Source organism: Pezoporus occidentalis, unplaced genomic scaffold, assembly GCF_034315485.1.
Source record: "Pezoporus occidentalis ecotype Australia unplaced genomic scaffold, CSIRO_AGI_Poc_V1 ctg35, whole genome shotgun sequence".
Taxonomy (NCBI): Eukaryota; Metazoa; Chordata; class Aves; order Psittaciformes; family Psittacidae; genus Pezoporus; species Pezoporus occidentalis.
The window spans coordinates 2,134,499-2,250,028 of record NW_026915483.1 but is presented as its reverse complement, the minus strand read 5'-3'; the positions used below and the strand labels follow the sequence as shown (position 1 = coordinate 2,250,028).

At 47.0% G+C, this 115,530-nt stretch overlaps 1 protein-coding gene across 4 annotated transcripts; it reads left to right on the top strand.

Annotated features, from left to right (window-relative positions):
• Nucleotides 1–2,276: 2,276 nt before the first annotated feature.
• PRICKLE2 (prickle planar cell polarity protein 2) lies at nt 2,277–107,865 on the top strand. 4 transcript variants are annotated; one of them, XM_062630221.1, is made up of 10 exons: nt 2,277–2,401; nt 2,700–2,785; nt 76,111–76,294; nt 87,806–87,919; nt 89,776–89,913; nt 90,785–90,988; nt 92,404–92,590; nt 95,077–95,940; nt 103,917–103,964; nt 105,170–107,865. In XM_062630221.1, exons 1-10 carry the CDS (start codon nt 2,360–2,362, stop codon nt 106,036–106,038), a joined length of 2,736 nt encoding a protein of 911 aa, XP_062486205.1. In that variant the 5' UTR covers nt 2,277–2,359; the 3' UTR covers nt 106,039–107,865. The 4 variants fall into 4 exon arrangements, with proteins under 4 accessions (XP_062486205.1, XP_062486206.1, XP_062486208.1 ...); XM_062630222.1 differs by lacking the exon at nt 103,917–103,964; XM_062630224.1 differs by lacking the exons at nt 2,277–2,401; nt 2,700–2,785 and adding an exon at nt 51,154–51,293.
• Nucleotides 107,866–115,530: the final 7,665 nt, after the last annotated feature.

The window sequence follows — 115,530 nt, the reverse complement described above, 5'->3', positions numbered from 1 at the left end:
GAAACCTAAAAGTCACTAAGGACCTGATTCCATTGGAGTCTTTGCTAGATACATATTTTATGGCTCTGGGTGGTACATGATTTCCCAAGGCACCTCCCAGACATAACCAGGATGGGAGCAGTGAGCACTCCCCTTATCTGCATCTTCTGCACTCCCAGGCTGAGCCCTTATCTCCTCTCTTCTTTCACAGAATCATAGAATGGTTTGGGTTGGAAGGGATCTTAAAGCTCATCCAGTTCCAACTCCCTGCCACAGGCAGGAACACTTCCCACTGACACACTGGTGCAAGCTGTGATGCTCAGAGCCTTCCCTGCCTCTTGCCTGCATACTGAGGAGTCACCCACCAGCGTCTGCAGTATCTGCTGAAGTAATGCTGGAGTATACAAGCCATGCAGGGTAGCAGGAAAGTTCCATGAAGAGCTTGGGATGGAGGGAGGGGACCAACCTGCCTTGTTTTAAGAAGCAATTTAGGACCTGCCTCTTCATCAGAAGACTGGAGCAGTGATTCAGTGCAGCCACACCTCCAAGGAATTTACCCTCCAACTTTGACTTACTTTTGCTGTTTTAAACTTACAGCAGATGTCCTCGCCAGCCCTGTTATTGAGGGCGCACAGCATCTCTTGCAACAGCAAGGCAATTAAAAAGGATTTGTGGGTCACCTTTAAAGCATTTCCCACAGCACGCTGAATCTTGTTATAAGTCCTGTATCCAATAGTGCTTTTATTTCAGCAGTTTTAATTGGAGTTTTAAATATTCTGACTCTTATGCAAGACACCCAAAATGCTGCAGGTTTTCAGGCTCTCTCTTGCATGATGCTTGTTCCCTGAAATCCCATTGACCTTCAGTGGAGTTAACAGTAACTCATCACCCTGATACTACTGGATCTGACATTAGATGCAGCTTATAAGTAGGGATATTTTAATATGAGGTCAAATCTGCAACCAGTTGCCACTATGTGATAAAATGTGTGTGTATTTAAGAGATCCCCTCCTCCCTCGAGAGCTTATAGCATATTCATGCACCACTTTATGAGCTGAGAACTGGGAGAGAGACCAAGAAGGAAAATGATGAGGAAATTTAGCAGATGAGAGCAATGGAGGGAAGCTGGAGGGTTTTGGAAGGGTAAAAATAGCAATGACAGAAAAACAGAGCCAGGAGGGATGTCAATATTTTCCAAATGACATGAAGAAAGCCTGGGGAAAAGAACACTTTCTCCATGATAAAAGTCCCTGTTTTTTTCCCTTTTCTCCCCAACATTTACGAGAGGAAAGGCTGAATATCTCCCTGAAACTTTTTGCCTGAGACTCTTCAAACCAAGAAGCTCCCAACCTCATTTCTGACTCCAAGAGAGGAAGGTACAAGTGAAAAATTGACAAAAATGGGAACTGATTAAAGGGGGAGGGGGGAGAAAAATCAAAGCATTATGTATTTAACCAGCTGTGAGGTAGCAAGGCAAAGGAACAAGGAGGTAGGGAAGCAGGGGAGGGAGAAGCAGGGTCTATGAACAAACACAACCGGGGGGTGAAGCTGTGAAATGCTAATGGTGAAGCTGCTCCATCCCCACTGGGAACAAGTTCCTGAGGCCCCCTATGCTGTGTGAAGCATATTTGCTGCTCCCCCTTCTCTCCCTGTTTCCTTCTGCACTGCCTTGAGCCAGATGAACTGTTTGGTTGCAAATCCCCAGGCATATGGGCTGGTTGTTGGCTGTGGGCATCCCTTTGCAGCACACTGTAGACCTAACAAGAGCATGCTGATGTGTGGTGTCATAGTTGCCCAATGGCTCCACACGCGCCACAGCTCCTAGCCCCACGTGTAGCTCAGGAAGGAGCTCTGGGGCTCTTACAGGTGTTTTGTGTCCTGGTCCAACATCCCAGGCTGCAAACACATTTCACACGACAGTGTTTCTGCTGCATCCTAATCATGTTTGTGGACTAGAATTGCTCTCCACGAGGAAGGGAACAGAAGCCCAGCAGGAACCCGGGCTGTTTGCTCCCTGCCTTTGCCCGTAACAAAAGAAGCCTCTCTGACGTGCTCAGAGCAGCAACTTCAGCTCTCCGGAACCCATCCGTGCGCCCTTCATCTCTGTTTGATTAACACCCGTGCTCCGGAGCGTAATGAGCTGTCCGAGCGCGGCTGGGCTAGGGAGAGCCGTTAACTCTGGAGCGGAACGATGACAGCTCCAGCGGGACTCGGGAACCGCCGGCCCGGGGTGGGGGCGCGGCCGGGCCCTCCCGGGGCGGTGCCTGCCGTGCCGAGGGGCGGGGTGAAGGGGCGGGAGCGCTGCGGGCGGAGGGACGGGACGGGGCGGCCGCAGGCGCGCAGTTGGGCTGGGCTCGGCTCCGCGGAGCGTGGCGGTGCCATGTTCGGCCGCGGCTCCCGCAAGCGGCTCTCCAGCCGGTCGGTGAGTACCGGAAGCGGGGTTCTGCGTGCATTCCCCTCCCTGCCCCGCTCCAACCTGTGGATCTATCCCGCCGCCCGCTCGGGCTGTGCCCCCGGTGTGGTGCGTGTGGATCCGCCTCCTCGCTGCCCTCCAGTGCCCCCTTCCTCTGGGTGCGTCCCCCTCGTTCCCTCCCCTGCCCCTTCTCTCGCCCGTTTTCCCCATCGGTCCCTCTTTTCTCCCGGGTGTGTGTCCCCTGTCCCGCAGGCACTTCCCGTCCCGCAGCGGAGGGGCCGGGGCTGACTTTCTCGGTCTGTTGCAGCTGACGGCGTCGGGGGAGCCGGAGCGGGGCCAGCCCTGCAACACCTGCGGGGACCAGTGTCCTGGCTTCGCCCTGCATAAGTGGAGGTAAGGCCCGGAGAAACTCCCGTGTCCCCTCGCCCCGTTCCCCCAGAGGGCAGCGGGATCCCGATGGATTCGCTCCGCCTCTCCCTTCGCAGGGGTTTGTGGCTCGCTCCCAACTCTGTGCGCATCCGAGGTGTGAATGTGGCTCTTTGAGGAGCACTCGTGTTAATCTTAAACGCGTTCCCCGCGCTGGCCGGTGCTCTGGATGGGTGGGTTTGCCAGCCCTGCCGTGCAGCATGCAGGTCTGTCCGTGCCTGCCGCTGGTGCGGGGCGCAGCAGGATCCGGACCGGGACTGGGGTAACTGGTTTGCTAATTACCACCTTGCAGCCCGTCTGCTCCCTGCTGCGGTCAGGGCCTCATCCTGCTGCCCCGGGTTATGCTGAGGGCCAAAACCACCATCACCTGGTGGGGACAACTTGTGCAGGGTGGGGGTGCGAAGGGGGCATTTGGGCTGAAAGGGTTCTGTATGGTTTGCACCAGATCACCACGTGGAAATCTTTATCTCCCGTCATAGTGGGATTTATCCCCTCTGTGATGCCAAGCAGAGATGCAGCTGTTGAAACGGGCGAGGGGTGTGTAGGATGAACAAGTATTCTTGACTATTTCTGTTGTGTCTCTTTACAAGCCCAACAGTGCCAGTGCCTATGAGGCACAGCGAGAGCCCTGACCTCATACTACATCTGCCCCTTCTCTCCTCCCTGCGTTGTGCTGCCTAGAAATGAATTCCTGCTTGTGGGCGATCTGGGACAGGGTGATGTTAAATCTGGGCTGTGGGCTCTGGGAGCTGGTGCACAGACTTAGTAGGCTATGGAGCCCTTGGTGACCCTTTAACCTGATTTTATAGGGTTTACCTTTTTCTCCAGCATCTGCCATGCTTGGTACTCCTCCAGGCTTCTGCCCTATTCTCAGAGCTGCATCCTAGCAGATTAAAGCGTGGGTTCAAGGCGAGGATGGGGATTGATTTATTCCCTTTCAGTTGTATCTTAAGCTTTAGCCTTGTAAATCATCATTTCGTGATGCATTTACTCTGAGGGGTGGTAGGACAGGGCCTGTGGGCTGAGGTGTTCCCTGAAGGGTGTGTGGAGGCATGTGAGACTTCACTGTGGTCCCAGCCCTGCAGGTGCTGGTGGCACAGCCAGGTTCCTTGTGTCCCAATACAGACCTTCAGAAAATGAAGGTGTAAATGTGTCCCCTTCATCCTGGGCTGTGGGAGCTATGGTGTCCTGACACCCTCCCAAGGGTGAGTCTGCCACAAGTGTGTTAATAGATTTATAAGGTCACCTATGAGTTGTCTTCTTTCCAGGGTTTATAAATTATTTCCTGAACTGTCCCAGGTTGCCTGGAGTTGTTGCAGAGCAGCTTTATAATGCTTAAAAGTGTCAAGGAGAACTTTCAAATATAGGGTAAGAAAAATCCATGGTCACCAAAACTTTCTCCTCTGCTTACGAGGTGCTGTGGTTTGTGTTTCGCTGTGTCAGAGGGTGCAACTGTCCTGTAGCTTTTGATGAATTAAGTGAATTTTGGTTGCATCCCATTAAAGGCCAAGTGGCTCAGCAGAAGAGGCACCCAACTGGGTTCAGGTGAGAGTGGTGTCGCAGCTCTTTCCACCTTGTGCCCTCCGCCCTGGCCCACTGTGCCACATCCTGCAAAGCCCTAAGTGCAGGAGGAGGTAGAGCAGGAGGCTCCAGCCTCTCAGGACCACTCGTAGCTGTCTCTTGCCTACCCTTCTGTGAGGGACCCCTGACCCTCAGAAACCCTCCTTGATTTTGGGTAAAACTGCATGGAATCTATCAGCAGCCTTCTCTGAGGAAGGAAGGGCTACCTCCCCTGGAGCAGGAGAAGGATGGGAGCCCATTGGGTACCAGTGGGAGTCAGCACTCAGAGGCATTGCAGCTTGTGTGCTCCATCCAGGTTTGCACCCCACTGAGCCAAGTTAGACCTTACACCAAGTTACCTTACACTGGGGACTGGACAGGCTGGGAGGTCTCCTGCACATACACATTTAATTGCCTTGATATAAGAATAATTAGGCAATTAAATAAAGACAACCTATTTGCCAGAACACAATTTGAGAGGAAGCACATCCATTTTTTACTAACTACTGGTCTATTAAAGCCAGGGACATATAAGAAGGGCAATTATTAATAGTAGTTTTGAAGGTTGAAAATGTGCTCGGGAGGCTGTGCCCTCTGTGGTGTAACCAGCTCTTGCTGAGGATGCTCACCACCACCTTAACATGCAGAATGGGCTTGGAAGAAAGCAAGGGTTTATGAGGGGATCCACAGATTAAGGACACAAACCCTGATCAATTAACCATTAGGGATCTGTAAGCCTTTTCATAATCCTTTAATAGCAGAGTTTTGCTGATAAATGTAAATGGGACCTTTCTGCTTCAAAGATGGGAATTGGTGATATGCTTTAGGGAGAAGAAAAATTATTTATAAGATGGCAGGCACTAAAACCATTGCTGATATAGCACTGTCATGTACATAATTCTGCAGGAATGTGCATTTTCTAGTTACCTGTGATTTTAGGTGTGAGCTGTGCAGCTACTCTGTCAAGCAGGCAAATGGCTTCATTAGATACCAAAGGTTTCTGTGCCCTTATGTTCCCTTAAAAGCCACTTTTCTCAGATTTGAGAGCTGACTTTAAGCATTGGTTGAATTGATCATTCCTGAGCCAGGGAAACCACTCAAAAATGAATTGTGTTCTGCAGAACTCTTTTCTTTTTAGAATAAAACTGCTCTCTGTGCTGTAGGTGATGTGCAAAATGATAATGAAAGCATATTGCTAAGTGACTAAAAAATGTCCCTGGTTGTAGAGTTTGGTTTTTGAATCTTCTTAATTATGCTCTGAAATGATAATCTCAAATTTGAGTGAATTATCCTGTAAAAGTGTTAGCATATTTAACACTATTTTGGTGGAAGCAAGGAATTGGAAACACCCCGTTTTGCAGACACAGTTAAGCTGGAGCTCTCGTACCTCCTGTGTGCCACAGACCCCTGCCTCTTGTAGTAACACAGAAATTCAATTTTCAGTTTGAAATCATTTAGCCCCAAAGAGGAGAAGGTAAATGGCTTGTGTGTGAAAATGAGTGAAAAGAATGAAAATTGAGTTCCACCATCCTTGGGTGCGAGGACGTGGCTATTGAACTATGACCGGTATAACCCCCAATTTCTCATGGCCCGAACAGCAAAGTGACTCCTTCCTCTAATCTCATCCCTTTATTTTATAGTAGGTTGTTAGTGAAGTACATAAGGACTGCAAAGTTCATCTGTGTGGGCTGCGGTGTGAAGGATGGAGACTGGGTGTACATAACCAAAGCCTCATTAATAACAGATCAATACTGTGGAAAAAGTGAAATCAAATTCAATGAAAATCTTCCAGCTCCTTAGGAGCCCGGTTGCTGTTTTCTAATCAGATCTGCATTACATTAAACTGTGTGCCATTCAGCTTGTTAACAAGCTTTGGCATTAAATAAAGCTGTCACTGGAGTTCGGTGAATGAATAGCCATTAAGAGTGTCTTTTGCATAATGTCTTGCAGAGAAAAGCCTTCGAGGGAGGTGGTCCGGGAGGAGGGAGGGAATTTATAACCTAGTCCTGGTGCAATTAGTGTGAATATGCAAACCTTAAAGGTGACAAATGGTTGGCAGCTCCAGGAAGGGAGCGAGTGGCTTTTGCTGCTGTTAAGCCTACTGAGAAGAGCTAATTTCGGATTTACTCTGGGCAAAGAAAAATTACAGCCTTAGTACTGTATTTAAAATAGCGGATCCTTCGTATTGGGAGATTGGCATGTGTTTAACACACAGAGGCATGGCTTGTTTTCTCCTTGAGAAAGCCATGCAAAAAAGAATGATACTCTTGCAGTTCAGCAGACCTTGCTGTTTCCTGTTCTCTATCCAAAAGCACCAGCTAAAACTGTAGATGGAGGAGACCTAGATCTCAAGATGGTATTTGCGCCCTGGTTTGAGGAAGGAGGATGTACCACCTGGTTTGCAAAGCCTGCAGAGGCAGTGGCATGCAGCTGATTTCAGAGGGAAGGCATTCAGATGCTGTAGCAGATAACTTTAGAAATAGTGTCTGAAAACCTTTGGAGAAGTCTTTGTTGCCATAGTTATTCTTCTGGTTTGCAGAAGCATTTAAATAACAGCAGTAAATATGACATAAAGACTGGTTTACGGGGGTTTTAGTTTCAGTGTGAGATGTTTTACATCTCTTCTTGGAGTCTCTCTTTTTTTTCTCACTTATGCCATATAATCTGTCCCTTGAAATCATGTTTTGGTAGGAAGGGGTCTGCTTATCTTCATGCATTGCTGTCACACATCATGGTCCTAATATCAGTGATGTGTGCTTATACAGCTCTTAGTGCCCAGCCCTTACCTTCCAAGGCAAATTTATGTGACTGTTGACTTAAAGCTCCATATTAACAAGTGAAGTTTTGTTTTGACCATTTATGTGTTCCCATAACTCAGCATCCCACTGTAATTTACTGTGGCCAGTGCCAAAGTTTGATCTCATTCAGTGTTGTTGGATCTTGGACCATTAGCAAGGACAAGCTTTTTAGGAGAGACCACCTGGGGAACCCAGATGGTGCAAGGTCACCCAAAGGCTTGTGATTGAACACAAAAACCTATGGACAAGAAAAGAGATGTGTGTCATGAGATAGTGACTTGGTAAATTAGGTGGTTGACCAGAACCCAGAGATGTTTGGGGTTGCTAGGTGGTGGTGAGTAGATTGCTTTACTTCTTTCTCTGCCTTACTGACTGTAGGCAGGGAGTTGCCTACAGTCAAGCAGGCAGGCAAGCATTGTCAGGCAGTGGATATTTGTTTTCTTTTCATGTTTGTCCTGTGTCCATTGCTCTGGATATATCTGTTCGTGTGTGGAAAGCAATGAGAAACTCTCCCTGTGTTTGCAGCCTGGATCTGCATTACCTGGCGCTGGCCCTGCCAGCACAGGGACATTCCAGGAGGCTCATCCCAGGCACATTTGAGTCTCTGGTTTGATGCACAGTGCCTTAACCAGAGAGCAGAAACAATGATATTTGTAACACAGCACATGAACAAATAACACTGAATTCTGACCCATTTGTTTCTACTTTTAAAAAAAGGAAAAAAGAGTACAGATTATTGCTTCCATATGTTTTCAGCATTTTTTGTAGGTTATGTATCTTTCACACACACACTCTCAGTTTTTGCCTTTCATGAATAACTTGCTTTGTGCCTCTGTCTCCTTTAAGATTCAGATATTCCACACTACCCTGCATTGTTTATTTGAAAGGCTTTGGTGGTGTGAGAATACCGATACCTTACCTTGAATGGATTCATGGTTGCATTGCTTTTGCAGAGAATTGTGCCGGGCCTGGGGGGGTTTAGCTAGTTCTTCATTTTGCAGTGGGGAAACTGCTGAAATAAGTAAAATTCAGCTGGTGTGGTCTGCTCCAGAGGTGAATACCTGAGGTCAGCAGGCTGCTGTCCCCAGGAGACCTGTGCGTGTCCCCAGGGGTGGTAAGGAATCGCCTGTATCCAAGGATGCTTTCATCCTCTGTAGGGGATGCAAAAAATAAAAGTGGTCTTGTCTGCTTATTTTTCAAGCCTTTCACAAAAGGGTTGGTGTTGTTAGCTTGGGTTTAGGTTTTGTTTGTCACAAGCAGCTCAGAAAGTAGAAGTCATTCCCTCAGGTTACTCATTGACAAAGTCGGTGTCCTTCAGCCTCAGTGCCTGGGGGAGTTTGGTGTAGGTGGCTGCTGAATCTCAGCTCAGGAGGATGCAGGGCATGGACTTTGTTTGGCATCAGTGGCTTCAGCTGACCTGTTTACTCACTCCAGCATGATTAAGCACTTGTATAAGTGTTTGAAAAATCAGGGTCTACTTTTTCTTTGCATTTCCAACCCCTGTGGCAGTAAGGAAGAAGCAGGGTAACTAGTGATGGCCTGTGCTGCTGTCAACATTCCCACAGCATCTCTGCCAAGGAGCAGCCAAGCTGTTGGGATGGGAGTTTGGGTGATTGTAGTGTCAGGATCAGCTTTGTCCTGCCCAGGGACAACTTATGTTTTAATAAATGTCAAGCACGCAGCTGAATTTAAGGAACTCCCAACCCATTTTTTGGCCTGTCCCTTCCACATCTTCATGCCCTGATGCTGAAACAGCACTTAGAACAGCCGAGACTGATAAGGTATCCTGTTTGCGTTGGCTGGGAGACAGGATATGCACATTAACAGAGCATTACAATATTGGAGGCAGTGCTGTCTCTGGCGAAAAGCCTAAAATGAATTCTTTAATTTTTTGTATGCGATGTACGAAAGAGCAGGTGAGGTATGTGCTTGTTTCCGGGCAAGCCCACAGAGCCTGTTTGAAGTCCTTTACAAGCCACTCGGGATTGTATTGCAAGAACTCAAAGGAGTTTGAGACGCTTCTTGATTAAATTTCAGCTGAACACAGGGCCCTAGTCTGCAGCTGCTTTAAGTGGGGTTGCTCTGCTGCTGGGCTCTGCCCTGCTCCATTGCTGGCAGAAGCTGGAAAAGCAGACTTTCCCCTAGAGAAGGAGCAGTGTGGGTAGGTTTTCTGTCTGTTTTGAAGCAGCTTTGTGCAATTTTAGTTTTGTGAATGGGGTGAAAAACCACTAATAAGCTGTTGTGGGTTTGGGGGTTTTCTTCTGTTTCTGGAGTGATGTGAATGACACTGATGAGGGAGGGGGCAGAGCAGACTAGTACTGAAAAATTACCATTTTACAACTAAATGAATCTTTTTAAAAGTTTGTGGGGTGTTTTTGCACTAAATTTTTGGGACAATGTCTACAGCTGTTTCTTGGTACGCAAAGACTAAAATGTTACCTGGTGCAAGCAAGTGGGGTTTGCCACCCTGAAAGGAGAATGGTAGCTGGTGAGTGCTTTCCCGGTGCCTCAGCCGTGGAGCTCTGCTGCTGGACACTGGCAAAGCACAGCTTCTTCACAGAGACTTTAGGGATGGAATTCCCTGTGACAGACCTGCAAAGCTCAGAAGCGGGATGGATTGGCTTGCAATGGTACCCATTGGTGCTGGAGGCTGTGGTTATGGATTTGGGTGCCGCATAGCATGTGATTTAGTAAGATGTGGTGAACTGATTTAACAGCTCAGTGCTGCTGCATGTGTAAAGTCCTGAGCTTATGCATCACCCTGAGCCCAGAGTAATCAGTTTTTGAAGCCTCTGATGAGAGGAGGCTGGAGGAGGTTGGAGATGAAGGATCTCATTGGTCCCATGGCACACCAGGCTGAGATGTCTTCCTTGCCTTTGGCTTCCCCATCTGCTTATTGAGTTTTCCTGTCCTGCCACAAGCCTCATCCCTCTTGGTCCCTCTTGGTAGCTCCACAGGAGTGCACAGTCTGTGCTCCCTGCAGGATGCATCCCACCAACCAGGGCATGCAGTACGTGTTCAATGGGGAGGTAAAACTCCTACTCCTTTAATAGAGGGTTTACAACAGGCCTTTCTCACGAGCACTGTATGGCATGAAAGAAAAAGCTCCTGGCCACCAATTTGGAAAGAAAGCCAAACTGGGTGGATAAAGGGTGGTATCGCCAATCCTCAGCTGGGGAACCCCCAAGTGCTCTCCTCTTTGTTGCTCTCCACTGTAGAGGTCTCTTCAGTGCTTTCAAGAGTGTTTCTTTGGTTTTGTTCCCATTCTGTTTGTCTTTAAAAAGTCAATCTGCAGCCTTTTATTTTCCAAAGACATTCTCCCCACTCGTTCCCCACCCTGCCCAGTAATCCATCCTTATTACACTTAGTGAGTCACTCTTCAAATAATCAATTGTGTTTTCATTGTCTGGGTTGTAAGTCTATCACCAAGCTTAAGTTTGGCCAAGCTTAAGTATCACCAAGCTTAAGTTTGATAGTATCAGCAGAGACCTTTGACAGATGGTTTTGCAATTCATGATGCTCATTTGGATATTTGCCTTTTTTCCCCCCCCTCTGATGAATAATCTCCCAGCCAAGCCGGGCTGGGGACTCTTCCCTGTGCACGCAGCATCCCTGTAGTCACTATCTAATGTCTGAAGAATTTGTAACATTAGCAGAATTGTCTGATGGGAGGAAAACTAATTTCAGGGCAAGGCTCCCGAGCATGGCTGTAAAGAGACTTCTGGTGGGCTGTTGTGTCCTCCCAGGCATTGGTGCAGAGCCTTTCTGAGGTTCACCAGTGCTGGGGCCAAGAGGTGAATATAAAACTCGGGGTGCTCCCTTCTGCTGCTGGAGGGGCCATTTCTTCCTGCCTGTGGCTGTTTGCTCCCCACAGGGCCCTGATGCTAGAGCCTAACACTTGGAGAGCTAAGTATTACAATTATTATTACCACGGAGGGAGGCACTTTGTACTCGGCCATTGCAACAAATATTTCATCCCCTATCAATTGCCGTCGTGCAGATGCTGCTGCCGTGGTGATAACAGACATAATGGCTGCTCTCTCTGATAAGGGGAGTATATAAATATAATTACTGAAATCCCTGTGCAGAGCCTGTGGATGGATGGAGGAGAGTCCGTCTCCCTGTGAGGGGTTTCTCTTGCTCCAAAGCCCATCAGGAAGAGCAGGAGCTGCTGGCAGTTGAAATAGGAGCTGCTTGCACACATCTGTGAGCAATTAGTAAAAGATGTCTATTTCCCACCCCCCTTCTTTCCACTTTCTTTCTTCCTCTTCTTCTTGAAGCCAAGCCATGGGCTGGGAGAGCTGGGAGGAAACCCCCCGTTTGAGTTTGAGATTCTTATGGGCAGCCGGTGCTTGATGTGGTCACACCCTGATAGCAGGGTGCAGGTCTAAGGACCCAACCCAAGCTTGCAGGAAGCCTCCTGCAGCCAAGGAGCCAGATACTATTTAGATCAAGCTAACAAAAAAGTATTTCCATGGCAGCAGTAACCATAGGAAACCTCCCTAGCGTGTCTCAGGTGGTTACTGTTTCCTTGTCTTTAGCTGTTTGCTTTGCCTGTGGGCAGTGGTGATGAGTGCGCTGTGCCATGGTGACACCAGGAGTGGTGGGTGAGCCTGGCTGTCCCCATCACAGGCTGTCCCCAGGGGCTCAGCAGCCGTGCTCCAGCGTGCATTGCAGCTCCTGGGTTTCTCTTGCACTCTAGTTGGTAAAAGGATGCTTTCAGAGGCTTCTTTAACGCCTTAAAGTCTCAAAACTACCTTTTTACCTCGTGTCAGCTCACAAATGCGTGTTTGATCCTTAAATACCCAAGGCATGAAAGTGAATTGGCTCCCAGGGTCCAATTCTTCTTCCTTTCTATAGCGTCTTAGAAAGATGCTTTTATATTCCCTCTGGCTCAGCTCATGATGCTTGGCCTTCAACCAAGATGGGGAATCTAGGACAAGAATCCCTGAGAAAGGCAAGATGAAAAGTTATAAAAAAAAAAACCACAACATTTTGTTGAGGAAAAAGTGCTGGTAAAAGATTTCATTTAGAAAAATAGACTGGGATATTTTTGGTCAGCTTCATGTGGGCACATTTACAGGAGGGCATAAGAGGAGGCTTGTTTTCCTGGTTATTGCCTCCTCTAGGAAATCCAAGCTGTGAAGTGAATACAAATGCTGGAAATGGAGAGGTTTTGCAGTGAATCACTGGAAGGGATGTGGAACCAGTTGTGCTGGTGTGGCTCTACTGGTTGGCAACCAGCTCATCCACCAACAGCACAGGGTGGCTGCGTGGAAGCACCCGGGGGCTTAGGCATCCCTGGAGACTGCACCCATGGGTGCTCTGGCCCCAGGGCCCCTCTCCCAGGGCAGTGTGGAGATGCCCACAGCTTTGCAGAGCAGATGGGCCCTGCTTGCAGAACCAAGGTGTTGCACAGAGATGGGTTAAAAAAAGACATCTCCTTCTGCAAGAGCATGAAGCAGAGGTGGGGAAATACATCATGATGCCAATAACGGGGATTTGGATGTTTGCATACTGCATGGTGCTGCTTCATCCTCCCCAGGCTGTCATGTCAGGGACTGGTCCTTGGGGAAAGACCTGGATGGTCTTTGACCCATCCGCCTTGGATGGATGTGGACCTCTTTGCAGGGATGCTGATGGGTTTGTTGTCTTGTAACCTGCCCTGACTCTTTGCAGATGATTTGATCCCTGGTTTTGCAAACCCACAATCCTACAGAGGTCAGGCTTTTGCTTAAGATGATGCAGCGTTTGAAGAAGTGGCAGTGGGGCAGGGATAAGGCTGATTCCCTGATTCCCTTCTTCTTCTTTCCTGCCAAACAAATGGGAACACTCATGATGGAGATGGGCCCATGCCATATTAAATCTGTGTTTGGTGCCATAAAGACCATGTGCTGGAAACGCATCCCCTTTAAATGTCAGATTTGAGAAGAGCTGGGACGTGAGAAGACAATAAAAGTTAATATTCTTAAGTCAGGATTGTGCAGCGTAGCTTGGATTTTCAATATCGAGTGCATAATTTATTACAAGATGTAGCAGTTTCAAATACATACATTTGAATATGTTTTAATATTATCTTTCCTTCCAGTAGCAGGAACAATGCTGCTTTACAAAAGAAAAATGATTTTATGTTGCCACGTGATAGTTTCAGCTTGTACCTCTAATAGAGGAGCGATGTGCTGAAGTGTGAAGGCTATCTGATAAATGCCTGCATAATAAAGCTATATTGTTTGTTCTGATTTCCCTTTTCTATTTTCAAACGTATAAATAAAACATTTTCACACTGTGCCCTGTGCCGTTCCAGCCCAGACTATTTACTTTCTGCTGGTGCAGCCTGTAGGAGATAGGAATCTTTTGGTCTGACAGGAGAAATCTGGTGGCATTAGTCCTGCGCACTGCACTCCAAGTGATCAAATAGAAGTTGAATAAATATTTTGTCTGAAGTAAAGTTAGAAGTATTAAATAAAAAACTAATGGATCTTTTTAAACAAAGAAGCATTTGTCTCTGTGTACAGCAGAGGGTGCTCGACATCGCTGCTGCTTGGGGCTGAAGGGAAGAAAAAAGTCACTACGCTTTAATTTTGCAGAAATAAAATACTGTGTGTGTATATTTGCTTATGTATGTGTGTGAGTGTGTCTATAAAAAGACACAGGGTGGCATATATATAAAAATAATTCCAGGACATAATATAAAATATAATGTTTGTAGTGGTTGCTGAAGTTGGATGGAGCGCACGTTGTGTTGATTAATGCTCAGCCTGGTGTTACGTTAAGCTTCAGAGGGGATTGAGGCATGCTGAGAGGGGAAAACAAAGAGGCCCCAGCTAGTGAATGGTTGCAGGCTTCATCTTCCTTGCAAAGACAGAGTCTGGAGACATCTTATGACATCGGGAACTATCCCGAGTCAAGGAAATATCTTGAAAGATGGATAAAAGTGGGGTATGTGAAATCATGAGTTGTTTCTCCTAGGAAAGCAGCAGCACATCTGGGGACTGGGGGGTTCTGTGCTGGAGTTTGAAGTGCTGTAGTCTGGTTCCTGGCAGAACCAATCTGGTGGAATTGCAGGGTTCTTGTGAAAGTCTGCAGGATGGTTCTTACCCTCTCTTTAGAAGTTATCTGCTGTTTAAGGACACTTAAAATACTGAGTTTGGTGGATGGAGCAGGAAGCAGGCCTGGCCCCAGGGGCAAGGCAGGAGGGCTGTGTGCTGCCCGGAGCATCATTACGTGGAAGATGAAGCACTTGTTTGCTAATGAGGGACCCATTCCTGTAGGTACAGAGATGTCCTTAATTGCCCAAAGCCAGTCATTACAGCTGGAGCCTCTTCTTGTGTAATCAGAGTTTTCTAATAGAAATAGACTTATTTTTTTCTTTCTTTCTCCCCTCCTCTAAATAACTGCACAGACACTACCAAGATGTGTTTCTCATTGAACTCTCAGTGCACCTTGTGTTTTTTTTTAAGTGCTCAGCTTTTGGCTTCACTGTGGTGCTGTTAAAAGACTTAGAGTAGCTGGATTTTGTGCTGTTTTTCTGGTGAAACCATAAGGTACCATCCTGAATTTTCATACTTCAGTCATTAATTCAAGAGGAATTTGGATTTCCTCTTGTCTCCCCCATCGAGCTGCTTGGATTGGGCTTAATTTAAATCTCTCAAAGCAGTGTTCCTGCAAGAGGCTGAAAGTGTCAACACTGTTGTATAAAATATGGGGCTGGTAAGAAGAGTGAGAGGGCATGTGGTTCAAGATAACCAGTTTATGCAAAATACACAGCTGGGTGGATTTTGCTGCTGAGTATTTGTGGAATGTAGTGATCAGAGAAATATGGAAATGTTGGAGGGGCTTTATAATAATGGGCACTAATTAAAATGAAATGGATTTGGGTGGTAGGGAGTAATCCAAGATTACAGTAGTAAGGCTTTTTCTTAAATAGGCCCTGCTATTTGGGAGGGCAGCAGAGCTCCTTGTTACACGGGATTGCAGCAAGCAGCGTTCACCCTTGCCTTGTTATTTCACAAGAGCTTGGGACAGCAAAGGCATTAAATACGTGAGTAATTTCAAGGGTAGAGGCTGGCCTGTGTGTTGCTAAACACCTCACCAGGATAGAAATGCTGTTGTCTTGATGTGCCAGGGTAATTGCTTTTCTGGAGCTGGGCTCTGGGAATGATTTGTCCCATTACAGTGATTCCTTGTGGCATGTTTTGGAGCAATAAGAGCAGCTTGGTCCTACCAGATGCTGGTCCTACAGCCCTACCAGATTGCTCCTGCCTGGGCTGTTGGGCTGGGAGGTACTGGGAAGATGCTACTGGGGATGAACTCTTGCAGCTCTGGGACTGGGACCGAAAGCAAGATACCACTGCAGGATCCTGGTTCTGCCCCACTGGCTCCAGGTTTTCGGGCAGGAGACAGGCACATTTCTGCTCCTGCTTCTTGGCTTTTCTTCTCTTGTAAGGCTTTATTGGCCTTTTTTTCAGCGCTGACCATGCCACAAAGCACCAGACTTAGCACACCAAGTGCTTCAGGCACCCGTCTCCTTGGGAAATAATGCTTATGAGATGTTTTGCAGGAGCTTGTCATCATTACAAGAGATTTGGCAATGTGTAACTCAAAAGGCTGCACTCGTGGGCAGGCCAGCCTTGTGCTAGAGACTGGTGAGCCTTAGGACTCACCTTAGCCAATGTCAATAGAAATGAAACTACTTAAATACACAGTTAAAATATGTTGTTATGTTAGCATGTGGACCTCCATGCAAGATTGTTCGTTAACTGTAGCCATTAAAGGACCCCCATGGAAAAGATATAGGAGCCTGGTAAAAATATTTCCCAGTCTTAACTGCTTGTTTGCTGCCAAATGGACTTGGGGCTGAGGTGAAAGGCACCTGGGCTTGGGATATTTCTATCAACTTTGCACCTCCAAAACCTTGTAGGCAGTAAGCGGGTTAAAAAGATGCTGTGTACTTCCTTTCAGGTGATGAAATCCAGCTGCCCTGCCTGCTGGCTTTTCTCTTCTGTGCTGTCATGCAGGGTGCCCAAGCTGTGGTAGCACAGAAGGTTGTTACCAATGGCTAGCACATTGTGGTTCATGTCCTCGTGGGCTTTTCCAGATGATCCAGGAACTTAAGTAGTTCATAAAAGGAGCAAGTAGCCAAATGGACCAATAAAAGGAGCTTGTGGAAAGGCCCAGTATACTTTATAAAGAAAGAAAATGGATCCTCTAACGTGAGGGTTGTGTCTTGTAAAACTTTGCAGGGCTGCTGGTGCTGTTAAACACTGGGTTTCTGCTCCAGCCGCTTGCTGCAGGCACACACGGTGACTATTTAAACCTTCTTTTTGGCCTGAGCTCTTCCAAGTTTGGGGTGAAATCCTGGCCCTGGGGAAGTTACTGGGAGACGTGCCATGAATTTCCCAGGGACCTGGAAAGCAATGCTCAGTGCAAACCTGTGATGACAGCCGTTGAATAAAAGCTGTCTGGCCTTTGTGCAGGGTGTTTTAGGCAAGGTAAAAATACAGCTTTACATCTTCTTAATGCTCTGTGATGGCAACAACTGCAGCTAGAAGGCCAAAATTCGGCCTGACTGTGGTTCTCACTGGGAAATGCCTTTGTGTGATCCAAGTTAAGCCTTTTGAATATGAGCGATGGATGAGTTTGCAGTAGCGGGACAGTGCGTGCACACCCGGTGTTTCTAACCATGGTAACCCTGCAAGTGAAATTTCAGCCAAGCACAGAGGGCAAGCACAAGGCTGATCAATGATTTAAATCCCACCTCCCAAGCTGTTTAAAGGGCTCATTTAAATGGGCAAATGAGCTTGGGTACCCTGCAAGCTTGAGTGGGTTTTATGCACTACCCATAGCTTCATATCTCCCTGTGCTGCCGTGAAGCCTGTAGGATGGGGAGGCACAGCATCCTTGGAGACTGAACCCCTTCATATCATTGAATGCACAGGCAGGAAAGCAGTTGCAGGAAAGCAGAAAACAGGTATCTTGCTACTGATTCAACATTTTGTGTATCTGTGCACAGGAGTATCTGCAGCTTTGACCTTGATGCTACCCAACCTGCGAGATTTTGAACTAAATCTCTTTAGTATTCTCCTTGTGCAGTTTGGATTTGTTCTGATGGACTGCAGAGATGTGGTGGTGTTCAAGCTAGGCTTGAATTTCTTAGCTGATAAAAATTTGATATCATTCTTCTATCTTGGCCCCGAAGGGCAAAACTGCAGAGCTCAGCTAATCTTATGAAATCCGTGTCTTTTTTTGAGCTGACAGTTCCTGAGAATGGGTTCTGCTGCACCCAGACTTTAAAAATGCATCAAATTCCCGATTTTCAACCTGTAATTAAAAATTGGCTCTAAATCCAGTCTCTCAGCTCCTGAATACTGAAGAGAGACAAATTTTGTACTGTCCCCTCCGCAAAACAACCACAGAAAGGATGCATGTTGGTGTGTGGCCTTTCGCTGAGCCTGGGATAGGGTGACCCTGACTGCTACCAACTCTAATAGAAGGGTCAAGGTTTTAAAGCAATGGCATTACATTTCCCAGTCACTGTAAATCTTTATAGTTAAGGCAGGGGGGTTACCTTTGGAGATGGCTTGATCATTGCCAGCTCTGGGAAGCTGGATATGTTGAGCTCCGCTCCTCACTCGGGATGCTCAGCATCCCTTTGGCTACATGGGAATGTGATGGTGTCTGCTGTCATGGATAATGATGCTGTGGGGCTGGATAAACTGCCATGCTTGTGGCTACTGGGACCCTTCCTATGAGCTTTCTTCCAGAAGCAGAAACCAGCCTTCACCTTGGAGCTCAGCTGCTGCTCTCACTTTCTCCATGGCCACCTTTAGAAGGGATCAATGGTTGGCTTTGGCAGGAGCTGTTTTATTTCTTGCTTGCAAATGTAGTGATCTCAGCTGTCTGCAGGGCTGCATGAGGCTCGGTATTAGAGCTGCTTTGATGTCTGCGCTGATACATCTTAAGGCAGCTCAGAATGATTTTATACAGTAGCCCCAAGGTGCTTGCACAGGAAAAAAAAGCGCTTTAGAAATGTAAATTTTGTTTGAGGACAGATTTTTCCCTCTTAATTCAGGATGAGGCAGTGAAAATGTAGCATTTAATTAAAGTTTGTAAGGGTTTGGAAATGAATTGCTATAAACATAAAAGACATAATCAAATGCCTACCTAATCCCCACCTTAAGGGCACATTAAATGCAGAAAGAATATAATGTGTTGGAGACTAGGATTGAAAAGCAATGAGGATTTGGGAGCAGATCTTTTATAGCTGGAGCTTCTAAATTATTTTACTTCAGGCTTAGGGATTTAAATATCTACATGTTATAGATAAACATGAAGCAGCCCAATTCTCAGCCGGCACAGCTGGCATCATTCTACCAAGTCATTTTAGCTACAAATCCATTCAACATGGCCTTGTAACATGCATTACAGTGTGAGGTCTTGTCCTGATGGTGGAAGAGATGGGAATCAGCTCTAGGTTCACCATCAGGTAGAGGACTTCTCCGTCTTGGAAGCTATTTGGAGAAAAGCACCTGATAGGTTTCCATTATTGGAAGAGAACGGGGTGAAGAAGGGGATGTGGTGTTGCACAGTATCAGCGAGGAGTTGGGCTTCCTCTGCTGTGGAGCTGCTTTCTGCCTGCTCCAGCTTCAGTTTCAAAAATGAAATGAATAAAAGTGAAACAGCCTTTTATCCTGAAAGTCTCAGACAGCAGGAACCAAATGCTGTTAGCTCTCAGGGTCTCTAGAGAAATAAAATCTGGGCATGTTGGAGCTGCCTGGCTCCATCACCATCTCCTCGCTGTTGTCCCTGTATCCCTAGGCATTCTGAAGAGCTGTTTTTTTCCCCTGGAACCACCGAGTCCTCGGTATGCCCTGTAGCAACGCATTATCAGCAGGACCCACCATGGTTTGGTTTTGCAGTTAGTGATATTAGGCTTTGTTTGGATTTGGGTAGAAACCAGGCTGCCTTCTGTGGTCTTGTTTAAGGCATTGTGATTGGTCTGAAAATTGTGGCTGTCCCATGCCTGGCAGTGTTCAAGTCTGGATTAGATGGGGCTTGGAGCAACCTGCTCTAGTGGAAGTTGTCCCTGCCTATGGCAGGGGTTGGAACTGGATGAGCTTTAAGGTCCCTTCCAACCCAAACCATTCTGTGATTCATTGACATTGGGAATATTTCTCTTGGTGGAGGAAGAGCAGCAAGGTATCACCAAAAAGCCCAGCTAGACCTGCATCTCACAGTGCTTTGCTGGGATGGTGGCAGCAGAGATTTGTGTTCTTTGGGACTGAGGCTTGGAGAGGTGGGATGGGGAAGGGCTGCAGGGAGAGGGCTTGCATGGGCACCAGGGCTGGTGGTGATGGTGACAATGCTTGGAGAAGCAGAGATGGTGGTAGGGGATCACTCTTGGTGGTACCACCAGTGAACCAGAAAAAGATCAACTCATTCTCTAAATGGAAGTGGAGGAAAAGAGCTTGGGCAAAAGGGAAGTGGATGAAATACCCAGTGACAGAGCTGAAAAGTGCCCAGCTTAAGGGTAGAATTAGTCCTGTGTCTTATACTGCAGGGCCCCATGGAAACGGGGAGATCTCTCTCTTTCTGTTGAGTTGGGCTCTATGCCAGGTGAAAGAAAACATTTTCCCAACACCAAATGGAAAAAGGCAAGGCAGACGTCTTAAATGAACTGTTAAAGGAATAGAGCCGTGAAAAGAATACGTTTGCTGTGCGCTGGGGTTATGCATTTAACAGATTTTTCACTAGATGTGACCTTTGCAGTTTGCAGACAGGGCAATCTGCTGCAGAAACTCAAGTTGTACCAAAGGCTGAAGGCAAACATTGGGGTATCATCACTGTTCCTGCGCTTTGCTCAGGAGGAATGGGCAGTATCTCTCTGTCCTCCTTCAGAATCTTCCTGCATTTCTTCTTTCCCCTCTAGCCCTCTTTCTACAGATCATTGGCAACCCTGCTCGTGCTTTAAAATAACCCAGGCTAAAAAGTGTGATTTGCATTTCAGCGATTTTTGCTTACACCCACGTCCTATATTTATTGCCGTTTAAATCGTCTGTGTTAGCTTGGGATGTGTTTCATTTGAGCAAGGAGGAAAAAAAACTTGACTCTGTTGCTAACTGTTGCTAAGGGAAAGGAGATATTTACTCATCAGGGCACTTCTTCAGCACCGCGAGGCTGGTAGCCATGGAGGAGGGGTGTAAGGAAAAGAAACGGTTATGTCTTTAAGCCCTTTCTCTTATTGTTGTTGGATTCTTGCCATATCTACTGATGGTCAGCAGATGTCTTTTTCTCCCCTTCGAGCGTTATGCATCTTGGATTAGAGGTGCAGCTCGGGTTAAGGTGCAGGGCAGCTGGTCCTCAGGGCTTGATGTGAAACCCAGGGGGTCCCTGTATGGATCTGCAGGGCTTTGGTGGGTCCCTGGTCCCACAGGCATTATGAGGCTCCCACGATTTTCCCTCAGCCTCCCCAAAGAGGCTTTCTAGTCCTTGGTTTCAGCATGTCTTTTTAAAAGTCCCCATCAAATCAAAGACACCATGAGCCAAAAATGATGCACGTGGCTGCATTCCCTCCACGAGTTAGTGCTGCTGGGGGGCGTGCAGCAGTGCAGTTAGCTGGCTGTCACTGAGGCAAGAGGTTTTCCTTTCAGGTGACATAGTAACGAGAAAATATTGTTTTGTTGGAGATCACATTGAAAATTAAATTTGTCTCTTTCCTGGTAAAGTGAATTGCTTGCTCATGAAAAATACAAGTCTCTTTGATCGGGTTAGATACCTCTGTGAGCACCTCTGTGCATTTCCGAAGTGAATTTCACAAATGCCTCGTGCCACGTTATGTCCCTGCTGGATTTGAGTGTCCTGTGACCTTGAGCTGTATTTAATGTTAGACTTGGGTTGAAAAACTTCCTTGGTAAAGCTTCCTTAGTGCTCATAATCTGCTAAAGCTCATGGGGGAGAAAACAGGTCTGATGAGTGTCTGGAAGCAAAAGGGATGACTCCTCAAATGTAGTGTTTCTGTTCTTTCTACTAAAAAACACAGACAAGCAGACAGTAATTTGGTGGTTTATGAGGTGCTCTGGTTTTTGCAGCACAGCACAGAGGAGGTGAGTCAGGTAAACAGGACAGTTTGCAGTAGTGCTGAGAAGAGGGGAATAGCGTGAATGTCTCTCTGAGGTTCCTTCACACCCAGTTACACACTTTATAAGCCACGTGTGATTTCTAGGTATTTGGTGTCCCCAGGTATTCTTTCTGCATCTGCAGCATCGTTTGTACCAGTTCAGTGCCCCTGCATGAGAGACCACCTTGGATTGCTCTCAACCAGGTTAGCTTCCTTCAGCAAGGTCACACCATCCTCAGCCTGCAGGCTGGGAGACTGAGGAGTGTGTGTCAGCACTGGGGCCACAATGATGGCCAAGGTTCTCCTCAAAGCAGCACATGGAAGCTCAACCAAGTCCTGTCTGTTTCCTTTTTGGCTTACAGTATAGTAGCAGTAGCAGATTTGCTACAGCCAAACTGGTTCTCTGTTTATCTGTAACTGGTTGAGTTTATCTGTAATTAAGATTCTTTATGGATAAGGAAAAGACTTTTTGGTTGAAGGTAAAGTGAAAACTGTTTTCTTGGAAAGCATTTAAAAATCACAGGCATTCTTCAGCAGAAGTGAACACCCGTGTTTCCAACATTTTTGTTTCTTTCCTGAGACATTTGTTAGTATGGATAATTTGTGGATGTAACCAGCCGTTTTGACTGTTTGAACAACTCTGGCCCCGGAGCACAATATAAAGAGGGCTGCATGAGTCTGTGGTGCTTTGATTGGAAATGACCTCCAACACTTTGGTGACAAGTGGAGGCCAGGAGCTTCTTTCAAATTATGTGGGGTGCATGAAGTCTAGCTGTGGGTGAGAGGGGCCGTCCCATCGGCCAGCGTCCCTTGAGCTGCTATGTATACAGGCATTGGCCTGGGTTGCCAGATGCAGGAGGAGAGGGAAAAGCCACCTAGAAAATAACAAGGTCCACATTTCTAGAAGTGACCTGGGGGGCTTTTAGGTTTGTCGGCTTTCCGGGTGCCCAGGTCTTGGTTCCGAAGTGTGTAATTAGCTTCTATTTTTATTCTTCTCCTTAGTTTCTCTGCAAGGGACTGGGTTCCTGGGGACACAGAGCAGCTCTGCAGGAGATGCTGCTTTCCCCCGCGCCCACCCAGGGAAACCTTGGGCCCTGCATCTCACGTGCATGTCACGGTGTCTCTGAGGAAAGAGGGCAGAAGAAAAGGGCTTGTTTGTTCAAAATGTCAACGGTGAAATTGTAATGGAAAACGCCCCATTTTTTCCCCATGGAAATTTGCACACAAAGCCTTTTCTAGCCAGCTCCCTCCTTAAGCACTCACTATTGATTTGTGAAATCAAATCAGGCTTGGGCAATGTCGTTATCAGCCCCAAGCTGATGGAGACAGTTATGCCGACATTGATTTCCTGTTGCATGTGGAGTTCATGGCAGACCGCACATGGTGTGGCACCAGAAATGTGTCTGCATGGTCTCTTATCACCCACTTTTGGTAAAATCCTCCTTCTTTTCCCCAAACTGTGGTCTGTGGGGGCCTGCATCCTGGCAGATGGGCAGTGATGCTGCTGAGCACTGCCTCTCCGCACCAGCAGGCATTCATTGTGCATTTGGTTTTTTGCCTGTGTTCATCTTCCATGTTACAGACCTGTATGTGCAGAGCAGTGTTGGCGTGGTGATGGGGATTATTATATTGCTGGCTTTTATTATATATTATATATATATAATAAAATATATATATTATATAATTATTATATTTGCTTGTCTTCTCATGCATTTGAAAAAGCAACACAAAAACATCTATATAAACAGCAACATCTGTTACAGAAGGCTGGCCCAGGCAAATTGCTGCTTTAGAAAGTCGGCGTAGATACTCCTGTGATTCACTTTAGTGCTTGCCAGAATCACATCATACCCACAGTGCTTTATCCCAGCTACCATAGGTGTGTCTTTTTTTCTCTTTTACACCCACAGCAAATGCTTAAAATAAGAGCTCTGTAAAAGGGAAAAAATAACTGGAGTTTATTTTCCTCTGGAGCCCGTGGGGCCCTGGAAGTTGTTATTAGAGGTGAAGTCATCACAGAGGAGGCTATAACCCTTGGGAAAGGGTGTGGGTAATGCTGTTCTTGCAGAAAGAGAGATGATGATGGTGGTGGCATGTCCCAGGACAAGGGGACATGGGTGCCAGTGGGGAGACTGGAGAAGCTCCCATCTGCCTTTTGCCCACATCCATCACTTTGGCCAGATGGAGATGGAGTATTTCAGCGTGCATCCCTCCTTCGGTGCAGTGGCACTGGCAGCAGAGCGAATCTGCCCCAAGCTCCACCACGTCTGCAGCACCATCAGCACCATCCTGTCTCTGGCTTGCAGTGCCCAGACCACACCAACAGCTGGAGTGGAGCTATTCTTTCTTTCTTATTTCACATAAAACAGAGTTGGATCCTTGTTACCATGGAAACCAGCAGCCCTAATTATAAGGAGTTTAATTCACTGGATGTAGAAAGATATAATTCTTTTTTATTTTCTGTAAAAAATAGAGATAAAAAAGACACACCTATCATAAAATGATAACCCCATGCCTGATGTAAGGTTAATCTTGAGTGTCTTCTGCATGAATAGTGTCCTAGGAATAAACAGAATGCTAGTACTACTGTGTCTGTAATGGTGAGCCAGGCTGGGATCAGCAATACCACCCTTTGCTGCCCATTACTTGTGCTGCCTCCAGGCCAATAACACTGAAAACAAATGAAAGTCATTGCATTCTGTATGATTTCCCCTTTTTTTTTCCATGCCGTTGCATCACGTGAAGCATGAAGAGAGGAGATAAAGCCAGAGGGCAGAGGTGAAAATATCTCCTGCTGGGAACTCCAGATTGCACCACGGAAAGAGCTCAGCACCGCTTGGTGCGGGAAGGACTAAAGTCTATGCAGGGCCCATGAATAGCCCCGTTGAGCAACTGCTGGGCTGGAAGTTAAGCGGTGGCTTAAGTGCTCTGCCAGATCTGCTGGGATTTGCTCCTTTAGCACAGTGATGAAGCAACGTTACGGTTTACATCAAAACAGGATGCGGGTAGATACATAAATACTGGTTAAAGAATGCTGTGTCTTTGCAAAGTGGCCTTTGCAAGTGGTCTCAGGGTTCATCCTCCTCCTCATGCTGTCCTTTGAGGGAAATCAGCTGAAAACTGCAAATATTTGGGAGTATTTTCTGCCTTGGCTTTCTGGGTTCTTTTTCTTTAAGCAAGCCAAGGGAACCATCCCATGCAGGTCACAGCATCGGTTGTATTTGGGTCAGGAGGGTTACCAGGGAGGGGGGACAGAGATTTGCACATGGAATTGATTATTTTATTCCATTTTTAGAATGTGCTTACTGTGGTTTAAAACTCAAATTTGTCTTGTAGCAGAGATACTTAAATCCTGGTCTGGAACCGTAGCTAAGAGGAGAGCATTTAATACTTGCTAAATCCCTATTTCAAATAAACATGTGGGAGAGTGGCATTCTGCTTTATTGGTGAAGAAACAAAGCTGATACTTTAGAATATATCCAGTTAGGTTTCTCTTTCACATGAGGATAAATACATTTAGGGCTGTGTCCCTCTAAGCATGAAAAGCAGGGACTGTTGTAGGGGTGTTTTGGTGTAACTTCATCCATGTTTGTGACATGAGCTGTTTCCAGCTCTGGGTGTGCTTGCTCATGAGTTGGGAGTTCATTTTCCACCTGGGGATGGCTGGCGTGTTCTTGTTGTATGGCTTCATGAGCGGAGCAAGACTCATTGGGTTTATGGTTGGACTTGATGACCTTAAGGGTCTTTTCCAACCTAAATGATTCTGTGATTGCCACCCTTGGTTGCATCAGTGTTTGCATTGTATGGATGAGAAACAAAGCTGTGAAGGGTTGGAGGATCACAGCAGTCCAGCCCAGGGAAAGCCTGGGCTGTTCAGTGGTATCTTTCCATGGGCTGCATCCCACTGAGGCATAGGCATCCTTCCGGCTGAGTGTGACACGCCGGTCCCTCATCAGGATGCTTCTCCATTGGAATAAGCAGTTCTGAACAACCTGGGCAGAGGGCCTGCTTCCATGTGGGAATGCCGCTCTGTCTGTGCCAGTCCAAGGGTTTTATCATTCCGATGTGTTATTGCATTTCACTTTTGCAGCACTGATCAGTGCCATCAGCCACTCATCTAAGGCCTGGGGGAATAATTTGGGAAGCAAATTGTGTTCCCATTTGTAGGAGCAGGATGAGTGCCCACACCCTGTGTGTGTGCCAATGGGATGAGGGAACTGGACACCCTGGGGATGCTCGCTCTGCAGACGATTTCCTGTTAATGGTGTCGTGATATCCATGATCATGGTGCAAATCATGTGCTTAAAGATGTGTACATGGGTGGTTTATCAAAGGCAGCAGAGTCTGCTCCTGTGCTTGATAGTAGATGTGCGTTTAGGTACCTGGTTGAACTGTAGCAAAAGCAGCTTACCCCTGCCAGGACTTCAGCTGCGCTCTTTGTGGACTGAAAGAATGTTCCTGCCTTTTAAATACCTCAGTATTTTTACATCCATCTCTGGTTTTAAAACTCCATCACCAGGGGATAGCATATCCATGTCTGACAGCTGTGACCAGGTAGGAATTACAATGTCTTGAACAGAATTTATGAAACCACAAATTACCTTTTGCCTATTGAAAATTAAAACAACACTCGTGGTTGTGGACTGGCACAAAGGAACCACAGTGCTTTTTACACTTAACAGTCACCATGTGACTAATATAACTTTTTAACTTACATGTATCCCCCCCTCATGTTTGGAATGTGTAAATATATATTGTGCATTAAAAAAAAAATTATAAAAGCCGATAGGCAAGAATAGCACATTGAAATTTATTTTACATGTTTTTCTTAGGCACAGTTAGAGCCATATGTTAAAATAAACTTTAGCAATGGCAACAATTCTTGTTTGAGATTATATCTTAATAAAATAGTATGTGGGTGGTAAATACAAGCAGATGCATTTCTGCAGAGGGATCAGGATTCAGCTATTTTGTATGATGTTTACCTAAACCATCCTCTCTGAGCAGCTCCCACCTGTATCCCGTGTGTTAGGATGTGGTCCCATTCCCACTGGTGTCAGTGGGACATCTCCAGTAGGGTCAATGGGCTATGCTGCTGCAAAGGTGCATGTCCTGTCCTGCCCGTGGCGTAGATGGACCACGGTGTGAGCTGGTGCACTGGGGGCATGGTATGGGGCTGCTTCTCTGAGAGTATCTGTAGAACTCCTGCATCTCCTAAAATCCTTGGTAGATGTGGTTATGAGAGAGCAAGGCAGAGCTAGGTGCGTGAAACAGGCTGTCATGCAGCCAGGATTGTATGCAGGCACTGGGAGCATCCGACCCTGTTCTCCAGTGTGACATGGCCCACCATTGGAATGGTGAGAGTGATGGGCAAGCTGGGTGCTTTAGGCTTTTTTTCCACTGGCACTGCATCTGAAGCTAGTACTGGTGGAGACAGCCAAGGAAAGTGCTCCCATCTACACACACACAGCCTTGTGGTGAGGATGGTGGGGACCACAGGAGCTTCATGTGTCAGAACCTGCCAGTGGGTGGTGGAGCACTAATGACAGGACAAGAAAGGTGAGAGCTGAGTTTTCATGCTCTGCAAACAAGCTCCAAACCAGATTCAGTTCCTCCTCAGTCAAACATCCCAAATCTGCTGTAACTCCTGAGGGCTGGCTCAGTGTTCACCACCATCCTGGATTTGCAGCATGAGGATGTCTTGCTGGCTCCTGAAGGAGCCTCACTTGAGTAAAGACTGTCAGGTTCATCTTCTGCTTGCTTCAATTAGATCAGCTGGAAATAGGTCCCATGGTTCTCTGGTAGATTAGGTGTTTCCTGATGCTGTTTCACCACTCCTTGTTCCTCATGGACTTCATTCCTGTTAACGCAAACAGGTTTCCAAGCGCTGAGTGGCTCAGGGTCTGGATGTATATGTTTACCATTGTGTGCCTGTGCCTATGTCTGTTCATCCTTGTGTGCCTAAAGCACCCTGCAGTGTAACAAAGTCGTCTTGATGCTCACATGGAGAGTTATCCAGGGAGCCAGCAGCCTTAAGCCTCTCTGGTGTAGGGTCTGCAGTGTGCTCTTCTGTACATGGCAGTTTATTTTTCAGCTAACACTTAATTTCGAGGAATTGGGTGATGATGGGGTGCTGGCAGGTCAGCCTGGTGCCCAGCGCTTTGTGATTGCTGCTTTATGCACTCTGTCTCTGGTTTCGTAAGACTGAGCCACCCTCTATTCGTTTTCATATCCTCTTACTTTTCCATTCAAGACTTCAGAGAGCTGTGGATGAAACTGTTGTTTCTGGACATATATACACATACACACATATTTTTAAGCAGGAGAAAATAACAGGGGACAGCTGCACATGGGTTTTATGAAGGGTTTCTGGAAACCACATCAAATGATAACACCAGTTTGATGATGAATGCTGGGAAGTTCATCTCCCAGTCCAATGCAGATGGTTCACTCACTATTTACATTTTGAGGGCGTTGTTTCATGTTGTATCGGTCTGGTCACTTCTGCAAACACAGTGAAGGCCAGGGCTGCACTTCCATGGTGTGCCCATGCCTGGTTCTGTCATTTCTAAATTGCCTTGTGCTGCCACTGGCTTTTTCGGCAAGTGGTAAGGCGAGGAGAATATGCAGGGGATATCCCTTGGATCTGGTGTTTCAGCCTTTCTACCCTCGAATAATCAGGGGTTTTCATTTTGACGGTGCTTTCGCCCTAACTCGAGGATCTGCAGTAAATTGCATTTTCACCTGTAATGTTCTGCTGCTCTCTCCTTGTGATACTGGTGTAGTGAGGCGCAGTGCAGCAGCTGATGAACAGCTATGTCTGGATTAGACAGTGAGTGATGCCCTGGTGTCACTGTCATCAATCTGAGGGCTGGGAAAGGGACTGACTCTACCTGGGGTTAGACTGGGATGACTGTCCTCACCTCCTATGGTGCCTTGGCCCCTCTGGCTCCCATCCCTGTGCTGTTTATCTTCACTGCTGATCATTTACTTAACTTTGCATTTATTCAGGGTTTAACTCTGTCAGCCTGTTTTAATTGGTGGGGCTGCAGCGTTGTTGTGCTAAACTCGAGACAGATGGTGCTTAAACAGGGACCACACATGGAGACCTGCATCACTGGTGCTGGCCGAGCAGGTCCTGTGTGGATACTGGTGGTGGGAGCTGGCGCTTTGCTGGCAAGGCAGAGGGGCTGTGCTGGATGCAAGGGGCAGCATCATCCCTCCAGCTCGCCCATCTCTTCTTTTTCTTGTGTCGGAGTTTGCTAGGCCTGGCTCCATCACTTCCATGGGGTGCCTGTCACTGGAAAAGCCCTTTTAGCTGGCAGAAGGGTGTGGGAAGGGCCCCATAGAGCAATGGCTGCAGCGGTGCCTTTCCCTTGCAGGCAGCGCAGGTATCAGGGATGGAGCCAGGCAAAGGCTTTCTAATGAGGCAATGTAATGCCTGGTTATTAAGCATTGTGGCTGGACGTAATTAGCTCAGCACAGCATTTGCCATGGCATCTGGCACATGTTGGCATGAGTGCCAGGTTAGCTCTCTGCCCAAATGCTCAGCCAACTTGTTTCATTGCTTGAAGCCAGGAGAAAGATGTCCCCAGTCCTGATCCTAAAGAGCTTGTGGCTCCTCAGCACAAGGAGGAGGGAAGTACTGGGAGTTGAGGAGCCATGGAAGGGGACACAGGGGTGATTCTCCACCAAGAGACCCCCAACCTTGTGCTCAGCTGCAGCACCTTCCTCAGGACTCTCCCTGGATTCACACTCCATCCAGACCTATGTGGCTGTGCAGGTACTCAGATAATCATGGTATCAGCCCTCTACCAGTTCTCTCCTGGGGTGAACTGTGGGCAAGGAGGGTATAATACTAGCTCCAGAGAGTAAGGCTCCTCATGGTGCTTGCAGGACTCTCTTAGAAGATACTGGTAGAAGTGAAAGGGAGGAGCACTCCTAACTGCTTTTGCTTTTTGGGTTTATGCTGGGGAAGGGTCTGGAGGACAAGTCTTATGAGGGGCTGAGGTGTTTAGCCTGGAGAAAAGGAGTCTCAGGGAGACCTTATCACTCTCTACAACTACCTGAAAGGATGGTGTAGCCAGATGGGGGTTGGTCTCTCCTCCTAAGTAAGAAGCGATAGGACAAGAGGAAATGGCCTCAAGTTGTGCCAGGGGAGGTTTAGACTGGATATTAGGAATGATTTCTTCACTGAAAGGGCTACCAACCACTAGAACAGGCTGCCCAGGGAAGTAGTGGAGTCACCATCCCTGGAGGTATTTCAAAGACATGTAGATACGGCATGTAAGGACATGGCTTAGTGGTGAGCTTGGCAGTGTTAGGTTTACAGTTGGACTCAATGACCTTAAAGGTCTTTTCCAACCTAAATAATCCTTTGATAAACTTGTTCTCTCCTAAAGAGGATTACGAGGTCTTAAGGGTAGAGGTACCACTGTTGACGCATGTTTGTGTGGTGCAAGCTTTGCAGCTGGACTTCGTCTGTGGTGTAGATGCCCTCTCTTCTGTTGGAGATGACGGGCAGAACATCCTGAAGTGATGGTCTTGCAACCAAAACCACATCTTGGTGACCTCAGACTCTGAGTGGGAGGCTGCGATTCACAGGAGCCTTCTGAGATTAGATTTACCCCTTAGGTTTGATTCTTAAGACTTCTGAAACTTGAAGAATCCACTGTTGAACAGACCTGTCCTCTCTTGTCCCGTCCTGCAGTAAACCTGGTGGTCAGTGGTTTTGTGAGCTGCCAGGAGAGCCGTGTGCTGACCGTGTGAAAGTGCAGGGTTTGTGCAAAGGCTTTCTTGTCTCCCACGTGGAAATTGGTTTGCAAGTAGAAACAAAGAACCTGGGAATGGTTCTGCAACTAGAAACTCATCTGTCTGTGACTCCAGTGGGATAAAGCAGCTTCACACCTTCCTTAGAGTAAATGGTAAGGTAACAAATGCTGGGATCCTGGCAGCTGAATTAAGGGTGGCTATCACAGGATTTTAGGAGAATTAACATGCAGTAAAATCAAAAAGAAATCCTGGGAAGCTATAAGAAGCACAAGAGAAGACCCGTCCTGTCCATCTTCCTAATGGCTGCATGCTCATGGGTGATCTGGTCTAGTCAAAGCAGCTTGGGAAGTTAGAGCAGATCCATAGCTCTGAACCTCCAGTACATGCGTGTGGTGGGGAAGGCAAGGAGGAGGTGTCTCAGGGTGTTATTCACCCAGTGCGAAATGAAATGTGATCCCAGGTTGTTGGCTGTGCTGCAGCCAGGATGCTGCTACATGCATTTTTATAAGGCATTTTATCTAGAAGTGCCTTTTCTCTCGAGGACCCTTTAAAGTTGATTTTCCACATCAACTTATTTTAATAATTGCATCATGTTTACTGATTCTGGCTCGTGAACTTATAACATCTGAACGTTGTAACTACGAGGCAGCCAGCCTTTGTGGGGAGCCTGCATTGAATAAATGCAGTACAGGGAACAGATACAGCCAATTAATTAGTTTGCATCCAGTGAAGTGACTCACAGGCTGTTTATCCAGGGAGCTGCACCTTACTTTGGGCTCTGCCCTGGGGCAGGTAGAGGAGAGGTTACCCTATTTCCATCGCCTGCAAGTCTGCTTGGGTAGAAAATGAAAAAGCAGCAGAGTGGAGCCGATGTCCAAAGGTGAAGCCCGAGAGCCTGAAATCTCTAAATAGGAAGAAGAAATAGATGGGGGGAGGGAAGAAAAAAGCTCTTTGTTGAAATATTTGATACGCACAAGTAGTAACACAGATGAATAGTGAAAGAGTTGAGTTATTAGTGAAGTAAATAGGGATTAGACAGGATTTGAAATAATTTTTCCTATGGATTTTTGTTGTTGTTGTTGTTTGGTACCAAATGTGTATCAGTTGCCCAGTCAGTCATTCAGGGAATACCATTTTACTGGGAATATTCTTTATCATCACCTCAGCAACTGATCCGTGCTACAAATGGGTTACCATAATATTTTCAAGCTGTAATTCCACTCCCCCCCCCTCTTGTAAGGCTCTTTTTGACTCTGGAATGAAAGGGAGACGCAAAGCAAAAAGCTGTTCAACTTAACTGCAGTCTGACATTTCCAGTCAGGAAAATGGGCCTTTGGGCATGTTTGGGACTTACAGAAGATGACTTTGCATTTTTGGGTGGCTCATGGTGCATGGTGAGCCTTGACTGGTGCAATAAGGTGCTTAGAACTCCAGCAGCATCCTGGTAGCAGGCTGGGGTTCCCTCTGATTTATACCGCATCAAACCTTCCCACATTTCTCAGCTTTTCTGCCAAAATGTGGGTGCAAAGCTTCGCAGGCCTCTGTTCAGGCACTGCACTTTGTGCCTGCCTGTTAATAAACAGTATTTACATAAGTAAGAGGGTGGAATATTGCTTACAGCCCTCATTGGGTGTAGAGTAGCTCTCCAGCGATAAACTGTTTATATCGAAGAGGAAAATAGTGTTTAAATGAAATGGATAAGCAAATAGCTGGGTTTGGCAAACAGATGTGAGAAATGGAGTAGCAATCAAACCCTGGAGTAGTAATAGTAAGTAAAATAGTGTTCAGGCTGTTTGGTGTCCTGGTTACTGTCTGCATTTGGTCCAGCATCCAGGAATGGGAGCTGAGGGACCTGGTGAGCTGCTATATGGGAGTTTCTGGTGAGAATTTCAACCCATGGCGAACAGTAAATCACTGATGAGCAGGAAATATTTCAACAGCTTTGGGAACAACATGTCAATGGCAACTAAACAAGCGTCTAATAACGCTAGGGCAGAGAACAGCCTTTTTCTCCTAAGATCTGTTCCTCCAACACACAAGTGCCAGTTTGTACTGATGCTTCACTAACATGATTTATTACTGGCCTTGTTACTATATGGCCTTTCTAAATTATTTTTTTATTAATTCCAAATGTTTGTTTGGTCCCTTTCAAATAGCAAAGGAAAGAGCCAAGTCTGACGATTTGAGTTTGACATATTTATTGAGATGTGTGTACTCTGATTATCACTCCCCAGCTCTGCAATGGGTTTGTTTACTCTGAATAGGGGTTTATGTACTGCACATGGAAGTACTGTAGAAATTAAAGCAACTTGACATTTGTTTTTCTTGCTGCATGAACTCCAGCCTCACAATCTGTCCCAGTCATACAGAGCTGGGAGAAGAATTCAGTGGAGCAAAAGTAAGGTGTGGTAATTGTCATTGAAATCCTCTTCTAAGGTAGAAAGCCCTGTTCTGGGTTGATAAAACACTTTATGGTCAAAAAAAGGAATCTAGGTACAAAAGGGGCACAAATTAAACACTAGCCAGCTGTGTAAAGTCTGCTTGGATAAATGTAAGCAATATATATGTGTACTTGTACTATAGGTATATTATATGTATACATACTAGTCTTTTTATTCTGTTTCATTTACAAAGAGAGCTTTTTGCAATCTCTTTTTATGAGTGACGTGGTCCCATCTGGAAACCATTCTTTCAGACATGCATCCTACACAATAGATCACTATTTTGGTGTTTAATGAGTCCAGTTCCCCCGAGCATACAGTATATCCAGGCACTGGATGTATTTAGAATTGTCTATATTGCTTCGTTAATACTGCACAAACTGACCTGGTAGATGTGCAGACACTTTTGTGTGGTTGGTGTCATCTCCTGCAACCAAACAAAAGAGCGTGCCAAGGAGCTGAAGTTGCAGATCTGGGCATGGAACATGCTTATGGGGCCGTTAACCACCATCAGCTAATTGGACTTCTATTTTGTAACCTTCTGACCTGACAGATTGCTGGAGGTTTTTGTTTTGTTGGGGTTTTCATCTTTAGAAAAAATCAAAATAAGCTTCAGGTTGAGAAGTCTGAAGAGTAGTAGCATCCTTCTGGGATGGATGAAGACAGCTTTGCCAGCCTGTAAGGTAGCTGTGTGCTGTCTGTGTAGATCTACTTTGGAGGCAGCTGGATGGGAGTTGTGTGCTTAATATGAGATGCTCATCTGGGGCCTCTCTTGGCATCCATGGCACTACACTGATTTAAATGAACCCCCAGCTATTCTCCTTAAGGTGGGAATGACTTTTCCCAGTGTAATAAAAACGGGAACATTTTCTGCTGGAAGCAGATAGGAGAACATGGGAAGTTCGCACTGTGGATGAAAGTTTGAGGGAACCCCACTCCTACTCCAAAAACGAAAAGAGAAACCCATATGTAAAGCGTATTGGAGCCGGTAGGAGGGCAGAGGGGTGTATGAGCTCAACCTTGCTGAAATCCAGCAGGATTTGTTACTGCAGTGAAGAAGTGTTTGAGCCTTTCTCCGTGTTTGTCTGGAAAGAGTGATGTGTGCCCGAGGAACCATAGAAACAACAAATAATAGCAGCAGCACTAAATGGCTTGTCCTAATCAAAAGCAGACTGTTGTGGTTCTATTTGAGTGCTGTCATTACAAGAAACTGTGTAATGAGTTTTTTTTTTTGTTGGGTTTTTTTTTTTTTTTTGCTTTTTCATTTGCATCAAACAGATTCCCTGTATTAACATTAACAGACTTCCATGGAGCCTGAGGTATTTACCAATTTGATGGCACTGCTTCAGTCTTGTGGGAAGATTTTCAGTTCTTATTTAAATCACCCGAGAGAGTTATGCTAGGCAGATTGGAAGCATGAATTGCATGGAAAATAGCATGCATGAGCTTTGCTGTCAATGAGGTCTATGGTCCTGGACCTTCAGAGACCCAGAGCGCATATATATATATATATATATGTATGTATGTATAAAAATGCATAAAATATGTAGTATGTCTCCTATGTGTATTGATTCACTGCATTGTGATTGTGATGTCAAATTTCCCAAGCAGAGAAGGTAAAGATGGAGCATCCTTCTGCTATCAGCAGGTGAAGCTTTCTTTTCTTCATTTGCTGAAACCCCCCTTGTAGGAAACTGGATTTTGGTAGGTGATGATTTGGTTTACTTATAGGGTGGTAGACTTATTAATTGAAATGTAAGTACTATGGCTTTTTGGAGGAGGAGAAAACATATCTCAAAGACCTGTGTTGACATTCTGTGTAGTGCAGAAAAGATAAAAACTGAAACGCTTTTCCTGCCTTGGTTTTAAGAAGCATTGGTGAAAGCAGATTCTGCTGTGGCATTAGTTTAGTTTGCAAACGAAAAACGTGTTTGTGGTGGATAGAGTCCATCCATTTTTGCTTGTCATAGAAGCAACAGTTTCTCCAACAGCTACTCGAAAGCAAACTGTCCTCCAGCTTCAACCTCACATCTCCTGAAGGTGTTAGCCGGGATCACGTCTGCTCATGTGTTGGTTACATCAATGAATAATCACACCTCACTGGTGCATTGAATGGGTGAGAGAGCCTTTGCACTGCGAAGGTGATGGCTGAGGCTTTGACATTAGGTCAGTAAACCTTTAAGCACTAGCCAGGAACTGTGAAATAAACTATAATTTTGGAGCATCATAAGCATAGTCATAGTGGTGTGATACACTGCTGATGAGGTGCAGTGAACAAGCAGTGTTGTGAAGAGAGAGCCCTGCCTGGAGTAAATCACAGTGGCTACACCTTGGGTACTTAAAGGCTTGAAGAAAGCCTCTGGAAAGGATGAGCAGTGGTGTTTTGCTTGTGCCTGGGGACAAGCCAGCCCTGCCAAGGGGCTTCCCAGGGGAACTGAACTGAGGAGAAGGTAGTGCCCTGGAGAAGTGCCTCCTTATTTCTCAGGACAAGTACAACATGGTGATCCAGGTCAATTTTCTGTGGGTTAAAGCATGGAAGAGCCAGGATTATATCCTTTGTCAGAAAACACAGCATGCAGATAACATGTGATATCCTCCAGTAAAGCATAACAATGTTTAAGGGAACATTACAAGTATTTTAATGACTTTTCCCAGGTGTGTCTGTCCATTTTCTGCTTACGTCTGATGGACCTGTAAAAGCAAGAAGATGCAATGAAACCATATACAAGCAGCATGGGACTGTCTAATGAGGAAGGACAAAGCTGCTCTGAGGTTTCTGGAAACAAAATTGTGAAGCCAATTCAGGGTTCTTTGATTCTGGTTAACATTTTGTATCCCAGCCAGCTGAGCACTGGTGAGAGAGCAGGGCCCCAGGCTAGAGTGTGATGAACAGGGGCTTGATTATCCTTTGGGATGGTTGCTTCTCCAAAGAGCATCCCATGTGGGGGCACCAGTGGGAGCAAGGGAACCTGAGCTGCAGTGGCCACCTGCATCCTTGTCATGTTTTGATGGTGCATGAAATCTGTCTGTTATTCTCCAGCTCCCCTTAAGCTAATAGGACCATTTCCACGTGATCATTTCCAGGAAAAGAGTGTTAAAGCAAAATCTCTTCTTGTTTCTGCAATGCTGTGTGGTCATTCCATCTGCTAGATCATCCCTCATCAGCTGAGACGTTGGGACAACTCCCTGGACTAACGCATCTGTACAATTTAGCATATGTTTAAACTGGAGATGAACATTTTCATTTTCAGGTCAAGAGGTACCTTAATTTAATTCAGTGTTTAGTTTTCAAGGATCCAGAGAGCTCTCAGTTTTGGAAAACTCAGTCCTTGTGTCAGCTTTTGTTCTCTTTTGGCATCTGGATGTTAATTATGGATGAACCGAGCAGCGATGCTGACGAGCCCATTCCCACCAGTAAATGCACATGAAGAATAAAAGAGTGTCTTGGCTGGAGTGAGCACACGCTCTGTTTATGTGATTCCACATACCTTTGAAATCAATGCACAAATCCACATGTCACCATGACAGGTTCTCAATATATTTAGCATATGTGCCGAGGGAGCTGGAAATAATGGAATCAAAGTGTAATTCAGAACACAGCATTGTTGGTCCAACTTCATTTATCATCATCATTGCCCTTATCATTTGTGATTTCTTTCCTGTGGGCTGCTGTTGGGCAAAGGGTGGCTGCTCTGTGGAAGATACTGTTTGTGTATTTGGCTGCGGTGCAGCTGTTTGGGGCAATGACATGAACTTTAAAATTCCGTTTTCATAATATTGTTTTTCTGCTGTTCATGTTTATGGCAACTTGGAAGTAGAAAGCACTTTTGCACATGATTTTTTACATTGTGGAGAAGTGGTCCAAGAGTATTCGGTATTACCAAGATGTTTTTTAATGGGAAACATCTCTGTAGATACAGACTCAAGTTTTCATAATTGCATGCTCGGTAACTACCAATTGTATGCTCATTTAGGCAGATGCATCCCCACCCATTCCCTTCACTTTGTGTTCAATAGGATGATTTGTTTGGTTGTGAGGCATGGAGAACATTGATTAAAATAAGGGAATAATAAATGTTGCAGAAGTTTGTGTGTGCTGTGTTTAAGGTACAGGAATTACTAACTGCTTTTTCAGACACCAGCACAACCCAGGTGCATGACTATGTGATGAGGCAGTTCATTTCTTATGCTGCCTCTTCCTGCGTGCATGGATGTAGCCAAGGTCCGAGATGTGTGCAGTTATGTCAATGCACTTACCCCTTGGGACAGAAGGCTGGACTAGGGCACCTTGCATGAACACTCTTTTTGGGCTATTCTGATCTCATGAGAGCCTACCTGGAGTCCTGCATCCAGCTCTGGGGCCGCCAACACAAGAGGGACGTGGAGCTGTTGGAGTGAGGCCAGAGGAGGCCATGGAGATGCTGCAAGGGCTGGAGCAGCTCTGCTCTGGAGCCAGGCTGAGAGAGCTGGGCTGGGTCAGCCTGAAGAAGAGAAGGCTCCTGAAGGGGAGACCTTAGAGCAGCTCCAGTGCCTGAAGGGGCTACAGGAAACCTGGAGAGGGGCTTTGGACAAGGGTCTGTAGGGACAGGCCAAGGGGAATGGCTTTAACCTGCCAGAGGGGAGACTGAGATAAGCTCTTAGGCAGAAGCTCTTCCCTGTGAGGGTGCTGAGGCACTGGCACAGGGTGCCCAGAGAAGCTGTGGCTGCCCCATCCCTGGCAGTGTTCAAGGCCAGGTTGGGCACAGGGTTTTGGAGCAACCTGCTCTAGTGGAAGGGGTCCTTGCTTGTGGCAGGTGGGTGGGACTGGGTGAGCTTTAAGGTCCCTTCCAACCCAAACCATTCTGATCAGTTGGTTGAAATACTGATTTTCTATCTGGTGCACACATAGTTTTGCAATAGGCTACTAGTTTTATACTGTTCTTTGCTCTTGAAAAGAGATCTGCAAGGTGTTAACCATTCATCAGAGGTTTGCTATTGAATTCTGTGGTTGTTCAAAGTTCCCAGCAGCTGTTCGCTTTGAATCTTCCTGATATATATTGCAGAAATCACTCTCTTCTACAGTAATCATTATAGCAGGGAATATCTTGGCCTTGGCTGCTTTCTAACACCATCCATTATTGCTTAGGTTTGAGCGTTGGTGCACAAGTGTTTCGGCCACCTGCTGATACCTCAAATACCATTTTGCATACAGTGAGCAGAGTCCTTTTGAAATGGTTCTAGCAGTGCTATATTTATCATAAGGCATGAAAATTAAGTCTTTTACTATACTGTCCTTATATGTCATAGCCTTCTGTTGGGTTCTTAAAAGCCAACTGTGCAATTCACAGTTGGGCTATCAATAAAGATGTCCGGCACTTTCCTGCAGTGTCTGTAAAGATTTGTTTTGAGTGTCTCTCTGGATTTTGCATGGTTTGATAAATATGCTTAGTCTATCAACCTTCCCTCTCTGTTTCCTGCAGTGATAATGGATTGTAGAAACCTTAATAAGCAAATTCAGACTGATCCATTGAGTGACAGAGTTGAAAGACATTGCGTCTTTCACTTGGCAAACAGATGCGAGATATTAGGGCTGCGAGTCGCAGACCTGCGTGAATTTAGTGGGGAGGTTCTCATCATTTCCAGGGCCTTTGCCTGGAGCTGTAAAATAAATTATCTTCATTAATTTTAATATTTTATGAAATCTTTGCAAAGTGATGGCATTCTGGGCAGATGAATATAAAAGCTATAAAATTCACATGCGCCATATGTTATATGAGCATCGAATGGGACGCCTGGGATTCTTAACATGAATATCATTTTAATGTTGACTTCAGCAGTGATTCATGACATACCCATCCCTGATGAGAATCCCAGTAGTGTGAGTGGCATTACTTCAGCATGTGTTTGCTCTATGCAACTGGTTATTTGACTAGGTTTATGAGAAAACAACCTTTGTGGTGTTCGTTTGGCCATTGCAGGCTTCGTAAGGTCTGCATGGTGTCATAGCCCGACTGGGCTGCATCCCCCCTGTGGTGCCTGCAGAACAGGGTTTGCATCAGACTGCATCTCACCACCATGTGGTGAAGTCTCATTCATTCTCTGTCGAATAGCTGGGTTCAATTACACCAGGTTGGTGCTTTGGTGCAGATGTGAGTTCTTTGAGAATGCTTGCTTCCTGTGCTAATGAGCCATCTTGGGTTTCTGCATTAAATCCACCTGTACTATTTTCTCTTCATACTTCAGGCTCCTTTCATTCAAGCAGTCCTGGCTAAAAGCAGCAGTGCAGATGCAAGTGTAATGATCTTCTCTTAGTCCTCCTGATTCTAAAGTTTATTTGGTGGGAGGTGTTGTACCAGTCAGCATTATCAGGTGCTGTTTGTACACTGGCAGTATTAAATAGAACTATACTTTTGATATTCGTACAGAATCTGGGCAGACCTCTCTAGAAAGGGGTCTGCCAGCTGAGTTTGGGTGGGGATTTTTATTATTATTAGTTTTTCCTTGAAAACCCTGCCAGCATCAAAGCTGTGCTGTGCCAGCATAATCCTGGGCACTGCTTGCTACCTGGCTCTGCATTTTGCCCTGTCTCTCCTTGGGTGGTGCATCTGTTCATTTATCTCAGACCCATCCATCATTTGTTTAGCCTGCCTCACTCCTTTGGAAGGGGGATGCTGCAAGAAGCCACCTAGGCATTTTGGTGTGCTGTGCCCCCCTGTAGTGCCTGCCTCCTGCATCCCACAGCAGTGGGTCCTGGGTCTCTGTGCTGGCCCCAGCAAGGCAGCCAGGATAACTTATAATTACCTTAATGCACTTTTAACCTGGAGGTTATTCTGCAGCTCACAGAATGGTTTTAAAAACCCTGTCCTGAGGGCTTTCCTGTGTGCTGGGTTTTAGTACCATTAACAGGGAGCACAAACTGTATTTTTCTTCCTGTGTTCCCTCCTGTTTAACCTAACCATCTAGTGTCTGTAAAATGGCCAGTGCTCTTCCTAAGGCACTAATACAATTTGTGTTAGATATTAAGTTTTCAGTTTATCAGGTTGCTGCTTTTTCCCTATAAAAACAGGTCTTGTGCTGCAAAAACCCTGCAAATACATTTATTTCTTAGAGAGGATTAGTTGTCAACTTATGTTTTTATAGGAATTGGCACACAGGGCATGAATCTCTAGCCCAGTGGAAGTGTAGTTGCTGTTAGACAGTGTTTTGTATCCTTTGCTGTCTGATTTCCTAGCACTGCAGATGCCCAGGTCTGAGCAAAGCCTAAGCCCTGGCTGTTGTGTACATACCAGAAGGAATCACTCACAGCAGTCTGGATTGGCACTGTTAGCTTCTGTTCTCCTCTTGGATACCTCTTGAGAGAAAAGCTAAAGGTCCCTAAAAGCTATCTAATCAAGGCAATCTAGGAGCAATTAAAAACATGCAGGTGTCTGTGCTGCAGAGTAGGTTGTGGGCATTAATGAGTAAAGCATTGAGAAACAAACAGGAGAAAGGCACTGGAATTGTTCAAAATAGATAACACCTTAATGGATAAGAGCATCACCTCCTGCTGCCAAATGTGCCTGAAGCCACATGCTGCCTCCTGACCAGGGGGAGAGGTGTGACGCCAGTGCTGGGAGGTGTATGAGCATCCCATGGTGCTTGTTGGCTGCTAGTGGGGAACAAGCCTTGTGTGGGCTCTCACTCATCCCCCAGGCACTCCTCATCCCTTGAGCACCCTTTCTAGGGAGAGGCTGCCCCAGCAGTGATCCCCTCCTCTCCAAACCTTCCGGGTCTGAGATAGGAAGGCAAGAGGCAAAGGCAGGGTTAGGCTTTGTGATGGCACTGCCATGCTGCTGATGCTGGGCATCTCCCCAGCCCTGCAACATGCCCTGCACTGGCAGGCAGCTCACTGGAGTGAATAGAGTTATCGGGAGGGCTGAGGCACGCTCACGTTTTGCCTTTGCTTTTTGATAGCAGGGTATTGCTTTAAATAGGTTTTCTTGATGTGATTTCCACTCTATCCTTTCCCTTTGGGATTTTGGTGTGTGAGCAGGCGGAGCAGGTTTCCTAGGAGAGAGACGGCAGCTCTGTGCCTACTCACCCATTGCTGTCCCTGGTGGCGTGTCAAACACTATCTCTGCTCCATGACAGGGCTGAGTCGCTCAGCACCGTGACATCCACCCTGGTGTTATCCATCTACAGTGCTGGAAACCTCATCAGCCTGAAAGAGTGTGGGGGCAAAATAAAGATACAGCTCTGTAAAGGGCATAGGGGTGTTGCTGTGGCCAGCCCACCAAGGCTGAGAGGGATTCAGATCTGGTACCAATCCCAGCCATGGGGTAAAGATGTATTGTGGGGTACTGGGAGGAAACTCTCCAGCAAGTAATGTGGTTGCAGGGAAGAGAGAAGGAGGAAGAAGATGAGAAGCCATACATGGCAGCCCTGGCTGCCCCCAGAGCTATTGTCATCTTTCCCCTGGTCCAGGGACACCAGTTTGGGTGTCTATCTGTTCCCAGCTGGCAGGACACTGAGGGGTTAATTCTGAGTGTCCCTCTTCGCAGCAGAAGGACAGCAAGCCCTAGCAGTGCTTTGGTTTCATATCACTTGGCCAGTACAAGAGAAGTGATGTCAGAGAAACCATCTTTCAGTGACAATATAATTAATTCCTTTTTAAGGGAAAAATAAAAAGGTTTGAGTATTTTCCCCCCCTTTTTTTTTGCTTTTACCAAAGATGGTCTGACAGTAAAGAACCAGTGATTAATTGCACCAAAAGAAATATAATAGACACCTTTTCTTGGCATCATCTGTATTTTGTGTGATTTTGCTGTTATCTTGTGGCTCAATGCAGAAAAAATTATCTCTGAGGCTGCTGGAAGGGATGTTAACTTCCTTTTCCTTATTACAGATTGATCTTTGATATCTGCTTCTCTCTGGGAGCAATTCTATTCCCACAAGTGATACAAGCCTTCTGCTGTTTTCCATACAGTGCACTGGAGTAGTTCAATACCTTTGGAGCCTTTATGGGAACATTTAATAAAGATTTGATGGTTGCCATATTTTGGAGGTTACTTGGTAGGATAAATCATATATGGTTTTAATAGCAGAATATATATATCTATGCTATTGATTTCTGATAAACTAATATTTTTCTAATAAGTCAGAGAAATGGTACTTTCTTTTTGTTTTTTATATCCTCCAGAGTGTGAATATTTTTCCATCTGTAGTTTCCAGTAAAATGGATTTTCAATCCCTCTGAAATTTCTGCCTGAGTCCCAGCAATATTTGCTTAAGAGTAATCAGAGTATTACCCAAATCTCTGTTCAAAGCAACAGTGACCTTAACAGTGGTAAGCAATAATTGGATTATTTTCATAGATGTAGGAAGATTCACTGTAATAACAAAAGAAGAAATACCAAGTGATAACACTACTTGTCTGCAGCACTGTAAGCCGCAGCACTGTCTGCAGGATAGTTTTAATAGCTTAGCATATTATGAATATTGAGTAAGGAAGGCAGAGACTTGGGAAATAGACCCTGTCTTATGGTTTGGGGTGATGCATGTACTATGGGGGTGTTCTTTTGGTGGTGATGATGATGATATGTAGAATCATGAAATGGTTTGGGTTGGAAAGCTTAAAGCTCATCCACTTCCAACACCTCTGCCACAGGCAGAGACACCTTCCACTAGAGCAGGTTGCCTTGAACGCTGCCAGGGATGGGGCAGCCGCAGCTTCTCAGGGCACCCTGTGCCAGTGCCTCAGCACCCTCACAGGGAAGAGCTTCTTTATATCTCATCTAAATCTCCCCTCTGGCAGGTTAAAGCCATTCCCCTTGTCGTGTCCCTACAGGCCCTTGTCCAAAGCCCCTCTCCAGGTTTCCTGCAGCCCCTTTAGGCACTGGAGCTGCTCTAAGGTCTCCCCTTAAGAAGCCTTCTCTTCTCCAGGCTGAACCAGCCCACCTCTCTCAGCCTGGCTCCAGAGCAGAGCTGCTCCAGCCCTCGCAGCATCTCCATGGCCTCCGCTGGCCTCACTCCAACAGCTCCACATCCTTCTTATGTTGGGGGTACCATAGCTGGACACAGGTTTCTTGGCAGTGATGGGTGCAGGTCAGCAGCATCCCCATGCACTGTGGGGCTAATGCCAGCAGGATTTCTCCCGGAGAGGGCTGAGCTGCTGCAAAGGCAAATTGGAAACTATTTGGAAGAACAAATCCATACCAGCACAGTGTCGGGTGAGCCTGATTGCCTCACTCTCTGCTTTTAATTGTAATAAATTATATGGCTCTGCACGGCAGGGTGCCGAGCCTCTTGGCTGAAACTTGTGTAATTCATGGAAGTGTTTACACAAAAGCCAAGTAAATGTTAAGCTTCTTACAGATTTCAGTATACATGAACCCTTGTTCTATTCAGTTTGGAAGGCTGGCGTAAGCGAAGCAGCGCATATGGCTGTGCCTCTGGATGGGGGACGGGCGTGTATGTGAATTGTGTGTGTTAAAAGATATATTTTATATAAAAAATATGACCTTTAACTCTCCCTGGGGTGGGTTTTGCAGTGACCTGTCTGGTTCCTGCCAAAAAAAACACCACGAATTCTGTATAATTTTGGTTTATTAAGAGATGCTCAAGGGCACAAGGGAGTTTTTGCTTCATGACCACTAAAAAAAGAGACCGTCAAGGCTACCGGTGTTCTTTGAAGTCCTCCTGTGTGCCCACATGATGCTTCTAATTACTGCAAATGAACCTTCTGCAGTACAGGCTGGTGTGTAATTCAAACCAGTCCTGCTCACCAGATGGGATCCTTCCCAAACTAGACCTTGGCGATGTCTGTCCCCATGGCAGTGGCAGGGAGCATGTCACACAAAGCAGGATAACACCATGGTCCTGACCTCTCACGGCATTTGTCTGTGAAGCATTGGTCCCTTCAGCCTGGCTGTGCCCATGCACATTGAGAGGCAACCCTTGGCTCTAACACAGTGTCTGGCCACGCAGAGCATCAGGTCTCTTCGCCTCCCTTTGACCTAAGAGGAGCTGAAATCTGTGACCCTGCACATCAGCCAAGCTCTTTCTGTTGTACTGATGGGGCCAGGTTTGCTTTGAAACAACAAAACCAAACCGGGGTGTTAGAGAGTTTGCTTTAAGACATTCCCTGGGCACAGTGCAGCTGGGATACCTGGATGTCATTTTACTTTTAGAAAGCATGTTAAGGAGCATAACAACCTCACTGCCATGCCAATTGCATGTTTAAGAGTATTTAATTGTTCTCATTCCCCGTGTACAGCTGTTTTAGTGGAGAGAGCAGAAGAGGAAGGGAGTTGGTGTAACTGGAAACAATAAGGATGCTGAAGCAGAAACCAAAGTGCTCATCTTGAAGCATCCCTGTAAGTTTCCTTTCCCAAAGCATCCTATTACTCAAGGAACCTGCAGGCTTTTGGACCCCTTTCCTACAAAGAAGAGAGGTGGCTTCTCTTCCTATTGTCTTCTGAGGAGCCACAATTCTTTCCTCTTTTAGACGTTTCTGCTGCTGAGCGGGCAGTGCTGTGGTGGTGGGAATGCTGCCTCTTCCCCACTGCTCCCAGGGGTTTCTCTTGTGCCTGTTTGCCTCAAGTAGTTTTAGCCTTTTTACTGCTCCTGTGCAAGGAAGAATGTATAAAAACAAGTAAAAGAGAGAGGAAAAGAAGAGGCGGGGGGGGGGGGGGGGGGGGGGGGGAGAAAGGTTTATGTTTCACTGGCAGTGGTTTTCTAAGGATCCCTGATTATTCAGCAGCAGTGGAAAAAACTGCAGAAGATGTAAATAATCTTCAGGATTATGCTAAAGCCAAGCCTCAGTCATTTTCCTGGGAGGAAAAAAAAGCACGAGGCCTGTTCATTTAATAGCTATCAACCAGAATTTCTCTAGGGCTTCTTGTATTTTTATGAAAAGGATCAGTTGTCTTGAAGAGAAATGGTAATTCTGGTATCTACAAATGCCCATTGGTTGGGAAGCGCCTGGTTCAGGTTGGTGTGCTGCTTTGATTGGGCTTTTTCCTCCCATTTTCTTCTTATAATAGTATTGTATATTCGCATCCACGGTTGCACACTAGAATGATCAAAAGCAAGGAGTTGTTTTATCATGAGATGGCAGATCAGTGGCTTGCTCTGCGGTGTTGGCTGTGTTGAGATAAAAACACTACATGATTTGTAGCTTTCCTTGTGTTTATATTGGGTGCCAGAGGTACTTGAGTGATTTTGCAAAGTGTGTATACATAGCAGGCAGGCTTCCCAAAAAGTCATGCTATCTCTTGAAATCTGTACAGGATCTTACAGACCCTGCTGGGCTTAATTTCAGACTGTGGAGTTTGTCATTCAAGGAGGGAAAAATGGATTTGGTGTGTCCTGTATTTAATCGAGTGCAGCAAAAAAACTATCACAGGCATTGTTCATCTTCACAATTGTTTCCATTTTAGTTGTAGAAAAACCCTGCCTTGATAAAATAGACTCGTGTATTGTGCAGATCTGATGCACCAAGATTATGGCTGCTGGTCTGTGGGGTCACTGCCATATGGATTTTTTTTGGTTTATGGGGTTTCAGTGTTGAGCGCTGCATGTTTAATCGTTGTAAAAATGCCAGGAGCTGGGGATTTGGGGATGCTTGGAAGTAAGGGAAAGTGCAGTGTTCTGTTGCAGCTTTCAAAATGCCAGATGTGCTGCAGAAGCTTGAGATTGCTTGAGCTGCCAGGGGCTGGCAGGGTTTGGGCTGCTCATACAGGAGGAGGGACTTTTTACAAGGGCATGCAGTGATAAAACAAGGAGGAATGACTTTAAACTGAAGTGGGTGGAGAGTGGTGAGACACTGGCACAGAGTGCCCAGAGAAGCTGTGGCTGCCCCATCCCTGGCAGTGTTCAAAGCCAGGTTGGACAGGGCTTGGAGCAACCTGCTCTAGTGGGAGGTGTCCCTGCCTCTGGCAGAGGGTTGCAACTGGATGATCTTTAAGGTCCCTTCCAACCCAAACCATTCCATGATTCTAGCATTGTATGATGATCCTCATACAGCTTTTACCCTTCCCTTCCATCCACCCTCCTGAGAAGCCTGTCCACAGCAAAGAGAGGTGCTCATCCCTTCCATGGTGAGCCTGGGTGTGATTAAGCAGTTGCTGGTACCAGGCATGGTGGAGGTCTGAAGTCCCTCTCTGCTCTGCTCCTGCTGCATTCCTCAGGCTCTGGTAATTTCTGTGGACCACAGTGCCCGAGGTGATGACAGTGAGGTGAAGAAGGGAAATGTCCACCATAACTCGTGGCAAGGGACCACATGGTCCAGCAATGAGTATCTCCCCTCTGCCTGCAGTACAGCTGAGATTACACTTCCCAGCAGGCAAAGCTACAGCTGAAGTTTCAGCTGTGGGAAGCCTGTTGACTGCAACTACAGACCATTTTAATGTTTAATGAAGACTTGAAGAGACACCATGATCCACCCATCTGGGTCTCAGTGGCACGTGGGTAGTTTAGAGCGTGCTCCAGCTGCTGCAGAAAAGCAGCCAGCGAGGTGCCTGGCTGGCAGCAGCCTGCGCAATGGGGATCTTTACATGTGTAAATATTGGGCAGACAGGCACAAAAATCCCAGCCCAGAAAGTGGTGTTAATAAAGATGCCTGGCTTTGTACCAAAGAACCCTTTGCGTGGTGGGGATGCTCTGATTTATTGGTGCACAAGGCTTGTCTAGGTGGGACCTCCCTTGGGTTTCATTTCCAGCAGCCTTTAATTCAAGGAACAGTTCCTGTCACTACAGATTCAGGCAAAGAAATGGCTGAGGGAGAACTAACTGATGTGTCCTAAGGTGCAGGAAGGGAGTGGTGGTATTTTTCATAATTTGATTCATTAAAACCATAATCCTCCAGTTCTGTTTCTGAGCATCCTGGCTGTCTCATAGATCTGTGTGCTCCTACAGCAATACATTCTTCTCCGGGTTCACATGTGTCTGAGGTGATGGCTTGTGAGCTACTCTGGCAATGCTGATGAAAACCCAGAAATAAAGGCTTGGAAGGGGGCAGGGAATGGATGTGATGCCAAGTGGAACAGCTCTGTCTTCTCTTTCTAAGAGAAATCATCTGAACACTGAAGGAAACAAGGCTCCGTTGCGCAGATTAATGTGCGGTGTTTGAAAGCAGCCAAGAACGTTTTATACACACACACACACACACACACACACACGCACGGCAAGGCTGGAAGGAGCTGGGCGGTTCCTCTCTGCAGAAGCCATGCCTTTCCCTAAGAGGGCATTTTAAAAGATTATAGGAAAGGAGGGTACAAAGGTGTCTGGGAGCGCTCAGCTGCTCCAGTGGTTTAACTGCCTGAATGTAGCACTTTATAGTTGGGATTAACATGGGTATTTCTTAATAACGTGTCACCTTGTCAGGAGTTTGAGGGTCAGGACTGCAGGGCTGCACGGTGCTTGCAACTGGAGATCTTGCCTTTCCTTGTGGTTTTTATTATTACAACAGCTCCGGTTAGTGCATATTAAAAGGAAGATGTTGTTAAGTTGGTTTCGTCTTTTCTTCCCCTGCAACTAGAGTTGAAACTGGAAAGGTGAGGGGAAGGATTGTCCTCAGACGTGGCAGTGATGTCTGTGGTGTGGGTTGGCTCGTGGGTCCACAACCAGCTTTGACTTGTGCATTAGGATGCACAGAGTATCAGCGTAAACATGGTGAGCTCAAATCTAAGCAAATCTGGCCAGAAAGCAAATAAAAGAAGTGATTTAGCAATGCTCATGATGGTTTAAAAGGACCTGAGACCATTAGCTGTTTTACAAGTACTTTACAACTGGCCTTACTGCCTTTTATCTCTGTGGGTCTCCCCTGAGTGACCACCAGCACTGCAGTGCCTGCAGGGAGGAGGCTGCTCTTCTGCGCCCTGCTCACAGGCAGGGTGATGTCTGCTGCTGTTATTGAGGGTTATTTTGTTTTTAATTTGTTTTTGTCTCCTCTTTCCTTCTTTTCACCTTTCCTCCCTAATTCCAGAGGGGGCTCTGGGAAGCCCACCTACTTGATCAGCAAGCGGAGTTGCCACCAGCCCTAATGGGATGCACTCAGAAAAAGGTTCCTCTTAATTTCCCCATGCTCCTGCCTGCCCCTACCCCCCTCCAGGAGTGATTGCCTTTATAATCAACATCACCGCAGAGGAGAGGTTCTTCTGCCTGGAGACACCGCAGGGCGATGAGGCTGAAGCTTTCTGTATAGTCATTAGCGGCACAGAAGTGAGCAGCAAGCACGCAGCTGATAAAAGTCTCAGTGAGCCATTTGCTCCTGTAATGATTGTCTTTTATGCATAGATAATATGGACAGAGAGTTGCACTTCCAAAGCCCACTGTCATCAGGGTGGTGTGAGCTGACCTGTCAATCATAAGGGGAATTAATGGGAATTGCAGCTGGTGGAGGCTCCCTCTCCGAAGAGCTGGTTCAGGGCATAGCACTGGAGGGGAGTTTAAAAAGGAAGCAGCGTGTGTTGTCCTTAGAGCTGCAGTTAAAGTGGCAGAGAGTCGGTCCCCAGGGAAGAAAGGGGGTGTGGAGGAGATAAACTCCAGGAGTATAAACACCAGATTAACAGCCTAATTCTGAGGAGCATGAGCACATGTGCATTTTCATTGCATCCCCTTGGTAATCAGTGGAGGCTTTTAATTTAACCAGGAGGGAGAAGGGGGAGATGAGGGGCCACCAAGATTTGCAGCCTTCGTGGTGGCTGTACCCAAAGAACACCCATGTGAGATGGTCATGTGTTACCCGTCTTGATGGTGCTCCTGTGGTGCGCATTGGTTTAGCACCACTGAATGAAACGAATCGAAATTAAAGGATCCCTGCTGATGCTTTACACCAACTGAGGACCTGTCTTGCCTCCAGATACTACCAAACAGCTACTAGATACTTTATAAAGCATTTCCTCTGGGTTTTCTTTTTAGGGTAAGTTTCCTTCAAAATGCTATCTATCCATGTAGACTGCAGAGATTAAAAGAATAGCTTATCTCTTCCATACAGAAGACCCAAAAAGTCCTTAAGTATGCTTTATACTGGTGCTTCTCAAAGGAAGGGATGATTGCGTGGTCTTAAATATCCCAAATGTAGTCCCCGCATGCCTGTACACACATACACAAGAGGTCTCTAAAGAGTAGAGAGGCTGCTCAGAGAGACTGTCCTTAGGAGTTTATGACGAATAACACAACAAGTTGCACTAAAATGCTGTTTCTGCATTCAAAATGCTTGTGCAGTCCAGAGTTTGGAGGGAAGGACCACAACTGTTGAATAATCCTGTTAATAAGCGTTTTGCTGGAAAGAGAACAATGATAGAATGAGTCATTTCTTCTTCAGCAGTAAAAGGAAGTGGCGTGTGGTCAGTTCCATGTTTTTACGGTCTATTTACCAGGTTTGGGACTGATCTGATATGAAGGTTTTCTGCAGAATTAGCAACCAGGTTGTACTTTGGGAAACATGATGAAGTCATCCTTTTCCAGGGCATCTGAAGAAGAAAGCCCTCAGTGAAGGCAGTGTTCTTACCCAGCACAGGCACTGGTACCATGGGCACTCCTGTGCAGTGCCAGACAAGGGGGAGTTTTTCTGTCCATGTCAGCTCCCTCTGGCAGTGAGAATCCCTCTGGATTCCCCATTTCCCCATTGAGCAGTGATGGTCCCACTGTGGGGAACAGTTCAGTCAGAGGAGGGGGACTGGTGTGCAAAGACAGGGCTATTTTGTGAGCAGCTGAGCAGGTGCCTGGAGCAGGGCATCTTGTCTGGCAGCAGCAATGCTGCAGGGTCTTGCTTCCCATCGGTGTCACAGATCAGCAGCATGGGTTGGGACCCAAAACCAGCAGCCTGAGCACATTGCAAATGCTATCGCTATGCTGACACAAACCCTTACCTGCAGGTCTCCTACATGAATGCAAACCATAGGGTGAAAGCCTCCATGTGGAATATCTGTCCAGCAAAGGGGATTGCCTCTCATAAGTGATGAATTTCTTGTTGGGACCCTCAGGATGTCATTTAAGGATTTAAACCAGGAAAACAAGTACATGGCACTGCTCTCTGCTGTTGCTTGGCTGAGGCTTGCTCTGGGTGGGATGTGGTTTGCTCTAACTGCATGTTTGTTATGGGGAAGCTCAAAAGGTCTCCATTTGCCATCCAGTGTCTAGTGGTGAGGTGCTACTGCTCACCTACCAAACAACCCAGGGAGAATACAGCAGTGAGGGAAGCTCAGACTTGCAGGGGAGGGTGGGGAGAACGTATTTTGGGTAGCCTGTCAGTCAGCTTGACACTAATTGGTTGCAGTAAGTAATCGTTCTCCATGTAAATTAGACTCCAATTTCCTCTGTAGTCTGTCTGTTTGCTGTGTGGGCTTCGGTCTTTAATTAGGCTCTCACGTGGCAAACCTGGTTTGTAAGCTGCTTTTGTTCTAGGAGAGCCAGGCTCAGCCATCCCTGAGGCTGCCCGCGCTCTTCCAGTCCCACTCCCGAGTTGGAAGGTTCTTAGATGAACACTGCCAAGCTCAGAATAAATTCTTCTTTTAATGTATGTTTTGATTATTTCTGTATTTAAAGTTTGCAACAGTGGGGGGTTGAAATGTGAAGGGGCTTATTGGACTTACAATGGGAATACCCCTCAGAAACACTTTTTTCTGCATTCGTGGAAACCGTGCTCACTCCTGTATGAATAGACCTCATTCAATCACTGGTTTCTGCAAAGGCTGGATGGAGCAGCTTGCCCACATCTGGATCCTGCTGCCTGTCCACCAGGACACCTGGATCACATACTTCTAGCTGTATGCGTGCATTCAAGGCTCATCCAGGCCCAGGTTCTGGAGCTGCTCCAGGGTTGCACATCTGTAACTGAGTGGAGAAATGCAGAGTTGCATCAGGGGCTTTTATCCCTGTTGTTTGCAGATGAAGGCAGGGTCTCTGGGTCTGCAGTAGGGATCTTCCTGTGGTATAGCTCTGTGCTTCCCAAACTGCTGTCAAAAGCCCCCAGTGAATCCTCAGTGTTAAAAGTGAGTGCTGTGGTCAAGCATCTACATCTGAGTGCAGCAGAGGAAGACAGTCTCTACAGCTAATGTCTGCACCAGGCTGGGGAAAAAAAAGCAAGGAAAACCATATGTGTCAGCTGGGCAGGCTGTTTGCCAGCACCGCTTTATGATTCAGTAGTTACCTTTGTGAAATGCAGTATAAATTTAGTAACCATGTGCTAGTCAGTTCTATAAACCTCTGTATGTGATGCAGCCCTGACCCAGGTGTGTCAGTGGTACCATTCGGCATTCTGATGAACACTGGGGTTGTTGGCATGTTGATATTTACCTTGCTGACTTTGAATCCAGTGGTATGCACTGGGAGTTGCTGGTTTTCTTTGCTACACACACAAGGCTGTGGTCCCCTCAAAGTGGGTGGATAAGAAACTCTTTTGGGGAGAAAGAGGTGAAGCAAATTGAGCATGGGGGGATGTTTTTTATTGCTTCTGTCTGCGTGATTTATATATTGGCAAGGTAACTTTGCTTTCATTCTGCTAGTCAAAACTGGAAGGGATGTTGACTCCATGGAGAGCTAAATTTGAGTAAAGGGACAGGATTGGATTAGGGCTTACACCATTCACCAATAAGCTATAACTGTGGTGGGCGTCACTCGGCAGCTGGGCAGCAGCCGGAGCCTTCCTTCCCTTCCCATATGACGACAGCACTGGTGGGGTGCAGGCAGCGATCCGGCATGGGCACCGCTGCCGGAGGATGCACCATGGGCCACAGCACCAAAGGCGTTCTCATCACCGCTCCCCACCCTGCTCCTCTGCCCTTGCCCACTCCATGAGGGTTCTCCAGTGTGCCTGTTTAGCCTGGGTAAGTGGTCGCTTACTTAGTGGCTCCCGATTTATAGCGTATGAAAGTATAAGCTGCTTTAATGCTGTACAAATGTTTGCATTGGGAAATGAGTTTCCTTTCCGGCTCGATTCCTGCCTGCCTTTGCAAGCGCTGGTTCTCACTGCAGGCAGAGCCCAGGGGCCACCCCCAGTGCTGGGAATTGCCATATCCCCTCCTAATATCCGACCCTATGGACATAGTAAAACTTTTCCTTGATGCAAACATGACTTTTCTCACCAGCCCTTGAGCTATTCCTGCTTTTTTCACTCTGAAAACCCCTGGAGAGTAAAACTCTGCAGGAGGCTGGAGATAATCTTCAGCCCTGAGTTCCCAGACTGTGTCTTCTCAGCTGTTGCAGGGATTTGTGTGGCATGACAAAACGTGAATTTTGGACCTTTGGCACCTGTGTTTAGAAATAACCCTTTATCCTGCATTAACTTTGGATGTTGGATTGTTTTTGTCTTTGTTAACTCAAGAGAAAATGTCCAGTTTTCTTTGACAAAACAAAGGCTTCTTTTAAGTGAAACAAAGACTCCTAAGTACTGAATCAAACTTGATGAATCCCATTGCTTTTGGATATGTTAGAAATTAAGCAGATAGGAGGCTGTGTTAGTGACAAACTATGTGCTTGGTTGGAAACAAGGATTCATTCCTGCTGAAGAAGGCAGAGGATGCCTGTGCCGGTCAGAGGTCCTGGGGCTGTTTATGGAGGGGGGGTGTTTAACAGCATCCTCTGCCTTCATTTGTGTGCTTTAGGAGCCCTTCTCTCTTCCAGCAGATGTTTTATCAATGCAACTGGTGGAGTAATTAGAAGGAGGGATGTGGCGCTGGGATGCAAAGCCCCCTTTTGTGGGGGTGGGTAGGGAAATCACAGAGGCTATCCCAGGAGCAAAGTCAACACAAGATGCCAAAAGCAAAACACATATGGTCCCAATGTATTTGACTTCGTTTCTGCAAAGGGGTTGTTCTGCTCTTGCACCAAAACCAGGCAGGGGCTGTGTCCTGAAGAAGAAATCCATGGTGCTTCTCACAGTGAATTCCTCTCAATGTGAGAACCATTCCCTTGAGATTTTTGTGGTGGCAGCTGGGGCATGATTAAATGATCTGTCTGTGGGAAATTGCCAGATCTGAGTATATTCCTCAGTGGCTTTGGCACAAGGGATGGGGTGACAGGAGAGCCTTCCCTCTGCAAAGATTGGGCCACCCAGAGGTCTTGAAGGCTCCGGTTGCACAAACATGGTTTTTGCTCTGCTACCATTTAAATAATGGCAGCAACATGCTGGTTCCTGTAATGATCTTGATTAAGTTATTGGTTATTTCCTTAATTAGCTCCTTGATCTACTTACACCTTAAATGAGTGAATTTGTGCACCCGGGTGGGGGGGAGAAGCAGCTCCGTTTTTTCACTTTTAAATAGTTTTTTTCCTCTCCAGAAGACAGCCGTCACCTTAGGTCAGTGAGGGAGCTTAGATGAGCTGCTTCCCTAGTGGTGCCCCATCAGGGGCCTGTGAGGCAGTCGCAGTGTTAGCATGGTGGCTAGGGAACATGCTGGGAGACTGGAGCATCCTGCTGGCCACTGCAGGTCCTTCACCAGCACAGATGCCTTGAAGGGGAGGGGGGGTGGTGTAATGGAAGTGGTCTGCTTCCAGAGGCTGAGCAAACTGGCACCACTACTTTATATGTGGATCTGCTGACCTATAAATCCAACCAGCCATTTCAGACTGGCCAGGGAAATGTGGCAGTGTTTGCAGATGTGATGCCAAGTTGGGTGTTGGTGCTTTCCGTGGGCTGGCTCTCCTGGCTGCAGTGGATTTTAAGTGAGACAGTGTAGTTGTACGTTTATTCCTGGCATCAGTGTTATGCTAACAAAATATAGAATCAGAGAGTGGTTTGTGTTGGAAGGGACCTTAAAGCTCATCCAGTTCCAACTCCCTGCCATGGGCAGGGACACCTTCAAATAGAGCAGGTTGCTCCAAGCCCCATCCAACCTGGCCCAGGGATGGGGCAGCCACAGCTTCTCTGGGCACCCTGTGCCAGCGCCTCAGCACCCTCACAGGGAAGAACTTCCTTGTATCTGATCTCAATCTCCCCTCTAGCAGGTTAAAGCTGTTCCTCTTGTTGTGTCCCTACAGGCCCTTGTCCAAAGCCTCTCTCCAGATTTCTTGAAAGCCTCTCTAAGGTGTCCCCAGAGCCTTCTGAATGTGCTGTTTGTGTGTGTTAACTGCGCTGGAGATGGAGTGATGTTTCAAAGCCAGTTCTAGAGGATAAAATGCAGCTTTTAATCTCAAGTGACCTTTAAGTTTCCCATGCATTAGTGTACAGCACTGCAACAGTGTCTCTTTACAGCACTGCAGAAGCAGCCTCACCAGTTGGCACCAGTTCTTCACCAGTATTTGCCCACGCACCCCCATTTGTTGCTTTCTCTCCCATATATCAGAGTAGAAAGACTCAGATTTTTCACTTTGGAGGCTCCTTCTGACACATGTAACAGCACCCTGTGCTTCAGACAAGCCTATTTGTTCATGCTTTTGTACTGTTTATTATTCTTAATGATATTCCCCTTGTTAGCCTTAGCTTCACACCCTTCCCTGATGCAAAACTCGCTGAAACACATATTGCGTGATGAGCCTGCTTCCATATATAAATTGGAGAGACAGAAGTTGGGACTCTCCCAGCTAAAATAGAGCTAAATGCTTGCCCTCCAGTTACATTTTAGTATTTGTGCCAAAAAATTATGTATTTGGGAGGAATTACCAAAAGTTCTGACACATGCAAGCCTTATTCCTTTGAGTCTTTTATATTTTTAGCAGTTTGGCATGAATTTGGATTATACAGCTTTCCTTTCTCATATGAAACTTTTCCCATGGCCCATGTAAAAGCCAGAGCATCACTCCATGATGCAGAGCTGTGGGGAGCCACATGAACATGTCTCCAGCACTATGCTTGATCCAGCTGGGATGTGCTTGGATGGCAGCACTCAATCTCATGTGTCATGTTTGGCAGCATGCACAGACCCTGTAACCAGTGCTGCCTGTGCTGGCTAGTGCTGGACACTTGGCAGTACTTTTGTGGTCTTGGGTGATCCCAAGGGGATCCAAGGAGAGTTGCAGCTTTTGGTTTGGTTTGGTTTGCAAAATAGCGTCTGAGATGAGGGGTGGTGGGAAAGGCTTGAATATATCAATTCTGACAGCTTAGAAAACAATATCCGAGTACTTCTATATCATGATTACCATGATGTCGTGAATGCGAGGCAGATCTTGTGGTCAGCTGTGCTTTGGACACCACAGGTGAGCATCACAGGTGTAACAATACCAGAGCAGCAACGGTGACACCTTTGGGTGATCCATGTTCTCTTCCATGTCTGTCCTGGATTGCTTGTGTAACCTTGGACAATCATGGGCATCGTCCAAGTTTCAGATGGGAGAGTTGCAGCTCAGGGGTTGGTGTAGGAGCAGAGTCCAGGGATGCCCATATCACAGTGATGCGTGCAGTGCGCCGCTGTTGTGGCCAGTACCTCCAAATGCAATGGAATAAGACAATAAAACTAGGCTAAGAACGGTACTTGAAAAGAAAGTATATTGCTGGCTTGTCCCCTCTGCTTTTCTTTCCCTGCAAATCCTGGGAGGAGGTACCTGAGATGAAATATTTGCTCTGACTGGGTTATATTTCTCTTTACATTCCTTGTAAGTTTGCGTTTGGATTTTGCCCTCTTGCTGTTGGTTTAGGCAGTGGTGTTTCCAGCAGCTCGGTCGCATGGGTGTCGTTCCAACTGTTGGTATTTTGTGCAAAAATAAAAATGAAAGATAGGCCTGGGGAAGGAAGTGGCTATTTACTCACAGCGGGGCTCTCAGGAAAATGTGCATTAAATATTTATAAGATGGCATTCATTAACATTTTTACTGTGTTGGCACTGGGCAGTGCAAGAAAGCTGTCAGGAGAGTTGGAGTCTGTTACACATCCCTAGTCCTGGAAAGCACTGCTGCAGAGGAAAGGTGCGAGCACTTGTTTAGTTACCCCAATGTGTTCCTCACAGCTAGCACTGCATTTGGACCTGCAGTAGTAAGCAGGATTTCAGTAGTTCACTTAGTGAAAATACTCACAGTAAATATTTTAGGTCTGGTTTTTCTTTCATGACTTTAGGTGAGTGCAAGTGACTGACACTGAACCCCTGGTTCGCAGGCAGACAATTAGAGAGATAAGCCTAAGTGACTTCATGTGTCTCCTTTTTAGACTGCTGAGTTGCTGTAAAGGGCTGGGATTAGCAGAGATTCTCAGGGCACTGGAAATTGACTGCGGCAGGGGGTCTTGTCCAGCATATGCTGCCGGTATCAAGTTATGGAGTGAAGTTGTCTATGGACATGAAATGATACCAGGAAGATTAAAGCTGCTGATAAAATGCTATTAATGCTTGTTTCATTAACAACACAAGTTATCAAATTACTCTGGTGCTGTAAATCTAAAGTGTTTCTTATGTTTAAGTGAAACTATTTGAATGGTTGCAGTAGGTTTATTTTACTGGCCATTGCATCCTCAGATAGGGGATCATGACAAAGGATGTTAAACTTCCCACAGCGTAAGCGGAAGATCAAAGCAGCAGCAGCCAGATGAGTTAAATATTTCTTTGAGATGAGACAGGATCTTATGTCACATTTTAGGACACCTTGTTTTGGATCAGGACGCTGAGCCTGATGCCGGCCCCAGGCTCATGCCCCAGGCTGTACTGGTGGCACAGGTCTGATAGATTTGGGGTCGAAGGTCTGTGATGCTGATCCTGTCCCATGCTGTTAGCCACAGCAAGTGACATGCTCAGCTCCGGCTGCGCCTTCAGGCACCTTCCTTGGAAAGTTCAAGTTGGTGTTACTGTCACTGGGTGACAGCTTTGTCCTACTTCTTAACAAGTGTAGAAGGGACTTAGACAGCTGTAAGAGAATTGCCTCCTTAACCTGAATGCCTATAGGATAAAATAAACCCCAATCTTGACTAATTAACGAATAGACTCATTGCAGATGTCTCTGCCATCCATTTGTCATAGAATGGTTTGGCTTGGAAGGGCCTTAAAGATCATCTTGTTCCACCCCCTGCCATGGGCAGGGACACCTTCCACTGGATCAGGTTGCTCCAAGCCCCTGTGTCCAACCTGGCCTTTAACACTGCCAGGGATGGGGCAGCCACAGCTTTTCTGGGCCCCCTGTGCCAGCACCTCAGCACCCTCACAGGGAAGAGCTTCTGCCTAAGAGCTCATCTCAATCTCCCCTCTGTCAGGTTAAAGCCATTCCCCCTTGTTGTGTCCCTACAGGCCCTTGTAAAAAGCCCCTTTCCAGATTTCTTGTCAGCCCCTTTAGGTACTGGAAGCTGCTCAAAGATCTCCTCTTAAGGAGCCTTCTCTTCTCAAGCTCTCTGATGGGCTGTGTCTCAGCCAGGAGCTGGGGATGGTCAGTGTCACAGCAAACGGCTCATGCTCCTCTGTTGCTTTCACATGCTGCTTGTCAAGGACGTACAAATATGTTTCTTTGCACTAGGAAATCAAAGAAATCTTTGTTCTGGTGTCACGTGCTGTGTTTTTTATCCAGTTGGTGCAGTGTTTGTTGACGTCCTCGTCACTGCCTGTTTGCAGTTACTCCTGAGCATCCCTGCCCAGCCTGGCTGGGGCTTCATTCTTTCACAAGGGCCTAAATCTCCTCAATGTAAACATTTCCTGCTTTCCAAGCATGTTACTTGTTGTCTCCATGTTCTCAATTTCTTAAGCACTGTAGGAAAGAGCCCCTTGCATGAAGAGCTTAGATCTCACACCTCCAAACATCTTCCCAGTAAGCACTTTCTCAGTGTCTAACACCCACTAAAAAACAGTGGGAGCTGAATCCTTGACTACTGCCAAAATATCCAGATACTCTGAGCATCTGACTGCTTTCCTTGACCACCTCTGTTAGAATAGGGGGTAGTAGGAAGGAAGTGAGAAGAGCAGTCCCTCCTGGAGCACGAACACCAGGAATGAGTCAGAATTAGTCTGGGTCTAAGCCACAGCATATTTTGCAGCTTAGGACCCATAGCCTGTCACATAAGCAACTTTGCAACCTGTGTTGGCTGTGAATGATGATCCAACCCCTAAATCTGGTGGTTAGGGATGCCTGGAGCCTGATTCTTGTGCTGGTGAGCTGCCAGCAAGCAGCATTTTCACCTAAATCCCCAACTGATTTCAAGTGAGCATCCTACCCCATAACTTCCCCACCATTTTAAATGTTTCCAAACAAATTAACTCTTGGTAGTACAAATAATCATTGCACTCCAGTATACAGTATCTGCTTTCCAATCCTTTAAAATATTCTCCTGTTGAGACATCTCATTTGTTAAACCACGGCTGCTTCAGCTTTTGGTGAGCTGCAGAGCAACTCTTCTGTACTATATACTCAGTGCCAACTCTCTGCAAACCTGGTGGGGATGGGGAAAGGTGTGTTTCAAAGGAATGTATCTTGGGGATGCTTTGGAGAAGGATGTTGGACATGAGCCCATCCGAGGAGGATGGATATATATGCCCAGTGTAAATTATTTTTGCCATGTTTTGCCATTTTCTGTAGAAGAGCTCATCTCTGAGACTTCAGGGACTTCAGAAAGTTGAGTATAGCAGGTTTGCCTCGACACAGAGGTGACAAAGTTTTGTTCAAAGCCATTTGCGAAATCATAGTTGACACCAAAACTAAACCCAGTTTCATGTCCCTTCCATTAGCACAAGGTGCTGCTTGCTCAGGTGAAGGTGGAGAGGCTGGGGATGCAGTGATTTCCTGTGTATCTTACATGGAATGGAAACTTCACCAAGTCTAAACTTCTTTCAAAGCAGAGATGTTACAGCAAGTGTCAAAATCCTTCTTAGCCACAGCTTTATGCACGTAGCGGCCGCTCAGGGCGGGAAGGCAGCTGCCAAGCTGTGATCGCTGCTTATTACACTAATTATAATAGTCTCGCCAGTATTGTGAGCTTCCCTTCTTCCCCCAGCTGTCTCTCTGGTCATCCATGGTTGTCCATCTTTTTGACATACATGCTTGAAGTGCTTGGTACCTCAAGAAGCCCAGCTGCATTCCACCCTCTGCTACCCTGCGCTGATAAAAGGGAATGATTACAGTTTGCACAGAGAAGGAATTTGGGGGATTGAGCTGTTTGCCCTGAAATAAGGCCATGTAAAGGTGAGATGTTACCCCAACTCCACATTTACAAGGTTCTCAGCAAGATGAGCTACCCTGGTCCGGAGCATCCCAATGTGTTTGGGATGGAGGGAAGAAGATAATGTCCAGCACTGGCTCCATTGCCTTTTTCCTCCATATTTGGGGGTTTTCTGCCTTGTACCAGTGCAACCAGTCTAAATACCGGTCAGAACAATCCCCACCAGTCTGGCTATGCCGCAGGAAGGTTTCCAGCTCTAACCCAATCCACTGTTCTCCAGAAATGTCCTCACCTCTCTGCCATGGGAGCCTGACCCCCAAATTGCTATTATCTTATTGCAAGGATACACTGTGAGTTAAATGCTCAGCAAAAAGAAGGCTTCATTCCCTTGGATGCCCACTTGTTTTTTATTTCACTGGGGAGGGGTTAGTCTTTGTCCCAATTGCTTTGAGGAACAGCCCCATTCCAAAGCAGCCAGCAAAATGCTTTCTGAACCACAAAACAATGGGACTCAGTACATCTTTAGCAGCAATAATTGCTTCTAGAAGGCTGATGTGTTTAGCCTGCTCATGTTTACCAAACATGTTTGCTTCTCCCTTTGAAGATAATGTTGTGTGCAGCACAGCATTGTAGGGGAAAAAAGGGGAAGAATGGCCTGTGGGTTTCAGTATATTTAATGAGCAATGGCTGACATGAGCAATAGCACTTCCTGATGCTGGTGTCCCCCCTGTTAATGGCTAGCGATTGGGTTTCTCCACCCCCCGTGGTGCTGGAGCTGTGGGGAGGATGCCCTCATGGGCTCCTGCAAGCTAGGGAGCATGCCTGGAGGGCAGCAGCAGCCTGGCACAGTGATGCTGATGTCCCCATGAGTGTGGGGCACTACTGAAGTCTCCTGGCTGGGGACATCTGTGAGCCATGCCTCGGTGTGGCTGTGATGACAGCAATCAGCATCTCCTTGCAGGGTGGCTTTGACCGTTTACTAGAGGTGGTTTCTAGGTGCTGGGGCTTGTGTGTCATAGAGGGATGCTCCTGTGATGCCGCCTGCATGGGACCCATCAGGGGAAGTGGGAACTGGTTGGGACCCGCTGTAGTAGGGAGCCAGCGCTGGAGTCAGGGACCATGCTTCTGATTCACCCTCTCCTGATATAGCCTTAATTCCTCCCCGTGGGTCCTGATCCCCCCCCCCCCCCGTTCCTCTAGTAGATGATTTAGTTGCCTTTCCATATGGATCACGATAAGATAAAAGCATAGCCACGTTTTACAACCGGGGGAGCAGGTTTAGAGGATGGCGGGTTATACAAAGAAGGGATGCAGGTTTCCAGCTACATTCTCACTGCTGTGGCTGCCTTTGATGAGGGCTGTGATTGATGCTGCGTTTGGAAGCAGGCAGCCATCAGCCAGTGATATGCTGACCTTTCCTTGACGGGCTGAGCAGCTCTAATGATCTTGATGGGGCTGGCGATTTGTATATTGAGTTTGATATACGAGGCTTGACGCAGCATGGAGAAATGGGGCTGGGGTATGACTGACAGCCCTTTCTCATTAAGGATGGTGAGGCATGGGACTGTTTTCCAGTGGTTTCTTTCAGTGGGAATGTTTTGCCCATTATAATGTAGCAGAGAAGTTTTGCTGTTAAATATCTTCTTTTATATATAGGTTCCGAGCAGTTAAGAAAAAAAGGTGAGAGTGAAGTAATTTGCAGGCCAGAAGGCTTCTCTCTTAAAGGGCTGTTCAAATTAGACAATTAATATTTAGTGAGCTAAGTTTACCCTGACTTTAATATTTATCCTTAGGCAGATAAAGCAGTGCAGTAGCTCATGTCCAGGATTATTATGGGGTATTTTTTGTAATTTATTTGTATAAAATTTCAAACTCTTGACTTCTTTCAGGCAACGTTAAAACCTTTTAATTTCCATGAGTCGAGCTGTGTATAAATCACGCCCTGGTTGGCACATCTCTTGGGTGCTTGTGGCAAGAGTAATGAATTTCATGGTTTGTTATGAGCTACTAAAACCAACACAAACACAGAAAGCCCATGATAATCTCAGCATATCATTCAAGGAAGCAATTTATTCCTAAGTATGAACAAATGTCAAGCCAGGATAACAAATTGTTATTACTAATTAAAACAAAGGGAAGAATAGCAAACATCTTTTGCCATTTGTGTGCAGTGCCAGCCTGTCTCAGGGATGCTGGAGCTCCATCCAGCTTCAGGTAGTGGGGCAGCCAGGCTGTAAACCTCTACAGAGACCAAGACACATTCACCTACTCTCTGTGCTCCAGGCAGGACACAGAGCCATGGTCTTAAGCTAGGCAGCATTCAGGTTTAAATCAAGATGCCACTTTTTCATCATTTTATTGTTGAGGGTTTAAAATGTATTTAAAATTGAGGTTAGCTGGGTTGTAGAAGTCTTGGATGGAGCTTGGGGTGGACCAAAATAACACATTCCAGTCCATCTGCTTGCCCTGGCTGGTTTTATATCATCCAGGTCTACTTCATGCTCTCAGTACATAAACACCTATTTTGTCACCTTTCTTCCCACTGAGCAGTTGGGAAGTGAGGAGCCCGGTGCCTTCCTGACCATGGCCAGTCTCCCTGTGTTTGCAAATAAACTGGGAAATTCCAGACTCAAAGGGATCATGAAAGCCCATTTCTGTTCATGACCCAATAAACAGTCTGGTTTAGGGAGGTAAAAATCAGACTTGTGTTGCTTGGCCAGAACTTGAAACTCAGCTCTGAGCACAGAGATGGTTAAGCATCATATCTCAGTGCTGGGGGGTGGGGGGGGGAGATGCACAGCTTTTGGGTGAAGGACCAGGTTGTGCATAGCTAAAGCAGAGGGGAGCTTGGTAAGCAAAGGCAAGAAATCCTCAGAGCATAACCAGTGACCTGAAACGCTCTCTTAGACAGGTTTGAAGCCAAAAGATAGAATAAAAACCATCTAACGTGACAGCAACTGACAGAGTCAGGCAGCGAGAAGGGCGGCAGCGAGGGAGTCCTGAGCTGCTGCCAAGGCACATGTTAATGCAGACTTTCAGGGTTAGTTGGTTATCCTGAAAATACATCTTCTATTTTGTGTAAATGGAAAGTTAATTTGTTGCTGATCAGAGGTTTAGATCTTCGGAGAACATACCACCAGATAAGCTGAAGATCTATGCGCTTCCTTCACAACATATTTTCAGCAAACGCTTTATTGTTCATGGAAAGGCCCCAAGAAAAGTATGTCATTAAAAAATATATAACTGTGTTGAGTTTATTTAGCTTAAATTACAATACAGCACTTTAATGAGGCTTTTGTAGACGTCATTAAAGGACACGATTAAAAAGTGTTCAGATGAGAATACGATCAGGGCTGGCAAAAGGGACAAAACCACACACGCATCCAGATTGTTGTTTGCATTCAGTTACAAATTTGATTTCAGCGTACAAAAGTAGAAAACATGGTATTGCCGAGTTAAAGCCGGAGGCCTTATTATTGTTAAGCTCTCCAAAGCTTCTTGCAGTAAGTTGATTAAAAAAAAAATAGATATACAGTGATGGATTGAAACGCCATCCATGGCGTGCTGCACATGTTGCATTGGGGTGTGCAGTTCCTGTCTGTGATCTGGGAGTGTGCGGTGGGGTGGGGACAGTCAGTAGGTGACGGTCATTTGGGGGGGCCTTGTCATTGGGGGTGCAGGGCAGTGATGCTCATGAGCAGCAGTGCAGTGTGCTGCAGCATCACCCTTCCCTTTGAGTTGTTTGGTGCTGCCAGAGGGCACAGGGTTGTCACCCTGCTCTGCTCATGCACCGGAGGATGCTGCAAGGGTCAGCCCTGTCTCTCTGGGTGAATCCATAGGAAATACAGAAAATAGTCTCTAAAATCAGCCACAGATTGGGCTGTACCTCTCCTTCTGTGCCAGCTGCTGCTGGGCTCCACGGTGGTTTAGAAACTAAGCTCCTCCTTGCAGACCACCAGCACAGATCCTTACCCATTTCTCTGGCAAAAAGGAGTGCAGCAATGGTGACAGTAGGAGAGGGTCTGTCTCAGGCAGCAGCCCCACATAGCAGCCCTAAGGAAAAGTGGAGGAGGCCAAGGTTTGGCGATTAATGAGCTGATGTTGGTCTCTGCGCCTCCCTCCATCCCGTTTTTCTTTGAGGTAAGACATCCCTGTTTCTGGCATTGAGAGGTGTGGGGAGGATCTGCTGCCGTTTTTAAAAACAGAACAAGAATTAAAAAGAGAGCTCAGCCTCATTGAAAGTCCTGACCTGTATTTCATTACTTTAGTTCTCCAAGGATCCTTCCCCATACCTTGGGCACATCCCTATGTGCCTTCCAAAGAGCCAGGCATTTTGCCAGAAGGAGTGGGCTGGACCCTGCCTCCCTTCTCTGCTCACTGCTAACAGCTTTCTGCAATACCTCTGCCTTTCCCCTCCGATGTTTACTAAGCTGTACCCTCTCCAGCCTCTTGTTCTCCTGCTGAAGCCTTCCCCATGGCCATGGGAGCACAGCTCTGATTGGGACCATGCTGGGCATGACCCATCCTGGCACCCAGGCAGGAGCGCTGGCTCTGCGAGCAGAGGTTTCTGTGCAAATTACAGGGGCGAGCGTGGGAACGGAGGGGAAAAAAGCCACTGTGAGTATCCAATTCTGCATTTCTGTGGGTAGAAAGAGCGATGGGAAAGCAATCTGTTATTGTGCCTGTCACTGTGAGCCAGAACGGGCTCAGTGCTGGTGGGAGACCTGCCATCCCACTGATCCCGTGTTGCATGCAGCACAGGGGACAGCCTTTGTCCCCAACAGGCAGCATTTCAGGGCAGCTGAGGCTGGAGCCTCTGTGATTTCCCAAGGTAGCAGTGTTGTGCAGTGCCATGGCACGCTGCAGCAGAGGATGCTCACTAAATAATTCAGAAAGGCAACTTGATCTGACATTCATAAGGTTAATAGCCCAGGGACCTTGAGGGCACCAGTCTGCTGTCACTGCACATGGCCATGCCATGTAGCTCATTGTCATTGGGAGAGTCAACAATGTCACATGGAGCTGTATTGATTGATGGATGATTTATATCCCAAGGTGATAAAATACAGTGTTTATGAAACGTGGGCTTTTTTTTTTTGTTAAAATAGTTAAATTTGTGATTTGTTAAATTAGCCAAAGGAATGAGTTTATGCAAATGGCAGAAAGTTTGAAGTTCGCTGGGTTTGGATCTTTGTCTTTAAAACTAGCAACAAAGGGCAGAAGGATGCGGCTACTTTTACAAGCAGAGTTATCCATCCCTCACCTTTGCACCTAAGCAGAGGCTTCCTGTTCTTGACCTTTCTTTATTTCAGTAGCTAAGGTTTTACTTCTGGTCATTTGCTTTGTTGCTGGCAGTTGTTAGTGGCCATTTTCATAATGGTGCAAGTCCTTCATGTGACCTTTGATAATGTCCTCCACTGGTTTGGTATTTTCCTTGCTGCTTAATGAGACACCCCTTTCACCTGTATAATGTGCAGAATCCATCAAGAAATCTTGTGTGCCTTCTGGAGTTATTCCAACCCATGACCTTTTCACAAGCCTTGCAGTAGGTAACGGCAATATGGAGCAATTGCCAGTGAACCAGCAGCTTTCATAGCAGGAAGGCTTATTTCCACTTTCCTAAGACAGCTGTGTGTCCAAATGGGGCAGCTTCTAATCTGATTTCTCATCTCAGAAGAGCCAGTTTGTTGGATTTAGTGGCTGTTTAGCTTTGCAAGTATTGGAACAAGAAGTTTGCCAGGAGTGATGACGATTATACATGCTGTTTGGAGATAAAAAGCTCTTCTCATAGTTAGTGAGACCATAAGATTACATCAGCTCATGATTCTAACTCCCATTTTGTCTTTGTGGATCAATTTATACTTAAAAGTTTGCAGTTTCTGGTGTGATTCCTTTCTTGGGTGATCCACTTGGCCAAAACAGCCCTGTCAACCTTCCCTCTGAGCACAGGGCGGGCTGGTTGGTCCTGCTCAAGTGGCACTTGGAGCATTAAAAGACCCCTTATAGCTAAAGGTTTTTTGCTCCTTGGAAGTTAATGCAGATAAAGTCAGGCATTTTACTTGTGTTTGTTGAAAATTAGCACCTACAGGACTTGCTGTGTGGAGGGACACATATTCTTTGTGCCAGTTGTAGCCCTGAGTCACTGTTGTGTGCTTTTAGCAGTAGGTTTGCAGGGAAGATTGTTACAGTAAACATGGGTAATTTCTGCTCCACAGCACTTCGCTCAACATTTTTTATAAGCAGGCTTCTTTATTTGCTTTTGCTCATCAGTTTTGTCTCATTTCCTTTGTATTGTAATTAATATGCTCAGAATTTAAGAGGAAAAATGCATCATCTTGGGGCCTTGGCATGTTTACCATAAAGAGGCAGCTGGCAGCCTATGCACAGCCCCAGTGCAAGCTGGAAGGGGCAAAATGCACCACTTTAACAAGCTGAAGGCTCAAGGGAATTTTTCCCTACAAGTTCTACTGCTCTGTGTAGTTGGAAGGACTCTGCTTTGCATTTCAGCCATCCCCAGTAGAAGTGGAGGTGACACTGCGCTGTCCTCCTTGAAAGGAAAGTCTGACCTTGAGATTGAGTGTAATTCCATATAATGAAACCTAATTTATGAGCCTTAATAATAATAATAATTTAAAGCATTTGAGACTGCAGGAAGACTCACTGTAGTTTCTGCTGTAGTTTCTGCATCCTTCTGTGTTCTGTAAACACAGTTAACATTGCCAAGTATCAAGGGCTCCGAAATCTGGAGCCGGACCCCAGAAGTCAGGAGCATGCTAGAAAAGCACTACATGTTGGGCAAGTTTTATTTGCTTTCTGTATGTTTCTGAGTCTACAGAAACTAGGTTTTTATAATTTCACTCACTTCTTGCAAATGCAAAAGCTAAGAAGTACGCTGTCCTCCAGTTGGCTTGAATTAGAGATTCATTTGTGACAACCTAATTCTCAAGCAACGGGCTTTAAGAGCAGCAGAAGAGATTTGGCAGCGTAGCTCCCTCTCTGCCTTTTCTGAGGGAAGGGAAGCATGGGGGTAGGAGTCTTCATCATCCCTGTTGGGGCGGTATATTCCTGTGGCTCACAGTACCTGAGATACACATAAAAGGTGCAAATCTTGCATCTCTAGGGGCCGTATGAAAGAAAATGTGTTAAAATACATGGTAACCAAAATGCCATGCTAATAACTTTTATTCCTCAGAATATTTAGCCCTGCTGGTGCACAAACACGCTGCATCTAAAAACCAGTGGGGAATCAATAGCAAACGACTACAGAAAATAATTAAGAGGGCATTGAAAGCCAGGAGAAAAATGATACGTTGCTCGGAGATGGTTGCTTTAATAGCCAGCATACCTAAGAAATGGTGCCTGAAGTTTGACAGCAAGTTGAGATTCGGTCAGCATCAAATGAAGGTGATAGTTTGGGGAAGGATAATTAGTGTCTTCACACCATTCAGTTTTTGGGCTGCTGGTGCAGAGCCAAGTCTTTGCAAACATGCAAGGCAGCGAGAAGGATGGGGGTGAGGGGGTGGGGGGGGGTGGTGGTGTCATTCCTCTCCCTTTCCCTAGGCAGCCTGCAGGATTTACTGATTCTGAAGAGCAGCTGATTTCCATGTAAATAAATGTGAGGGTGGCCGGGCCGTGGCGTGGTCCGGATGCGGTGACTTTGGCTTGCTGACATCATTGCTCATTAGCATGCAGGAGAGGAGAGCAATGCAACAGCAGAGCCCCGCGCCGGCAATTATATTCCATGGGCTGCATCTGTCCTCGTTAATGCTTTGCGCTGGGAGAGCAAATCGGACATCCTCTTGCCACCTCGAAGGGTCATTTAGCAAGAGGCAGGCTGGAAGGGGGAGCTGCTGAATTCAGTTGAATTGGGAGCAGAGACGGAGGGCACCCTCTGGAGCCACGTTTCAGAGCAGGGAAATTGAAGCCAGAGCTCAGGACGCGGGCAGGAATGGCACGTTATTCCATGGCAGGTTTCCTTCGGAGACACGCCGAGGTCTGAAGGGCTCTGACAAAAGCCCGTCTGGTGGCAGGCAGCGTGTGTCGGGGCGGCGGGATGCTTTATGGCACTGCGGTGCTTGGGCTGGTCCTGGGAGCTGCCCACCAGCCGAACGGTGACTGGTACAACTAGGACAGCTGAGCAACCCGCTGGATTCTCTCCTCTTGTGCTGTCGCCGTCGGCGCGAACAGGTAAGAAAGTGCCTTTTGACAGCAACTTCAAAGTTGTCGTGGGTTTTCAGGAGGGGTAGAAAGTAGGAAAGAGGAGGAGGAATAAGGAGCATTCTGTGGATGCACGTAGCTGCGTGCTAACTTTGCTCAGTGTGCCGTTGGTGGCGAGCTCTGAGGGGGCTGCGCTTTTTATCCTGCAGCCTTTGCTGTTCTTGTTGTTTACAACTGGAAAAGGTTAATTGTTAAATTGCATTTCTGCAGCTGCAGGAAGTCGGGGAGAAACATTGATGCCACCGTAATGGATTTTTCAGTTAAGAGATAATCAGGAAGGCTCAACTGGCTCCAAATAGGAATAAGTATTATCAAAAATCCTCATGTCTCAGTGTTAATTTCTTTGCTCTGGTAAATGCAGCTTCTGGAAGCCTGGGTTCTCTGCGCATTTTCTGAGCAGGCTGCATGCAGGGTGGTGTTGTGGCTGAGGACATTACTGTTCAGAGGTTTATTGTGGTGGTTTTGCCTTCCTGAGGGTAGAGAGTTTTAAAGTAATAATCTTTCTACGTCCTTCTTTTTTCATGCCAGAATGCCTCACTATAAACCAACCTTGAACTGCAACCTGGGGGTATGTTTTTCAATGCAATCTTTCCAAGTCAAATTTCCTTTTTCTCTTGTTCCTTGAAGGAACATTCTAAGCAGATGTGACACAGACGTGACCTGTGACCATAGCAAGATTTTAATCCAGTTACTCTTTGTTTTGTAGCTCTGATTCCGTGGCAGTGCTAAACACTGATTGAATCTTTTCAAGCCGTTGAGGATTAGCGCTGGATAGAATGATGCCAAAATAATTACTCACACCAGATGCAGTGTCATCCTTTTAGTTTTAGCTCTCTTATCTTGTAACTTATCTCACTTATTTTTATTCAGCAATTATTTCTCCTACTGAGGGAGCACTTACATGTCTCACATCACTGCATTGTGTTTATAAGGATGCCAGCTAGAGCCTGCGATAAAGATTTGTAAAGTAAAACTATCTGCCGCTAACAAGATTATATTTTGCTGCGTATTTTAATCTTCTCCCGTTGCCACATTCAGCTTAACAAAATGACCCAGCCTTGCGCACTTGCTGCTGGCAGACTTGCTCAGGCTAAGCCAGCACGTACACAGATGAGGCTGGCAGTGATTGCTTTCACAAGCGAGTTGGTCTTGCCTGTCTCAGGAGATGGGTCTAAGCCTTAAGTTTTGAAATCGTTTCAATTTTCAGTGCTGCTCATCCTGCTTCTGAGCATTTTGCCTGTTAGCCAGGCTTTTTCCTTTAGGATATATGACCTGGGAGGTGCTCGACTTGCAGCTTGTTTACTGCTTCCCCTGGCTTCTGCTTGCCATGCTGCAAATGCAGACTGGCAGAGTCCCTCAAAATAGAACTTACAGCCCCAGGGCAGATCACTGGGAACCTGCTTAGCTTAGGCTGAGATCAGTGAGATGGACTGCAAGCCTGGCACAGCATGTGGAAAGAGAGGGGCAGGAAGATAAATGCTCCCTTGAAGAGACCAGGGTTCTGCAAACTTGAGAGGACAGTGAGGACCCACATGCTGAACAGAGACAGGGTTCTTCATGAAGGTCTGGTTTGGGATCCAGAAGGAGAGCCTAAATCTTGCTAGAACCACAGGCTTGGAGGTGATTAAGTTCTTTCAGTTAAGTAGGAGAAAGAAACCACCCTGTGATGCAGCTCTCCATCTTGTTAGGCTGAGAAGCCACCAAATAGTATAAGTAACATCTGACCATCTAACCCACAGGGTAGGACAGGGGCTTTGCTCATGGAAGGGAGTGCTGCTGAACTCAGCTCAAAGGGAGGGTTTGATGGGTGTCCTGCTCCATCCCTGCTTGCTGGCTCCCAGGGCAGTGGGGTTGGGTTTGTCCTGTTATGGGGGACATCAACCCCCTTTCTGGTGTCTACAGCTCCTGTGCCTGCCCATCCTGTGGCTCCCCCTGCCCTCCAAAATCATGAGGTTGGCTTCAGCACCGTTTGCCCACCAGCTTTGGGATTGCTGTTGCTGTTATTGAGCCTGTTGTTCTCTCCAGCCTGAAAACAAGGGTTTGATTTCTTCTCCATGACCAGGATAAAATACATGCTTGTTATTGTTTCTGTGTGCTAAGAGACCTTTGAGGTGCAGGGGAACCAACCAGTACAACCTAACATAAATATGTTGAGATGAACGGTAAGCCTGTGAGCTGGCAGGCTGCCTCCATCATCTCGTATGTGACAGAGCAGCCTATTGGACATGTTTTTCTCCTGGTAGCATGGATGGGAAACAGGCTGGGGCTCACAGCACCTTGTTTTTCCTCTTCTCTCTATTCCCCTTGCTTGATCTGCAGCTCACATGGGTATAGCACTTTTCCCACCTCTGTCTAACCTCTATACTGCAAAATACCTTGACAGCTCCAAATAGAGAGTTCTTTTGAGATCTGCTGAGTTATTAATATCCCTTAATTTAACCATCTCATCTTTATACATCGGAGTTTTCACAGTTCATGTCATAGGTTGCAACTCACAGGAACAGCCTGGCAATGTGGTTGAGGTCAGGAGGGTGTTTAAGCACCCTGGGGCTCTTACCAGCTCACGAGGAGAAACTGGAGCCCAAGCAGGGTCCTCTGTTCACTTCAGAGCACTGGGGTGCTCCTGGGCTCCCCAGAATGACTTGTGACGCTCCCCAGCTCCCATAGTGTGATTTAACCACAGGTTGGAAATGTTGGTTGGGGTTTAATTCATGTTGGGATGTTGTTGAAACGTCTGGCCATGGTTTCGAGCTATGGTCCTGGTTCCTTTCTTTGCGCAGGAGGGCACCAAGACAGCCTAGATGAAGGATTTGAGGGTCTGTACATTATATTGTGTTTTCTCCCAGTTTCTTGGTCTCATCTGGGAGGAGCACAGCCTTGTGTGCTGATGATTGTTGTCTGCAATGTCATGCCTAAGACCCCAGACAGCAAAACTGGAAGCAGCCTGAAGGCCGCCCAGAGCCATGCCACAGGGAAGCAGGGGCTTGGGGACAGGGCAGTGGGAACCCACAGGCTTGTTCCATCTGCTTGTTGAATTGATGGTCCTGATTCACTATGAAGGTGGACTAACTTGGAGACAGCTTTTGCTCATACGTGGCTACAACTGGCAATACTGTAGATCTATTTTTCCCTTTCTTAATTAAGTAAGAATAACTTTTGGAATGGTAAAGGATTTTTAAAGAGTCTTAAAAATAAAATTAGACTTCAACCTAAGTCTGAGCATGAGCAACTTCAGACAGAGAGGAGGATTTTTCCAGGAGTGGAAATGGGGTTTGTAATAAAAGCTTCAGCACTACCCTGGATGCATTCGCAATTGCTGCTGTTGGTACTGTGGAGGTCAGAGGGGATTTAAAACAAAGCAGCGCTGGAAATCTAACGTGTCTCAAACAAATCAAGTGGGTAGAGAAGATGGATGAGAGCCTGACTTTCAACGCTTCCATCCTTTCTGTGTTTCCCTGCCTGTTGCACACCCTTCCAGAGATGAGTAGCTACTCATGCTACTCATAGCTGTCTGGGGCTACTAGGAGCTTTTGGTTCAAAATACAGTGTTAGAGAAGTTGGAGAAGGAGGCAGAGCTGAAGCTTTCATTGCCTGTTTTGAGGACAAAAGCTTGGGGCTCCTCTGGTGATGCTGATGCTCAGGGGAAGCCATGGTTGGGTGCTGCCTGTGGGTACCCCCAAACTTCAGCTTCCCATTTGTGAAATAGGAGAGAGGTGCCCACTGCTGTGCTCTCCCTATGGCAGTGAAGGACTGTGTTAATTTTTCAGTTAGATAAATGTTTGCCATGCCTGTGGGGTGTGGAGAAATGGTTCTGCATAGCTGGAGCTTGGTCAGGGTGGAAAGATGCCTCATTAGCTCTCAAATGAGGGGAAGAGATAACAGGCAGGGATAATAAGATGCCCTTGCTAAGAAACTCAGGGGTCACGTGAGCTGCCCCAAATCCTCAGCCTCTCCTGTTTCTGAGACATCTTGTGATTTACTGCCTGGTGACTGACCCAAAAGCTTCATTGCAATCAGAATGACGGAAAAAAATCAGGCAGCTCTGTACGTCTTGAGCCAAGCGGGAAGGGAATTGCCCCTTTGAATTACGCATCCCATCTGAGCTGAGCAGACAATTGCTTTTTTGAGGTATACCAAATCTTGCACGTTAACATGTGCACAAATACATGCAAATCCTTTACTACAGACTCAGCAGAGGCATCGCTTGCCCTGTCGTGGGCTGTGGTGTTCATGCTCCTCACATTGTCTGGAGATGGAGCTGCTCCCTGATACAGCCCATTTATTTCCATCCCAGAAGAAACAACTGAGAAGCAGAGATAAGCAGCCCTTTGGGGGGGGGGGGATAAGGGCTGTTTGCTGAGTTCCTTCTTTGTCTGAGAGGAATTTTAACTTTTCTGCCACTGTTTCAGACTCTGCTTTGAGTCTTGCTGTTGCCAAGGGGTGATGGGCTCTTCTGCTGCCCTTGTTTAACACAGCTGTGGCACCCAGCCTGAGCAGGCTTGGCTTTGATGGTATTTACCTCTTGCATGCCCACCCAGCCGGGCCAGCATCTGTGGCTGGAAGAGCTCTGTGGCCAGGAGTTCTTCCTGCAGACAGGCTTCTGCTGCCCTCACAGCCCCAAAGGAACCTGGTCCTGCCTGTGCCACCCAGACCCCAACACACACAGACTGTTTGCTGGGAGATGCTCCTCTGTTGGAGCTACAGAGCAAGGACGCACTTTGCCTTGGCTTCAGGCTGCCCTGGTCCTTCTTCCTTCTTTTTTTAGCTCTGCTTGTGCTTTTCCTGTTTATTCTCACAGCAGAGAGACCTCAGCTCTCTTCAGAAAGCTGGGGGCACGCTCATAGCTCTCTCCAGAGCCTCTTGCACAGCACTTGTGTTTTCAGTGTGGTTTAACTTACTGTCGGTGCCACTGCAATGATGAAAGGGCTGTGGGAGGCTCCAGAGATGGCAGAGGCTATGCTTCAGTAACCATGACGTGCAACAGGAGACTGTCTCATCCCAGAGACCTCACAGGTCAATTGGGCTTGTGTTGAGCTGTGTGTAGTTTTAGCTGGGCTGGAAGCGTGCTTCTGCATCCTCAACAAGAGAGTCTCTGAAGCCAGGTTCTCCACTTGCTGTGTGGGGCCCTGTTTGCTTCAGATTCCCCTCGTGTGCTGGTTTTCATTCATAGATGATGTGTGGGGTATTGGATCCAGTTTGCACCATCCTCCTGCACCAGTGGATGGGTGGGGATATTACTGGAGACGGGGATTAGAGCTTCCTCTTAAGGAGAGGTGCCAAGAGCACCACGTAAAAGCAGCCATTGCAAAGTAAAATACATCCATCTTGTAACTTCCTCACGCAAGGCACTGGCCTTGAGGAAAGCAAACTTTTCAATCTGTTTCTGAGCCAGTTGCTGCTTTGTACCATGTGAAGTCAATTCAAGGCAGGCTCCTTTCCAGCTAAATCTGACACCAGGAAATGTTCTCGTTCTCCTCATTTGCTTCCCGCCATCCTGGCCCCACTGCAGGGCAGCTCTGTGCAGTGCTCCCTGGTGCTCCCCATCCTGTGCCTCCTGCAGCGGCATGGCTGATGACTGGTTCCCTCGTTTCTTTCCACAAGCTGCTCCACAGCTCTTTTTTATACCCTTCATGCCTGAAGGTGGTTGTGCTGGCAGCAATCATTGCTTCGTTGGGAAATGCAACATCAATGGGTTTCTCCTCAATAGCCCTCAGCTCCTCAAGTGATGCTCTGGGGTGTTGCTTTTAGCAACAGCACCAAAGTATCTCCAGCTTTGTGGCCTCCCCAGTGCTGGAGACCTCTCTTAATCATCAGGGAAGTACTTCCCTGGGATAAGCTTGCAGACCCTTCTTCAACATAAGAAGGACATGTTCCTGTTGGAACAAGTCCAGAGGAGGCCACAAGGATGCCCCAAGGGGTGGAGCAGCTCTGCTCTGGAGATGGGCTGAAAGAGTTGGGGTTGTTCAGCCTGGAGAAGAGAAAGCTCTGGGGAGACTTTAGAGCAGCACCCAGTGCCTAAAGGGGCTATGAAAGATCTGGGGTTTGGAGAAGGGCCTGTAGTGACAGGACAAGGGGGAATGGCTTTAACTGGACAGAGGGGAGATTAAGATGAGATCTTGGGCAGAAGCTCTTCCCTGTGAGGGTGCTGAGGCGCTGGCACAGGGTGCCCAGAGAAGCCGTGGCTGCCCCATCCCTGGCAGTGCTCATAGCTGGGTTGGACGGGGCTTGGAGCAACCTGGTCTAGTGGAAGGTGTCCCTGCCTGTGGCAGGGGGTTGAAACTGGACGAGCTTTAAGGTCCCTTCCAACCCAAACCAGGCTGGCATTCTCTGCAATGAGAGAAAGGCTCAAGAATGAAGACGGGATTTCCAGAGAGTGGTTTGTGTGGTTCCTTCTTGCTTAAAAAACCCAAACAGCAAAGCTGCCCACACTCTTCTCAAGTTGTGTGGGGTTCCTTGACCCCACTGGCAGCTGAAGTCATTGTTGATGAAGCTTGGTGGTGGTTAGGTGAGGCTGTGTCTGTCCAGAGCCAAACTAGCAGGTTTCCCTTTGCAGGACATGCCACTCCACCTGGGCTGTGGCTCCCTTTATATGGTAAGGAATGCAGCACACTGAGCGTCTCCAGGCTCCAACGCTCTTCCCACAAGTAACAAGGGAATAAGTAACGAGCCATTGCTGGCAGGAGCAGCCGGACATGCTGCTGGCCGTGGCCCTGTTTCCTTTCCAACACCCACCAGCTCTCCTTCATAGCACCAGCACCCACAGCACATGGTCCCTGCAGCATCTGTGTGCACAGCCAAGCACTGGCGTGTGCATCATCTTACTTCATCCTGTTCTGCTCTAAGTGCATTGGGGGGATGCTGCTTTTTCAATTTCATCTCACATTTGAAATGTACATTTTTATATTAACTTTTTACTGCAGGGAATTATTTTTAATTATAGCGAGCTGGAAGATGATAAAATAAAGTTGAGTAAGTGAGACCTATGTGAAGAAGTCATGGAAACCATATGATAGAAGTGGAAAGACACTCTTAGGACACTGAGTATTGTTCCCATGAAATTATATATCCTAATGTAAAGAAAATAGTTGTAATTAAAGCTGTTAATCTTCTGCATTTAATGAGGGGAAAGGAAGAGAGCTGAATGTCTCAGGGGCAAGGTCTTGAAGCTTGTACAGTTTGCCCAGGGAGGTGGCGAAACCCCATGCCTGGAGATGCTCGGTGTTTAATGGTGCAGAGTTTTTATAGAGCCTGTGGCCCTGCATGGGGACATTGCTGATGAGTAGACAGGCTACCTGTGTCCTTTTCATCCTTTGCTCTTCTGACCAGGAGAAGCTATCCACTGGTGGTACCCACTTGCCTGGATGGGGCAGGAGTAAATCTGACTCAGTCCTTGCAGTCCTGGCTGTATGTGGTGTGAACTGTGGGATGGTAGTTATGTGGGTTCTGATTGATCATACACCTCACCTGTTAAGTCTTTTTGTTTAACATCATTGTTTAAAGTCCTCGAGATAGTTGATTTATGTCATTTATTAGAAGCCAAGACCTCCAATGCTCTCCTGCCATCTTCCATCTCCTGAAGGGGATGTGTCTGGAGGCAGGAGGGAGAAACATGCAGTCTGGCTTTTTCCCACTCACTGTGCTTGTGCTCCTGGCTATCCGAGCATTGATTGTTGGGTTTGTTTCTCTTTGAAGCTTGTGATTGGTATCCTGAAAACTAAAATTTAACTAAGGAGTCCTAAACCTTCTTAGAGTAACTATCTCCAATGAACCTGGAGCTCTGGAGCTATTCATTATTCTTAGCATCTTGTTGTGTCGCATATTGAGCCTGCTTCGCATTGTATTGCTAAATGAGATGGAAAGAGCAAAGGAGCGAGCAACTTTGGTAAGGTGGAGGGCCCTTGCACGGTAGCTGATTAATTAAAGTATTCACATGAAATGGTGCCTTGGTTATTTCTTAAGGTAACAGCCAGAGGTGATGCTGAGACTCTCTGACTGGACACAAACCAGACGTAAGGGGTGCGTGGAGGTTGCAGTGCAGTTTAGATCTGATGAAAGGCAGGAAATGGGAAAATCTGGCAAATCTCCCTGGTTTGACTTAATGGAGCCTCTTGACTTTTGCTAGAGTGCATTTTTCGTGCTGCAATGGCCAAATGGAAAGTTAGACTCAAATCTGGGTCTGAGCACTGGTATGCTTAGCTGGCTTGGATGCAATGGTGAAAAAGAAGGGAAGGTATTTGAAAATCACAGCCCCTGGTTGTTTAACTGTTCTGCCTTATGAATTTCTTCACTTTACCTTATATCTGCAATTGCAATGGTAATTTTTCCCTTGATTTTTGTGTGGTACCTTTTTATTTCTGAGATGTCTCTTTTCTGCTACCCAAGTGAAACCGTATCTCATTCCTTATAAGTCAGTGTTGTTTCATTAGCGCAAATTAATTCAGAATCCTGTGTGGTTACTTTAAAATAGATACCATTGACCCATATTGTGGGGAGAGCATTGTGTTTTTATAATAGAAGCCAATTTATGAGTGTTCTCTTTAACCTCTTTTTTTGTGGGGCTGGGTGATGTTTTCAACCAGGTTAGTCCTTTGCTGTGAAGGAAGGTAAAGGGGTGCAATGTCCTTGCAGCCCTGCAGATATGTGCTCATGTTCAAGCCCATGAAGAAAATGCCCGTGGACCATCAGCTGCAAGAGCAGACCCTTAAAAGAAGTGCTATAAAGTGATATTTGCAGTGAATGAGGTTAATGGCTGTTAAATTGCAACCTGTGGGGTGTTCTTTCAGTTCTTCTTGTGCTTTCCCCCTCCCCATTCAGCTCTCAGGCAGCATGCAACCTGGTATGCTGCTGAGCCAAGCGGTTAAGATGCTGTTGTAGTGTGACTGTGGTTTTTGTAGCCTCCCTTAATTTAATTTAGCTTTATATGTTCAGACTATAATCAATTTTTATGCTACTTTAATAAGCAAATTTATGCTATCAGCATGCTAAAGGGACTTGCCATTCATGGCTTCCCAGTCAAACCACCATTTTCTGTATTAGAGAAATGCTCAGCTGTCCTAAATTCGGGAAAAGCTCAGAAATTATTGGCTGGCATGGTGATCTGCACCAGGAGGGCATGTGGCCCTTGCCCATACTGGCCCCTGGAAATGGTCCTCATGGTGCAGTGAAGGGAAGAGCAATTACATATCCCTAAACATTGGGCAGCCTGACTCAGCTTGATTGCCAGGTGTTGTTACAGCAAATATGGACTTTTATTTCCTCCTTGTAAGAGAGACAAATCCTGCATTAGAAAATGCCTGAACATAAAAAAGGATTGAGTTTAGGATCTGCAAGCCAGCTGCTGGCTACTAAAGCAGGAATTGCTTTGCTGTCTTATTTCAAGCGCAACTCACCCAGACACCTCCTATTTTTCCTCTCTCCTCACCTTGCAGGAAGATTTGCCTTCACTGTAAGTGCTCCCAAGAAGAGCACATTGTAACAGTTATGCCTCTGGAGATGGAGAAGACTGTCACAAAGCTCATGTTTGACTTCCAGAGGAACTCGACTTCTGATGATGACTCGGGCTGTGCCTTGGAAGAGTACGCGTGGGTCCCCCCCGGCCTGAAGCCAGAGCAGGTAAAACTGACACCACCCAGTTGTAACAACCAGAAACAAACTGGTTTAATATGCTTTTTTGGACATAGATGCCCTGATTTTTCTCTAAGGGGGCAAACGCTTGTTGCATCTGGCTGTTTCTGGGTGCACTACAGGGACAGGTTTGTTCTGAATGCACAAATGGAACAAAACAGAGACGCGATCCTTGCAGGACTTGCGGTTTTCTGCGTCTGTAGATGTAACTGGTACTTGAGAGTGGGGAAACAAAATGATTCCAGGGTGGCATTTGTTGTGGTTGTGCAAGGGAATGGGTACAGATATACCTACTACTGTTTCATTGGAGAAGAATGTGGTGGGACTCTAGTGTTCCCCAGGGACTTGGTGCTTGTGTTCTGCCCTCCTGACCATTCCCTTCTGCAATCAGTGCAGGGCAGAAAGTCAAAGCTGGTAAAAGACACTGAAAAACAAGCCCAAATCTTTGGGATTGGCTTTTTCAAGCATAGTGTTTGTGCCTTACTGGAAGGAATTGCTCAAATTATTCAGGTCTCTCAGAACAGGAATTGAGCAGGATGGATTAGACCTCAGCATGCTGTCTGTGCAGAGCGCGCGTTGATTTCTGCTCTTCGCAGTTTACGTGATTCGCTTGCTTTTTATGCTCGTTTTTTTATGTGTTCAACTCAGAACTTAATTTGCAGAGGAGATTGGAAAATGAGCTTAGTCTTGATAATTGCTATGGCAATCATTTTAAACTGTGTAAGGAGGCTGGGAGAGGGTGGAAAGCTTTCATTCTTACTGTTGTAGTTGCTGTCCCTTAAATATTGTGTTTTCCTGAGCTTTTATTCCGAAGGGCTTAGGCATTTCCTGAAATATTTTGGCAGCACTCGTAGGCTGTAAATACTATCTGTCTGATTAGAGAAAATCCAGTTGTTTGGTGGTTTGTTTTTTCTCTGCTTGTCTTTACAAGCCTTGCTCAGTGTTTGTTTAAAACTGCACAGCACTATGTGTTTCATTTGGTGCCATCCAACCATGCAAATCAGGCAGCAGCCTTGTTTTCTGTCACATTCCTTATGTCAGAGGCTCCCTTTATGCCTCCCAGGAGGTACAAGACATGGTGTATGGAGAGATGCAGATGGTGCTGAAGTAGCTCTGCTGGCCCTTCATGCTGTGGGGACATGAACCAGTTGGGTTTCAGGAGTCCGGTCAGAGGACCATACCCATGCTGGTTCCACCTGCTCTCAGCATCACCTCCTGTCCAGGCATGTTGGTGGCTTCTGGAGCCCAAGCTGGCCCATGCCTCTGTAGCTTTGGGTGGACATACTGGTATTTAGTGCCAGGTGGCACCTGACCAGGTAGACATGGTTGCTGTTGAATCCAGCATGGCATGAACAGCAATTTAAACCCCGCTTCTAGTGTGGCGATGACATATTCCAGAAGACATGGATGCTTCTTTGATCCCTCGGGTGCCTCTTAGGAGATAGCATGCTGTGAGGGAGTTTGGGATGCTCAGGAGCAAATAAAAGTCCATTAGCTCCAGCAGTTGGTACTCATGTCTCATGTATTACTCAGGTTAATGTATTTTTAGGTTCTTCCAGCTTCTGTTCCTTGCAGAGGTCATGGTGCTCCTCAGTCACCCGCTTTCTAATTAGCTCCTCTGTCTGCGTTTCTGAGCCTTTTAGCAGATTTGCCACTTCAGAGCTGTTTCTAATCACTATGGAGATGAAGAGGAGCTGTAAGCAGAGCCAAAGACAGGCACTGAGATCCTTCAAGCATAGCTCATCCAACAGCCTTTTGGGGACCTTTCACGCATCAGATGAGCCACTAAGGAAACAAAAGCGAGGTGTGACTTCTCTGGGCTGTGAAAGAGCCATGGTGAAGGGCTGGGGAGGAGCCCCGGGTGAAGAACAGCACCATGAATTTCTATGGGAGTTACCATGGGGTGTCATTGCACAGCTGGGAGGTGCCCTGGAATGCAGGAGGATGTCCTTTGCCTCCCGCAGGGGTATGAGGTACTTCTACAGTGACTTACTGGAGCAAGGCTTCAGATAGATGAGGGGCTTTCTAGTGGATGAGCCTGGTGTGCATATAGGATGTGGAGCCTCTGAAAGGCTGATGTCTGCTGTGGAGCAGCTGGTGGGCTCTGCTCTGGCTGAGGACACTGCTGTCAGCCTGGGCTGGAAATACATATTTGCAGGCAATGATTTTTTTTTCTCCACCTTCCACTGTTTTGCTGTTGCATTTCTTTGACATGAAACAGATGAAATGAAACAACTTTTTTTCTGCAATATTCTAGTTTATTAAAATCTCTACCCAGCATATGAGCTGGGGAGGTAAGTGGTCCCCAGAAAGACTAACGCAGTTTTCTTATTATGCTTGGACGACAGCATTCTGACCTCACTATTCTTGGGAGACAGTGTTCATGTGTTACTCAAAGCAGCAATTTACAGAGTATCGGGGGAGGAGTTGGCCAGCAAACATGACATCAGTTTTTGGCAGTGTCGATAGGTCACTTCAGAATTTGGAGAGTCCCTTCAATCCAGAACTTAAATTATTAAGTATAATCTAAAGGGGAATCAACTCAAACCTACAAGGTCTCAGTGGATTCCTGGAGACTAATTCAGGCATCATCTGGTCTGTGGTACATGTCAACTATTTGAAAATCATATTGGTTACTTCATGTCCACTCCTGAAGAGAAAACAAAGCATTGGTCCAGTGTTCACAGACACTGCATTGAAGAGCAGAGCCAGAAGTTATCCCTTATGGCTCATCAGTGTGCAGGACTACAAAATGCTTTACACAACAGCCATAAATATTGTGTATTTCTAAGTATGTGTATAACACAGGGATAAAGATTGTAATATTAAAAAATGTAATATCATTGCATGAGGTATGGTAAAAATTCATCTGGAAAAGTGGCTCAAATTCATGACATCTCTGCTTGAGAAAGATGGTATAAACTGGAAGGAGGCTGGAAATGTTTCATTGAGGAGCCTAGAAGAGCTTTGTTTGTTCAGCCTAGCAAATCAAAGGGTTATGATCAATCCCCATGCATTAGAGGAGGAACAGCAGTTATTCAAGCTCCAACTTTGGCACAAGAACATAGATATAAACTGGCTCCAAATGCATTCAGGCAGGAAATTGGAAGAGGTTTCAACCATCAGAGGTGTAAGGCTCAGCGGCATCCTGCCAACAGGGAGAGCAATGGGTAAAAACCCAGCACTGAGCTCCATAAATTACAACATGATTAGAAAATGTGGTTTCTTGTAATAGCAGTCGCTACATGGAATGGCCAAGAGGCTCCTGTGCGCTCTGTTCCCACTTGGATTGGACCTCAATGAGAAGTTGTCTCATGCGGAAGAGGGACTTCTCTTCTGGAAGATACAGATGCAGATAGGAATGGGAGAGATGGCTGTATGCGAGGGGAAGCAGACAGTCAGGACGTGGGCTTTGACAAATGCTCTTTTTTCCTGCCTGCCATTTGATGGCCAGATGAAGAAATAAGTGTGAAAGTCTTGCACTGGGCAGACACCAGGAGAAACATATCCTTAGCAAATCAAAATCCCAGACCTGGCTGCAAAGACAGGGGAAGGCAGCTTCAGGAGCCAGTTTGTCTGCTGGGGCTGGCAGTCCGACAGCTGATCCTCCTTCCATTGACATAAGTTTGAGTGTAGATGCTTAAAAATAAGTACTTTTAGATGTGTTTTTCACATTTTTAGGCAAGGCATATGTAAATACATGTGAATGCGTAGCCTTGGAATCCTGGGGCCTGTGGCTTGGAGAAATCCAAAGGGGTTAGAACATGCCAGCTTGAATTTCAGAATACAAGGGATTTTTGAAGATTTCTGTCTTTATTGTGTCTTAATAATAGGAGCAGCTGGTTATAGCCACAGATTTCTAATGAAACAAAAGATGAGGCTCTGCTTCAGCTGCGGTGTGGCTTTCTTTATAGCTCCGGCATGCCAGCATTCAGGATCCTTGTATGTGCTGTAAGAACTAAATTCCCTCTGGCTGTCATCACAGTTGCTCTGATCAAGTCCCTTAAGAAGTTATGAAAGTCTCATCTGAGCCAAAATTAGTAGCATGAAGGTTCAGGGACTATTTTTCTCTAAGGCAAACATTAGAGCTTGGACCTCAAGAGCTTTGCAGTATGGTGTGAAGCTCGTAGCTGTCATAGGGAATTTATTCAGGGTCTAACGTATGTGTTGATTCCTGTCCTGGATCTTTTGCAAGACCTTTAGCAAGGGCTTGAGTTATAAAACCTCCAGGCTTAATCAGTTGCTGTTCAGGTTGCGAAGTGGGGAAAGGAGAGTGGAGATGAACCTACATGGAACATGCGTTAGCACCTTCCCTGAAGATACCCATTTTCACCACCTTGGCACCCATTTTCACCACCTTGGCGTGGTAGAAAGTACGTTATCTGGGCCAGTCATCTCTGGGGAATGTGTACCTCAGTTATGCCTATTTGTCAAGGTCAGGTTCATTTTACCTTCCCCTCCTTTCTTGAGCCCTTTAAGTTCACCAAACTGTTTCACTCCTCCAGAGATTAAAGCAAGGAAGTAACAAGATAGACCACAGCAACCCTGTGCTCCAAGCCTGCATAGTAAATGGGAAGCAGATAAGCTAATTTATGACCTCATGGAGATCTTCCTGGGTAGATCCTGATTTGTAGAGCACAGTGGTTGCAAAGCTGAGGGAACTGAAAAGGAGCTGTAACTCATGTACATCGGTGCCAGAATCTGCAGCTGCCTCTCACTCTGCCCCCTTGCACACATGCACGCTGTGGTATTTTACCCAAACCCTGCATTTCAACACATTTTTCAAAGCTCTCCAATTTCACTTTGAGGTAGGGGTGAGTCCATCACCTCCCCAGTGAACTCTTCCAGTATCTAAATAGCCCAGCAGTTAGCGACTCTTATTTCAAGGCTGGAGCTTTCTAATCCAGCCTCCAGGCATAGGACTGTGTGGAATGCTTCCCAGCTGGATGGAACAGCAATCCGGCACATGAAATGCTTTTTCAGTGTACAGTCCCAGTGCTGCTTGACTTGGGGGCAGCCGGGGTGGGTTAGGAGATCCTATTTTCTCTGCCCTGGAGCAGAGCAGATGGAGGAGGTGTGAGTGCATCCCATGCTGCAAAATAACCCCCATGGCAAAACCATTTTGCTGTGTGTCTGTATCCTGGGTGTTTTCCTGGTCATGGTGAGCCAATGTAAAAGTTATTTAATCCTTGAACAATCTTACTATTGGAGAGGGAATCAGCTTCAGTTGGTGGGGCATGGAAACAAAACCACTCACCTGACGTGGTTTGTTCAGTTCTGAAGTAGCTGTGTGGTGGTCAGCAGAGGTAGGAGGCAGGGAATGAGCAGGGAGTGGAAAAGAAAACAGATAAACCCTGGGCTACACCATATAAATGTTCAAGGCCAGGTTGGATGGGGCTTGGAGCAATCTGTGCTAGTGCAAGGTATCCCTGCCCATGGTAGGGGGTTGGAACTGGATGAGCTTTGAGGCCTATTACAACCCAAACCATTCTGTGATGCAGTGTACTTGTCCTGAAGCTTTATTCCAGTGTACAGTTACAGCTTTTCCTTGTTGTGCTGTTATTCTAGTATGCTACCCCTGGCCTTACCAGCACAAGAACAGTTTTAAGTGGCAAACCCAGGTCACCTCTGGTCAATGCAGCAGATGATCACTACAATTGCTCGTGCTCCAGGGGACTGTGAGGGGTGTGACTGCCAATCAGTACCTTGCAGCACAAAGGCCACTCTCAGATGCTTTTGAAGACACTTGTTTCTGGCTCCTTTTAATCTTAATTCAATTTCTGCCTAAAAAAAAGAAAAATGACGGCATGCGCTTTGACAAGTCTAAAACTCGTGGATGTACAGCCTTCATTCAAATACTGCTCTTTGATGCCAGCAGGAAGCACTGTTTCTGTGGGATCTCTTACAGACCAAGAACTGCTCCAAAGGCTTGGCACGAGTGGATGTCAACTGGTGAGCAGCAATGCTCAAACAACTCGGCTGCCGTTAGCCATGGGAGAGAAGTGCGAGGAGAGCCGCAAGAGCAAGCCAGAACAAATAGCACTTAGGAAAATGTGTTTTCCTTTGTTCCCTGCCTTTGTCCCTGCAACTCGGGAGCGGGTTTCCAAGAACAAACCCAGCATTGTGGGGCATTGGACCGCCTGGCGCCGGGGGTACATCCACCTCTCACTGCTGCATGCTGGCACATGGGAATGTTCATGGATCTGGGGGTGATCAGAGTCTGCTCCCAACCAGGGCTGCGGGGTCTCTAGGGGACCCTGGTTCCCTCCTGGGGTGCATGGCTGGCTGTGACCCTGTGCTTAGCAAGCCCAGCTAGCAGTTCCCAATCTCTTCTCTGTTTCAGAGCATCTGGCCTTGCTGCAAGGATTGTTTTGCTTCAAGAAATAAGTAAGTGCTTTGTATGCCAATAGCCACAGACAAGGAGGACGTGCCAGACTCGGTCGGGCCAAAGCACATTTTCCAGTTTTGCACATGCTGTCATCTGTGGAGCTCATGTATGAGCGTACGTGTACAGCCACTTGCAGCATAGAGAGGGTTATTTGCATGTGGCTTGTTCAGGTAGTTTCCTGTCTGCTTTTCCAAGGGAGGCCAGCAGGAATGAGACACATACCAGATACACTGTTTCTCTGTCAATTCTAAGCACTTGGTGTATAGTTCATTTAATGCCTGATGTGTCATTCAAAAGCCAACACTGGGGAGGAGCAGGCGAGCTGCAGAAGCAGCCCTGCTCGCCCGGGCCAGCACAGGCTTGTCAAGCCACTGGCCGCCTTCCTCCTCCTGCAGCCAAAACTCATGGGAGCTCACGAGCAGTGAGGCAGGGATGGAGCCATGAGTGAGCACAAGCTCATGGTGCTGTGCTACTGTGGTACACCCCTGGGTGGGATGGGATGGGCTGCTGGGCATGGTCCCAGGGGAAGCAATGCTGTCCTGGGCGTTGGGGAATGCTGGCATGCGTGGGTTGTGAACCAACTCCACTGGGTGTGATAGTTTGCTGTGCCTAAAATGGTGGCTGACCCACCATGGTCCCCTTTTGGGGGACATCTGTGTTCAGGCACTCTGCTGCACACAGGCCAGCACATACTGCTCTCAGTGGGCATTTTAGAGCTGGTTTTGCAGTTTGTTTTCATGAAAAGCCAGGTGGGATTGCCCAGCTGGATGTGCCAGAGGTGTTATGGCTGAGCAAGTCAGCACCCATCAGCTGAGCCACGGCAGGACACCACGTGCTCCTTTGTAGTCCATCCCAGTGGTACAGTCATCCCATACAGCCAGGTTTGGTGGATGCTTTCGGTCAGAGTGTTGTACTAGGAGCGAGTACAACCAGATGCTACATCCCAACAGTAATTTGTGGCATGAGAAACAAGCTTCCCCCATCTGCTTTAATTCATTGATCAAAGAGAACCTTTATCAATGGCTTAAATTCAGAGGTTGGTTGCAAACTTTTCCTTCTGGGAGAAGGTGTAATACTTCGCTCACAAGTATGCTCAGGTGGGTTTTGTCGTTGTCACCCGTGGGGCTGCCAGGAGAAGCTGCAGTCCTGCCTTTATGGAGCAGGAGTAGGTTTGTAAACTGTCAAAGCTAAACTGGAAACACACCCCAAACCTAGGAAGACTGCAGAACACAAAGGTATTTGTAAACTTAATGTAATTACTTTCCGCAGTGCCTTTGAATAAAGTTGGCTGCACTTTAAAGGCTTTTTCCTACCCTTGTTTTACATTACGTTCTTTCCTTTCTCCTGGTTTCTTTCTTTCTTTAATTTCTATCTTTCCCCTCCTTCTGCCCTCCCCTTTTAGCTCCAAGCAGCTGTTAATTTCCAAAATGCATATTGGTTTTTGTTAGCAAAACTTGGTGTTTGGACACTTTCCTTTTGAAGGTGAGAATAACACCCTGGGAAGATGGATGTGTGCTCTGCCAGTTCTCGTGGTACAGAGCCCGTCCGAGTGCCTGGGAGATCTCCCCAAGGCAGGATGGGGCTTGCCTGGCTGTCCACAACACCCACAGCCAGCCCATCCCCATGGCATCTGGGGCCTCATGATGTTGTTTGAAGCCTTATTTTAACCCAGCCTGATGTTTTCCAGATTCCTCCGGGGTTTCTCCCATCCAGATGTTAGCAGAGGTCAGAGAGAAGAGGGGCAATGAGGGGAAGTTGAGGATGAAAGCCTAGCTCCACAAGTGTCTCCTGTGTGTTAATGATGCTTGTTAGGATAAGCATGGGCAGAGCAGATCTGTTGTGAGGGGAAGCAGCAGGATGTGGAGCTGCTGTGGTCTAAGGCAGAACTATTTAATAATAAAACAGTTAAAGATACTGCGCAATTTAGAAGGGAAATGTTATCCATCCTGGGTCATTGCCCTGCACCGTTTGCCTTATCTGCATGCAGCTCATGTTGCATAGCCTGTAAGGTCAGTGAGGAGCCATCTGCTGGTGCTTGGGGGGTCTGGATCAGGCCCTTTGGCCCTGCATGGCTTGCTTTTTACAAAGGCTTGTGCGTGCTCTGGACCAGAGCTGGATGGAGGAGTTGTTTTAGCAGAAAATAGTGACCTTTTGTACAAAAGCAAAGAGCAGACTGAGCGGTTTTAGTTTTCCAGCAAGTTAAATTTTTCTATAGGCCTTTTCCTTGCAAAGCCAGATTGATCTGAGAATCCCCCCTTTCCTTCTTTATGTTAACTAGTTCTTGAGCATCACAACTTGGCTGTGCCAACCCAACTGCCAGCCGCTTACCCATGGAGTTGGGAATGCTGTCAGCGGCCAGCTGAGCGCAGAGGCAAGGGACTCTGGCAGCCTATGACCCCGTCCCTCAAAGGCTTGGCTCTCCCATCCACAGACGTGGGTGCATTGCATTGGGAATAGGTGATGGATGAGAGAGCATATTTGCACAAGTCTGGATTAATGTCAGCCCAGGGAAGTGGTGTCCTTCTGCTCTTTATCTGCACTCTGGCTGGACCTCTCGGGACAGGAGTGATTCTTCTGGTGCAAGGATCTGTGCACCCTCCTGGTTTAGGTTTGTCCACAGGTAGGATGGTGCATGTTAAAGGCAACAGCAGAGGAAGCCATTGAGAGGCATGACAGAAGGGTTTTCTCCCCATAAGCTCTCCTGTGGATGCTGGTCGAGGACTGGCAGCAGCCTCCACTCCACCCCCTCCATGAACACCCCTGCAGAAGTTCCCTTTTGCTGATGCAAATCCAAAGCAAACCCTTTCAGGTTATTTCAGGCAACAGAACACAGGTTGGAGCCTGTAATATTTGTTTTGTTTTGCTTTTCAAACCAAATTGCCAATCCCTGCTGAGCTACGTTGCTGGTGTGATGGGAGCCAGTTCCCGCGGACCTGCTGAGACTAAATGGAAAACTTCCCAGCGGAAGCAGGAGAGCAGAGCTAGGCACGTACATCCAGCTGCGTCGGGCTCCAGGGAAGAACGCACATCCCTGCTTTTTGCCCAGGGTTGAGCGTCTTGTTGCTCATTGCTTTAGGGACCAGAGCAGCATGATGGAATTTGGCAGCTCTTCAAAACAAAGGAAAGTCATTTCTGGTATCCGCCAACTTCAAGGACTCAGTGGGCAAAAAAACGCCATTGAAAGGAATAAAAACACAAACTAACCAACCTGAGCACAGGGGAAGGCAAGCAGCCTATGAGGAATTGGTAAGAGAAGTCAGGAGGTGTCCGTACCAGCTGGGAAGGCTCAGCATGGCAGTGCAGTAAGAGGAACAGCAGCCAGGGCATCACCAGGAGACTATCAGCTTCAAGCTCTGTTATGGACTAACTGCATGAACTCATGGAGCTGATTTAACACCATTATGCTGCAAATAGTCCTTTCCAGCATCTGTATTTGCTACCTCATATAGCGTGTCATAAGAATTTAAGTGTATTTATTGTACTTTGACGTCCTTGGATGAAGGATGCTCTATAAATGCAAAGTAAGTATTCTAATGTACGTAGCTTGTTTTCTTTTTAACATAACAAAATACTTAGCAGTCTTTCTTTGGCAGTTTCTGTAGCTCCTCATGGGTCTGCTTCTGCTGTGCCTTAGCAAAACAAACTTAGGGGTTTGAAGTGGTGTATGTTCAGCGTGTTCCTCAGCTTCGTGACACAAGTAGTTCCTTTGTCATCAACCCCGCAGAGTTATGGGCAGAAATCTGCTAAAAATCACCCTTTCTGCAAAACATAATGATGGGGAAAGATGAATGTTAGAGTTGGTTTGGGGGATCTGGGAATTGAGAAAAGCAGCTGCAAGCAGTGGAACAGCTCTGAGTGAGAACAGGGAGTGAGCTGAATGCAGGGAAACTATTCCTGAATAATGACTGGTTTGGATATTTATTCCAGAATAAAAAATAATGTCTCATTGAAGGTTACAGCAGCCTGCGAGGCCATGGGTGAGCTCCCCTGCCTGCCAGCCCTGCCTCTGTGTCCCCATATCCCCTTCCCTCACAGACACCCACGGTGGCTTGTCATCCTGCAGGTGCTGCTGGGGTTGTGTGGACAGAGGGAGCTTCTCTAGGGAAAGCTAGCCCAATTGCTGTTTTCTACACAGGGGGAGGAAAAGCTGATCAGAAGCCACTACAAAACATCATTTGGGAGAAGCCCTGAGAAAGCTGCAGACAGTGCAGCCGCTCTGAGAAGAATTGCTGCAGCGTCTCAGAGCCAAGGGAGCATCTCAGGGGGTTAATCTCACCGCAGCAAAGGCAGAAAGCTGTGTGCACCAGGAAAACAGTTTGCATCTCTTTAGCCAAGTGCAGATTTAAGGAAGTCATCCAGCCCTCTGCTTCTGCCTGAGCATCCAGAGGTATCCAGGTCTGCAAAGGCTCCTGATGCAAGCTCCTGAAGCGAAGCTTTCCCTTACCCTTACCTTCTCCTGGTTCTTCCCAAGCCATCAACATCACCATTGCCGTTTCAGAGCTGATCCTTGGCCAACGAGTCTCATCCCAGTGCCTGGCCCAGCCCTTGGATGCACCATCCCAGTTGTAGCAGTCAGAGGAGAGAATGCGCTGGGGTTCAGGGTGTGCTTCCTCTCTGGGCTGCCACCAGGTTCCTCCAGTGCCGTGCCCCACCACACTGCCTTTATAACAGCAGGTTTTAATTACACCCTCTGAGACAAAAGAGAAAAAAAAAAAAAGAAGCCTCCCAACAGATTTTATCTGCTGTTTATTTCCACAAATTGCTGCAGAAGAAAGCCTGGAGGGTTTTGATGGAGGTGGAGGCTGAGATAGCCGGCAACACGGAGGCTGCCGGGGCGCAGCCTTTTTAACCTCCCCTGCTGAGGCAGGTGCCGACACATCCCTGCAGCCGGCAAAACATGCTAACGCTATGGAGGCTGACAGAGCAAACGGTAACAAGCTCTGCTGCCTTTCTCCATGGGGAAAAGGCAATAGAACCAAAGCAAAGCATGGATGTGTTTTCCCTGCTTGAAGTCATGGGGAAGACCTGGTGCCTGCTGGCTTGCGGGTGGCTGGTGGCTGGCACAGGCTTGGCCAGGGAGCCCCACTGCAGTCCTTTCTCTTGCTCCATAGGTGCACCAGTACTACAGCTGCCTGCCTGAGGACAAGGTGCCGTACGTCAACAGCCCAGGAGAAAAGTCTCGCATAAAGCAGCTTTTACACCAGCTGCCACCGCATGACAATGAGGTTAGTAACCAGAAAAGGTCCTTGGACATCCCTCAGGGCTGCAGGCGGGCAGGCACCTCCTGGGGTTGTTTGTAGCACTTGTGGCTGGTCCCTTCTCAGTCCCTTCTGCTTTTTGGGTTTATTTACTTGGAGTTCAGTCATGTTGCTAGGTAAGTGCTGTATTTACTCCCCTCTTCCATGGTGTTGGAGGTGGGGAGGGAGTTGTTTGTTTCCAAAGTTAGCTTTTTTTAAATCATCTTTCTTGAGTTCTCTGAATTAAAAGCATTTTCTCAGCCTGCGGAGGCCAGAGCTGTGCTGTGAGTGGCTTGAAATGCTGTTGAGATCAGCTAGAGCCAGATCCAAAGCTGCCAAAGTTTTTTTTCCCAAATGCTGCTTCCGATTCACTTCAGGAATTGGAGTATATGTGCTGGGATATTATGTGCATAAGGTTCACTTGGGCTGAGGCTTATGAGCTGGGAGAGCCTGGCAAGCTGGGTGTTGAGCCAAAACCAGTCAGAGTAAATAAACCTTCGCACATCTCACAAGGAAGATGTGAGGCAGCAGAAAGGGTCCAGTCTTTAACATCCTGTTCTCACCAGTGACAACATTGGCTTCTGGTAGCCCATGAAATTTCCCTGTGTAAACAACAGAAAAAAACTATTTTCATGCTGCTTTCTGAAGAAACTGCTCTGGAAAGTACATGAGGTAACGTGTTTGATCTAGGTCAGATTTTAATGAGTTTGCCTGTGCGTGGCTGGGTGCCATGGGCACAGCATGGCGCTTCCAGCACCAGGGGAGCTCCAGGCACCAGGCAGGGGCTTCTTCTTGCACACCCTTGAGCCCCAACCTGCCTGCCCACCTTCCTTGGCAGCCACTGAGAACCCACAGCCTCCAACAGGTGAAAATTGTAGGAGCAGATACACATGAATGCTGCTACTGCAGCAGAGACTCATTGGAGGCACGAGTCTCGATGTGTTTAGTGGACATTGGCAGGGTTTGCTTCCAGTTTCCCCTCGTGTTCAGTTTTGCTCCTTTGAAAATTCAAGGTGTGATAGGACAAGGGGTGATGGGTTCAGACTTAGACAGAGGAAGTTCAGTTTGGATATAAGGAAGAAGTTCTTTACTAGGAGGGTGATGAGATGCTGGAACAGGTTGCCCGAAGAAGTGATAAATGCTCCATCCCTGGCATGCTCTAGTGTGAGGTGCCCCTGCCCATGGCAGGGGGGTTGGAACTGGATGATCTTAAGGTCCTATCCAACCCAAACCATTCTGTGATTCTCTGTTGAGATGCAACCAGCCAAGAGCTAAGCAGAATTAAAATAGTCAGGAACACCTCAGAGTTTTATAAGCTTTGGAAATGTTGCATCATTCATTGTTTTATTTTATTTTACTTATTTCCTTGTTACCTTCCAATGTAGAGGTTTGGCAAATGTGCAGACTTTGCCCTATGCTGGAAGAATAGCTGGAGTCCCTAAATAGCTCCATCATTTGCACTGGGAAAAGGGCCTGTGCTCTTAAAATGCTAATTCAGTATTTTGAAGCTGTAAGACCTTTGCTGTAAGGAGGCTGGTGGAGAAAGCATGGAAGCCATCCATCTGATTGCTGGTCTGGGTGGGATGCTGAGGACACAACTTTCCTACAAGCTGAGCACCTGAAGAGCAACCTTCCTCCTGCCCTCTCTTCTCACCTCTGCCTCTTGATATATTTTACCAAACCCTGCAATGACTGAAGCCCAGATAGCTGAGTTTCTTCAGCCTCCCCCAAGCCAAGGGCAGAGTTTGTTTCTGTAAGCCCCATGCAGAGGTTTGCAGAGCCCCTGAACTGTGGGTCGCTGGCCAGGGACACCCATAACACTGAACATCACTGGTCTTTTTTAGGTCCGCTATTGCAATTCGTTGGATGAGGAGGAGAAGAGGGAGCTCAAACTCTTCAGCAACCAAAGGAAGAGGGAAAATTTAGGGAGAGGCAATGTCCGGCCGTTCCCTGTAACCATGACGGGAGCCATCTGCGAGCAGGTGGGTAGTAACTAATGAACCTGCACAAGTGGGGCAGCTTTTGTATCATCACTTAGGTGAAGCTCTCAGGAATAGCACCCACCCCATGCCCCTCATCAGCTATGAGCACTGGGGTCCATTGGGGTGCATGACAAGAACACCCTACAATATTTCATGTGGAGCAGTCATTTCAGCTCCTGGCCTTGTGAAGGGGGATACCTGTTTGTATCCTGGCCACAAAATGGGTATGGAAAGAGATTGAGAGATACCAGAAAAGAGCTGTGAATTAGAACCTTCTGCTGCTGTGGTTGTGAAAGCAGCTTGTTGGTGATGGGTGGCAGTGGGCTCAACTGCTCCTTTGTAAACATTAAGTTTTTGAGACCCCACCCAGAGTACTGCATCCAGCTCTGGGCCCCCCAGCATAAGAAGGATATGGATCTGTTAGGGCGAGTCCAGAGGAGGCCACAAAGATGCGAGAGCTGGAGCAGCTCTGCTATGGAGACAGGCTGAGAGAGCTGGGCTGGTTCATCCTGGAGAAGGCTCAGGAGAGACCTTAGAGCAGATTCTAGTGCCTAAAGGGGCTGACAAGAAAGCTGGAGAGGGGCTTTTGGCAAGGGATAGGACAAGGGGAATGGCTTTAAACTGAAAGAGGGTGGATTTAGATTAGATAATGGACAGAAGTTCTTCCCTATGAGGGTGGTGAGGCACTGGCACAGGTTGCCAAGAGAAGCTGTAGCTGTCCTATCTGTGGCAGTGTTCAAAGGTTGGATGGGGCTTGGAGCAACCTGCTCTAGTTGAAAGCGTCCCTGCCTGTGGCAAGGGATATGGCACTATATGACCTTTAGGTCCCTTCTAACTGAAACCATTCCATGATTCTATGGTTTTCTGACAGTGCGGTGGCCAGATCAACGGAGGGGATATGGCTGTCTTCGCCTCTCGAGCGGGACATGGTGTTTGCTGGCACCCTCCCTGCTTCATCTGCAGCATCTGCAATGAGCTGCTGGTCGACCTGATCTACTTTTACCAAGATGGGAAGATCTACTGTGGCAGGCACCATGCCGAGTGCCTCAAGCCCCGCTGTGCGGCGTGCGACGAGGTAAGAGCCAGCTCACCCTGGCTTCTGCCACATGCCATGAGTACTTCCAGTAACAGCAGAGCCTTCGTGCTGCTGATTCTAGCCAGCTGTGTGTGGTGGTCCTCCCTCTCCTCTCTTTTCCCAGAGGAAGCGTCTGGTGGGATGAGTGCTGTGTTTCCTACAAGATGGTAGTGACTGAGTGCTGAGTTGAAGTAGGCTTTGAGAGAGGTGATTAATGGGCTAAAGGAAGCTGAACAAATGGAATACAAAACGAATAGAGAGAACTGTACAGAGTCGCCTCTAAGCGTTTCTGAAGTGTCAATCTCTGTTTAAAAAGCTGATGAAGGAAATTGTTCTGGCTTTTAAAGTTACGAAAGCCATAGTGTAGAAAACCATATGTACTACAAAATACCACATCCCCATCTATGCAAGCATGTAACAGTAAACATCCAAGGCTATAGGCACTTCAAATATAAAGAGCATTGACGTATGTATCCAATTAAATTTGTAGCATTACCAGTAAAAAAACAACTCCTAAGCATTCAACTGGCCCTAGTTCTTTGTGGCTTTGGCTGGGTAATTTTTTTATCGTGTATTTTTTATCCCTGCAAATTCTCATGTAAGTCTTTCATTCAGCTCCTTCTTTAATGCATATTTCTTCCCCTGAAACACTCAGTGCTAACTGTGAGAAAGAATAACTCAGGAGCAAGAGGAGCTGCAGAGGAAAAGCTTTTGGTGTGACCTGTGCTGCGGCAGAGAGCGAGGGAGCAGAGCTGGACCACTCCTTACTCCCCTGGCTTGACTTTGGGAGTGGGGATGTAAAGCAGAGACAGCAAGAAAGCATCTGCTGAAAACATCCGAGATGGCTGCTTCACCAGCCCACTCTTAACAGCACTCTGTGCCTCAGTTTTCCTGCTTGTATAATGGCAGCGATCGTCCTTATAAGCACACAGACAACAGTGAGAAGCATTGTAGCTCTGTCTTCTCTCTCCTCCAGAAAGCTGCCACTTCATCATTTGTACTCGGGTCCCTGTTTCAGAGATGGGTAAATGTGTTTTAGTAAGTGGCTGCTCTGTTCTTCAAAAGCCCACCAGATCGATAGGCTGTATATAAGCGTGTTTATTACCCTGATCGACCCCTCCTGCTGATGGATGTGCTTAGGAGCACATTACTGTGAGATCTGCCTTAACACTTCATGGTCCTTGCACTAACGTGGTCCTGAGGTATTTGCATTTTAATGGATTTCCTGAAGAAGTGGTGGGGTGCCCCTGCAAGAACAGGAGTTTCCCATGCATCATGAGGGGGTTAGCTATAAAACTGGGAGGCTTTATGAGCAAAGGGCACATGTGCTGTGCACAGGCAGGAGACAGGAAGGCTGCTGCCCACATCCCAGATCCCATTTCTGACCAACTCCATATTTGTGTTTCCCTCCCCAGATCATTTTTGCTGATGAATGCACTGAGGCTGAAGGGCGGCACTGGCACATGAAGCACTTCTGCTGCTTTGAATGTGAGACAGTGCTGGGGGGGCAGAGGTACATCATGAAGGATGGCAGGCCCTACTGCTGCAGCTGCTTTGAGTCCCTTTATGCTGAGTACTGTGATACCTGCGCCCAGCACATTGGTAAGTGCCACATCTGCCGCCTGCAATGTGATTTCTAGCAAGAACTGTTGCAGTAAGTCTTGACAGCAACCTGGGGCTGCAGGCAAGACTGTGTGCCACCAGGGAGTTAGCACAATAATCTATTTGGTTAAACCGCTGCTTATCCCTTCTTGTTTCTTCTCTATCGGAGAGTAACCTCAGGAGCTATTGCAGCCACTGAAAGCTTTCTCTGGTCTAATATAATGCATTCTTCTCTTCCTTTAAATCCCATTTTCCTCTAAACAGCCTGGCTTTTCAACTCACAGATATTTCCCAGCGAGGCTTGCCAGAGGATCACATGAATTAACAAGCTACTGACAGGAAAGATGCTTGTTCATTAGGCATCATTACTGTTTTTGTTAGCCTTTTCTAGTCAACCCAAAAATAGTTGTTCTCACACAGAAAGAAATAATGCACCAGAGTCAGTTTTGGTTTCTGAAACAGTGGTTTGAAATATGCTTTATTCTGGGGGCTAGCTGAACCCCAGCACTCAGGGGTGGTAAGCTGGGCAGACTGGGAAGCTGCCTTGCTGCTCTCCCCAGCCCTGTTTGCCACTTGGCTGAGCATTTGATCGCGGGTGCATGGGCAGCTCTTTCATTGTCTGTAGAGGTGAGCTCACGTGTTCAGTATGTCGTAGGCTGCAGGGAAAGAAAAAAGCCCCAAACAACCATTTTGCTCCTGTGCAGCAGCCAGATGGCATAGTGGGGGGAACGCAGTGATCAGCAAGGCACTTGGAGGACGTGTTTGCTGTGACCTACAGCACATCCTTCCCCAAAGCTCAGCTGCGGAGCGGTGAGGAAGCAGCTGTTAACGCTTCTCACATGCTCCCTTCTCTCCTGCTTCATCCATCTGCTATTCTCCCCTCCATCCAGCCAGCTGGAACCTGCTGACTCTCAGGTTTTGGGGGCAAAATGCCTGTTTTGGTATATATCTGCACGTTTCTAGCAAAGGAAGGACTGCAGCCATCTTGGTGCGAGTTGCTTGTAGTAGTCACTGGGCGTTGTGCTTAGTAGTTACATAAATCAGAGATAAGACTTGCAAGGCTTGGGGTTGGGCAGATGAGGATGTAAGGTCCTTCCTCTGCAAGATGGCTTGGGCGCATGGGAAAAGGAGCTGATAAAATCCCACCCACCATCCGCAAGTGTAGCACTCCAGTCTGTATGAAAGCATTTAATTCTTTATAAGAGAAAGAAAAAGCCCAATTGCACCAAACCAAACCTAGTTGGGAATAAAATGGGCTATTAAGGTACTGTTCGTTTGTAAACTGTGTGAGCTCGTGCGCCGCACACGTGTGGTGTGGCACCCCACCGTGCCGGCCAGCCCACCCTGTGCAAGGCAGTTTCTCAGGTAACGGGGGCTGTTGCCAGGAACAGCAGCTTAAACCAGTGAATGAACGTTATAGTTGAAACCTTGGGAGCTTTTGCTCACAGCTCTGACCAAGAACAATGTGCATGCAGCAGGCATGTGCTCCCCAGGGTTTGGCTGGTGGAGAGCGAACTTGCTGCATCAGTTCCTTTAGTTAAGCCAAGGGGGGGGAAGGCAGTCAAATCACTGGGGTTGGGTCTTTCTTTTCCCTTTTAGAGAAGGGGCCCCAGTAGGCAAAATAAAGTTAGGATGGGGTCGTGGTAGCAGCGAGGGATGGGGATGTCATCTGCTTTGTTGCATACTTAACCAGGGCAGCAGGAATTCCTCATTACAGTTCAGTTGGAGGCTTTTTGTTGTTTTTTTTTAAATAGGCAGCATATTATTGCTTTGACTTCAAGGACTTTATGGAGAACTTCTTGCATTCCTTTGCTTTATGAACGGAAATATCCCCATTTAATATGAAATAGCTTGAGGCTCAGTTCTGCTGCCTTTCCCAGAGTTGAGTAACTCCCAAGCAAAGGCCTGCAGCCTGCAAGGAATTAGAAACGGGCTTAACTTCACACGTCAGAGAAACCCTGCTGAAGGCTTTCAATAGTGAGCCAGGCTGCATGTTGCTTGTAGTTGAGCACAGAATCATGGAATGGCTTGGGTTGGAAGAGACTTAAAGGTCATATAGTGCCATATCCCCTGCCCTGGTCAGGGACACCTTCGACTAGAGCAGGTTGCTCTAAGCCCCATCCAGCCTGGCTTTGAACACTGCCAGGAGTACGGCAGCCACAGCTTCTCTGGGCAACCTGTGCCAGTGCCTAAGCACTCTCATAGTGAAGAATTTCTTCCTAATATCTAATCTAAATCTCCCCTCTGGCAGGTTAAAGCCATTCCCCTTATCCTGTCCCTACAGGCACTTGTGAAAAGCCCCTCTCCAGGTTTCTTGTCAGCCTGTTTAGGCACTGGAGCTGCTGTAAGGCCTCCCAGAGCCTTCTCTTCTCCAGGCTGAACAGACCCAGCTCTCCCACCCTGTATTCATGGGGATGCACATGTTAAGTGCAGTGTAAGGTGATGTACACGGGCTGACTCTGATGCTGTGCCTCTTCCCTTTCAAGGTATCGACCAGGGCCAGATGACATACGATGGCCAGCACTGGCACGCCACTGAGACCTGCTTCTGCTGCGCACAGTGCAAGAAGTCGCTGCTGGGACGGCCCTTCTTGCCCAAGCAGGGGCAGATTTTCTGCTCCAGGGCCTGCAGTGTCGGCGATGACCCCAATGGCTCTGACTCCTCCGACTCAGCTTTCCAGAGTGCACGAGCCAAGGAGTCCCGCCGCAGCGCCAAGATCGGCAAGAACAAGGGGAAAGGTGAGGAGGGAGCACGCAGCCCATGCAACCAGCTGCAGGTCACCTCCAACCGCCTCTCCACCGACGTGGACCCACTGTCTCTGCAGATGGATTTGCTGAGCCTGGCCAGCCAGACGCCGAGCCTCAACAGGGAGCACTTGTGGAGGAGCAGGGACGAGCTCTATCACTATGGGAACAAAATGGAGCAAAGTCAGTCTCAAAGCCCTTTGCAGCTTCTCAGCCAGTGCAACATAAGGACCTCCTATAACCCCAGCCAGGTCCCAGGCTCGCAGCAGGATTTATGGGCGAAACATTTCAGCAATCAAAAGAGGAGCTCCTCGCTGGCCATGAAGAGCCACAGTGGCAGCTTCATCCAGGACTGCAGAGATGACTACTACTCGGGGAGGCTTCGTTCACAGGAGAGCTACAGTGACATGTCCAGCCAGAGCTTCCCTGAGACCAGAGGAAGCCTCAAAGTCCCTAAGTACGAAGAAGAAGAGGAAGGTGAGATGCCAACACCTCAGTGCCGTACCCGGCACCCTATCAATGCCCTCAAGTTCACAGAGGACTTGACACCTACTGAGCAGACTCCCCGTGGCTCCATGGAGTCCCTTGCACTCTCCAATGCAACAGGTACATCACCCCTGCTCCCAGGGTACCACCCTGCAACCATCCCAGATCTCCTCCATGTGACGGGGTCAGAGCCGTGGCTGGTGTTTTCCCGTTACAGGGGTGACCGGCAGCTTGGGGACTGCTGCTCAGTGCCTGGTACCCCCCTCCTTGCTTTGCTTGCTGGTTTATCAAACGCAGGGCTTTATGGACTGCTGGCTTTTCCACGTTAGCTCAAAACAAATGTTTGCAAGCTCTTTAATCCTCCCTTTTATGAAGAGGGAGGGGAAATCAAGGGCAGCTGCTAACGCAGAGGCAGATTCCAGCCTTCAGCACTTTGAAGGACTGCTGTCAGCTGCCCTTGCAGGCTAAAACTATTTTAAAGTACTTTGAAATAAGCCCTTTTTGCATGTTGCACAGTCCTGGAGCATATGACTAGTTAAAAGAAATTCCTCCCGCCATACGCATGGCTCTGTTTCTCCTCTTCCCCAGTCCCTGGATAGAAACTGCAGGGGAAAGCCAGGTGAGATGCTTGTCCCATCAGGCTGAACCCATTTCTCATGAGCACATCCCAGGGTAATATTTCTCAGTCCTCTCACCCAAAACATGTTTGGGTTTCATTCTCCGGCCGCGGGGCTGGCTGTGCGTGCATGGACGTGTCTGCAGCAGGCTCTGGTCCATGGCTCAGCACTGGGGAATCTCAGTCCCCTGCAAGCTCAATCCTTCATGCAGGTAGTTTGCATTATCGGATGGCTGAGCTCATCTGGCAGAGCTATTGCTTGCTTCCATGTCCCTCAGCAGAAAACTTCCTGGGAAAGGGAGATGGGGATGCTGGCAGTGGGTCCCCAGAGAGCTGAATCCGAACTCCGTGCTCTGCTCTGCCTGGACAGACAGGTTTGCTCTGCTACACCAGTGCTTCCTCCTCACCCTGCTCCTTGGTGTGTTTGTTTAGGGAAGTTGCCAGCCCTGTGCCAGGATGTGAAATGATTCCTGTGTTCAACTGGGATCTTCCTAACTGGCAAGTGGCAAAGCAGTGGAGGGGAAGAGGAGACGCTAATGACCTGAAGAGGGTTTTGCTCAAACAGCCTCAGATAGACACAGAGGAAAAAGAGTTGTGAAATGGTGAGGGAGTTGGGAATTGCTCTCCAAAACAAGGTTTCCATTAGCAAAGCTCCACATTTCCAAAGCTGCTTGTGTTCCTGAAAACTCCTATTGTGTAAACCCCATCAGTACAAAGAGTCTTGAGCAACACCAAGTTCGGATGAGCAATCCATGAGTATTGGAGGGGTTGTTGCATGCTTTGGAGGTGAAATGTTAACAAGTTGTTGAGGATACAGGTCAAGAGACAGGAAACGTAGCAAAGCCTTGGCATTAGAGTGAAAATCATTGTCTTTCATTTTAGAACCCCTTTTTTTAAAATGCTGGGAGGAAACCTTCCAAAGGGACCATACATTCCCAAAGCATGACTTTCCTTACAGGCAGTGCCTGCTGTAACGACTGGCTTCTTTCCTGCTTTCTGGAGCAGAGGCTCAGCATGATGGGGCTTGCAGTGAATTGAAGCAGTTCCTCTGCAGAGTGAGGTGATAACATTTTTATTGATGTGTAGGATTCTAATAACTTGCCTTCCTCTGGGACCTGGCTCAGCTCAAGCTGGGGGGCCCTGGGCACTAACAGGCAGCTCCACCAGGGCTGTGTGTGCAATTACGGAGGACTCAATTATCCCATTTAAATGGCAGTGTTTTGAGGGTGGGGATGTCAGGGTGCAGCACCCCAATGCTTTTTCCATCCCCACTGCCACTGAGCAAGCAGTCTAGCAAGCACCCCATGAAGCTCCCCCCATAAACTCCACACAAGGTCCCTTTGAGCTGCTGATGTGTCCATTACAGCTGCTTCACCTTATAAAGTGAAGTAACACTGCATCCATCTAACATTTTATGGCATCACTGAAACCCCTTTTTTCTTTATAGGGAGCTGAAGGGCACATGTTAAAAGCTGAACCCTCCCTGGCAGCAAATTTTGCTGTGACGTTTCTATTACAACTAACTAGCCAGAGATATCAGTAAGAGCAGATAACTCGTAGGGTGTGCAGCATCAGTCCCTGTGTCCCTCGCCAGAAGGCTGCCTCCTGCAAACAGAGGATGTCCCTATAATATTTGTAATGAGTTCAATAATAGACTCAGGGTTGCCCATTGGATAGGTCAAGATCTTTGTGATCCCAAGTGTCCTGCAAGACCCCAGGTTTTCTCTTTATCAACCAGGCTCTACTTAATCACTTGAAAGACAGTTCCTTGCGGATTAGTAAAGCTGTGTGACACTGTGTTAATCCTGGACATTGCCCTTAAAGCACTGGACTGTGCTCTGCTGTCTCACTATGGGTAGTAGTGCACCAGCAGACACTGGAGTTGCAGGGGTAGCTTTGACCCTCCTTGTGCTCTGTTTCAAGGTTCAAATTAGATGGGAGCATCTCTACTATCCTCTAGGCTTTGCTTGTGTAATTGCCACAAATGCAGATGTGTTTTAAACACATTCTCTGAAAAAGGGCAGTTTCTTGCTGTGGAGGGCCTCCTTTCCTTCCATATTTCTGTTTGAAAGTCCCTTTTCTGTCAGAGCTGAAGGTTGTGACAGACTGATCTGCTACAGCTTCTTGCAGACTGGATGGTCCTCCTGCCCAGCATGGCCATTAGCTGGAGAGGCAAAGAGCAAAAACTATTTCCCAGCACATTCTCCAAGAGAGAGCTCATTTTTTGCTGATTTTATATTTCCTTTTATATTGTATTGCCTTTGGCTGGTTTGGGGCTTTTTTTATGGCATTAGCAACAATGCAAAACAGTGGATGCTGTAGCAATGTTTACCCCGTAGCTCCCTTCATGAAGCAATCAGGACAATGCTGAGATGGAGTTTGTCCAGGAAGCTTTTCTCATGAGGAGGACCCTACCAGAGGTTAATCACTTCCCAGAAGATACTCGGTCCATCACAGCCGTTCTCCCAGTGCTTGTGCTCTGCCTTGCTCCACTTGTGCTTGCACTGCCCTCTAAACGGGTTTTGCAGGTGCTTTATGTGCCTGGCAGCTGAATTAGAAACCCAGACCTGATCTCTGCTAATTCCAGGCAGTCAAATCCACAAAATCCCAGCTGGTCAAATAGCCCAGTAATGCTAATGTTGTTCTCTGGGAACAGTCTCTGTGTGCAGCTTGCAGAGAGAGCAGGAGTACTTTGGAAGGAGAAGTCACGTTTTACGGTGACATGTTGGACGACGAAAGGAGAAACAGAGTTTGAGCATTCCTTGGGGAAAATGAGTCTGGGTGAGGGTGACAGTCTCATCTGTCACAGGCATAATCCAGAGGAAAAAAAAAAGATGTTAAACTGGTGCCATTACAGGGTGGAATGTGATTTCACATGTGTGGTGCATGTTTCTCCAGTCATCTGTGTTGTGAGATGCCCAAAGGCCCCAAAAAGCTTGTTTTTCCAGGGCTAGGCAACCACTGGGATATACCCAGAAAGCAGAGAGAAAAAAAACCTATCTATATGCACAGGTTTAGTACTGATCCCCGTACATCTGAATTGCAGAGTGACCTGAAAGCATCGTCTGGCTACAGTCCCCTCTTCCTCTTGCTTGAGGACGAGCTGAAAGGTTTGGGGTGAGAGGAAGAAAAAGTCCCATTTCTCAGGGCCAGAGTTATGTTTTCCAAAGAAACAATGGCACAGCCTCTCCTGCACTGAGGGTTTGTAACACCCTCAGGGATGGTAGTAAGAGGCTTGAGGTGAGGGACCCAGTAGCTGGTTCCCATCCCTGTGTCCTCATGGCACTGCATCCCACCAGTGCTGCTGTTCCCCCTGGGCTGGAGAGGGAGGCTGCCCCAGGCACTTCAGCCAAGTTATGCAAGCCAGAAAATGATACATTGGCTGTTCCTGACTTTTTCTGAGAAAAAATAGGCTCCCAGCTCTCTAGCACGCTCCTACCATCCTCTTTTCTCTAGACATGGTTAGCGTAAAACTGCTTCCAAGTCAGGAGATGGGATCCCTGGAGGGATTTCTTGCGATTTTCAGACCTAGGTATAACATTGCCTAATCCAAGCTGAGTCATTTTGAAACCAGACATGAAGACAGAGGTCTTCCATCCCAAATGACCAATGCCAAAACATTATAAAGCTGCCAGAAATGTTTCTTCTCCCCCTCACCCGCCCTTTGCTGCTCAGCCGTGGGGAAGTATGGCATGCTTGCTGTGAGAGCCATCCATAATCATGCCTTTACCCCATTTGGCACGTGGACGCACACAGGATGGCAAATGGGGGCAGATCGTGTTGGCTCTCAGCACCGCAACCCACTTGGTGAGTGCTCTGCTTTCCCTGGAATTGTTTAGTTTCCTTCATTTCCAGTTACATAAGGGTTCTGCTTTATTTCCGCATGCCCTGAGGTCACTCAGAAGTGAGACAAGGCTGAGCTATAAACAAAGCCCTGGGCAGGCTGTTTCTCCTTCAGTTCCTTTTTAGTTCTTGGGGTTGAACTTGAAATAAACCCTGTTTCAGGGGTGGTGAGAATGCGCCTGCTTGGTGCTATGAGAGAGAGAAGGCTCTGACATGGGTGGCTGGACAAGAGAGATCCCATCCTGTCCCCTCTTGTATCTTTATAGCTGCATTTAAACACTGGGTTGGGTGCAGTGTTTTGGTGCAGGCAGGCACCCATCTGGGGCTCAGGTGGTGAGGGGTGCGATGCGCAGGTGTATGTGTACACAATGATAAATGTAAAGGCAAGAAGCAAGCGTCAGCATAGCCTGGTTTGTTTGCAATATCATAAGTCAGGGCATTTTGCATTCCCCAGGCAGGATGAAGCAGACGATGCTATCTGTGCAGTGGATGTCTGGTTGCAGCAGAGCCTCACCCTGTGTTAGCGCAGCTTTGCTGGGAGTTGAATGTAATGAGGGCTGGAAGCTGCTTCCCCTCACAGGGGGCTTCATTCCCATCCTCCCACCCAACGTACGTGCTCCCTGCGGCCCCTCTGCTGTCATTTGCCAAGTGGTTTAATAATTCATAATCACTGCAACTTGCAGCCCCGGTTTAGCAAAGCACCCAGTGAGATTTCAGCGCCTTCGAGTGCTTTGTTGTGGCAAAGTTGTAGAGGTGATGCTTATGAGGATTATCTCTGTGCCTTATTTGTTTGTTATTTCCCTTGGCAATGTTGATGAGATAAACATAGTTCTAATAGGGGTGGGGAAAGGCTTCAGAGGGGATCATACAGCGTGTTCTTATCAAACCTTAATGTTAAGCAGAAACCTGTTTTGAGTTTCTGGTTCTGTACCAGTTTTATATTGAATGCCTGCAGACAAGCTACAGCTTTGGCTTGTGTCTGTCCAAAAGGCGTGTGTTTCCATGGCTCCGGAGTGAAATATTGAGCCTGGCAGCCCCACGCAGCGGAGAACAGCAGCAAAATACCCTGCTATGTCCACATGCACCACGGTGCTGGCTCCAATCTGGCTACGGGACAGCTCCCAGCCGATGCACCACAGGTGCCATCTCTCCTCTTCCAGTGCAAGAGCCTCTGGGGCAGCCGCCAATGGGTGCACTCAGAGCATCATTGTACACAAGGGAGGTCTGGTGGGGTCAACACATCACCCCAAGGTTTGCACCCATGGAGAGGGCTTGGTGATGGGGTAAGAACCATCCAGATCAGGGCTCCTGCTCTCCTGGATGGCCTTGGAAAAAAGATTCTCAAGTTTCCTTGTTAGCAAATAGTCTTCACTGTGTGGTGGCTTCCTCACATGCTCTTTCTTCCAGGTTAGGGCTCGCCAGGGGTATTAGCTGTGTTCCCAGATGAAACACTTCATTAAGAGGGAGCTGCAGAGGCTGTAAATAAATACTGGTAATTCAGGAAGATCGGACCTCAATGCACTGATGCAGCTCTGAAATGGCAAGTGACTGCATAAGAGGAGGGTCGATGCCACCTGTCCACCCTGTCCAGGGAGACCTGGAGCTACGCTACGCCTGCACAGGCATCTGCTGCCTTTGGGTGCCCAAGAGACCCTCAGGTGCTGGAGCCTGCTCCAGCCATCTGCTGTGATTGCACAGGAAGTTTTATGCTTTTCCAAGCTGAAATTTTCCTTGCAGGAGTTCAGCAGACCTGGAGAATAATGTGTTCCTCTCCTCTTTGCAAGCATTTTTTTCTGCATTTGAAGGCTGTTATTATATCCCCTTCGGCCTTCTCTTCTCTAGACTAAACAACCCCTGCTCTTTCAAACTTTATTCCTAGGTTGTATTTTCTAGATGAAACTTCTTAGACAAATGGTTATTGCCGTCCTCTGAACTCACTGCAGTCAGACTGGAGGGCTCCTGGCTCGCTCCCACCATGCCTTGCTGAGGCTGTGTGGCTCCACAGGGATGGGCAGGATCATTTAGAGAGGTTTGAAAGATTAATCTGAGCCTAACCCCCAGTTGTGATGCTTTACACCTTGCATTGATGTTAACATAAAGTTAAGGCTTGTGTTTCACAAGGGTTAGAAGTTGCATCCTTGAGAAGTGAAGGGGCCTGTGGGTGCAGCCTCAGGAGCATGGTCTCCATCCACCCTGAGCCGTGTGTGCTCTGTGCTGCCATTCCTCTTACAATCAACATTTTCCCAGCAATTCTAGACCTTAAAATATGTGTGCTTAATTATAATTAGGCTGCCTGGTTGAACAGCCAAAAACATCCCCTGGACTTAATAATCACTGATTAAACCTTGTGCTCCAAGCACGAGCTGTACATATATTACAGGCTCCTCCTATGATATTGCTGCCCCTTGTGCTGACCAGCACTTTGAAGGGAGAGAGACAAAAGCACTCACAGTGTGTGCAAGGGGCTGGAGACCTTCATCCTGTGTAAGTTAAACCTGTGCAAGCCTTGGCTCTGCCTTTCCAGGAGCTGGATAGAGATGGCCATGGTGGGAGAGCCAAAACTTGTGGGTACCATCCAGTGCAGATGCTGTGCACCAGGGTGAAGCACTGGTTCACCCTGTGCCCCTGTGAGGCAGGACAAGATTGGTCCCTTTCAAATGATGCTGCCAGAATCCATCTGCTGACACCACAGAAGCATCCTGTGGTGTTTAGAGCTGTCTTCCTGCACAGTGCTCTTGTTGCTCATTCTTACTGCAGTTCTCTTAACGAAGGGTTGCATAAATGTCACCAAGGGCTCATTTTCCTTGGCGTCAGCTATTGTCTGACAGATCCGATTAAGGCCACACTCGGCTGTCAGCAGCTGTGATTCACATTCGGGTTAGCTCTGCCATCAATCCCACTGTTATTCTAGCTTTTTTGGGAGGTCTTTATGCATGTTACTGATTTGATTTTCCCGCCCGGAGGTGCTACTGGGCTCCTCCATGGTGGCACAGGAAGGACATGGGAAGCAGTGCCTGATGTGATGAACAGCATCACTGGGATCAGAGGCAGAAGACTGGGGGTCTAGCAGGGAGGAGTGCCAGGAATCACTCACTCCTATAATGGGAGCAGGAAAAGCAGGGATAGGGAACCTTCACAGAACCTGTGCAGGACTGTTTCCAAAGGGCAGTAGGCAGGTTGGGTTGGGTCACTGAAAATCAATGTGGCTTAGGAAAAGATAAAAGGTGTCAAGCTGGCTTGGAAAGTGTGCCCTTTTCGAAACAAAACATGGCTTTTTCTTGGTTTGATTTGGTTTGTTTTTTTAACCTAGCCGCCTCCTTTTCCTGTAGCTTTCAGGGCTCATCTTTGCTTTACCTTCCATAAACTCCAGAAACATCCCCATTAGCAGCAGAAAGCGGAGGAGCAGAGAGAAATGGCCATGGCAGCTGGGACTCAGGAAGCAAAGCCAAATCGTGTGAGACCCAGCAGCACCTTGGGCTCAAGTGCTAAAGCTTTCCCTGGTGCCACCAAGGGGAGGATTTGGAAACGTTCTGCCCATCCTTGCAGGATCTGTTGATCTTTTTTAAGGCTGAGTCCAAAGAAACCCTAAAGCAGCTCATGAGCGGGGTTAGTGACAGCAGACCTTGTTCTTGTTCAGGTTTGGCAAGAGCAGCAAATGCCAAAGGAGCTGAGCTCTTGATGAAATGTAAGCAGCTTTTTTGAAGGGGGGAAAAAAGAAGTTTATTCTTGAATTGTGGGCTGGGTTGTTGTTTTATTTAATTAATTTACAAAGTCATAAATTCCTGGTGATTGCATAAGGGCTGTGCGTCATGGGGAAAATCCTGCTGATGGTGCACAGCTCTCTGTGTTTGGTCTGCATAGGGAGGCTCTCGGAGAGGGACAGGGAGAAGAATGCCAAAGCAAACACTCTGCATTTGATTTGGGATGAAATGGATCTCTTTTGAAATAGCTTGCGAAACATGTCCTGAGCTTGCAGTGCAAGCGCTGACTGCTGCCAGTTGTCAAGCTAACATGGGGATAGTCACAAAATAGGCAGGAAACACCCTTAAAGCAGGTCAAGGACTAGGGCAGTGTGGGGTGTGTTGAGTTTCTCATTGATGGGCAGGTTGCTGAGCAGACGCCCCACTTCTCTGCCGTCGGGTGAAGGCTTTCTGAGCTGGAGGAAAGCATCTTGCAGGAGCTCAGAGATGGCTGGCACATGGGAAAGAGCCAGTGGTGTCTTAGAATCACAGAATGGTTTGGGTTGTAGAGACCTTAAAGCTCATCCAGTTCCAACCCCCTGCCACTGGCAGGGACACCTTCCACTAGAGCAGGTCGCTCCAAGCCCTGTCCGACCTGGCCTTGGACACTGCCAGGGATAGGGCAGCCACAGCTTCTCTGGGCAACGTGTTTAATGGGACCTGTGCAGCATAGTAACAAGCCTGAATTAGTGGCCCCATTTTAAGCTGCTCCTGTTGTTATTCAGTCCTCCAAAACATATTGTTGCATAGGGTGTGGGTGCTGGATCATGGCACCCTAGTTATCTCAGCATGCAGGAGGCCTCAGGTTACCTCTGATGCAGAATTTCTCACTGGCATTGCTAGTTATTCCTATCAAGTTGCAGGCAGTGTAGACATATGGGGAAGGGAAGTCGTGAAAAGCAACTCGGAGTCCAACTCAAAACACCTTAAATTGGTGTGATTTCCCCAAGGGAAGAACTGCCTGCTCTTTAGGAAAAAATAAAATCATCCTCTTAAAAGGGCTCTTCGGGACAGCATCTAAACCGTTCAGTTATTATTTAAAGCAAAAGTATTAGGCCAAAACCAGCTTTCTCCCCCCCCCATCTCTACTGATAGAAATATCTCCTTCTTAACTCTCTTTTTCTCCTTCCTTTGCCTGTTCCCTGCGAAGGCCTCTCAGCAGATGGCGGAGCCAAGCGCCAGGAGCATCTCTCCAGGTTCTCAATGCCTGACCTAAGCAAAGACTCGGGCATGAACGTCTCGGAGAAGATGAGCAACATGGGCACCCTGAACTCCTCCGTGCAGTTTCGCAGCGCCGAGTCCGTCCGCAGCCTGCTCTCGGTGCCACAGTACCAGGACATGGAGCCCAACCTGCACAACCTCGCCAGCCCCCTCGGGTACCGAGAGAGGGCGGCGCATGGGCGGATGCACCAGAGCTTTGACTATGGCAGTGGGGTGCCTGGGGGCAAGCTAGGGGCACAGGAAGGTTTGAGGCATGCCCCCATGAGCGAGCGCACACGCCGCCGAACTAACCTGCAGGATGATGACCGGCATTACCGCCCACACCGGCCCCGGCGGTCACGGCGTTCCCGCTCGGATAACGCCCTGCACTTGGCCAGCGAGCAGTGCTACCGGCTGAAGGAGAGACCCTCGCTTCGAGCCAGGGAAGACTACGACCAGTTCATGCACCAGAGGAGCTGCAGAGAGACGGTGGAGCAGGGTCCCCGAAGGGACGTCTACGGCCACTGTCCCCGGACAGTGTCGGATCTCGCCTTGCAGAACCACTTGGGTGAGAGGTGGGGGCCCTACTTTGCCGAATACGACTGGTGCTCGACCTGCTCCTCCTCTTCGGAGTCTGACAACGAGGGCTATTTCCTCGGGGAGCCAATTCCCCAACCCACTCGCCTCCGGTATGTGACCAGTGAGGAGCTCCTGCACAAGTATGGCTCGTACAGCATGCCCAAGTCTTCCACACTGGGTGGCAGGGGACAGTTACACAGCCGGAAAAGACAGAAGAGCAAAAACTGTATCATATCCTAATGGCATCCTTGCCAGGCACCTTGGGAGAATGTAAATTAACTCACAAACTTGCACTGGCTTAGATCATGTAAGTGCTTTTATTGTAACAAAAAAAGACCCGAAAGAGTAGGGATTTGTGAGAAGGTTGTAGACTGGCTTCTAGAAATAGTCATAATCCTGGGCACGGTGAATATATTTTGCACATCTTACTTTGGAGAAATAAAAGAACACAGAAAAGTTCGCTTTAGCCTCTAATACTTACCCAGTAGTTTTTCCTCTTTCTCCCAGATACTGCCACCCATTTGAGTTCTGTTTGTCCATACGTTTTTGGTTACCACTGTTGACTCTCAGCATCAGTTTGCTGGTAGCTTTTGATTTCCACCACAATTTTGTTTTCCATTAGCCATGTTGATAGGTGATTTGTCTCTAGGACGGTGTGGGAGCCTAAGTTATTTCCATGATTGTTGTAAATGCAATGTAAATGAGAGTTTGGAGAAAATATTTTTGTATTTTGTAATATCAGAGGAATTTCTATATCTTAGGAGTCACTGGGAAAATGCATGCACATTCAGAGTTGTTTTCAGCCAGAGCTGACCAAACAGTACTTTGGACCCCCCTCTTTTCCATTCTGTCATCAAACTTCTTAAGTCTATCAGTGAGAGTTTGAGTTGTCATTTGTTTTGAGGTGTTTTGGTTTGGTTTAACTCTTTTTTTCTGTTTGTTTGTTTTGATCCTGGTCAATAAAGGGAATGTTTCCTGATTCATTAAGTCGTGTAGAGGCCTCGGTGGCATTTTGAATTCTGCTCACACCTGTGATTTGCAGGTTACACTCCATCAGTCAGATACAGGAACCCTGACAGCTGCAAAAGGGACTTATTTTTATTTTAATTATTATTATTAAATAGGAAAGAACAGAACTACCAAATGTCTGCAACGTTGTAAATGACCAAAGCCAGAGAAGGAATTTTACACCTCTGTAGAGAACGCTGAAGTTACTAAACGTTGAACTATTATTTGGAGTAAATAAAAGTGTAAATGGTGCAATTGTGTGATGTCAGCATGACGTTGTTTTGAATATAGACTTGTCTTATGGTGCTCTAGTCTCCTGGGTTATGTTAACTGCTGTTCATTATGAAGTGGAAGTCTCAATATTGCCTACTGCCTAACACATAAGAGAACAACCGCAAACCGCTCCCCATGGGCATGATCCTGCCCTGTTTGGGGTGGGGCTCAGCCCCTGCCAGCCCCATCGTGGCAGAATATTCTATATGTAGGGCTCAGCTGTATTGTATTATGGTGGATGTGAGTTTGTTCTCTGTATGCTTTAAACCATTGGGGTACTGCCATCGCAGCACATCCCAACAGAATTGCAAACCAATGCCAGGTTGTCCTGGTGCTTCCTGGAAAGGAGCAGGTTTGCAAAAGGGGCTCTTGGCACCCAGAGATGTAGGTTAGTGCTTGAGGGTGTTAAGATAAAGCTGGGCTTTAAGCCAACATCATCCTTGCCCCATGCGCTGCCAGCACCTCGGGGTACCCCTGCACCTCCACTGAGTGCTCCTGCATCCCGGGAAGAGGATCCCCATGCAGGGATAGCACCAGCACCCCTGGGCACACACAGGGATGCCCCATTGCCTACTCAAAGCAGCAGATGCAGAAACAAATCTTGAAGATGGGTGTCTCCATACCACAGACTATTGCTAGGAAATCTTTTGTTGTTTGTAAAAGACAATGTGATAATTATTATTCCTTTAAAGAAGAAAAGCAAAAAAAAAGGAAATTACACTTAAGTATATTTAAAAAAGAAAATGTTTTTTTTCCAGTTGGAATAAATGGAAGTATTAATCCAAAGGGAAGTCTCATGTGTATGTTTTTTGCTCTTAAGGAGAGTTGGTTAATTTTGACTAGAAAACTTGATTTTTCCTTAGCTGGTCTTACAAAAAAAAGCACACAAACTAACCCAGCTCCATCCCAACATGGTTTCAGTGGGCAGGGAAAGCTGACAGAGGAACATCTCCTGCACACCACACACCTCCTTCCTCAGGGTTGGTGACCATTTTTTAGTGTTAAAAAAGCAGAGTTTTCACCTGGTGTAAGTCAGCACAGCTCAGCAAAAATCAGTGCCAGGCCTCGGGCTTACACTGGGGGAGACTTCAACATGTAATTTATAGGTAATGGCTTTTTCCTTAGGAAGAGCACAAATCTTTCCTTGTTTTCCAAAACAGGCCTGGTAAGTTGGGTAGGGGTATTGCTTTCAGTCGCAAGTATGACACTATAACTACAATTATTATATAATTGGCATTTAATACGTACAATTTGTTGTCAGCGATTAAAAGCACAATGAGTGTTGTCTACCAGCCCTGATAGAGCTGAGCTGCTCTTCGTACAACAGGAGCCTGGATCACTCAGCAAATGAGAAAGAGATAATCCCCAGCCTTTCTCCTTCAGCTGCTTGCTGCCCCTCCCTGGGGTAACTTAACACAGTTTAAAGACTCCTTGCAGCAGAATTGCAACACCTTTCTCTGAGTAATTGTGTACCAAAATCCAGGGCCCAGTGCCCTTGTGCATGTTGGAAATGGCTCTTCAAAACCCAGTACTCACCACTGAGCATTTCTACATCCCTGCAGAGCACTGATGTGCTACCCAGCTTTAATGCAACACTGGAATCAGAACAGATGGGCAAGAAAGTGGGGAGATAAGAGTATCTTGGGTGATGCTCCCCTCCACCAGGCCCTTCATCAGCACAATAGGAAGGACTCAGATCACATTTTACAAGACAATCAGTGCTGGCAAACAGTGAGTTGGTACAATAAAAGTGCAAATGCAGCTTCCAAACTTGTTTCTATTTTTCATATGGGCTCCAGAAGTCCCTTACACATGGTTAAAGGAAAAAAAGCTTTTTTTCTTAGCCCATTTGGAGGATGATTAACCATTCCTGACAAACCCACTGAGCTTGAGGGATGGAGCTACATGTCTGTCAAATCTTGCTCCGTCGCCATCTGGCCCCACTGGTTTACCTCTCTGAGCATGCTGTGGTGCCAGCACCCCATGGGAGCGGGGGGCACGTACAGCCATTTCCATTCACATCACTGAGTAAAGATGACACCACCTGAAGAGTGGGAAGCATTTTGCTGGGGCCCCAGAGAACTGCGTTCCCGGAGTCGCACTATCAGTGTTGCTTAAAAAGAAATAGAATAAAGGTTGATGAGGTCTGTTGCTGCCATAATTTTCTTCCATTTAAAAAATCTTTTTTTTTCCCCAAAAAAACTCCTTGGTAAGACCTGCCCAGTGTGACCTCCAGGGCTGGGATGGCTTCAGCAATACCCTGGCAGTGCTGACCGTGGCTTTTGTACCGGGAGCAAAACATCCCAGTGTAGCCAATGTGTTGGCCTAAAAGCTACTGGATCTGTGCAGAGAAGCTTCCAGCACTTGAGGCTTGTTTTCTGGGGAAGCCAAAAGCCACACAGCCTTGAACCCATGCAGATAAATTACAATCAGATGAGCAGAGCCCCTGCAGAAAGATGCAGAGATGGGAAGTATGAGGTTAGAAATAATCAGAAGCATCCTGATCTGCAGTGGTTATATGCAGATAATCCCATATTTGCAAATACCCTAAATGGCTCTGGCTACACAACCTGTGCTGAGCTCGCAGGAGCGAGCAAGGATGCGAGCAGCCTGTACTGTTGGGGTGTGCAGGAGCACAAAGTGCTCCATGCCTTTGAAATAATACCCAGTTGCTCATGAAGAAGAGCCTATGAACAGTTTAAAGACGGCAGTATTGAGTGATGGTTTAGTTAATGAGAGCAGTTAGATGATGGCTGAGGGCTTCTGAGAAAGAGACATATATTTAACATCACAATTTAATAGTCCAAAAAGACCTTCCCATGCATCATTCAGGGCTGGCAGCCCTGAACCCAGCACTGCTAATCTGGGCTCCTGAGCTGGGAGCTGCTGTGTTATCTGATGAACTTTGCTCTTTCAGGCTTAAAAAAGAGATCCCAGTTCCTTGCATTTACATAAAATTATGCTATTATTGAAATCTAGGCTGTCCTCATTCTCCAGGATATTATCTGCCACCTACTAGATGTCCATTGTCCATGGCCAGGGGAAAGCTCATTAGCTAAGAGCAATTTCAGAAGACTTTATTTTAAAGGGGTTTATTTTAATGCAACACATTTTCAACCTAGATCCTTGAAACTATTCAGGAACTGAGCTCCTGTTTGAGTACAAAAGGAGAGTTGGTAGCCAAGGACATAAAGGGCCATGAACAAATCTCTAGAGAGCTGGGTCCTATTTCCAAAAGTGACATATCAGTGCATTTATAACCTGGACCTAATAATAACACTTTTCTTCTTGCAAGGACTGGATCTTAATTCAGTCTCCAAAGTGGGAGTCACCATAGAAGTAGTTTTGCTTTGGAGAGTCCCACTGGCACCTGCCAGAGTCTCTCCTAAGAAAAACCTTCCCATTTTCCACAGCTATTTCAATGTTTTACGATAGTGAAAGAAAGTTTGTACTACCAGGCAGGTACTGCTAGATGCTGACGTTTCATTTGTTAGACAGCAAAACACTATTCCAGTCACTTCTAGCAATGAGAATGCCTCTCTGGACCTCTGAATAGGGAAAAAATAGGAAAGTTCAAGTTATTTGAGTCTGCTGCCTCCATCCATTGACACTGGACTTATCCTGTGCCGCGTGTCTCCCACCATGTAATGGCATCACCTTCATCTTCCTAGGGAGGAGCAGAGGAAGCCTTCAGGCTTAACCTACCTGATGACATACTGTCCCTTTAGCTCTGTGACCAAAGACCCCTTATCTACCGCTCCACCTTTCTGCTTCTCCACTTCTTATTAATAACTCAGCAAATTACCAGCTTCCCTGTTTCAGGCAAACCCAGCATTTGCTAAAGCATTCTCAGGAGACTTTTCCCGTTGTAAAAGCAAATATTTATATCTGCTGCTCTTTTAGAGGTTCTGGTTATGATCAACCCTTAAGGCAAGATTTAGCTGAGAACACTGATTTATTAAAATGGAAAACAAAGCCCTGTGAAGCAAGTTAATTCAGTCTAAATAAAGCATTAAACTATGAAGAGCGCACATCAGATCACTGTATATACATACATACACATACATATGTGTGTGTATATATATTTATACACACACACACCTATAATTCATACAGTCAAACATGCAGTCCTCCAGACTAAGCTCCCATATCAACATCACCCTGGGACAAGCCTGCCCCTGGCTATGTGTATATTAGGCAATGTATATATTAGCACTGATTTTGAACAAATCCTCTCCCTTCCCAGACACAGTCATCCGTTCAGCAGCCAGAGCTGCTTGTACTCCCTGCCTGTTTCCCCATCTCCAAACCACCACCACAATGATGTTTTTACCAACAAGAAGCTTAAAAACCTCAGATGAAAAAAACTGCCAAAACAGTTCTGATTTAAACCAGCGGCTGTGACTCAGGGTTTGAGCCAGTTTTTGGCACCTGGGTGTAAGCACGCTCAGGCCCCCATCCCAGCCATAGCTAATTTCCAATCAACACAACCCTTGCTTAGATCCTCCCTGCTGGAAAGCACTTGCATCAGCTGTATACATGATTAGGGGTTTTTCTTCTTCTTTTTTGTAAGTCAGGCTTTAATTGTCAATTATTTGCTCATGAGCACTCTTTCATGGCTGATGCTGGAGCAGACTCAAGCAGGTTTTATTTTGGTACTCTGTTTAATTAGCCTTTTTGGAAGGGCACAGCTCCATTCTTGCTGCTGATCACATATGCATTATTTACATTTTTCAGTATCCCAAGTAACTCAGCACAGAAAACAAAAAAATGAAAACTGAAACATACAAAACATCTGGGGACGCTGCAATTCTGTCATTGTCACTGCTCATTTGCAATGCACAAGTGTGCCTGTTAGAAAGATCATTAATATATTGGGCCTGATGGAGATACTGGGCTGGATGCTGCCAGATGAGGCCCCCTACATCCTCCCACCCATCTGCCTGGGTCAGGTCTCATATTAACCCATTGCCAAAAGCAAAAGCAGTGAAATCCATGATCACTGCTGGAGGCAGCGGCCTCTGGAGCTCTTGGCCCATAGCAGTAAATACAGCTGGTCAGATTAGGGCTGCTGAATAACTGATGTGATGACTCTTCCAAATAGTAAATCCCACCCCATCCAGCCTGCTCCATCCTTCATCAGTTTGTGTGGCTAGTGAGCAGCTCATGAACATTTAGGGAGTTTTACTAAATTCATAGACTCTTGTAAAAAGCAGTTAAAAAACAATGAGTGCAGCATTTGTGCCTCATGCTGAGCTTTATTCTCATGGGCACAGGAGAGGGAAGGGAGCCAGGCAGAGCTGCTGCATAAGGGCCATGGTTTGGGCCAAAATATGAAATACTTTGGTGGTGCCCTGTGCCTCCCTGCGGTGCTGTGCCCCTCTGCTCATGCACCACCCAGGTCTTAAAGTACAACCTTGTTCTTGGCTAAAACATGGGTGAAGTGGTAAATTTGTATGTGCTGGGGAGGACAGCCCCCATTTTGGCAGCGTCTGTGCATGGGGGGGGGCCTCAGGGAACCCCTCCAGAGGTGCTGGCATGGCTGGGAGGGAGAGGGAAAGGGGAAAGGGAAAGAGAGAAAGGGAAAGAGAGAAAGGAAAAGGCAAAAGAAAATGGGAAAAAGAAAGAGAAAAAGTGAAAAGGGGAAAGAGAAAAAGGGAAAGGGAAAGGAGAAAAAGGAAGAGAAAAAGGGAAAGGGAAAGGAGAACTGGATGACCCAGGGACTACAGACCAGTCAGTCTCACCTCCATGCCTGGCAAAATCTTGGAGCAGATTCTCCTGGAAGGCATGCTAAGGCACATGAAAAACAGCAAGGTGCTTGGTGACAGCCAGCATGGCTTCACTAAGGGGAAATCCTGCCTGACCAATGTGGTGGCCTTCTGTGATGGGGCTACAGAACTGATGGACAGGGGTAGAGCAGTTGATGTCATCTACCTGGACTTGTGCAAAGTGTTCGACACTGTCCCACACGACATCCTTGTCTCTAAATTGGAGAGACATCAATTTGATGGATGGACCACTCGGTGAATAAAGAACTGGCTGTTTGGCAGCACACAAAGAGTTGTGGTCAGTGGCTCAATGTCCGGCTGGAGACCAGTAACGAGTGGTGTCCCTCAGGGATCGGTGTTGGGACCGGTCTTGTTCAACATCTTTGTCGCTGACATGGACAGCGGGATTGAGTGCGCCCTCAGCAAGTTTGCCGATGACACCAAGCTGTGTGGTTCGGTTGATACCCTGGAGGGAAGGAATGCCATCCAGAGGGACCTTGACACGCTTGTGAGGTGGGCTGATGCCAACCTCATGAAGTTTAACCATGCCAAGTGCAAGGTCCTACACCTGGGTCGGAGCAATCCCAGGCACAGCTAGAGGTTGGGCAGAGAAGAGATTCAGAGCAGCCCTGCGTGGAAGGACCTGGGGCTGTTGGTTGATGAGAAAATGAACATGAGCCGGCTTCTGTGTGCACTTGCAGCCCAGAAAGCCAACCGTATCCTGGGCTGCATCAAAAGGAGCGTGACCAGCAGGTCGAAGGAGGTGATCCTGCCCCTCTGCTCTCTTGAGACCTCACCCGGAGTATTGTGTGCAGTTCTGGTGTCCTCAACACAAAAAGGACATGGAACTGTTGGAACAAGTCCAGAGGAGGCCACGAGGATGATCAGGGCACTGGAGCACCTCCCATATGAAGACAGGCTGAGAAAGTTGGGGCTGTTCAGCCTGGAGAAGAGAAGGCTGCGTGGAGACCTCATAGCAGCCTTCCAGTATCTGAAGGGGGCCTATAGGGATGCTGGAGAGGGACTCTTCATTAGGGACTGTAGTGATAGGACAAGGGGTGATGAGTTAAAACTTAAACAGGGGAAGTTTAGATTGGATATAAGGAAGAAGTTCTTTACTGTAAGGGTGGTGAGGCACTGGAATGGGTTGCCCAGGGAAGCTGTGAATGCTCCATCCCTGGTGGTGTTCAAAGCCAGGTTGGACAAAGCCTTGGGTGAGATGGTTTAGTGTGAGGTGTCCCTGCCCATGGCAGGGGGGTTGGAACCAGATGATCTTAAGGTCCTTTCCAACCCTAACTATTCTATGATTCTATGAAAGGGAAAAGAGAAAGAAAAAGGAAAGGAAAAGGGGAAAGAATAATAAAAGGGAAAGGAAAGAGAAAATAGAAAAAGGGAAAAAAAAGAAGGAAAAACAAAGGGAAAATGGGAAAAGAAAAAATAAAAAAATAAAAAAGGAAAAACAGGAAAATGGGAAAGAAAAAAGGAAAGGAAAAGGAAAATGAAAAGGGAAAGGGAAAAAGAAACTGAAAGGAAAAGGAAACTGAAAGGAACAAGGAAAAAGGGGAAATGGAAAATGGGAAACAGAAAGAGGAAAAAGGAAAAGAGAAAGGGAGAAAGGAGGAGAAAGAAGAAAGGGAGAAGAAAGCTAAAGGGTAAGAGTAAGGATAAGGGTAAGTGTAAGGGTAAGGGTAAGCCTCCTCTCCTGACACATGGGCTTCCAGATGTCGATTTGTGAACCTGCAGTGATGGGTGGAAGTCTGCCTGGCCTCACCACCCAGCCCAGTTGTGATAGTGGGGGATTTGTTCAGAGGAAACAAATCTTTACATACTTATGAACATCATCGTTCATTCCAGAAGATACAAAGAGAAGAAGTAGCTTTTGGATGCACAGAGAACTGAAGCAAACAAGCACTGCTCCCCATGGAAGATTTAGTGCAGCCCCAGGGCTCTCTGACTTTAATGATGTTCCTTGCTTGTTAACAGCCAGAAGAGCATCGGGAGAGCCTGTGTGAAGGGGAAGAAAGGCAAAAGTCTCCCAGTATCACTCTCATAATTTGGAGTTTCAAACTAATGCTGACGAGAACATCATTATTGCTGAGCATCAGCTGGGCTCGGGGAGTAAAATCCCTTTTATTCATCTCAAGTGTCAGGATCTGCAAGTGCAAGAAATTTCCAAGTGCTTGTCTAGGTCCTTGTTTGTATGCAAATGATGTTGTAACATTTCTGAGACTGAAAGACCTGATTTTCATGAGCATCAGTCAAAGTATCTGTCAGCCTTGTCAGGAAAGAAGTACTTTGATGCTTTCAGGTCAAAACAACCCAAAATTACTACTAGAATACTGAGGCAGTTTAAAGATATGAAAAGTAAAATGAAAATTGTTCAAAACCATTTTTCCTTCCAATTAAGTTTTAATTTTTATTTTCCACATGTAACACAAATTTTCTTTCACAAGTGATGAAGTTTTAAAATCAAAGAATTCAATGCAATATTTTGGCTCTCCATAAATGGTCAGTAAGCAGTATTGCATTCAATCCCATGTACAGGAGGAAATTGGGATGAAGAATGAAACAAGCTAAGGAATGGCCATAAACAATAGAAGATTGAACAGGAGCTTGTGCAGAGGCTGGGAGGCAGCAAACAATGCTCCGAGATCAAACACTTGCAGGGATGCTGCAAGCACCA

Bases quoted from the DNA above. Each gene is read 5' to 3' on its own strand.
- PRICKLE2 (XM_062630221.1), top strand. From the start codon at position 2,360: ATGTTCGGCCGCGGCTCCCGCAAGCGGCTCTCCAGCCGGTCG. The intron at 2,402-2,699 runs GTGAGTACCGGA...GGTCTGTTGCAG, and splicing joins AGCGGCTCTCCAGCCGGTCG to CTGACGGCGTCGGGGGAGCC. The intron at 87,920-89,775 runs GTTAGTAACCAG...GGTCTTTTTTAG, and splicing joins TGCCACCGCATGACAATGAG to GTCCGCTATTGCAATTCGTT.